At 34.3% G+C, this 144,179-nt stretch overlaps 1 pseudogene; it reads right to left on the bottom strand.

Moving 5' to 3' along the window:
- Positions 1-86,417: 86,417 nt before the first annotated feature.
- On the bottom strand, positions 86,418-86,532 carry LOC111729014 (annotated as a pseudogene).
- Between the last annotated feature and the right edge of the window lie 57,647 nt (positions 86,533-144,179).

Raw genomic sequence — 144,179 nt, 5'->3', positions numbered from 1 at the left:
CTGTTATAATGATATTAATGAACTTTTGGGCATATGCATCATATTATAATGATGGTATAATGAGGCTCAGGTGAGTTGAAGGTTGCTGGGGTCTTCATTGCACAGGTACGAGTGACTGGGAAGCTAGTACCCATTTCTCTGCTCACTTCTTCCCTTGCATGAGTTACTTTTAGCCCCCAAATGCCTTCTGGCTTGCTTAATTGTAGGCAGACTAGGATGGACCCTTTCTAGTACAAGATGACTTCAATGTCTTTGCAGATGGACCTGAAATCTAACTTTCCTGCCTATCGCTTTTTCTGAGAGCCCTTATTATTAGTATGGATGTTGATGAACAGGAGGTCTCCTGTATCTGCTTCCTGCTGAGGAGGGTCGTAGTCTCTGCCTATTGGGATTTCATGGAGCTCTTTCCCTTTCTGCCTTAGTCAGGACCGGGTCTTGGTTTTCCTGCCGAAGTGCCATCTCTGTCCCTAGATGAGGGAAAGGTACAAACTTGTTACTTGAATCATATATCTAGTTACATTTCTGTTATTGATTTCCCTATCAAGCGGGTAAAAGAAAATAGGCTTGACTAATATATTTCATAAAAGAAAGAAAAAAACTTGGCTTAAAGATGCCCTTCCTTTTTGGACTCTAAGGGCCCTATTTTGGCCTAAAGCCATTCCTGCCTTATAATAGGCCAAGGAGAATGCTAAGTTTCAGTGATCCTGAGGAACTTAGTTACCAGTTTCAAGGCAATTTTCTTAGTTTGAGGGAGAGGGTCTTTCTCCAAAGAAAGGAGGAAAGAAAAGACTTAATTGGGTTTATTAAAAAAATTAAGAATTTTGCAAGTGATAGCCCATATTAGTAACACTTGAATCCTTGAGAAGGGAGTGAGAAAGATGAAGTGAGGATAAGGATGGAGGTGGTGCAGAGAGAAAATTTCAGACAAGAAAGGAAAGAATTTCATGTAATGAATTGGTACCCAAGAGTCACTAATATTTGTATAAACAAAGGGTCTCTTTTGGAGCAATATGCTTGAACTTCATGACTATCTTTTCTTTCATTCTTAGAGATCCTTATGTCTAATTTCTTATTTTGTATTTGTGTTCTGTTTAAATGAGGTTGTCAGAAATATGACCCTGAGATGGACAAGAGGCATTATGGGTTAGAGGTGATCAAACAAAGAGTAGTTAATGTCAGTTCTTCAACTAGGAAGACATTGGAAGATTGGAAAATCACAAAAATAATCCAGAGAAAAAAGACTTTCACTATGACCTCAGATTAAAATTAAACAAAGAAACAAAGCATTCACAAAAAGTAAAATAGGAAGAATGAAAGCACAGACTTTCAAAGTTCAAGTTTTTAAAATTCAAAGAAGCCCAAGTTAAGACAATATCATTGTTTACCTACAAATCGAGCTTTAAAAAACAAGAGAGTTAAGTAAAACTGGTACCTTCATTTATTGCTGATGGGAGTAAAAATTGGTAAAACTTATATGAATATCTTGGAAGATAATTTCTCTTTCTCTCAGTCTCTATATACACACACATACCTCATGCACAAAATACAAGTATATATATATGTACATACAATATTATATGTACATGCATTTTAAAATAAAATACGTTTTATATAAATATATGTATCTTGCCAAATTTCCTTTAAGTTTTATAAGCCCACCAACCCTCACCTCAAGAAAGTAATCTGTATGCACCTAGACTATTATATAAAGATGTGCATGGCAGAGATCTTTATTTAAACCAAAAAAAGGAACAAATATGAATATTCAATAATAGAATATACCTAAAATGTCTTAAGATGTGTCCATATAATAGAATACTAGAAAGCCATTAAAAATGTTGTTCTTCTAGAAATCATAAGGATTAGAATTGTAGACAAAGTATTGAGAACAGTGCCTGGTATCTAAATAAATACTCTTTTGAAATTAACTCTATTATTATTATTAGCATATCTTAAGATTAGAGAGAGATTCTTACATATAAAATGAAAAAAAGCTATAAAACAGTATGTAAATTATGATACAAATTAAAAATATGGATGTGTTATAAAAATATACATATGTGTATATACATATATATTTATTTACATGTATTTATTTATTTACATATGTACCTAGCAAAAAGATGGAGAATATGTTAGTTTTCTAGGGCTGCTATAGCAAAGTACTACAGACTGAGTGGTTTAAACAACAGAAGTGTATTGTCTCACAGTTCTGGAGGTTAGAGATCCAAAATCAAGGTGTCGGTAAGATTGGTTCTTTCTGAGGGTTGTGAGAGAAGCATCTGTTCTAGGCCTATCTCCTTGGCTTGCAGATGGTTGTCTGACTTAGGGTAAAATAAAATCATTATATAGCTTTCGATACTTTCATTTTGGAGGAATGTTTACTCCTTTGCCAGTTTCAGAGCTTGTCAAATCTAAAGCCAGTATTGCACATTTTTTCCTGAATCACTATTAAGTAGGGATCCTGAGTGTTGAAAGTTATACTAGAGGTAAAACATGTTTTATACAATAGTAATCTATCATTGTGATAGAAATGAGATTATACTTATATGCAGTAGAGTAACTCGTACTTTTGTAAAATGAAGAATTAATTTGTAAAGCAGCAAAGTGATAATTCATATATCTCTCTAAACTTTAGTGCTGAATTCAACTCTTTTGAAGTCACGGATGTGTCCTGCTTGCAATGATAAGGTTGCTGGAATTAGGATGTACTACATACACAAGGATGGAAAGTTTATAAGTTTATGTAGAAGAAAAGCTTAAACTCAAAAATTGTTTTGAAATCTATTGTTTGAAGGTGCTAGTCATTTAACTTTAAGCTTCATAGTTAATTTATGAATGGAGTGTTCCATAAAATTAATTCATTTTTCATAGTTAATATATATTATCCACATATTTTGTTAAGTGACTTGTATAGCTACTGCTTTATCAGCCTTAATTATTGATCCAGTTTTACGAACTAAATCAAATACAAAAAAATCGGGTTATTTACTAATATTCCTGGTGATGTACAGAACTGCAAAAATATATCACTGAAGAAGGGTTGATGGTTAATACCTTGAAGGATAAAATTGTTACTTAATATGTTAAATCATGCCTTATATCATCATGTAAATAACTTTATTGATTGTTTGGAAACAAAACTAATCTAAAAAAAATTGATGTTTCTGATTTATTTATTCACCTAATTTAGGGCAGAAAGATTTTTAAGCTGATATTAAATATGAAAATGTGTCACTAAAATTTATTAGTGCTCAGAGCTAGAGAACTTACCTATAATTATAGATTTAAATAAGTGCATGCTTGGTTATCTCTGATAAGTTAAATCGGATAAGATATTTAATATATAATTTCCATCATACATTAGAAGAGATTCTACCCACCTCTCTGTTTCTGTCAGTTGTAGCTGGGATAGGAAATTAAAAGTTAATTTTGTCTTTGTCCTTTTGTCTTTTTCTTATCAGCAATGCCTGGGAGGTAAAGTAAAGTATGCTGAAAGTGACCTTCAGTTTACTCATATCATCTTGACACAAGTGAGCCAGGCTCTACACTTTTATTTTTCATTATAAGCCACTAAAGAGGAGCTTCTCTTAGTAAGGAATATGCAGTACTCCAAAATACATAGGTATTTTATATATTTCATGTGTTATTGCTTAAAGAAGGCTTCAGGGGTAGAGAAGGTGATGAGAGAAAATTATAGCCTACACCGATCCCAAGCAGTGAGTCAAGTGATTTTCCCAAAGTTAGTAGCAGAGCTTCTCTTTAGAGGTACAATCAAAACCTGAGCCCAGAAGTCCTGGCTTCTGGTGCAGAATGCCTTCCCTGATTCCAGCCTGCCTGAGTCTATGGAAAAGCAAATGAGCTTGCTTTCTCAAATGGTGCAAAATAACTGGTTTAGACAGTGCATATCGACACGTCATGTTGTTTCTTTACCTCTGCCCTATTCATATTTTTGCCTCTCTCAACTTAAGTCAGGAGGCTCCGCTTATAAGGACACAAAGTGGCTCCATGTCAACTTTCCCCCTGTAAATTATTTTTATGAGCATACCAACCAAGGGCATATTTAAAACTCATGATTGCTTTTGGCATCTAACTCACCCTTCTCCCCTGCCACCTCCATTTTGTGGGTTAAAAAATTCTTCTTCTGGTCATTCTTCCTAGACAGGGTCCTTGAAACTTCTGTAATGTATAATGTTAATACATCAACTAGCAAAGACAAACAATAAGTAGCCTGATGAAAGTAGGTATCTGGGAGTTCAGGCTCCTGAAGTCTACTCCTATTTCTTAGATCCACGGAACATGTGACTGCAGGCTATTACTGCATCACTTTTCACTCCTCGGTAAAAACCTGGTGTTAGAAGAATGTCCTATTTAAAAGTCACTACGTTAAAAATGTTAGAACTACACATTTCTCTCATCTATGACTGAATAGACAGATAGGGCTGCTAATGACTTTGTTGAGTAACCAATGAAGGGTGCTATGTAAAGATCTTTATTGGGTAACCGGTATGTGTTCAGTAAACACAGTGCAGTGCATCTGAATTTCAGCAAAGGACACACAGCTGCAGTTTGTGCCCTTGGGAACCTTCTTTATGCCAGAGCAGAGATAGTGACCTCATGCTTCCTGAGGAACATCCTCACTGGGTTGTCCTGAAGCCACCTCAAACTCAACACATCAAAAATAGAATAAAATCTTTCTCACACATGTGTAGGGTCACATCATTCCTCCATTTGCTAGGACAAGAAATCTCATATTCATGCCAATGATCGATGGGTTCTGGGTCTGCACTGTCTCTTATATCTGTACCTTTCATTTCTCTCCCAACATCACTACCTTGGTGTAGGTTATTATTACCCTTTGCTCTGACATTTGTGATGGCTTCATGCTTGGTCTCTGTAAATGCAGATTCTCCCTCACCAGCCTGCCTTCAGTGTTGTTAAAGGGACAGCTTCCTAAAACATATGCATATGTTTACCAACTTCCCCAAGACCTTCAATGGCTTTTTGCTGCTTACAGAATTCTATAAATTCCAAAATTCTCAGCCTTTTAGGCCAAGCCGTTCCATCATTTGGGCCCAAGCATGCCTTTTTCAGGCTCATCTGGGACTAGATCATTAATGAAATAAATCATTTTCCTCCAAATATGCTTTGTTTTTAGCCTCCAAGTATATCCCCCTAAGAGAATCATCTTCCCATTTTAACTCCTTTAAAGATCCTATCAAAATGTTGTATCTTACCAGGGATACAGAGTAAGTGTCAACTGGGTTGCCTTGGGCCAATCCTAAAGGGAATCCTAGCAGGTACCCCTCATTCACATAGAAAATCAAATTATAAAAGATGTAAAGATGAGAGAATATGACATTGGAATGGTTGACTGAATATCAACTGGCAAGATTACCAAAACGTGACATATTCTGAAGGCAAAATCAAACTATAAGCATGACCTTTGCATCAGTTATATTACAGGAAAAAAACACAGAAATATATATTACTGCAACCAGGAATGAGAGATATGGGGGGTGGGAAGGCAGGTGTAGATGGTAAATTGAAGGTCTTCAGAGGTAATTTTTCCTTTACAATTAACCTAAGGGGAAATTGTTAATAATAGTTTTGTTTTAGTACCCAAACTCTAACCATTGTATAAGAAGATTCGATTTAGAATGTAAACTAAACTTTCAATTTTTTTCTACTTCATGTTGTTTCTTTTAAATATATTTATCAAAGCACATTTTAAGGGAGGGATGGGAAATGCCAGTTACACAAGAAAATCTATCCTCTGCCCGACTGAAGAAATTGTTCAAACAAAGTGCATTCTTTCATAAGCACTGCTTCCTAATGAAGCCAGGGTTAGTGAGGGCTTAGGTTATTAGTTATGCAATCTCTAGTTCTTCAAACTGCAGTTTTGATTTGAACACACAGTTTCAATTAGTTACTTCAGTTTTTTGCCTCTCGATGTGTTTCATTTTTAGAATCGAGAGAGGCTCAAACAGAACATTTAAAACCACTCTTGATTTTGCAAATAATATATCTGATCCTCTAGAGGTAACTTTACCACAACCACAGCTCCAAGCCCAGTATTCTTTCCACAAAACCACCTGTAGGTTAAATTGTGTTCCCCCAAAAGATATGTTAAAGTCCTAACCCCGGGTAGCTGTGAACGTGAACATATTTGGAAATCGCATCTTTGCAGACATAATTGAGATGTACGTTAAGGTGAGGTCATACCAAAGTGGGTGACTCCTTAATCCAATATGACTGGGGTCCTTATAAGAAGAGAAGAGACACTGAGACAGACACACGGGGGAAATACCATGTGACCACAGAGGCAATCCCAGAAACCCCAAAGATTGAAGGCTCATCAGAAGCTAGGAAGAGGTGAGGAAGTATTCTACTCAGAGTTTCAGGGAAGCATAGCTCTCTTGACGCCTTGATTTTGGTCTTCTAGCCTCCAGAACTGTGAGAGAATACATTTTTTTTTAAACCACCTGGTTTGTGCTGCTTCGTTACAGCAGACCTTGGAAACCTCATCGCTTTCTCTCTCTTGCTTGCTCATTTTCATTGTTATTATGTTCTCTCGAGGACTCTCAAAACAAAGTGACTTGGGTAGGTCTGGATGCTTACATGGGTCGAAATTATCAAAGCCCTGCCCCAAAGGCTAGTCCTGTTCATCTTTTTTGACCTTTGGGGCCATTGTCATCCACAATGTCACATCAAATATTATGCCTGCCAGTACATTTAGTCAAATGAGCATTTTAAATTTGATCCCTGGATGCTTCTACAAGCTGCTGAATGGTAAGACAGTATGTGCTGGGCCTACTCTGCAGGTTGCTATGAGTATAATGACATGAAAATAATTTTAAAAGTATAATATTACTGGCTAACACTTAAGGCTCACTGTGTGCCCAAGATAGTACAGATATTTTACATATATTGTCTTATTCAATTCAGTAGCACCTCTGAAGTAGGTGCTACTATTATCTATGCCCATTTTATAGATAATAGAAACTGAGAGACAAAGAGGTTAAATAACGAGCCTGGAATCCTATGGCAAGAAAATGATGGAGCTGGGATTTTAAGCAACACCCAACAGACTCCAAGTCCACGTATTCCACTTAACACTGTAATGTAGGCAACAGCTTTTACCTGTTTAACTTAGGAACTCACCTTGGAAACCCCTCAAATTCATTATGAATCCCTTCAGAATTTAGTTTCAACCTCTTTTCTTGCCTCATCTCTTGTCATTGCACACACACATACACACACATTAACCACAGAATTTTCACATTCCTTGGAAGACACAGCCTTTTTCATCCCTGTCTGTTTCCCATATTCTGCTCTTTTAAGCCCAGGTGCCCATCCTCCATGCCCTAATCACCTTACAAACATCTCCCCACCCGTCATGATGCAGAGGAAATATCAACTTCTTTGAGTCTCAAATTTCCCATAGGTGGTGTCTTTCTTCTCTCAGCACTTACTCAAGCCTACATTCTGACACTGGGCCAGGACTAAGGTGAGGCCTGTGAGTCACCTGGGCATGACAGTTGATGAGACACTCGTTCTTGGGTTGAGGGACAGACTAACCACTGAGATATCAATTTATATTTGTTTCCTAAATATGTTATCTCCTAGAGCAGGTCTGCTGGGTTAGGGATGAAGGAAATATAGATGAAGAGAGAGAGGTTATCTTCCTAGGTGAGGATGAAAGTGCAGTTGGGTGGGTCCTATGGGCAGCTGGACCTAGGCAGGCCCTACTCCTTGGTGGAACCCTGCAAGGTAGCAGGACCACAGTGGCCTACCTATGTGTCTAGGAAGCTGGTTTTAGGCAACAGGCTCCCAGGTCATCAAAGATCCAGTGGCCCGTGTGTGTCATGGAGGTAATAGGGCTTATAGACTTCAAGTAACTAGCCAGGTGTGGAACACAGCCATCCAGTAATAGCCTATGTGGACCCAAGATTGCAGGGGGTCTCCTCATATGTTCTGGATATTTTCATGACACAAGGACAAAGCAGGAAGATATCCTCAATAATGATTGAGGTTGAACTTCCCAGATGTTTTTCAGGATGAGTGTTTAGAGTAACATTTAATCTCATTTAAAGAAAATAAAGACAAAATACATTTATTGCACACCTCAGTTTGTGAGTCATGATTCATACCCAAAACATTTGTTTCCGTGTTTTTCTCTGTCACTGGATGATGAGCTTCTCCAGGGCAAAAAATCATATCCTTTTGTCCTTGCCTTCTTTGCCTTTGCATGGTACCCATTGCAAAGCAGGTCCTAAACTAATGCCTGCTAAATGGATGAATGAATAAGTGAATCAGCCAAGCAATTAATCAGTCTCTAAGGGCTCTTTGTGCCCTTGGAGTTTATGAAGGAAATGAAAAAAGTACTAGATCCTCCAATTTAATCTTTGTGGGAATGGAGCTGAGATTTAGGCCTCCCTACCCTTCCTCTCTTCCTGTCTCCAAACTAATAGAAGATCAGGGGAGAATAAAAGGAAAGTTGCTAACTTGTAAGGGCTGCCTCTTTTTATAGCCTTTTGATGATTCAAGAGGATGAATAAGTGAATTTTCTTCTGCTTTTATTTTGTGTAGCACTAGCTTTCTCTAGGCAATTTGAGAAATCAAAGAATTGGGCTGGCTATCTACATCAGAGAAATTAATCAAGGACTATTGGAAGCCGCCAGGAAGAGACCCTCAGGAGAGTGCTGCCGCTCTATTTTTCTTCATGCCTACTGAAAATTCAGAGCTTTACTAACCAGTTCTTATAGGTATATCCATTCTCGAAGGCCATGACCAGAATGATTTGTTGAAGAAACTTCCTCTCAGGATTGTGTAGCTACCTATTATGTTAGTTGCTTGGCTTCCAAGCACTGCAAATACAAAATAATATTCTATGATAGTCCATATTCACAAGGTTTCATGTGATTTCTTTTATGTGCAATTGCTGGATCTCTCTCTAAGAGAAGATATAATGATCCAAAAGCCATATCTAGAAAATATTCTAGGAGACAATCAGGCGGGGGAAAACCCTCATGTGAATTAGTAAGCCAGCAGAGTGCTTTCCTCTCTCTTCCAAACCCCTGGAGAGAGTGACCCACTACAGTGAGGTATAGGTTGGCAATTTGATAAAAGCCAGGTTGTATCACAGGAAGCCCTGGCTTCTCAAAATCCCTTACAGACAAACAGTGGGATTTCATTTTTTCTATTTCTAGAGCTCCTCAGAGCCCCTTTCTTCTAGTTGGGCTGATTTAGCTCCTAATTAAATTCTTTTTTTCTTAGACAAAGCAAAAGTCTGATTATTAGTTCCAAGATCCAAAGATCCTATAATCTAATTAGCTATCTCTAAGAGCTGAAGTATCTTAACTCTCCCAGGAAGACGTGGAGGCCAGGAACCTTCATCACCCTAGGGCTATTTGGCCATCTTCCCTCTCCTTCCTTCCACACCCGTTTTTGCAGTAAGAGTCATCCCATTCCAGCTCTTTTTAGGTTCCACTGGAGTCAGAGGAATTAGGCAATGGGCATAACTGCAATGCTCCAGCCCCACCCATGAGTCAGAGCTTATGGCCAGATTACTCACAAGAGGTCACTGTAGCTGTCTGAGGCAACTCAGCTCAGGCTGAAGCTGCTAGCCACAAATCTCAGACACACAGGGCAAGGACCTAGGGGGCTAGATGTTTTGGATGCAGGGCCAGTTTGGCATGGTAACCAGGTGGATGTTCAGATGACTTAACAGCCCTTCTCACTCACTCCTGAGTTCAAGTTTAGAGGCACAGAATTTGAAACCAAGAGAAACAGACCATAGAAACCAAGAGGCAATTAGAGAGAAAAGTGCTATAAAATTTATAGGCTCGAATAAAACAATCTTTCCTTTATAAGAATATGTTTTTGATTTTTGATAGAAATATTATATATTCATTACATTTGTGAACAAAATATTGACCTGACCCTGGCTTTTAATTATGGTGTTAGGATAAACCTGTAATTCCTTTACCAAGGAATAAAGTTAAATGAAATTAGATATAAATAAAATCAGTGTCTCTAACCTTAAAATCTTCGTTGATGCTTAGGGTTCACTTTTGAAGTTCAATAGCTGACTCTCTTGTGTACCTTCTTGACCTCTTCTACAATAAGTCTGCTTCCCTTCAAGTGCTAGCAATCATGATGTATAAAAAAAATTTCCTACTTGATTTCTAGACTTTTCAGTTTTTTCTAATTAACTATGCTTTTTAAAGCTACAAATTGACTGTGGACATATTTTACATGATTCTTGACATGCCCTGTGTATTTAAACAAACACTTTGAAAATATAAGGTTTCATTTACAGCATTATAAGTTTGGGCAAATTCACCATTGCATTCATGTTGAAAGGAGTATAATCAATTACTGATCTTAATTTCCATCACTTCTGCACTGCCTTTAGATTCTTTGACTCAAAATGTGTGGGGAGAGTCAGGAGACATTTTGTACTCAAAGCACCCTTTATTCTTTTGTAAAATATTCTTTGGTGCTGATGCACTTCCTTACCAAGCTATGCATGCACTTGCTTCCAGTCAACGTAGAACCTGTCATTTTATTCTATTTTATTCTTCAGTTGCTCCTAGAATCCATGTCAAACAAAAGAATGAATGTGATCATAGATATAGGTTAGGTAAGGGGAAAGGAACAGAGAAATGCTTACAAGTTGCAAACAGGAAAAAGAAATTAGGACAACAGGGCTTTCGAAAAAGCTGCAAACACATTTGTAAACAAACAGAGGCTACCCTGGAACAACCATCATGTTTGTTTTTGTTTGGATGGTGCAGTGTGGTCTAGTGGTCTGACCAACTGAGGCTGGGTTCTCAGTTTTCTCTCAGACTCAGTGTTCTGTACTGGATGGCCTTGGACTGGATGGCATTGGACAGGGTTTCTTGATCTGAGAGACAGGCCAGTTTCCCAACTGAGAGGCTCAATGTTTATAAGTGGAAAGGTTGCAAAGGGGTAAAGGGTATTACTATGACTAAAACAAGACTGTCATATATGAACTATCAATGCAAGTGTTATTTTTATTTGCACATTTAGAGCAATTGAACATCAATCCTCTTGCCCTGTACATTGTTTGTCTGTTAATTTAGTTGAAGTCCCTGATAATATAAGCAGTTTGAAAAGAGGTGGGAGTGTGTGTAAAGAGCAAAGAGAATCATCTATTGAAAGTCTTTGGTTTCCTGTGTTTTGCATGTCTTCTTTCCTATCCCAGAAATGATCTTTTTTCTCTCCTTAAAAATTTATATTGCAATGTTAGATTTTATAATTAGCATGATTAGTTATTTGCATTTTTCTCAAAATGATATCATATTTATATATTACAAAAAAAGATATTCGAACATATCTTAAGTTCTCTTAAATGCAACCATGTTTAAAGAAAGCCCCATTTCTATTAAAATCTTATGCTACTTGAAGCAGTTTGGTTTAGCTGAGTTTGCTGATCAGTGAAATCCATAAATAGTTAAGAACCTCCAGCCTGTGGTAAAGAGGAAGTTAAATAGACTTATCTCATGACCCCAAAACACATAAGAAATTGCAAAATAATTAACTTTTTACTTGGTATTTAAACAATGTTATAGAGTGAGAACTTTGTTATTTCTGAATTGGGTTTTCATCTCAATGTTGTACTCAAATAAACTTGGAAATAATTCTGCTTTCTTTGATTTCAAAGTGCAGCCTTTAATAAGAAAATTATTGCTTTTGTTTTTTGAATCATGTAATCGCTCAGGACGAATTGTATCAAAATTATTGCTATTAAGCCTTATGAACAAGTTACAAAATATAAATTCTAATTCTTTAAAAGATATATTCTATGTTTAGTAGATTTACTTATTTATTTTTTAATGTTGAGCATTGTTTTATCTTAGAGCTTATTGCTGGCTTACAGAGCCTAGAAAAATGGCCTGAACCAATAATAACATTTTTTCTCTTCCTTCTCCCTTCTCACTATTCTTTTTTTTTTCCCCTCTTCCCCCACTTTTTCTCCTCTAACATATTTGAGTAACTTCTGTGTACCTGGCACAGTGATGCTGAGTGCCTTGGATTTAAAGGTGAAAAAGCCCCATGGTCTGCAGAGAGAAGTGTCGGGAGACAGAGAACAGGAAATCCCACTTACCAGAAGGCACTGAGAGTTCTAACAAGGTTCAGAGACAACCAGGCCACAGGAAACAGGGTTTCAGGGAGAGCTTCTCAGAGGAGGTGAGCTTTGAACTGACACAAAGACAGGTAGTAATTATACAGGTATTGGAAGCGTGTGAAAGCTGGGAACAGCATATAGAAAAGCATAGATAAAGAACATGTCTAATTTATTTGGAGTGGAAGGGAGTAGAGGAGAGGGAGTGAGAGATAAATCTGGAGTCAGAAGCAGGGGCAAAAGCTTTCCATGTCATGCATTTGGGTTGATTACTGGGGGCAAATGGAAACCAATGAAGGTAAGCAGCTAGAAGAATGACAGGATCAGATGTCCAGTTTAGAAAAATCACTCTGGCTTCTTCTAGAGGTCTAGAGGGACAGGGTTTGAAATTAAAAGCTTCCGGGAGTACCGTGTCAAATGAATGTGCATTTTTTTTCAGAACAAATCTGGGCCTATGTATTCATTCATGCAGTGACTTTTATTGAACACCTATTTTATGCAAGGCCACCAGCTTAGTGCTGTGGTAAAGACAAAAAGAGATAAGACACAGTCACTGCAAGGTTCTTGGCATCCCTCCCAAATACCATCTTTTGTAAGGCATTCTTGCTACTGCCTGAACCTCACTGGTGATCCCTGTGCATTGTCTATAATATCTATTTTATGTACAGCATAATTCCACTATTCTAAAAATCCCTTTCCTTTGTTTTGAAATGCAACAACTCCAGTAAGTGTAATGGTATCTATTCTTCCTCTTCCCTAGAGAATATTTTCAGTATCGAAAACATTTCCCCATTAACAGAAACTGTAACAAAACGGAGAGCAACACTTCAGCCTTGTAAATCTGCACAATCTTGATCTAGGTGTCTGAATTTTTCTCATTTTCAAGAACATTCAAAGTGCTGAAAGTTAATTGAAAGGAAAATAAAGCTGATTGAACATTGTCACTCTAATTCTACTTGTGGGAAATAAAGAAAGCTAGAAATTAGCACAGTGGAGTAGCCTGATAAATCACTGTGTGAAAAGACAGCATGATTTCAACCAAAAGCTTCTTCAGTTGAGATTTTGGAACCAAATATAGCCCCCATAGGCAGACTTGGCTATTAAGTGGGAACAATCGATTCCACAATTTAATTTCTGGGGCCTTTAGGTAAAAGAAAACCTGAAATAATTTTTATTCATATTTCGCTTCAATTTCTTTAAGGTTTTAGAAATTATAGCACTTGACTATTATACAGTCTTTTATAAGCACACTTGTACAAAACAATTCCATTTTCAAAAATTTGAAAAACTTTTTATAATAAAATAGTTTAAGGGGAAAAAAATTAGAAACTTAGGCAGCACTGGAAATAAGACCACAAGCTGAACAGAATGGATGTCATACAAGGAACAATAATGGAAAGCTAAATGCAGAACTCATAGCTGGCATATTAATAATGCAAAGACTATATACATTTATTCATAATAATTGACTGATGATAATAGCCATAAAATAATTGAACCAGAACTAATCGTTGCTCAACGAATTTTATTTTAATACTATAACTTGATATTATAAAGATTTTCATACTACAATTTAATATTGTCAAAACTTAATGCAGTATTAACATCTGATTATCTAGTCATACGAGACACGTAGATACTATGAACAAATTGAACAAAAATCCTTAAAAATGGATAGCTATATATCTATATCTATCTATCTATCTATCTATATACATATAGCAATTGCATTCAAAATAGTTCAAATATTTTTGGATCACTGATTACTAGTAGAGGTTTATTCTGTGAGGAAAGTATGATTCTACTTAAAAACTTCAAAAATAATAATAAAGCCTGAAGATTCTATAAAATAATATGAAGAGGAGGTTGTCAGCTCTTGAGGATGCTTCAAATTGCTTGAAGTTTATATACTTGACTCACCCACAAAGACAGGAAGCCTTCAGTGGCTTCCATCTTCTTCTACATAGGAGACACAGGGCAAATGGAGCCAAAATAATACTAAGAATAGAAAATAAAAATCAAGGAAATTGTAGAAACATAAAACCACTTGTGCTATATTTGATATCCAGAGTCTTGACCTCAAATCTTGCCTCCACTAACAACCAGCTTTGAGACTTTGACTATGGCAGTCATTTCCCCTGGACTTCAGTTTACTCACCTGTTAAATATAGATAATAATATTTGCCCTTTACATTTCATCAATCATGAATAACCAAAAGAAACAATAAAGTAAGAAATGTATAAATATGTCTCAAAATGTAAGGCACAGAAACTCTGCAAGGGTGATGAGTTCTCTCTCTTCTAGTGATTTCTTTCCTTAGGTACTGAGAATAAACGGGCTTGTCCAAGAATAACTCACCCAGAGCATTGTTGAAATAAATATTTTAAAAGCAATTTTCTAGTCATCAGAAGAAGTATTTTAACCTGGTTGAGAAAAATTTGTCTTTGATATTAATCTACTCAGGAATTAGTCTATTTGGATATATAAGTGTAAGTATGGCCCCTTTCCACATTCCAGAAATCTCAAAGGCTTGTCATTTTAGTAAATCTATAAACTGAGGATTGCAGTTCTATAAAGTTCTAGTTTATGGTTTGTGGTCTTTTTGACACCTGCAATGTTGATCTCATATATTACAAGCTTTTTGAGAGTACTGACTTTTTGTTAGGACAAGCTTACTGATGTCTATCCTAGAGCCACTGGGGTTTTGTGAAAACTGAGTACTGATGTCACAAGAGGCGAACTGATACATGTCTAGGATATACTTTTTGGAAAATTCTGTAAGATTATTTACTTTAGTAATCAAACAAAAATAAGTGTATAGAAAATCCTACTGCTCATTCCTAGCCCAAATGCAGGGAGTGGTTGGTGGTTCTTTCTTCCCACTGACCTCCCTGCTGGTTAAAGCAGTAAAGTGGCTTGGAAGAGGAACAGAAACCAAAGGACATGTTGTTTGGAGTTTGGGATTGACTCCAGCACCCACTTTTCCTGCTTCCCCAGCCAGTGCACTATTCCTTCATACTGTAGCCTCTCAATAGAACTAGTTTTCACCTATATGGGCTAATCATTACAACCAATGCCATGTTAAATGCTCATTATTTACATAACCAGAACTCCCAGCTATCTAAGCTTAGAGGCCATGGAATCCAATGGGCAGGGGTATGCGTGAAAAGCATGGGTAGAAAACTTGCCTCCAGCACATATTATCTGGGGTCTTCACGAAGATTACGATTCTTGAGAGAGGATCATCCTGGATTACAGTAGAGGGCACTAAACCAAATGGCAAGTGTCCTTATACAAGAAGAAGACACAAACAGAGCAGAAGGCCACGTGAAGACGGAAGCAGAGATTGGGGTTATGTAACCACAAAACAAGAAATGTTTGAAGCCATCAGAAGCTAGAAGAGGCAAGGAACAGATTCTCCCATAGAGCCCCAGAGGAAGTAAAGCCCTGTGGACATCTTGATTTCAGACTTCTATCCCTCAGAACTGTGAGAGAATACACTTCTGTTATTTTAAGCCACCAGGTTTCTAGTAATTTCTTATGGCAGCCCTAGGAAACTAATGCAATGAATGAATCTCACAATCATAACCCTGAATAAAAAAAAATCCAATTAACAGGAAAAAAATATACCATTTAAATAAAGTTTAAAAACATAAAAACTGAAAGAAAAAAACAATTAGGAAGAAAGGAAAAAAGAAGGTAGATAGATGAAACAAATATGCCAAAATTTTGATAATCTTTAAATGTAGATGATGGGCATTTGAGAGATCATTTTATTATTCTCTCTCCTTTTGTGACTGTTTAAAATCTTTCATAATAAACATATTTTAAAAATTGGTTGCCCAAACTTCTAGTCTTTTTTGTTTTCCCCCTATACTTATGCTAAGCTGAGCACCTCCAGGATATGCTATGCACTGGTGTGTGAGTCCTCAAGTGGTATGCAGTTTCTCCGGTATCTCATTTAACACCAAGGCTGAAGACCTTAAGTCACCTCTGCTGGGAAGACTTTGCATAGTGATTCAAATAGAACTGATGATTTCTTTCACCTTGAGATACTCATAGCACTTGGGTCATAGTTCTATTATGGTATTTATACAATTTTATCACATATAATTTTTACTTGTCTTTTTGTCCTGCTGGAGTGAAAACACTTTTAGATTGGGTACCCTATCTTTTTTTGTTATTTTTTAAAATTTTTTCAATTATAGTTGACTGGGCACCATATCTTAATTGCCTTCCTTCCCCCTTACATATCACAGAGCCTGCTCTCCAACAAATAAAGCCCTTAAAAATGTCTGTGGGATGATAGAGTTATTAGTCTTCATAGTACTTAGGGGATAGCAGCACAACAGTCATTGCGTAACCTCAATAAGTATAGCCCAAAAGTATATTTCATCAGCCAATCTGGGCATATTCTATTTTGACTGTAGAAATATGGAGCTATGCAAAAGTTAAGAATATTTATATATTTAACCTAGTTACTAGAGCAATCCCTGAAGCCTCCTCATTTATTTTAGGGATTAGGTATTTGATTGACTGGAGTCAGCAGGAACTCATTTTGGAGGACGCTGCATATCTAGATCTCATTCTGGTGCAGTGCACACTATTACTATCCACAAAGTACTTTTGATTTACCAGGAAAGCTTTTGACAGAGCTCTTCTCTTTTCAGAGAGGTGTGGGTGGTGCGGGACAGAGAAGCAAAAAAAGAGACACTCCAAATAAAGCAGTGAAGTTCTGTGCTGTTAATGTGATCTGATTAGATAAAGAGGATTTGCTCTTTATATTTACTTTCACAGAAATTAATTCTACAAATCTTTGTAAAAAGGAGTGTTCTAGGGGCAAAAGAAACATATGACATTTTTCTAGAGGCAAACTCTATGTACAAATTTAGACTTTGCTAAAATAACTAGTGTGATCCAATCTTATCAGGCTTTTAAAAATCAGTGAGGAAAATATATTTTGTTAGTTTAACATGGTTGTCAGAGCCCAATCTCGATACATGATTTACTTGGACACGTGGCATGTGTTTTGAAAAACCAGCCTCCTTTGGGACTCGTACTCTTAAGATATTTGTTCAGAGATGTTCAAGCTGTCAGTTACAAGATGCTTGAGCTAGAAACAGGCAAGTCTGGGTAAAATGCAGTTGTTATGTAGTCTTTCTCTGTGTTTTTGATAGTTGTGGTCAAATAAATAGGTGTGATCTCTTTCAGGTCATCTTTACCATCTGTTGCTTCGGTTCATTTTAGGGTTCATAGTTGTGTTGTTTCTCTTAGGACTAATTTGAGAATATCATGTCAAGCTTAATATAGATTTGTAAGCAGACTTTTTTTCCCCATACCTGCCTGCCATAACCTAACCATATGTGTTTGTCCAAAGAAGGCTACACAATATTTTATACATTTGACCACAGGTTGTGATTTCCAACTTTGGTTGTTTCCATTGTCCGCCCTAAAGCTATGTCCTCTTTGTCCCTTTAACCTGCTATGTAATGAGCATTTAGTAAAGAATTCACCTATTCTAGAGCAATTATTTAATAAAGATTTTAAAATTATTATAAAAACTAAGAATAATTACAGTACATAATTATTTTTTCCAGGCAAAATCCATTAGTTGTGATCAAGAATTCTTTAGTACTAAAGGCTGAGCATTCATAATAAATACATTTGGTGGTAAGTTTGCTCTAGGGCAGTAATGAAGCCTCTAGTTCCTCAACAGAATAATTTACCTTCGAGTTAGAGTATTTGAACACCACTATAGGTATAAGTCAATTGAATCTTTTTGTTAAATTTAAGACTCATTATCTCGGGACTATAAAGTCTTATTTGTTATGGCACTTATTTATGGATTTGCACAGTCTATGATAGGTTAATCTTTATTATTCAAATCACTCTCTTTATAAGAAGTACTGTTGTGCTGTAGTCTACATGGTTATGTAAGTTATGCAGTTTAACAGAATTAGCATTAACTCTCTCAGCTTATGAATAACGTTCTTTTAATAACAGTATATTTAGACACAGATAGACAGGAAGGAGTTTAAGTTATTGTTCAAGTTTCTTTTATTGAACAGAATAAGAATAAAATGCTATTTAAAAATTCAATAAAAATCTTATGAAATATACTCAATCTATAACGTAAATTTTATGTGTATGGCATCTTTGGGACTATACAATAAAGATAGTGATGGGTAAACAATAAAACAAAAGTAAATCAATTTACCAAACCCAGAAAGGTGAAAGCATTTGATGAAACATAACTCCACAAAGACATGTGAAGTGCTGACAGAACTGTTATATAACCTTCAATTTATTTTAATAACATTGGAAGGGCAGATGTCATAGCTGTTCCTGGAAATCTTTTTGAGGTTTCCAGGATGTGTTCCCATTAATTTTCTTTTTTAAAGCACCTACTATATTGTGCAACCTGTAACCAGCATTGACTAATTTATATTGTTTCCTCTTCAGGCTGACTCAGGTTTAGTTCTCCTAAAAGAGGTTCAACTGAGTAGCATGTAGGAGTCATATGCAAAGAAGCTTCTTGATGCAGGACAGAGCACAGCCTCAGAAAGGTCACATGGGTCAAGCTGATTACCTCCTCCAGCTCTGGCAAGCAGAGGGCTCAGCTGGGTTACCCAAGTTCACAAGGAGCTATTGACATTCAGCTGCAGCTCTCACTCATTACTGATCAGCAGGGGACTGTCTGGGCCTCAGGTTAACTCTTTCGTGCCCTGTTTTAAGACTGCAGTGAGGCCAAAAAAGAAGCTATAAGTTAACAGCCTCAGCTTATTCCTGGTTCTTATTCAAGAAATGAACCTTTTACACCAATATCTAATAAACCGCTTACAAGGGGAAGCAACAATCCACTTAATCAGTTTAAAGGTGCTAGATAAAACACAAGCAAATACTTTTGTCCCATATTCATTGATTATATAGTAAATATTTACTTCTAGGTAGGGTGAGAGTGGGATATGTTTTATCTTTCCATCAAGAATTCTCACTTTGTTGTAAATAAAAAAGGCCCCATATGGTTTTCAAAAAGACAATAGCAGCATTTCTAGTTCTTCACTTAAAAGTGTATGTCCCCTGAGTTGCTCCTGTAATAGTAAGCTCAGGGAAAACTGTAACTCATCCTCTGAGCAGCATAGTTTTAGGGAAGTTTGGAAACTCCATTAGGTTACAGACACAGCTCTTAAAGGTAAGCTAGTTCCTTCAGGCTTTGATCTGCTGACACATTATGATCTTCTAGCAGTGACGTAACCTGTCTACTTCCATAAACTTATCTGTAAATCAAGAATAATAGTTAATAAATGAAACATGGCTTTCTGGTAGAAAAGGGAAGACTGACTCACTGCTAAATCCAAGGGCATCTAAATCATCTTTATTATCACCAGCTCTTCATTCTCCAGCATTCTACAGGTCCTGGAACACACATTATGTTGAATCTTTGGTTCTCTCTCTCTCTCTCTCTTTTTTTTTTTTATTAGTAATTAGTCTTGGTTGAGGATCTATACACAATTTTCATTCAACTACTATATTTAACAAACAAGGATTAAGCTTTCTTTAAAGGCCAAGCACTTGTAAGACCAAAGCCTTACCCTTAAGGAGCTTAGAGTTTAGCCATCAAGCTACAAAACAATATGGTACATTCTAGAAAATTCAAATGAATGATTCAGTCTCCAGGTGGATTTGGTGAGCTAGGAGCTACCTAATTTGATTTCTGACTCTGTCAGATGACCTAGATAATTGCCAAATCTACACTTAACCTGAGAAAACAAAAAGACTACTTAGGTAGATTCTTTCAACCATGACTTTAATCACAAATTCAAATAGAAATCCCCAGATCTACTTCTTTCTGTAACATTTGACATTGTTGACTTTTCTATTGGGAGGTTCTGAGAGCTGTGTCAGGGCGTTAATTTAATGTGAATGAAATAAATTGGATAATGCTAGTCCCAAATAATTATTAACTCTTTACCTTTCTATCATCGTACTCGTTCACTTGATGACTTCAATCACCCTGTGGCTTTAAACATTTTCCAGATCTTTAACACTAACACTCAGCACTTCCTCAAACTCCAGCTCCATTTTCCCACTTGTCTGCTCTGCATTTTCCCTAGTATATTCCACCTGCATTTTTAACTGAAGTATAGTAACATCTTTCTCCAAACAAGCTGCTTCTTCTGACTTCCTTTTCATTATATATGCATGTATATATATATATATACACATATATATATACATATGTATGTATATCCATCATCCACCTAGTTAACGAAGCTCTTAACTTCAGAATCATCTTTGATTTCTTCCTCTGCTTGACCCACACAATTTCTCTCCCATCAATATCTTAGCAGTCCTAGTTTCAGACTTTCCTTAATTTATTTTATATACAGCTTTTATCAGATCAACCTAAAACAAAACTGTAATTCTCTCACTCTTCTGTTGCACCCTCAGGGACCACAGGGTAAGTTCCAAGCTCCTAAAAGTTGCATTTAAACTTTTACCATCTGGCACCAATTTGCCTTTTATCGGCCTTATCACTAATGATACCCTAGATTGTCTTTATAACAATCCCTCAAAGTTATTCCATTCCTGAATATGCTCCATGTAGTACTGCCTCCTCCCATCTACATTTGACTTCTCTGTCATTAATATTTGACAATTCTTCAAGATCTAGTTCAGATGTCCATGAAGGTGTCACTGATTCGTCTTACAAGTAAACTTTCTTCTGACATGGCTTTTAAGTTCTACTTTTCTTAAGACACTTAACGATTACTATCAGGACTATAACTATTTATGAATTTATCTTATTTCTCAGTTCTATGAAGATAGAGGAGATTGTGTCTTGAATCATCCTTAGCCCTTAGCACAATGTTTTGTAGATAGTAGGTGGTTAATGATATATTTTTGTGTGTGTGAAAACAACATAAATAAAATAGAATAAAGCCTATCTTTTCTGAATAGTTTGAAATATTTAACATTTTAGTTAATATCAAAACTGAAATGAAATCCATTTTAGTTCATCATTTTCTGTATTCGAATTTCCTCAAAAGGGCAGAGAAAATCCAATATTTTTTTTGACCTGTAGAGTTAAGGACAGCAGATGGCTTCTAAATGAGAATTAAAATTTAAATGTGAAGAGTTAATAACATCAAGAGTGAATATCCCATTGTGTTACAAATAGAATGGGAAAAATCAGATAGTATAATCAAATCATTCTCATTTGACTCTCAATTAATAACTTGTAATAATAAAGTTCTCAGGAATAGTAACAGTAATATCCAAGCAGGACTTTCCATGATCAAATCTAAGCAAGAAATTAAGAGAAAAATAAAATGCAAAAAGTAGGTTTTGGAAAATATAGACAATGTATTATCACAATATGGTGGGATAATTAATAAATTAAATATTACTATGTAAAACACTAAAAGAAAAATGGGTTTTATATATTTATATATGAAAAAGAAAGACTAATTTGTTGTGGCTTATGGTAGAGGGTATGAGAAGGCATAGAGTTATTGAAGAGGATGCAAAACTACCTTTTTGAAAACAGACAGTGACAAATTGGGCAATATGGTAAAATTACCATTGTGAAAAGTACTGTAGAAATACCTATCACATAGATGTGCATTTTTCATATCTGAAAAAAAAATTGTATTTTGTCTAATATCTGCTTTTAATCTTTAGGGTTCAGTCTTAGGTCATTAGAAATGGAATCATTTTCTGTCAATGTTCGTGACATAAAATTGTGGTATTTTTAGTGGGTGTTTAGTGGGTGTTTAGTGGCAGTTAACTTTTTATTATTGCTCCTATTCAGAAATGAAGAATTCCTATTCAGAATTATTACAGCATATAGGTATGAGATTGTGGCACTTATCATGATTCCAACATACGACTTCCCCATGATATCACCGAATCATTGTTTACAGTGTCTGGTTATGTTATCTCTCCTATTTTTTTTTTTTTTAACCTGCAAACTGGCCCATGCTTTTACTCAACAGGGGTGACCTCAGAAAGCTGATCTGTCTGCCCTCTGGTTTCCCAGAAGATCATAATTATGCTACAATCAAAATTGTGCTTCAAGGTAACTTGAAGTCATCACTTTCCAGACTGCTTTAGTCATCTCAGTGTAGATAAATGCACCATTATGTTGTTACATCTTGGAAATTTGGCATCACCCATTCTTCCTACATCTCCATTTCAGTTCAGTGGAGTTACAGTAAGCATTGTTTCAATGATGGTATGTAGGAGATTTAATATTAAATCATCTATGAGCAATCTGTTTTAACAAGCCCTCCTGGTGATTTTGAAACATGCTAAATTCGAGAGCAACTGGTTTAGGTAATAATAACTGCTGGAACAGACAATCTCCAAATCTCGATTCCTTAACACAATAAAGATTTATTTCTTGCTCACATTATTTCCAATGTGGAGCAGATACGCTCCCTCTATCTTCTAGCTAAGACAACTTGAACACCTGGCTTCCAAGTAGCTGAGAAAGGAAGAGAGCTCTAAAGGATTACTTGTAAGACTTTATGGACCAGGCTTGAGAATGGCTTACATCACATCTGCCCACATCCCATCTGTTAGAATCTAGTCACATAATTGTAACATCTTTCAAGGAAAGCTGGGAAATGTAGAGAGTACTTGATTATTTGGGAGAGCTAACTGTGGACTACAGAGAGGATCAGAAACACATTATATTACTTCTGCCACACAGAGAGGTTGTTCGTTCTGATTTTTTGTGTTATTAATTTTTACAGAATCCATGGACCCTAGTACTGAACTATTCATTGTCTTGAAAGTCATCTTCCTGCTTGCTTTGACCCTTCCATTAGCATAGAGTCTCTTCATTCTGAAGCTTTACCTCTGAATCAGTCTGTGGCCAGGTTATAACCAGATAAGACATAGACAGGGACAGAGACACATATACACAAAGAGACAGGAAAAAAAAAAAAAAAAACAACCAGGGCTGGTTCAAACTCTACTGAAGGGTAGAAATGAAAGATTACTATCTTCCAAACTATGCTTTTTCTACCCTTGATCTTATTTCCCCAGAGGCACCCACCTTGAACCACATGTAGCTCTTCTGGTTTTTAACTCCATAACTCTCAGTGAGGAGTCATAAACTCCAACCTCATAGAGCCAGGCAGGTAAACAGAGCAGGGCATAAGTAACATAGCTGGGGGACTGGAGCATGTGGCCAATAGACTAGAGCCTGTGCTAGTCTCTAAGGTAAGGTTGTTTGCCAGCTCTGGCCAATTGCTTTCATGTAGGAATGCAACCCCAGTATTGCTAGATCGTTCTTCCCCTCCTTTTTCCAACAAAATCATATATCTGAATTTTTGGTTAAGTTTATTTATTTTCACAAACATTGTACAGGATATATATATACATACATACATATATATGACTTAGCAGAATTGGTTTATGGGCCACAAACTTGCAATCCCTGTACTAAACTGTACATTCATACTTCTATTTTGCATTAATATCTTATAATTATTTAACAATTATAAACCCCAAAATTTACAACTTAAAATATTTATTTTTCATGTGGCAGCTGATGAATTTGCTAACTTATGGTCCCTCTTTACTTCCAGTTGATTTCTACCCCCCTTAAATTTTTATTAATCATGTTATTAGTAAACTGTCTTTTCTATTCATCAGGGTTGACATTCATTAACTCCTTATGTCCCATTTTTAAGACAAGAAAATTAATGCTTCTTTACCTCTTTTCTCCTTTCTCCCCTATACTTCCTTAGCTCCGTTAGCTGTGCCATTATTTTTACATTGACCAAATTCATACTATTTGAATTCTGTACTACTTTTATAATTAATTAAATATTTAATGCTTTATCTATAATTTATATTCTAAAATTTAGAAACAGTAAATGTTTATAATATTACAATTATAATAATTATTAATCACCATATGACTAAGAAGAATGATGTGATCTTATATTACTAAACCTGGGCTTCTTGACAAATGATGCTCCAAGAGTGAAGGCCAAATGGATCTCTTTCCTTACACTCCAGAAGCAATTCAAAATCATCCCACATTGCACTTTTCTTCATATTTGGGTCAATTCCTTACACAGGTCTTTGGTCTTTCATGAGTGTCCAATTTTCTTTTTTCTTATTGAAAGAAGGAGCTTAAGCCTTTATTTCAGCACCATGATAACCCTGCCTTTTAACTACACTATATGCCACAGCTAATCCATTTGTTTTTGAAAACATTGTGGTTCGAACCCTCTATATGCATGTTCCAATTTTGACCAGTTTTCATCATACATTTTTCTTCACATAGATCCTACTCTGAAGAAATTTTTTTTCACACTATGTTTGCATTGGGTACCCTATTTCTTGGATCCTGTGACTTTTCTTTCTTCAATTCTTTTGTTGTTGTTGTTGCTTTGAAAAGAAATCACAATTACTTTTTTTTTTTTAGATAAAATGAAGGTAACTCATCACATATTTTAAAATGTCTTTATTTTATACCTGCACATTTTTATTTGTCCTCAGACTGATAGCTCTAAAGGATATATATAGTTCTTTCATCTTGTACCCAGTTAACACTTGGGTATTTCTTTGCTTCTCATCCATCTCCTCTGCATTCTCCCTGTTTTTTTTTTTCTACTTTATTTCTCTCCCTTTATTTTCTCTGTTCTCTTTTTCTTTCTTTCTTTTTTTTTTTTTTTGAGAGTTTCTCTTGGTTAGGGTTATTGGACTTCTTGATTAAGTCTCCATTTCTCTTAATTTTTCTTTTACATATATGTAATTAAGCAAGAAGGCCATTAGACTGAGGTGGTTTTAATATTTTGGGAGCCTACATAAACAAACCATAACCTGAGCCAGTGTCAATGTACTTGAATTCAAGATGATAAAACTTAAGAGCAACTCATCACAAATAGTCAATTAGGCTTTCCAAATAAGGCAACCACTTAAATTATAGCCAACCAAATAATTTTTCTGCTTTGCTTCTGTATCTTTTTTATAAAAGCCATTTCCCTAGCTTCTTTCAGAAGAGAGCTCTTAACCACTTTCAGTCTGGTGCTGCCAGATTTGAATCTATGTATGGTCAAATAAACTCTTATAAATTTTAATGTGCCTCAGTTTACCTTTTAATGTAGATATCCAATCTCTGGGGGCTTTGGCGCTATGTTCTAGATTAAGATTATTTTGACTCATATTCTAGCACCTTAATGAATTTTTAAATATTTGACAATAGTGTATCTAATTTCCAAAAACTCTAATTTTCTAACTGCTCCTTTTCCATAGTAATCTCTTCTAGAGTATGTCAGTTTTCATGTGGACAACATATTTTTTAATGTCTCTGAAGAGACTAATTACAATTCTGTTCATTGAGTTATTTGTTTTCTCTTGGGATCACTTGTTCTGTTTGTTGATCTTGGTCCTTTTTTTTTTTCTGTTTTTCTTCAAATGAATGGTGTTCTTTGGTTGTTCACTTGATATTGTGAGTAAAAGATTCAATTAATAAATAAAAATAATAAGGGTGTTTTGTTTTCTTTTGTTTTTTCCTGCCAGGAACTATATGGATAAAAAGCAAATGCACTTTACTTTGTAGAGGAGAAGGATAGGCAGGCAGACCTCTCCTTTCCACTCCTGGAAAAAAGTAATGATCTTGAGGCTTTGCTCTAGGGTATTAACTCCCACTATATCCCTTAGTTCTCTCTTGTCAGAGAGTTAGTTTCTTTAGAAAGCATTGCCCTGATAACTGTCTTTTGATTGTCATATGGCTCTATGATCTCAGATTTATTTCCCAACCTCCTTGTGCTCTATTCCACATATTAGAAATTTTATTTCTTAGGTTCCCTTGGCAATTTGCTAGGTTCAGTCAATGGGAAGAACAGGTAAAAGGCTGGAGAGTGGAAAGAAAAAAGAAGCCAGGGTATTTCTCCCTGTCTATGTGTCCAAGCAGCAGCAGCATCTAAGGCAGCATTTCAGGAATTGGCAGTGTCTTCTCCGTCCAATCCATCCTTTCTTATGTGGTTTCAGCTTCTGCTGGGCAGAATTGCCACTGTTTTAAATTCTACTAGACAACTATAACTTTGGGCTCTGATGACACTACCTCGTTTTTAGGTATCTCTAGACCTAAAATACAAGCTTACTGCTACTGGTAATCTTTAAGTTGCATCACTGTCTCAAGCTCTTGGACATTCACAATTCTTCCCATCATCAGGATAACTCATTCCTTGTAGTGATTGATTTCTATTGGTTTGAAATACCTATAAAGTTTTCGTTTTTCTTTTTTTTTCTTTTTCTTTCTCTCTTTTTTTTTTTTTTCTGGTTAGACCTTGACACAGTTCCACAGCTCATTCTTTCTTTTTAATCTGCTGATTCTAAGCTTAGAGTTTCTCTGTATCTTCACCTAGAGGAAGGTTCTCCCTGAATTACAGCATTCTTCAGTAAGTATCCATTCTGTTGAGTGTGTGGCCTCCTCCATTCTAAGGCTGTACATTTATGTAGCCCCAGTCTACTTTCATTGTCTTCTTAGCCTACCCCTCTTATCTTCCATCATTTCCTTTACACTGTCGTTACAAATTTATTCTCTTTTGGACACCCTTACTGTCATTTTCATAGCATTTTTGAAGAAAAAAAAAAGATGAATGTGTATACAGAGTTTATTACCTAGTTACAGAAAATTTTGGTCAGCTAATTTTGAAGGCTTGTTTGTCTTAAGAAAACTAGAAACTTTACAATTTTTTGAGACTGATTTTATTTTACAATTATTTATATAAAAACAGTATTTAATATAATGGTTATTTCTGTCTTTAAAGGCTAGAGGCTAATTATTTTGAAATAGGCAACATTAGAGAAGAATTTGGATGAGCATTTTCTGCACTACCCTTTCATCCATATCCAGTTACATCCTTAGATCACAGGCTCCTCCTATTTGATGTTTCTGTGTGTTGGAGTATGCCTCCGTAGAGGTTACATGGCTTAATCGGTTATTCTGCAAGCACACCAAAACTATTCGATTTGCTAATTTGGTCCTGTAGTGATTTGAGTATGTCCCTTTCATTTAGCCATTCTGCTATGACACAAACATAATTATAATGTAATAAGAAAAGACATTTCCACTGCAGATTTTCTTTAGTTCTGGTTATATTGAATAGAAAATGTCAATCCATTTGGGAAAGTGGAGAAAATTATATAACATCTGGATAAGGTGTGGATTCAATCATTCCTAATAATTTTATAGTAACTGGAAAATAGTGGTCTAAATTTTTAGGATTAAATCTACTATAAACACATTGAGAAACTGACTTTTCTCATTACAGTGTATTTTGAATATCTGTTAAAATCATAACATAAAGACATTTTAACTAGTTTCCATTTAAGAAAATATTTGGATAAAAACCTATGTAGAATGGACAATTATTAGGGTATATGCTCAATTGACACTGATCCTCTTTCTCTGAGAAATGTACTCCTAGATGTCTCTAGCTACCTTTTGAAAAAAAATATATTTTGAAAGATCTTTGCCATTTTGATTGCTATTGATCAGTCCAAAGTGGATAGCTGACCACTCTGAGCCAATGTGATTTTTTCTACAAGAAACTGAGAGTCACCTAGTCTCTAAACATGGCTAGAGAGGTGCAACACATAATCAATCCCTGAATGAATTACCCATTTCCCACCATGTGGAAAGAAAAACAGAGGAATGACAAAGAGGAATGATGAAAATCAGCACAGAGAACCAGAGATAAGATACACATGTACAGAGACAGACAGACAGACAGACTATCTGGTTTATTATTGATTCCAATTTCTTTAGAAGGGTGGTGTTTGTGAGACTCACTTGACATCTTATAATAAGTTTTTTTGTTTTTTTTTTTTTTACTTAAGCTGGATTGAGCTGGTCTGCTACTTGCAACCAAAATAGACTAAAATAAAACAGCATACAACAGAACAGGGAGATTCTCACTGCCAACTACATGAATAAAAGAAATGTAGAGACTGCTGGGTTTACATCTATGTAAAGAGAACAAATTGGCTGTGCTTATTAACTCCTTTGCTCTGATTCTAAGTTGGCTTCCAGTAATTTTTTTTCTTTATTAATACATAAGAACGGCATTTTCAACAATATACATAATAAGTCTTCTGTAAGCATCTAATTCCTGAGAGTTTAGAAGATTTACTGTATTGGTTAAAGCGTTATAAGTTTATGTTATATTTTATGTAACATAAATAAATTTGATAAAAACAGGGAGTTTTGGTAAATAATTCTGAATAAGCTTTGTAGAATCTAGCACAATGTCTGTTAAATAATAAAGATGTGAATTAAATGTTAGCTCATGCTCCCTTTCCTTTTTAAATTAGAATGTTTTTCATTGATTGATTACTTCATTTACTCAGGAAACAATTGAATATCAAGAACCATACCAAGTCCTGGGACTATAGAAGCCTCCAATAACCTCAGAGAGGAATCCAGTTAGAGGAGACACATTGAGACAAATATTTTCAATACAACCCACTAAGGACTGTAATGGATGGATAAATAGAAATTTAAATTTACAGGAACACAGTGGAGGAGCAACTGCTTGACTGTGAGGGCAATGGTGGCAAATTTGTCAGTTCTGTCTTAGAGAAGTCCTTTATATTCTATATCTCCCAATTTATTATTTGTAAAATGAGGCTAACAAAAATTTTTTCTTTGTTTTTTTTCTATGATTAAAAAAGGCAATAAAAAATTATTACTCCAGGAGTACTAATACTACCTGGAGAAGTTGAGGAAAAGTCACAACTGAAAGGTAATACTTAAACTGCGTAAAAAGAAAATGTTTAGTTAGTGGTTTAAGTTTTCCCAGGGAAGAATACATACATACATACATACATACTTACATACATACATACATACATACATATACGTACATCTCCTCCCCCAGTTCCTGGGTAAAGTGTCTTCAGACAGTGGAGAAGAGTTTTGTGTAGTCCAGTACAGAAAGTATTGGAAAGAAGTGGTTGAAGAAACAAGTTGGGGCTCAGTTAGAAAGGGCCATCTGTGTAGATGAGCTTTTATTTTATAAGTATTAAGAAGCCAACAAAGGTTTTAAAGCATAAACATGACCATGTGGGGGAAGAAAAGTGTTTTTTCTCTACTTATCTTAGGTTCATTGGCTGAGGCCTTGAAAATTAGACTAATAAAAGACAGATTAACAAGGTAGAAACAAACAAGTTTATTAACATGTGTATTATGCATACTCCTGGGAGCACCCAGTGATGAGAAACTCAAAAGGATGGTTAGAACTTGGGTTTATATGGCATCTTAGCAAAAGAACAATAAATTTTTAGAGGAATAATAAGACAAAGCAAAGGACTTTGTGTGTTTAGGAGCACAAATTGTGAGAAGGTAAATATATGAGGGCATTAATGGAAGATAAGTTCTAGTTAGTGAAATTTGTCACATTGTTTCCTCTAGTGCCATCTCTGGACTAATGATAAGGGTCTAGAGTTGTCTCTTGCGGTTAACTTTTGTCCTTCCTGGTAGAGAGAAAAGGGGAAACACCTTTACAAATTTGTGTTTTGTTTTTAAACAAATAGAGGAAGACAGAGAGCTTTTCTTGTATCCTTTTTTTGTTTTTTTTCTTCATTTGTCTTCAGTTCAAAATAATCTTTATGCCAAAGTGGCATATTTTGCAGTGGCATATTCTACTTCCCTTCAACAATCAGATTTGTTTTGAGAAAGATAAACTGCAGGATTTGTGGGGAAAACACCAGAAAGGAAAAGGGGAAAAGTTCAAACTAGAATTCTCTTAAGATAATAAGGCATTTATACTCTGTTTGTTTCTTAGGGACCATTCATTCTTAAGACTCAAAATAATGATTGCTATAGAAAAATACTACCTTACCAAAAGTGCTTATGGATTTAAAGATTATCCTGAAGACAAAGAAGCAGAAACTCGTGGGCTAAAATGTAAAGTAAGGAAGACAAATATCAAGTATTTTTATATTTGTAGAAAAAATTAAAAATGCAAATGGATAAAACAACTCAGTAAATGAAGTTGTTTAAGGCTGGTTGAATGGATTCATTGATGGTTGCTTGGTGGAGCTCAGGGCTGAATGCTATTTAACCAACTTGAGCAACATGAATTGTCCTATTACACTACCACAACTTTTTATATCCCCAAATTTTATTCTTACTTGTTATAATAAATTTTATTCATATGCTTAACTTGGGTAATAGTTATAAAGCCATGAACCATGTAATCCAGTCTCAGAATGTATCATAGTTAAAGAAAAACTCAGAAATCAGAAAGTTATTTCAAAGTAATTAAACTTTTTTACTTCTATTTCTAGAATGCCACAAGAGAATACAGGTCCACAGCATTACCTCTTAAACCCTTATCTGTTCTAGTTTCACACACTGCAGTTGCTCCCATGCTTCTCACTTCTAAAATCCCCAGAGAGTTCCTTTCCCTGACCCAGACTGAGCACTGTTTTGTTTGTTTTTTTATTCCCATTACTTTCTTTCTGAATTGACATCACAGCGGTTCAGAAAAAACAATGTGGTAAAAGAGGATTCTCATCAGATGGCAGAAGATGGGAATAAACTAAGAACAAATGGCAAATTCTCTTTAGCAAGCAGGCGGGGAATATCTGAGACCATTCATATATGAGTGATTTATCTCTATTAGCAATGGAGTGAGAAAAGGGTTTACTAGAGAAGAGGGACAGGGTGAGATACAAGATAAATTAGTATATATATATATATATATGTCTGATCTTTGGTCTGATAAACTATGCCATAATCTAGTTTTCACACTGGCTTAAGGAGAGTGAAGAATGAGGTATTTATTACATTTTCTCCTAGTTATTTGAATAGGCTGTAATTTTACTTTTCTTAAATCTTTTGATGGAGCAATGGGGAAGGAGAAGTTATAAGTAATAATAAAATAATAGTTTATATTTATTGAGTGCTTATTAAAGGCCAGGATCTTTAAAAGTATTCTTATTTAATTCTCATAGATATCTCTAAGATATATACTGCGTTCTCCACCTTATAAGTAAAGGAAATGAGCTTTAGAAAGTTTAAATAACTTGCTTAAGTTGGTGGAGTCAGAATTTAAACCCAGTTATTTTTAGTGTAGAGTATGTAATTTAACAATTGGATTGAGAATGTGCTATAACTTTTTCTTCCAATTCAGTCCCTAGAAAAGATGGAAGAGAGAGTAAAAGACTTTATAAAACACATTAAATTCAAATTATTGATTTACCTCATAATACTTTCTCTGAATTGTTAGCTTTTATAAAAATAAGACCAAAATTCTTATGAATGTGAAAATTGACCAATCTTAGAGAGAAAGACCTTTATTAATAGCTAATAGAATAGCAATAATAATATCTATGGGAGAAAATGACATTAAACACTATTTTTCAAATAAACAAACATTTTTTGAACACCAATTGTGCCCTGCAATTTGGAAGTTTCTCTTCCTCGTTCTTGAATTTAAGATCTAGTTGCAGACTCATGACTAACACCTGTGAAACATATATAAGCTAATGAAATACAATTAGTATAGGTGATATGTGCCATATTTTAAATAAAAGTGAGTAGTTAGAAGACTTCCCAAAGGAAATGGGCTCTGCATTGGTATTTTATAGGTTGATAAGATTTACTTAGTAGGAGAGTTGGGATTTGAATTTAGAAAGATGAAATAATTCAAATTATACAATATTAAGTTTAGGGGAACATCGAATGTTTTCGTAGGCTGGATTAGACTCCTTTCTTTAAAACTGAAAAAACATTTTATAAAGTTTTAGCAAATGATAAGATTTTAAATCTTTTCACCAATTTAGGCTAAACATCATAATCATGCATGATGAATGGTTTGGTGGCACATTATCCCAAGTGAATTAAGCATTATAAGTGGAGACAACTGATCCCCAAAAAAGCTTTTGAAACAAAACAAAAGTCCATGTCAAATGTTTGGTTTTACTCCAAAAAACCCTCAGAGTCTGGTTAAAGGAAAGTATTTTAAACATGTTTCTTAGGATAATATCCAAGGTTTTAGGATTCTTCCAAGTCACTTGGAGAAGAGGTTGTCACAATAAAAACATCATTTTACGACTTTTTGATCAAGTATTATTTTGCTCTTTCAAATATAAACTTTTCCCTTGGTGGTAGAATATTAATTTGGTCATCACGTGTAGCTTTCACTAGTCAATATATTACACTGGAAGTCATATGCAATTCACAATGTACGGTTTGAAATAGTGTTTAATGAAACCGGTTCATTATTAGGCAACGACTGTGTGTATAGACACATATTTTTGTTATTTTATAAAATGAAAGTCTAAATCTTGGGAAATATGTTTTCATTTAGAGGAGAAAATTAGATCTTACTAAAGCTGAGATATATACCCATTAGTTCTACTGTGGTATATTTTGAGAAGACAGAATACATTCTCAGTATTTATTCTACCATTCTGTATTATGCATACTTGCAATATTTTGCATGGTGCCTGTTACTTTGCAGAGAGAAGTGCCAAAGGTGATAACACTTTAATGATATTAGGTTACATTATTTTTGATACAGTACATATGGGATGAAATACGTAATCTTATTAGAGCTAATTGAAATCACATGCCAAAAATGAAACTATAGTTTGTCTTTCATTTATCCAAGTGCCATTTAATATAAAAAAAAATTTCACAATTAACTTGATTAGTTATATATTGTGTCTAGTGGACATCGAATGGAGTAGTATATATTAAAATGTTCTGTGAATTAAAAAGCATTCTAAAATTTAAGTTTATTTTCAAAGAAAAAAAGTGGTATATATCTAATAATTTTTATTGCAAACCTCCATTTGTCTGTTTTGTTAATGAGTGATTTCAAATTATTGTCTTTGTCAAATGTATTGGTACTGTAACTTTCAGAATAAAAATATGAAATAAAGTAAAATAGACCTAACATTAAAATACTTTATTTTTTTCCTTCAAATAATTATAAAAGAAAGGTAGAGGTAGTTAAAACTTCAGCCAAAAATTGTTTAAAATGCATTTTATACTTTTTAAAAGATAAAACCTTAAGGTAATTAATGCTTTATTTGGTCTCTGCAAATACATGGAACACAATGCTAGGAAACTGTTGGCTCTTGATTCTTAATGTCATCACTTTTCACATCCAACCTCTAAAGAATATAATCACTTCTAAGCACAACAGAGAAAATTACTCTAAGGGGCTAAGTTACGACTATACCATACAAACAATAAAATTGACACGTTGGGCCTCAGATGGAGACAAACACACTTTTATTGCTCTGAGATATGTCAAGTCCTTATTAACCCAGCTTAGATTTAAAAGCGTTTTTTCTAAACACACAGGTTTTCCAGATTCCATGGCCCATATTTCTTTAACTTGGCAGAGAAGCCTATTGATCTTTCTCTTGCTCCACCTTCACCCATAGGTTTCTCCCAGTTCTACACTCTGAAGTCTTGCTGGCAGGGCATCCTGACCTTGGTGACCTAGCCTCTTGGTTCAGGAACTTTTGACCTTTGGATCCTAATCTTTCAGCATAGCTATAAGGCACTTCACATTTGAATTCTGATACCTGCCAATTTTACAACCACCAGGTGAAGGTCACAGTGCTCCAGGTGAGCAGTATTTTTGCTTGACTAATAACATTCCAGCAGCATCATCTTCTAAAAGGAAGAACAGCTTTACTAGTCTGAATGCAACTTCTGACTATTCGAAATTCAATTACAGAAACTTCTCCTGTCCTTAAATTCAAGGACTTAGTTAAAGCGGTAAGCAAACCCAGCAGGAAGTCTTCTTTGATGTGCAGGAACTCACATATGCAAAAGTCTTGATCAGCGAATGCTTGAAAAGTGCTTACTCTTTTCTCTGTTGGGATTGGCCATTAACTCACTTCTAGGCATTCTCAAGTAAAGCTGTTTTTCTGGTTGCTTCAACTTCAGTCAATAAGTGGCTTTTCTTCAGCAAGTGTTAATAACACTCCACAAAAAAATTGCCCAAGTGAACTTTTTTAACATTAGCTCATCAGCATCTATAAGAGACAGCCCTCTGATATCCACTTGGGGTTCCTGAATTGCTCCAGTCTTTCCTGTTCTCTCTGCCTTCAAATCTCTTCCTGCTTCATAAGATTCTATATACAACTGTGTAAAAAATCTTCAATACTCACTTTATTTTGTGACTCAAGCGCTTTCACTGGGGTCCATGTCCTATCTTTGTGCTCAACATCTCTCACCATTATTTCTCAGCACATTATTTTGTCACCTTCTTCAATATACTGCGGTGTTATTTGTTTGCTTCTGGTATCACTATTTCTGCCTCCAGTATTTTTTTCTCCCTTCTATGACTTTCATTTGCATTACACCTTTAAATTTTAAAATCTTCTTCCTCTAGAAACATTTGCCGTGGTTTACTTCTATCTGACCCATCCTTTTCCTATTCGTTACATTCTCCACATAGATATTTAAAATTTTACTCTATGATATTTAAGCTATTTTTAATAATAATGACAATATCAGTTATTACCATTTTCCAAGTCTTATTGCATTCCTTTACATATTACTTTTTAATCATAGCAACAAACCTTTATTAGAAATTATATTTATTTACTTTATAGAGAACAAAAATGAATCTTACAGAAATTCCTACTAATTACTAATAAGGTCAGCTGAGTAGTAAATACCGGGGCTGGATATGAACTTAGATTTGTCTAAGAGCAGAACATAGGACTTAATTACTCTGTTGTGCGCTTGGCTACTCAAGCACCTAACTCTTATTAAACAGTAGAGATCAGACTCCACAGCTGAGGGCTGGAGACTTTAAAGTCCCTGCCTCCCCCCTAAGGTTATAATTGGAACAAAAAGATCAATGGTAAAATACGTGGAACTACTAGGTAAATAAGGAAAACTCATGAAGGTGACAGAGCTGAAGCTAAAGTGGGAAGAAGGAGCTTGCTCAGACTACTAGGGATGGGCTAGCTCTCCAAGTGGAAGCAGGTAGGATATACAGTGTAGAAACAAGAGTCTTGATGCCAGGAACTCAGACAGAATTAGTTGGAGATGAGGCTTCAGAAGTAGGAGGCTCATATCCCAAAAGACTGGTGTATAAGGTGTAGGGGGTTGGACTTCATTTTGTGACGTTTGTTTGGCTTTGAAACATGTTCTCTTTTCATGGTTTTCCCTCTTGATTAAATCATGAAGGCTTTTAGGGCAGGCCAGTATCATTTCAATTATTTGGGTTCTCACCTGGATGCTCCTCCAGGCAGAAATGGATCCATCCATCCACTGAAAGCCTTGGATTCTTTGCTGTTTTTTCTTAGTGTAAACCTGGTACCATCGAGATGCAGTGAGTACCTTTATTCTGGGAAGTGTTAGATGGCTCCTAAACATGTGGAGTCCTATTCCAAAAGAAGTTAAGTGGCTGTCATTTAAGGGTGCAGTGCTAATGGAACCTGAATTAAATCTGTGATAAGGAGCAAAAAGAGAGGCACAATGGCTTTAAGATAGAGAATAAACCTGGAGGAGACAAACAGAAACACACAGTAAAAAGTAGAGCTAGGAGTAGAGGGACTGGAGGGCATCATAGCCAATACTTATCAGCTTGGCTTTGGTGAGGGGCGATGTTTTATTACCATTACAATAAGATCATTTCTCTGTGCTAGGTCAGTGTGGAAAATAAAGAACTTCAGGAAGGAGATGACCTAAATTGAAAAGTAAATGGAAAATTAGCAAAAAATCTAGGAGTTAGATCAGTAATTCTGTGAAGGGGAGGTTAACATGGGTGTGTTTCTACCTCTGTAATAGAGATATTATCCCTTCTTTGTAATGAAAAGGATGTGTGCTCTTAAAGGTATTTGGGGCCCATGCTATTTTAATTGTGATAAGAGATTTCTTAGTGCTCTGTGTTAAAAGAATCTGGAAAAGATGAAATTGTAGCATTCCAGAAAGCAGCCTGACTATCTACCTTACATGAGATGAAGGCATCTTAGGTATTCAAGTTTCTGGAAGGCTTGATGTAGAGAATGTTATAATTGTCCTCTTTTACTCTAGGGCTTCAAAAGGGTTTTATTTAGTGATCTAAACTTTGTAGGTAAAAAAAGTGGAAATCACTGTCCTAAATCCAAATTCATCCATTTAATATATGGCTTAAAATAATATAGCAAAATAAAATACTATGTAGAATTTCTTTAATGACAAAATCACATACAAAGGCTTAAAATCAGTAAATGAAAACATGGAAAGCAAGTGTTTAAAAGATGCTGTAGAGTCTGCTTGAATTCAGATACTCATTCTACTGCTCAATAGTAATGAGGCCTTGGGAACCTGATTAATCTCTGGCTTCTGTTTCTTCATCTATAAAAGAGGGTAAACATGGCATCTACCTCATGAAGTTCTTGTGATAATTAAATATATTACATGCATAAAACATTTGGCACAAGGAAGTTTTTACTAAATGTTAACAATTATTTTATTTTTTTGAGTTTATAATTTTTTCAAGAGTTTACATATTTACAAAAGAGATGCCATTTGAGTGTATAACACAATTGTTTTCAAGATGATTAAGATGATACTTTGATTTTCTTCTCCTTCTTGTCTTACCCTCAATGCAAATCATATATATATAGGAGGATAGGAGGGGGCCAACCACTACATTATGAGAATTTAATACACACATGCACACACACACACACATACATTCTAAAACATTTCTCAATACATGGTACTTTCCTCATCACCCACACTTCTCCTTCACTTACTGAGTTAGGAAAATCTGGAGATGCCCAGGAACCTTTACTTTTAACTTATTACCTGGATAATTCTCATGCACATTAAGTTTGAGAATAAATGTACTAGAATCTTAAGTAAGATTTAAGTAATGCTGAGTAACCAAAGTTTTATATGCTCTGCTTTATAACATCTACTTGGAACTTAAACGTGTAGTCTCCAAATTCCAATTCTATATAGTAAATTAACTTTTTTTCTTTTATAAATTGAGTTCTATTGGTGGCAAGTAGAATGCAGGTGTCGAAACAAGCAATAAGAAGTGCTTATGGGCTTAATCCTTGAGACCATTCTACCAGTTTGGTTAGTATTTATGTGATTACAATCCAGTGATATGGCCATTTTTCTATTCAAGGCCCAAAAGAAAAGATTCTTCTTATCCAGCAGAGTTGAATCCCTGTGCTGAGCTTAATTTCTGTGTCTCCGTATGATTTTGTCTCTGGGTCATCTCTTGAAATGCTTCTAAGATAAAATTTGCCTCACGGTGCTCTGGTAGGACCTCCAGCATGAACCTTAGTGCCTCTATAATAGAGCACTCTCTACAGAAGACTTCAGCTTCAGAAGGGCTGCCTTTTATGTGTCTCATAAATATGGTCAACTGCTTCAAGCTCTCCTCTCTGACCTTTGTCTTATTGAGTGGATTTCAATGGTCTCTCACATTTATTTAAGCTAATGATAGGAGCATTAAGCAAAAGTGGAAAAAAGGGACAAATGGATTCATCATGTACATTCACTGTGCCATGAAAAAAGTCCATACACCAAGATACTATTCACAGTGGGTAATAAATTTCTGAAACTCATTGCCTCAAGATATTATGTAGGCTATTATATATAAATAGGTTCAAGAAGGACTATAGCAGGTTATTAAACAAAATTCGGATGCCAGAGTGGAAGTGGCAGGCTCATCTCTTACTTTCTCGGGGACATTGCTTAGTGCCTCAGAGAGGTACTCTGTTGGGGTGTATTAGTTTCCTGTGGCTGCTATAACAAATTACTATAAACTCAGTAGCTTAAAACAATAGAAATTTATTCTCTCACAGTACTGGAGGACAGAAGTCTGAAATCAAAGTGTTGGCAATGTGTACATCTTCCAGGGGCTCTAGGAAAGAATCTATTTCTCTCTCTGCTTCCAGTGCCTGCTCTGGGATTTTCTCTGCTTCCATTCTCACATGCCTTCTCTGTCTGTTTGTCTGGTAAAGGTATATATGACTATATTTGTAATCAGGATAAACTGATATCAGGATATTCTTTCTGATAATCCTTAATTTAATCAGCTTTTGCTTTATAAGCTAATAGTCACTCTTTTGCCATATAAAGTAATATTCACAGGTCCTGGGGATTCAGACATGGACATATCTTCTTGGGAACCCTTACAGGGAGGGCTCATCATTCTAAGCACTCTAGGGTTTGTTTTGTTCTACCTTTCTCTTCAGAGTCAAAGGACTACTCCAGCCTAATCATTTAATTTCTATCACAGACTACCTACTTTAGCTTTCTGTTCTCATCCTTTCTGTTGTCTCCATCACTATTGAGCACTGGTTCTGATGGATGTTAATAGTTGTTAAATGACAGTAAGAGTAGCCAAACATGATTGCAAAATACTGCATTTAAAACACTGTTTAATGAGACATCCCAAAGGCTTATTATGCCAATCCTCTTTGAGAAGTTATGAGAAGATAATCTAGTATACTCATTCCCTAGACTCTTTAACCAGAAACTCCCTAGCTGGTGTTCCCTAGCGTATACTTTGGGAAACCATGCTCTAAAACTAATGCCTATATGAATAACTTTCAAATTTGATTTTTTTTTTTTTTCGGGGGGAGGAGGTGAGTGGGTGGCAAAAATAGGTCTATGGCTGTTCTTGTCACTTCTATAGGTTATAATTTCCTCATAATTATGTTTTTTGACTTAATAAATTCTCTCTGGATTTGAGCAGATTTTCTTTCTTTGGGATTTTACATGCAAGTCAATAACTTTTTGTACAGCCATCAGCTACTGTAATCTAAACATGTACATAGTCCAAGAAAAACTGTATATAAACTTCTGTGATTTTGCTGGCTCACTTTGAGTAGAGAGCCAGTGCTGCCTGATAGAAACCCTTGTGTGCTCACCTTGACTTGTTCAGGTCAAATTGCCAAGTTTACATCATTTAGAGACTGAGCAGATCATAAAAAGAACACTACTTCTATTCCTCTAACGCCTTTTAATTTTTTTCTTGGAGTCAGATAGGAAAAGAGGAATATTATTTTATGGCAATAGGCTAATATGCTTCTAAATCTTTAAATTCTCTATTGTTTTCAAAAGTTTTTTTTATAAATGTTCTTAAATTTTCTTTTTCTGGTCATTTTATAACTATTTATTGAATCCTCTGATGTGCCAAGTACTGTGGTAGGTTTGAGTTGGGAGAAATATATGATATCTGGATAAGACTCTACCTGCCTTAAAGACATTCTCAGTTTAGTAGAAGACATGCAGCATGAAAAAAAAATGTATATTATGAAACAAATTTAAATTACAGTTTGAGAAATATATGTGATCACAGAGAAGAGGAGAGGAAGATAAACTGCTTGAGAAAGTTTTGCAAAAGTCACATTTACCTTGGGTTTGAAGAATGAATAGAAGTTCATTAACTGTGGAAAAATAGAACCTGGGATGGAAAAAATAATCTGTGTTGAGGAATAGAGTTATAGATGGGCCTAGGGTGCTTAAGGAATGGTGAGAAGCACAGAGTTACCAGATTAGAGTGACTGGAGGTAAAATGCTTATGGGACTAGAAAGTGGGGAGGATGAAGAGGCAAACTAGTGTCTTCTTGGGGAGGATTCTGATCACTCTGCCAAGAAGCTTAGACATTATTGTCCAGGAAATTGGGAGCCTTCAGGTTGTTTTACTTAAAGAAGTGGCATGATGAGCTTTTCATTTTAGAAAGACAATTCTGAAAGTCAGGACACATGGAAGATTTTCTTTAAAGGAGAGAACCTGCTAGATTGCTAATAAAGAAACTTAATGTCTTTCAAAGGTGAAGAAGATCTGAACTTAGGCCTTATCTGGGATAAAATTAACAGGATTTATTGACCATTTGATTGATAGTCCAGTGAATGAAGGAATGGTCGATACTGATTCGAAGGCTTCTATCTTGGCCGTTTGAGTAGATGGTAAAAATAATAAACAGAACAAGTAAGAAGAGTTGCTGCTTTGATGTGGATTTGTGGGTGGGAGCGGGCAGAGAAGTACCAGGTTGTAAATAGGGAGGGAGACAATCTAGTCTTCTGTGGCAGAGACTAAGTGTTGGCTCACTAAGCCTCTATTCCACCCTTTTCAGTGTGACTTGCTGTCCTATATCCTATACTATAATGAAGAACTGCTAAAAAATTCATTTCCCAGACTCCCTTGCAGCTTCCCATTATATGTAAATCCATGAGGTTTGGAAGGTGTAAAAGGACATCCTGAAGTGGATACTATGTTCCTGTTACTTCAGCTGTTTCCACTGGCAAGCATGGCCTTGGGTGTTTATCTCTTCAGTGGCAGCTGTAGTAGAGTTTATAATGCCCAGTCATTAGCTTTATAGTGTTGAAAGGCAGTGTCGGAGGCGTTGATTTTGCCTGCAGAGGTTGTGGAAGCGGTGGCAGAGTGGCTCTGAAGTTAGCATCTTCTTGCTTCGTTAATCCTCTAATCATGACACAGGCAGTGTCTCTTGAGGTAATTCTGAAGTGTTCTGGAAGTCATTCCTGGAAGCTCAGTTTAGGGCCCTTTCCTCCAGTCTTTCCACAAACCTTAAAGCACTCAAATTTTCTCTTCTTAATCTAGCTAGTATGGTTTCAGTTATCTACATCTGATCCCTGATAAATTCACTTTCAAATGGAAAAGCATTTTATTAGAGAATTCTTTAAATATGTTCTCTTTATAAAATAATTAAGTACGTTCGACATGCAATTTGACTGCTACTGACAGTGTGGCAATCATCTTAATTATGAGATTATGAAGGACACTACCTTGTCTTAAATATCTTTGACTGCCGAGTGTCTAGAACAGAGCTTTGCATTTGGTGGTATCTGACAAATTTGTTAGGTTTCATTGCATTTAATTGAATTGACAGAACAATCTGTGCTTCTCTTAATAATATAATATAATACAACTGGCATCTCCCTAACTCTGATAGTTGTTTTATATGATAAATTGCCCATATTGTTAGTATCTAAAAATACTTTGATCTTAAATTTGTTCAGAATTCTCAAATGCATGCCATCTGGCTTCAGTGACTCATGGAAATTTAATGTCTTGAGTTGTATTTACCACCTGTTGTTTCTATATATACATACATACATATATATATATATGTATATGTATATTCTAGTGAATCATATTTGCTTTCAATGAAAAGTAATTCCTTAGTAAAAATTCTACATTTATCCTGTCAGTGATGATGACTGAGGATCGAGTGATACAGAGAAACAATTCAATCTTCCCTGATTCTTAAATGCTGCTATCCCCTCCAGGGAGTATGCAATTGCATTTTGAGTTCTTCAGCAACAATCAACCAGGAATCATTTTCAACCCTGAGACTATTCTTGTGGAAGAGTGGTTTTTCTCCTATAGATTTTATCTGAATTTAGTTGTTATAATCCCTCTTGCATTGCAGCAGTGTTCGTATCTGGTGTTTTATGCCAATATTAATATCTCTTCCATATGTTGTATTTCTCTTTTTGAATACTTATGATTTTAATACTTTCCATGGTATGGTGCCTTCAGAAAAGTTTCCCACACCACCTTCCTTTTCCCCTCTATAAAAGAGTTCTCTCTCCTTTGTTTTATCAGACTTGCATGTGGCCCATCATGGTTGCATGTTCCAGATTGCAATTCTTTGTTCCTAAATAAACCCATTTTTTTTCTGGAGAAATATCTGGCTGACTTTTTGTTTAAGGTCAACATTCTTTATTTTTATTTATCATAGTTTTTGAAAGTTTCCCACACATTTCTGTATAGTAGGCCAACTGGAAGATATATGATGATAGGACATAGCTACTCTTTCCTGTACCTATCAGGATGCTTTTTGTACTAAGCAACAGAAACCCATCTCAAAGTGGATAAAGTGTAAGTTGAGTATATTAAGAAGTACTGAGATACGAAGATTTCAGGTGTCGTCAAATAGAGTTCTCGTTCCATTCTTTATGATTTTCTTGGTTCTGCCTTTTCTGTGTTAGCTTCATTTTTAGGCTATCTTCTTCATAGTTGCAAGACACCTATCAACAATAAAGAAAATGTGTGCTGCCATGTCACATCTATTGAAAAAAATTCCTGAGTTTTGCTCTCACTGAACCATCCTGTAAGCGGAATGAGTCCATCCCTGGGACAACTGCATGAGCTTTATTTTATGAATATTACTCAGTGAAAGAAATTTGAATGGATTTGGGAAAGCAACTATGATATCTCTTCTTCCTATGACCCAGTTTTCCTATGGTCTGAACTAGACTTCAGGAGGCCAAGTAGACATATTTCCCAGTATTCTCCAGGTCAGAATAACTTCTAATATATATTGTTGCATCATTTTTACTGTATATATTTTCTCTGTTTTCTCTGTTAATAATGCAAAGCTTGAGGGCAAATTTTATCTCTTTTATACCTTTATTATAGATGCTCACCAACTACTATAAGAGTCTCCTCACTGTAGGTAGCCGATAAATGTTAACTATGTATATGTCATAGTTATGTGATTGGCCTTGGAATGATACAATTTTTAGATTTATTTTATATCACTTTTCACTTAGGCGTTGCCTCTTGTGTCATATTGACCCAGAACTAGGCAATCAGTCAATAATTAAACACATATTAAATCCTACTCTATGCCAGGCATTTGGTGGGAATTTGCATGGAGGAGATAGGAAGTATAATGCATGTAGCAGCTCATTGAAATATTTCAAGGCAAAAGTAAATGGGTGATGCCTATCTCCCAGGTCAGTGCCTCTTCTCCTATCACTTTGGGAGTTCTCCTTACTCTCTTTGGTGCTCTTCCCAGGTTCCCAGTTCTATTGTGTGTGTGGCCTCATATTTTTGCCTTCTGCTGCTACATCTCACCAGCTTTAGGAGGGCTTCTTCATCTAACCATTATGGAACATCTATGAAAATCCCAAGATAACTGAAGAATATAACTTACCTCTGAGATTTCACAGTCTAGCAAAAGGCTTTCATGCAAATAGTAATGTGATATGTATCAAGATACAAATAAGCATCAACCTAATCCAAGCTTTCAGAACAGCGAAGTCAAGAAAGTTTTCCCAGAAACAATGATGCTATGAACCTAAATAAATAAATAAATAAATAAATAAATAAATAAACAAAATAAAAGTCAGCCAGGTGAAAATGTTGCCGGAGGCCATGTGAAAAAAAAAGCTAGGGTTTAGGGTAGTATAAATATATATATTTTCTTTTTTCAAAAAAAAAATTTTCGTAATGAGAACTTTTAAGATTTACTTTGTTAGCAACTTTCAAATATGCATTATTATTAACTGTAGTCACAATGATATAAATTACATCTTCATGACTTATTTATTTTATAACTCAAAGTTTGTACCTTTGAACCCTTTCACCTATTTGCCGACCCCCCATCTCCCACCTCTGGCAACTACTAATCTGTTCTCTGTTTCTATAGTTCATTGTTTTTTGTTGTTGTTGTTATTTACTTATTTTAATTCCACATATAAGTGAGATGATGCAGTATTTGCCATACATTTCTGTATCTAGATTGTTTCTTATATATGAGAAATTGTGGGGAACAGCTTCCTTTTCCATGTTCTCATTCAAGTGGCATGGCTAAAGGTTTTTGGCGATCCTTAAATCACTAGTTCACATCAAAGGGAAAGATTTTTTTTCTCATAAATATGAGGAGACCGTCATCAGAAAAAGCGTAGGAGTATCTTTCTGTTCAGTAAGAAGAACAATTTTGGCTCTAGAGTCAAGACTATATAAGCAGAAGCCGATTAAAGCAATCCCCTTGCCTGGAGTGACCTGAGAAGATCTCTCAGCAAAATGTTTTCTCACAGGGGTCTCCATTCCCTCTCTATCTGGCCACAAATTCTCAACAGTTTACTAAGTGATGAGGTCAATAAAAGTGGAGCATCCTTTTCTATAGAATGTCTTGGTGATAATGCAGCCCTGCCCGAAGAGTACATTAGCCTAGATTAGCTCATTATCTTTGAGATGAACTTTAGAACAATTTCTGTTAAGTGAAGACAAGAGAATGAGATCACAGGTACTAGGCTAAGCAGGGCTGGGAGAAAACTAGCTAGGTCTCTAGGAGGAAAAATTCATTCAGATGGTGTCAGTTTTGCTATCTTTTCTGTGATTGGTTGGGTCTTGAGGTCTTAACTTCTCTTTCTTCACTTTTAATTCATTTTCTTTCATGGTAGGCATGAATCCACATCTGAATCCCTACAACCTGTGAATATGTTACCTTGTATGACAAAAGAGACAGTGCTGATGTGATTTAAGCTAAAGAACCTGGATCACAAGTGTCCTTATAAATCAAAAGGGAGATCGGAGAATCAGAGGAGATCTGTTGACAGAAGCAGACAAATAGCACAGCCAGGATCCAAGGAATGTGGGCAGCATTTAGAAACTGAAAAAAGTTCCCCTAGAACCTCCAGATGGAGAGCAGTTCTGCCAATATCTTATTCCCATAAGCCCCATTATGGACTTTTTACCTCCAGAACTATAAGATAATAAACATATGTTGCTATAAGCCACTAAGGTGGTGGTAATTTGTTACAGCAGCAGTAAGAAATTAATAGACCTCTCTTCACTTAATGCCCATGACCCATGGGGTCACCCCTCCCCTATCCCCAACCATTAAGTCTGTTTGGGGGTTTTGATTCAGTGAGCTAATACTGGGATGTTATCTCAGGGTTAAACATTTGCCAGAGACAGAAGTGGGATGCAGCCACATTTCAGGCAAAAGTGAAGGAATGGAGAGACTGTGCTGATTATGTCTGAGACATACCACCTGCAAAGTGTCAGAAGGAGGAGTGATACCAGGAAAACAAACAAACAAACAAATATGAACCAGCTATATATAGGAATGGAGATCCCAGGATGGAGTGTGAAGCAGAAATAGAACATTTCGGCCTGATTGAGAGATGTGTATTTTTGTTGGTTTCACAACCTGTGGAACACAGTGACCCAGGTATGAAGGTATAGCGATCTGATCCCTCAGTATCAAAGCATCTTAAATGAATATTTTCAATAAACAGAAAATGAAAAGAATCAAGAAATGAGAGCTTAAAGAAACAATTATGTTTTAATACATACAATAGATAATATGTTTTATTTGAATAGTTGATGGAGCTCAAATTATACCTAAATCATACCTAAAAATGCTTACTACAATTTATCTTAAAAACTTTAATTTTCATTTGAAAGTGACACAGCCAAACTCTACAAGAAGTCATCTAAAATGCCTTCAATTATTTCCACGAATACAATAAAGGAGAATTTCTTTTGCTTTTTTAAAAGAATGTGTTTTGATTTTTAAAAAGTCCTCAAAGATGTACAACAATATACCGTTTTTAAAGGACATTTATCTTCATTAGCTCCTGACTACCACCTTAAAAAGTAGCTTGGAAAAGCATTATTTTTACCCCTTTGCAGGAAACTGAGATCCAGTGACTACCCTGAAGAGATAAATTTGTAGAAAGTAGATTAAATTATAACAGATATTACCTCATTAAATCCTCATAGCATGAGATGAAGCAAGTAAATGATATTTTTTTTTCTTTTTAATATTTGGGAAATTATGCCAAATTGGTAGAACAAACGAATTAGCAAAATACACCCACATGGAAGAGTTTATGACTTATTGCCTTTCTCATTCCTAAGTACCTGAGATGTCAAAGTTTTTCTTCCCTTTTAAGACACAGTTTGTAAGTTGTCTCAGTTCCTCTTCTTCTGGAACTAAATCCTAGGTAGCAGGTTGACAGAGGATCCAGCTGGGAACTTCAGCTGAGAGGCCCACAGAATCACCCAGGAGACAGGTTTTGGTTCAGTGCCTGGAAGAACCTTCCCCTAAATTCCTGGATTAACTGCCCTGTCTCTTCAAGCATTGACTTGAGTCTCTGCAGATGGCAGGAGCTCTGTTTCTAAAGCAGTTCAAAGCACAGTCAAGTGAGAGGCGGGTTGCAGCAAGGCCTGGAGTAGACAGAGAGCATGGCACTTTGTGTCAAAAACCCAAAGAGGAAGATTCCATTCGTTGCTAAGAATTCGTTCCTTGGGTTACCACAGGTCATATGAAGAAAGAACATCAATTCAGGAAACCAGTTCTTCCTCAAATCAGTCTCTTCTATAGCCTTGAGAGAAAATGGAAGTGCCCTCTATGACACCACTGTTGGCACTTTCCAAAGTGCAGTACTTTGCATACTAGTCCCACCAGGCAGTCTGTGAAAGAGGATCCTGTTGGTAAAATAAGTTAAAAAAAAAAATGCGACTACTATCATCTCATTTTTTTTTTTAATTCCCAAATGTAAATGATCATTTTAAAAGCTTTGTTTTGCTTAGAAGAAAATTTTCCCAAACTTATTTGATCATGGATCACCTACCTCTTCCCCATATAAAACCAAATGTAAACATAATGTGGGAAACATTCTCTTAGTTAATCATTAGGGTTTTTTATTCTAAAAGAAAAGGTTAATAGGATTTCAGAAGAAAGGTGATAGAGCAAAAAAAAAAGAAGAGGTGAGATTCTTGCCATTCTATTGCTGCCTAGGAGTGAAAATCATTAAACATCTTCAGGTCTTACATTGTCAATCTGTAAGATAGGTAGTTTCTTCAACTCACTGTTTTGAGGCTATTGCAGTTTAAATTAAACTTTACAATAATGATATAAAATAAAATAAAAACAATCAAAATACCTAACATCATTTAGAAGGAAAGTAAGACAAGATTATTTTTCAGAAATGACTTTAGCAAATAGTATCTAATACTTTGCATATTTAAAAGACCAGATCCTACTAGTATTCATGTCTTTTTTTTTTTTTCAAATCTTAGGTGGAGCTTAGAGTTTTAATTCTATATATTAATTCATGTATAGACTTTAAGGAGACAATCAACATTTTGTAATAGCTAAAGAAAAAAAAAAGACCTCTAAAAGATGAACAATGTGAAAACCATGAGAATATAGACAGTTTATTTTCTCACAACCTAAATCTCTTGAGTTACTTTTGAGAAGCTGGTCTCATGAGAGAGGTAAAAAATGTATTTACTTAAATGCTATATATAGGATAACAGGGAAAATATATTTCTTGAGATACTTTGCTGCCTGCCAAAGATTTTCTTCATATGTCTACTGACTATTAATCAAATTAGCGAAATTAAACAATAAAAAAGTAATTCAGAATAATAATTAATTTGGTAAGATTATGCTGTCAACTTATATCTTTTGATATTTTCCTCCCATCTCATTTGCTGGAAGTTAAGGGAGGCACAGTGTGTAAGAAAGCTTGAGTATACTTTCTTATTTTTGAAATATTAACTAGTTTATTTAATAGATACTTTAACATTCATTCTGAATTAATACTCTGTAGAAATATACAATAAGTACGTCAATACTTACCTTATATTGTGCTGAAATACTTAAAATAAATCCCTTAAGACACATATCCAGAAAGTTTGGGGGTAGTATTTTTATTCAGCCTTATCAAGCTGTTATTTTCAACTTCTAATGCTATCCAATTGCTAACAGGATAAAGTAAGAATCTCATGCCTTTCCATTTAAGACCTACCACAATCTGCTTTCTTCCTGATTCTCGGCTTAGTTCCTGTGGCTCTGAAGCTTCTAGCCTTTACTCCAGCCAGCATCCCTGGGACATATAGTCCTCTTGTCTCCACTTCTGTGCCCAGGCCTCTCTTCTCCAAATTTACTTCTAACCATCTGAAGCCTATTGCTATTATTAGAGGTTAAAACATTTGTTCCAGGTCACCAAGCAAGACATGGGAAAAGCTACAATTCAAAACCAGGCACTTGCTGATAAAGCCTACAGTCTTAATCACTACAGTGGATTTATAAAATACTGAAATGATGGTACTGACAGAGGTAGACTTAAATCCGGACTCTCTATTTCCTGGCTAGGTGACTGGACTAGACATTTGATCTCTCTAATCATCAGTTTCCTAATATGTAGAATGAGAATAATAATAGAACTCTCATAGATTCCTATACAAGTTAAATAAGATGATCCCTGTAAAGTACTTGGTTCAGTGCCTGGTCTATAGTGAGAATTCAGTAAATGTCAGTTATTTTTATATCCTATACTGTAAGATTTCTTTATATATATATGAATATATAGATGATTTTTTATATATATATACATATGATAATATATGTGTATATATATATAATATATATTACACTTCCCCAACTGGATTTTATAAATCCTCAGGGGTAGATAAAGTCTATTCATTTTGTTGAATCTGTCTAGAGCATCAAGAATAATAGTTCTGGAACTTAATAGGTACTAAATATATATTTTTGTTTGATTTGTTGGTATTGAATTGTCTTTTATTATTTGTGTTAAAAGTTTCCAGTTGCTTATTAAGAACACTACTATTAAAAACATGTAATATAATAGCTACCATCCAGTTATAGAATGGACACTTTTCAAAAATGTAACAGTTTTATGTAATCCTTTGATATTTAGTTAACATTCAGTAAATATTTTTAAATGTATCTTTCCTTGACAAATGTATAGCCTAATAGCTTTTATGTTTTCAAAGTGCAATAGTTTTTTCATGCCATAGAATGTTTCATTAATATTTTATCATAGCCAGGCTAGTATGGTGAATTAATTTAGTATTCACAAGGATAGATACCACATGCACTTTTCCAGGTGTTTCACTATCATTTAGCTTTAATGAGCACTTAAAGTCTCACTGATTTTCCCCCAAAGACCCGTCATCTATAACATTCTTAAATAATTGGGCTTTAAATGGAAGTTAACAGGGATGACTACTTCTAGAAATACGCAGAAATATTTTTACTAGTTTAAATTTAAAACTTGTTAACCTTTAAGGTATCGAATTTTCAAATTTCCCTCTGAAAACTGAAAGTTAATACGTGAAATGGAATAACTTGGCTTTTTGTTATCAGAAGTTATTTATACAAGTTGTATTTTATAAAAGTGCTATCTACTATCATTATACATGCTACATTAATTAAAACAACAACGACAATACCTGGAACCTGAAAATTGTTGCCAGAATAAATAAAATGTATCACCAAAACTTCAAGAAGCCTTACTTTTAGGATATTCTCATTTCAAAGTCAACTGTTCATCTACCTTCTAAAACGGTTTCCTTTTTTTTTAGATCAGAGTATACATTTTGACATTGATTAATTGTCTAAGAGTTTGCCAACAATCACTTGTGAAATACTGTCTTTCACATATTCAACTGTTTTTAAACCTAAGTCAGTGTTTCCTGCAGTGGTGACTGGCTGTGGGTAGAGAGTAATTCAAGTGTTTTTCTACTGTGTAGCCCTAACTCACTTTGGGAGTGATTTCAACAGAAGGTGAATAAATGGTGGTAGGCAGGAGGGAGAAGGAGGCAGAATATTTCTAAGCAGTATTTACCAATTTGTAAGAAATTTCTTTTTCCTTTGTTTTAGAAGGAATGGTGCACCAGATTCCAAGAGCAAAATATCAGTAACTTCATATTTGCCATTTTTATATCATGTTTCTAATACCCACAGCAACTCTGTGAATTTGATAAGTTATTATCCGCATATTATTTATTGATTTTTTCTTATTTACTATTATTATTTATGCCTACAGCACCTAGTCTTCCTAGGTGGTCTCCTATCCAAGTACTAACCAGGGCTAACCCTCTTTAGCTTCTGAGATCAGACATCGGGCTTGTTCAGGGTGGCATGGCCATAGACCATAACCGTGGTTCCTCTGGGGTGTGAACCCGGGACCTTCTGTGTGTAAAGCAGATGTGCTAACCACTACACTATGGAACTACATCCTATCCTCATTTTAAAGATAAGGAAACTAGAACTGAAAGAAGTTCATTTATAAAGATCACACATTGTTAAATTAAAAAAAAATCAGAACTTTAATAGAGGTCTTTGACTTAAGAGTGATACACACATTACTGTGCATATTGCCTGAGCTTTTCCATAGAAGTGGAAAATAAAATAATTGGCAAGTTAATGGATACATACTTAATGATGTTAATGTAATTGTACTACATGATAATGATGGCATAACAGACAAGCAGTGCACAAAATGGCTGAAATTAGCATGACTTTTAAACATAGCCATACTTAGTTTTTTTGGCATCTAGGAGAAAGGGTGGAGTTGGAGAAATGGGCAGAATAAGAAGCTGCAAAAGTTTCTTTCCAGATCTGTCACTGATAATCTGGATCTGGAAAACTGAAGCCTACAAAATTTCATTTTTCTACCCTTCTATCAGAGCCTATTGATAATAAAGTCTCTGCATTGCAATATGTCAACAAAAGGTCACTGCCACCAATCTAATACCAACAGGAATACTCAATCTGAGGTTCCATAAAAGGAGAAATCTTATTCAGGTTAAAAGTTTGTAAACTGGGGAGGAAACTGAAAGTACGTTCTGCTGAGACAAGGGAGAGACTCCTTTTTATAGAGAAAGTACCTGCTGTGGTCCCTGATTGGTCCATTTTTATGTAAATGAGTAATCTAAATTCATACAGGCTGATTGGTCCAAATAATACTCTTCGGATTGGTCAGAATTGAACATTCTAATTGGTCCTTATAAAACTGTTCTGATTGATCAATAGACATGCAAACGAGGATATAACTATGCAGTACTGATTGGATGGGCAGGTATCAGTCCTATTGGTGGAAAGACGAGGAGCTTTCTTAAAAGGATTGACTCAGACAACAGGAACACGTGTAGGAGGCTGGCAGCTTAGTCTGGGCTTTTTCCTGAAATGTAGAGTGCCTGAGACTCCTGTGTCAGCAATGGCTGCTAGATTCTGGTTATGAATTTGGACCTAGTTAACCACGAGCAGTCATTCTTGGCAGATATATTTCTTCTCAAGGTCAACAAATATAAAATGGAGCATGGGCTCAAATCAAATCCACTGGGTAAGTTAATTTAATCAGAGAGCGGTTACCTGCACCTATCACTCAGATATTAGGAATCTTTTTTTTTTTTTTTTACTATTTCGGTAATGTTTTTCTCTTAATCTTTAAAGACAGCAAGGATCCCTAGAGTCTGGAAAACAGCTCAACTAGAGTTGTTACTAAGTGAGATCAGAAAGAAGCTTTCTTTGACAACCTTTTACCTATTTCAGTGCCTTTGCCACCCCTTGTCCCCACACTTAAATTCTCCCTGGTCTCCCTTTTCTAGACTTCTTACTGAGAACTAAAGCCCCTTTCCTGTTCTAAGCACTGTTCTGAAGCATCCCTAAGTTTTTCTTAAAATTCCCAAATTATTTTAACCTCAAAGAATACTCTCAATCTCTTAATATAGACTAAGATTCAGCAAATATTTTCACTAAAAAGATCAGATTGTAAATATTTTCACCTCTGCAGGCCAGTGGTCTCTGCTGCAACTGCTCCATATGAAACAAATGAGTATGGCTGTGTTTCAATAAAACTTTATAAAAACAGCTGGCAGGCTGAATTTGGCTGAAACACTGTAGTTTGATGACTCCGATATAGACCATCTCCCACATTATACTGTGCTTTAGTGTCAAAATAATAAAGAAGTGAAAGATAACTGACTTCTGGTCCTTATTTAGTCAGCATCAGAGCACTCACACTACACCAAGACCTATGCCCTGTGTGCATATTTAATGGTGATTCTGGACCTGGATTCTGGACTTGGATTCCGGACTCAGAGGATTCTGGTGTTCAGAATCATGCTGCTTTCCCTCCTCCTTTCAGCAGAAGAAGGTGCACAGGATGGCAATATTCCAAATCAGTAAGTCACTTCTTTTGCTCTGCCAACAAGGCCTTGGTAAACTTGCAAACTAAACAAAGTTGCCTATCCACATTCCCTTCTCAAACTTTTCTTGCTCCTTATCTTTTATCCCCCAGACAGTCAGTGCCCTTGCTCTATTTCTGAAAGTCTTCCCTTCCTCCCTTCTCTATATTCCACACTCTTTCTCCTCTATCTTTGTCGCTCCCACAAAATTTTCATAATCTATTAACACTACCACAATGTCCTTAGAGTCTTGAACTTTACAAATTAAACTTGTTAACACTATGGTATGAATAATGCAGATTTTCTTGTGTAAAAGGCAAACTATGAACCCAAATTATGCTGCAACTGGTGATAAAGTAAATATGATCAGGTGTGCATCTCTACACTGTGCCTATGTTGTCAGGGATTAAGCCCTTGCTTTCCAAACTCAACAGAAATTAAGCTAAATTCTGACTAAGGAGAAATGCTAGGAGTGTTTTCAGTTTTCTGGAAGAAGAAAGAAGAGAGCTGAGGTGCTTATTATGAAAGGCATAGGGAGTTCAAGGCCTACTTTGCTGTGCCAACCTAAACAGAAGGTATGTGGCAGAATAATTTGGGCCAGTGTACACCTTACTGAGAAGTATGCTCTAATACAGGAAAGTAAAATTAAATATTTAAATATGTCAAAATAAAAAATTGAATTGTCTCTACTCCCTCCTCATTTTCTCTCTGAATTTTCAAGAATGACTTTCGTTTAGAGATCTAAGTAATCAACTCTGACTCATATGCTTTTTGGACTACAATTTAGGTATTGGACAATTGATGACTAGGCTATTTTAAACAAGAAACAAAACTAAGTGAATATTTATGAGTGAATAGGAAAATATCACAAGCAACTTTTGTTCATAGTTGAGGCAGGTGAGATTCTATACTTGTCTGAAAAGAAAAGTCAGTGATTATAGTGTGAGATGACAGAGGATAATGATGTATATAAAACAAGGAAGGGAGTCTATAAAATTCCACTTCTATAGGCTCGTCTGGTACAAAAAAATCAGGGAAACTTGGAGTAGTTCTACATTTCAGCAAACATAATGGATCTTAGCCTTCAGCCTACTTCAGTGCATTTATTTTCTCTAGGGAGTTGTTTTTTATAATTCCAAGAAACTGGTCTAAAAAGAGTTGGGGTTACTTAAGAAGTAATAATTTACTATTTAGCCCTGGAAGGGCTATAATGGCTTGGAAGTCTAATCTGTATGTGGCTTTATCTGAATGGATTCATTCATTCAGATAACCAAGTTCTCTTGATTGATAACCATGTTCATTGGACAACAATGAAATCACTGGGATAACAACAGCTGACACTATTATTATAAACGTGTCATAAAGTTGAATTAGGTCCTGCTAAAGCAAAATAGAGACCATATTAAAAACGGAAAGTAGAAATTCATCAGGATAGTCTCTCCAGAGGAGCAGGGGCTCTCATCTTTGCTTCTTCCTAATATCTATCTCATCATTCTTCTCCATATGAACTAAGGGTTACTAGCATTTTTGTACTATGAATGCCCTTGGCCCTTTTAAGAAACCGATGGAACCTTTCTTAGACAATGCTTTCAACGTATAAAACACATTGTACAGAAGTAAAAAGGAAATATTTTAAAACACAATTATAAAATATTTATTTTAAATTTGATGTTTTAAATTAATTTTTTACAACATATGTGCTTTACTATATAATCTATATAATCGATATGATCTGGCAGTGTGTCAATAACTACCAAATTCCAAAATATGTATAAATTTTTTAAGGATGCTGATATGAAAATGTATGTAATTTCTACTCGAAATAAATCACAGGCATTACTAGTACTATTGTATTTTTGCCAAAATTCATAATATTGTTAGAGGCTGGTGAAAATCCATGTAATTTTTTTCCTTTTCCAGTTCATGAGCTCCCCGAATTCTAGCTCTAGATCAGTGATACCGGGGCTCAAGTTAAGAAGTGCTACTATTTACTGTCTTTCCTTTTATCTCTGTACAAACTGGGAATGGGTGAACTAGCGTAAATGCTGCACAGTCCCAGACCCAGAGCCCCCAACAACTATCCCATGTCTAGTTGTCCCAATGCCAAATCCTTAGGAGAGTTCGTCAGATTAGCCAGGGCCACGGTATCCATTTCTGTTCTCCCAAACAACAGAAGAGTGAATGCAAAAATATCCTGTAAAGCAAGCATTCCTTTACCCACTCTTTTGGAAAATAAGAAAAAAGAAAATTTTCAAAGAAAAGATATATGAAAGTCAGACACCTACCAAAAAGCCTTTACAAATACAAGTTTGGGACTTTTAAAATAATTTGAAAATCCCTTAACATTGGCCTTACAGACATAATGAGAGAGTTCTTCTTAGGGTGAAGAGTGATCATTTTTCATTGGAAAGAAAAGTTGTCTGTATACAAATAAAAGTCTAAATGTTTTAAAAGTTTGATATGGCACTGTCCAATAGAACATTCTGTGGTGGTGGAATGTTCTCCATCTGCACTAGTCACATGTGGTTATTGAGCAATTGAAATGTGGATAATGTGACTGAGGGTGTAAAGTTAAAAATGTTTTTAATTTTAATTAGTTAAAATTTAAATGTACATAGCCTTAGTACTTCTCCGTGATTTTCCTATAACCATGACACTCCAGCCAAACCAGCAAAGAACTCCTACCTTTCTGTTTCCGATCTTTGTTGTGACTGCTTCCCAGCCAGGCATGAACTCATAGTTTCTGTCCATTTTTCTAGGTCATTCCATTCTTCATATGTCTAACTTATATCTCACCTCCTCTGGAAGCCTTCTATTATCAGCCTAGCCCTCTGAAGTCTTAAGGCATCTATTGTATATCATTATTTGGGATAAATCACATGCCACTTTGTACTGATATTTATCATTTTAAAAATGTTTACCATTTACCTTCAAGTAGAGAGAAAGCTCCTCTGGGGGAAGAAATACTTTCTCACATCTCTTTAAATACCTGCATATAGGTGCTCAATACAATTTTGTTGAAGATGAGGTCACTAGATATTTTGGAAAAGCAAATAATGCGAATAAAGACATAAATCCGCTAGAGCAAAGTTGCCTCTTCAGGAACCTCTCCATAGTAAAAAATCATTATACAGAAACAGAGCACTGAAATATTTTAGAACAGAAAGAGACCAAGAATTTATTTGGTGCTATCTTTAGGAAAATAAAGAATTCTCTTTTACATGAGACAACAAAAGTCAAATAATATTGAATAATTTACCCAAGATCATATGTCAATAAAGGATGGAAGGGGAAACTGGAACCCAGGTCTTTCTCATATAGCAATGTTTAAAGAGCAGGATGTTAGTAAGACTGGGGAAGCAAGAGAGAGAGGCCATTAGAAAGAAGATTGCAGAAGGGAGGTTCTCTCTCTCTCTCTCTGTCATACACATACAACGACAATAACAACAACAACAACAATAGGAAAACAAAGAAAGAAACAAACAAAAAGAGAAGATTATGACTATTCAGGATGCAGAAAACATAATAGGTAATTTCCATAAAATTAAAGGAAATTCAAATATTAGTTGGTTGAGGAAGTCCTTCTAATTTTACATACTAGTAAATCCTGAGTTACCTGACTAGGTTAAACACAGAAATCCAGACATAATAACTAGATATGCTTACGATATCCCTCCATGCTTGATAGTCTCCAGTTTACATTTTTTCACCTGATAAAGACTTGGAGTGCATCCTTCACTGCACATTTACATGCTAGACTTCAGTGAACCAAGTGTGGATGTGAAGCCTTGCCACAGGACAAATTATTGACAGAATGTCCTATAGGATTTTGACATAAAAATTGGAGAAAATGTTAGGAAAAAAAAAAAAAAGAAAGATGATCTTGAACATTAGGTATGTAGTGCATAAAGGAGAAACCACCCATACTTCTATCTCCTAGGCAATAGCATCAAAGAGAGCAGATAAAATTCAACATTCCATTAGCATTAGTATAATAGACCCCTATACCCACTGGACTCTTATACACTTACTCCAAAGCTATCCTATTAAATCTGAACCTCTTCTCTTCAAAGGATAGAGAGAGCTAAGAGACAGAAGAAAAAAAAAATTTTTGAAGTAGATAAATAGATAGGTAGATACATGTTTAGGGAAAGGACACTCAAAAGTCAAAGGATTGTGCTGTGGATGCCCTTGATTTACTGAGAATGTGATTTGCTAAGAATATTCACAGGCTAAACAGAGCACTGATTAAAACATTTAGACTAAGGTATGGTTACTACATAAAATCATTCTCAACCTTTAAACTGGGAGAATCATGCTCAGTAATCTTTTAAAGTAGTTAGTGTCTGAATGTTCTTACTGAATGTCTACAGCATTTCATTAAGACCCCAAAATAGGAAGGCTACTTCATGTAATGCCAAAGTCAGTAGGGTTTTCATGTATTCAGCCTACTTTTGCTCCTTAGTCGTAGACTGGGACATCTCTAAGTCATTCCATAAGCTCTCGGGAAAATGTCCAATCATCCGTAATGAAGGTATATTTGAAAAGCCAGATATCAAAACCAAATAAATATCAAGAGCAGAATCCATTTTTTTTAAAGCTAAGGAACCTTTTATTTACCAAGAGGAGTCATTATTTAAGAGAATCAGCCCATGAATGGAATCAATGGAAAATAATTCTGAGTACAGAATCAATAGAGAGTCAACATGTTAATTACAGAAAGAGTAAAAATGAAAATTTGACCAATTGAGGGACCACGCCTGTGTACTACAAACAGTGCTGCAATTTTAGGACAAGTGTAGCACTATTTTGATAATAATATTATTAATCATGTATTTATGTGTTTATGTTATGCCAAGGCACTTTGTAAGGATTATTTCACTTAATCCTTACAATGACTTTACTATGGATTATTTCTATTATTCTTGCTTTTATAGGTGAGGAGACTGAAGCAATATAATTAGGTAAATTGCCCACAACACATAGGGAGGGAGAGGTAGGATTCAAAACCAGGGCAGACTCTAAGAGACTATACTTTTAACCACTATACTGCAATTCATACCTTGAATGAATCAATATAATAATTCAATTTTTATCAAACTTAAATAATATATAAAACTCTCATTAGAGGAAAAAAAGTGTGCTAGAATCTCCATTTTGAGAAACGATGACACAGTCTATGAAATAAGCAGTTATGGACTGATGTTTGTGTTTCCCCCACCTCCTCCTAGTGTGGCCCTATTTGGAGGTGGGGCCTCCAAGGAAGTAACTAAATGCAGAGAGATAAGGCCTGTGAGAAGCAAGCAATAGGCAGAAAGGCCATCTGCAAGTAAAGGGAAAAGCTCTCACCAGAAACCAAGTCAGCTTACACCTTGCTCTTGGAGTTCTAGCCTCAGAATCATGAGAAATAAATTTCTGTTGTTTAAGGCATCCAGTCTATGATGTTTTGTTATGGCAACTCAAGGTGACTGAGACAGAAACTTTATATTGTACTTTTTTCTTTCAAACAAGGAGTTGTGTGTTTATAAGCTACAAAATGATCTTTAAAGATAGCCATTGAAATGAAAATCTGAAATTAAAAACTTCACAGAAATTGTATCCTGCTGCTTCCTCTTTAAAAATATGTCCTTGATTCCCAGTGTTAGTGAATCTTCTATAGGAGAAACCCTGGGCTAATCATTACTAAAAATCTTGTCAATAAGAGTTTTACATTATTTTGCCTACATTAAAAAATTAATTAGCTCAATTATCTGTAAGTAATGAAGTAAAGAAGAGCAATGTTTGAATGTTTGAGGTGGGGACCCTCTCCCTTAAAGAAAAAAAAGTAAAGGTTTTATAAAGAATAGAGTACCACATTTATTTAAAATAAAGATAAATTCAGAAAAAAAATTCTTAGAATAATTTTTGAAGTGTAAAGTTTTCTTTCAATTTGTACAGATAGATTAATATACAATTACCATATAGTCCTATAGAGAATATTTGATTTTCTCTTTAAACAGAGATGTTTGTGTTGCATATAAATGGACATTATGGTCATCAAAGGAGATAATCACTGTGAAGCCTAGAAAACTGCCAGGTTCTATCAAAATATCAAGTTTAACATTATTATTGAGTTGTTTAAGCACCCAATACCACATTTGGAATTTAAATCATGAGGTACTTTATTGAAAGTAAATAATACTTGTGTAGGAGTAGAAAACAAATGCAGCACTTTCTGAATGACCATTGTCTAGTATTTTTAAAAACAATGAGTATGGTTTAAGTATGGGTTAGCGACAAAAACATTCATAATAAATGAGTTTTGTTAAGGGTCTAATAGAATATTACAAACCAGGACGACAAAAGATCTGTTCTATGGGTAAAGTGGATTTTAGAAATTACAATCATTTAATGTGGCAGATATCTGCAGAAAGGAGATATTTAATTTCAATTCAACCTGCATATGAAAAGCACCGAAAATAGGTAAGGCATTGAGATGGCTTCTGAGCCATTTGAAGAAAATGGTTGCATATTTCCCGTTAGGTTGTTTTATATGATGAGATTTGGTGGTGTCAGGGAAGGGATTATTTGTAGAGGCACTTAGATAAAAGGTCCCAGATAATTGACCTGAGAATGGAATGAAGGAATAAATTCAGAGAATAAGATAGAGAACTTTATAAAAAAAAAGGGGGGGGTAATATTATCTTTATATACCTACTCCAGGGACAGTATTGGATTGTCCGTCACAGGACCGCTCTTAAAATATATAGTTCATGCAGCAAACAGTGATTTTTGTTTTCTCTCTCTCTTCCACCCCCATCCTCTTTCTCTATCTCTATCTCTTTCTTTTGATCTTTGCTTTTTGATTCTTAATACACAAAGCACCGGTATCAATAATAGTGCACTAGTAACCTAACAGAAAGGCCATTACATAACCTGTTTCTTCCTTAATGCTGAGTCTTAGGGGTACATTAAATCTGGCTCTTGAGCAACTATTCTAGTTTTTATGCAAAAGAGGAAGGAAATTTCTTTCAATAGGGAGAGAAATGAAAGAAGAACAAATTCAAAAATGATTCTTGCTTAAGTGTGTATAACTTCTATATTGTCATCTTTATTTTACATTCAGAACACATTCTTTGCTTTTAGGGTTTAATCATCAGCAGGCTGTTTTTAAAATGTCTAAAGTCTTCAACGTCTGACCACTGTTTTTTGTGCATTTTTGGCTTCCAGTTTACGAGGGAGGGTGCCTGGATGGGCTGTTTCATCTACTATGGCCACAGTCTTAAACCTTGTGTTTGGTTTTCAATCAAAATGCATTAATTTGCATCAATCGGATCTATGTGGGTAAATACAGTCTCCAAATCAGGGTACTACTTAAAAAAAAAAATAAGTTAATGTGATAGGTCAATTTCAAAATAGTGAGTGCCCTAAATCCATAGTTGTAATGAAAATTATCAGTTTTGTTAAATGAAAGAGTTAATTATGTAGGGTTCTCATGCCAGGAAAGGAAAAAAATCATTTATTTATTTTTTTCCATATCTGTCAATTGAAAATATGTGGTGTTGTAGCTGAAACATGAATATTTTAAAGTAACAGCAAATGCCTGTAATTCTTGGCCAGCGGTTCCAGGCATGTCCTTTACTGGCAAAGAACCACATGCAGCGAAAGTCTATCTCACGGTGCCAAGGAGTTAATTATACTCTTAGACTCAGGACTTGAGTGCCTTTATTAGATGTTCCCTTCCCCCCTTTTTGCATAAGTGGAACAAGTCTCTTCTTATTGCTCATCAAATTATTTCATTTTAACTAGGTGCAATTTTAATTTTTCTCTTTTATGACTAATGTTTGCAAAGTCAGATAAAAAAATGATGACACTGTAATTTAGGCTTTCCTGTACTTTCACATTTTTTTCTAGGGTTCACAGTGTGAACACAACCCCGAACCCATGGGTTCTTCCTAGCAGTGTGATAGAGTTGAGCATTGGGCTCTTTCAAACTATCTTTAGTTTATGCAGTTTATACATTAAAGAAAATAAATGCAATTGAGAATGCCTAATGGAACTGTCTGGCACATGCTACAGGAGGATACTTAAATATAGTCTGATAAAAAATTAAAACCAATTTATCAAAATGGCAAAACATTTGGTAATTTGGAACACTCTTAATGTCCATTTAAAGAGCAATAGTCAGTAATTTATTCCATTTTGGAGATTTCAAGTTATCAGCATTTAGTACAATTTATAGCTCTTTCTTAATTTTTCTGTTATTTTCTTTAGCAAATAGAAGAAGTCTTATTCTGCAAAAAAAAAACAAAACAAAACAAAACAAAACCAAAACAAAACAAAAACTGCTGATTCTAATCTTGTGGAGTACCTTAGTGTAACAGATTTAGTGTGGAAAACAAACTGACAGCTTCCTATTACCAAAGTAGTTTTAAACTTATGTAAGCTTTTGGATGAGTGGCTCTCATACTTTAGTATCTTGAAGAACCAACCAGGAAGCTTATTAAAAATGCAAATTCCTGGCTTCTAGCCCCAGGAATTCTGATCAGAAGGTTTGGAATGGAGCCAAGTAATCTGCAGTGATTTTTAACAATCATTCCTAAATGATTTTGTTCCTAGGATACATTTGGAGAAATACTCATTGAGATAGAGGAATCTGTGCTTTTTGTACACAACGTCATAATTCACTTTACATATAAACTACTGATTAATAGGTACAGTAATCCTAAAATTAATCAAGTTGTTGATTATATTCAACTTTGAAGATATGCATGCTCTTTGGAAAATTCACTTTGGGAAATCGTAGTGTTTTGTGTTAACATTATAAGTTGTGTCACTAAGACCAAACCAAATTCATCGAATCAATAATTCATTTAAAAGGCTGTGGTATACACTTAAAGCTATAAATGTTTAAATGTGTAAAGTGTATTTTCTTCTCTTAAATAATATAATTCATGGGAAATACAGATAGTAAAACATTATTAGAAAAATAAATATAACAAACAGCTAATATTCATATATTGGAAAGAATAGGCTGATTTATTGAAAGTAATATTCTTTTGTGTTCCAAAGACTTCCTAAAAACAATGGCTTTAGGGAGGGCTCACCATGCTGAGTTATTCTAGCCATGGACTGCAATGATGTTCATTATTATGGAATAGAAACATACCTCGCTGTGAATATTTTAGCTTCAGAACTGAACTTATTCTAAATAACACCATTTTAAATGATAATCCCATAGTTTTAATCGAGGAGCTAGAGAGATGTCATTATAAAAGAATGGTTTGCACAGTGAGAGAGATAACCCATGCTCTTTTCATGCATAAGAGTAGAGGATCAGTGAGCCTCCTGAAGACATGCATTCAATCTTAAAATATTTCCCCAAACATAAAAGTTAATTATAAAGGAATGCTGCTTGTCAACCAGTAGATATCATCTTAGATTTGAAATGATGGTCTGAGAAAAAAATTACAAAAAAAAAGTTATTTTCCATTATTTCTCCATGGTCCTGTATATTAAAGAAAGCACAGGGCAGAATCAACCTCATTACAAGCAAAAATGAAATATCCACATGTCCTCATGAACATGGCAAAGTAAATAGGCCATTTAGAGGTGTGCAAACAAATTCTAGGTTCTAGGAAGGGAGAGACAGAGAGGACATAAATCCATGCATCATCAAGGTTTGAAGCCTCAGAGCAAAGCTTCATCTCCAGCTCTTGACAGATTTTAGCAAAGGAAGATAGTTCCTGGCTGATGAGGAGGGACAAGTTGGAGGAAAGGAGAAAGCGACAGGCAGTTTCTAAGGAATTCGCAACTCAAGGCATTCCTGATCCTGAAGATAATACTGACTATGACAGGGACCTTAGCAGTTTCATTTTTTCTGATGTACTATCTGAATTTTAAGAACCTAGATAGAACAGAAGAACAAGAAAATTTGGTTAGGACCTAGTTCTACATCTATTATCCAGGCAAAAGGCCACAGAATCAGACCTATTGCTACAGTTTACATCTGCCAAATGAACCATTTCAAATATTAAAATGGCATCAATACAAGCTTCTGGAGAAGTTCACTGACATTAATAGTGTTGTCAAAAATGTAACGTAAACTTTTGAACATTTGTCATATTTAGGAAGTTGTATTTTTCAGTTCATTTCCACAGAGCTAGAGAAGGGGAACATAAATTCCTGTGGTAATAGGGGAAGGAAATCAAAATTTAATGAATGCTTATCATGGGCTTCACATTATGCTATGTATTTTATATATTATCTCATTTGATAACTTTATGATAAATGTGAAATGTGCTAAAGATTCAAGAGATAGCATCGTGTGGTTTACAGACACATTAGGGTTTAATAATGAACATGCCATCTCAAGTTACTTCAGTAGTTCAGCTTCACTAATTGTTCAAAATAAAAGTCATTTTTAAAACAACCAACTCCGAGAGGAGTCTGCAAATACATTTACATAAACACATTGTACATTGCATGTGTACTCTTTTCTGGGGACTTATGCAACTTTAGTTATAAGCCTTGAAAAACAAAACAAAAAAGAGTTGATTGGAATTTTTCTGTAACTATCAATGTGGCAAGGATGTGGGGAGGTTGAGGGCAAATTATACAGCCACAGACAGTGTGGGTTTTTATTCGGGAAACTCACAAGCCAAAGGTTGGCAAAAGGCGATGTATATCTCCATTCTTTCTCATCCCACAGAGAAGCATGCCAGTGCCTGCAGTGCAGCTGGACCCACAGTAGCTTGTATCGTGCTACTCTACTTTTCATAGTGTAAGAGGAGAATGGCCCATTATCGGCTATCGTACACTGGGTTTCCCTAAAAGAGCTTCAGTCAGAGTTATGTAGCATATTTGGGAGTGTAATTCCATGGGCTGCAAGAACAAGGGACAGGCACGGAGATACATGGAAGGAAGAAATGTGACCTAGGATGACTTATCCACTTTGTCCCTGCTATGGCTGATAAGTTGTTCAATACTACGGGATAGCCTGAGAATTCATAGGACCTACATCTCAGAATTGTCCATTCAAAGAAAAAAAGGGGAAAATATTTACTCTTTGGCTTCCTTCTCCCAGTGGCCAAGAACTGTCCCAGTTTACTTTACAGTTCCTTTCACTCTGCTTCTCTTTGTGTCAGAGAGGCTCTAGAATAGGATTGAGGGACTTATATTCCAGGCCTGAGGCAAGGCCTTGTCAGTTTGCCTCTGTAGGAAACTGATCAAAGCCCTTGGCTGGAATAACTAGTGACGTTTTTGTAAGTTTATGGTGTATGTAAAATTCTCTCCAGGTGGAAGACTCGGAAGGCTAAACAGTTTAGACTCAGCCATTAGCAGGTTAGGTGCCAACTGGAACAGCTCAGCTCCTGGAGACCTAGGGAATTCATGACAAGTTGTAACATCTACTGGGTGAAAAGAGCCACCCATGACATGGAAATTTGGATTTGAAGTACAACCTTTTTTGCTAGGGTGAATGTGGGACTTCAATACAGCTTGTCTACTGTTAGGTAATGAAGAAATGGTACCCAGGATGCTTTTGGAATTCCTGGTTGACACTATATGGTCAGGTCTGTAATTTATTCTAACAATATATATATTTTTAGACATAGATTAGGAAAAAAATTAATCTAGTTTACCTGATAATAGTTACATTGGACCTAATTCTTACATTTTATGTTCATGAATGTAAGGAAAGCTTGAATAAAAAGAAAATTCTACACGTTTTGCTTTGCAGATGGAGATACAGGTATGGACTAAAGGCTGTTAGAATCTCCCCATCCTTTTATATATTATGAGAAGATTGTGTTGATTGTATTTCCTATTTAAAGTTTTTTGTTTTTTTTTTTTTCTGATTAATAATTCTTTCAATGATTTCTAGATTCTCTGTGGACTACAACGATGTAATTGATTCACCATGGTACGTTTTGATGGCTTTGGTTTAGTTTAGTTTTTTTTTTTGTTAAAGAACCGTAACTTCCTTTTCCATTTTTGTACTTTCTATTACTCAGCTTATTAGCACCACTTTTTGGTATTTCCTTGTGCTGTAAAGTCAGTCTATCTTTGTTCAGTCAATATCTTTGTTTCCCCCACTTCTATGGATAAGCAAACTTAATTAATTTAGTGATTTCCAAACCCCATTTCTGTTAATCAACATATATATAAGGTGATGGAGCTCAAACATTTTATTTAATAAAGAGAGGGTCACATCTGTCAAATGTCACTAATCAGATTTAAAATTCTTTCAGTAGATAATTGCTGAATCAGAATATACATAAAATGCTATTTTTTTGTTCTATGGAATACTGAAAAATGTAAAAGACCTCGGACTCCCAAAGTATGCAACTAATATTGCTAATCCATTTTGTCAAGTAAGTTTGATATGGGAAATAACCAGTGGGAAAGGAAGTCACAGGGAGGGAAATAAGTAGTAACACTCTGAACAGATGTTCAAACAGCAAGAAAATGCTTTTCAGACCTGGGATCCAAATTGTAAAAAGAAAGTGTACAGTGGCTTACATTTTGAAAAGAACCCCAGATGGGAGAAGATTATGCTTTGTGGCAAAGACACTACAGGGAGACCTAAATGAAATCATGACTACTTTTCTTGTGGAACTGCAGAGAAGAATTTGGGGTTAGGAAGCCCATTAGCGGATGACATGCCCAGGGGCAGTACTTAGCCATGCTCAAGCACTTGCGGTGGGCTGTGTGTGTGTGGCTAGCTTATAAAGCTCTGCATGTTTAACTTGTTGCCTTTTTCTTTAGCATTTTTTGTGTAGAAAATTATTTATGCTGCAGTCTTGTTGTTTTCTGCTATTTATTAGGCGATAGGAATTGTATAAAACATAAAATTAACAACCAGCAAGCATTGTTTTTAGTATTTCTTCACTTTTAATTAAATCTAGTATCAATGTTACAAAACTCACAAGAATTAATAAAATTAATTTTGCTAGTAAAATGTATTTTCAAATGCTTTCGATTTCCTTGGGGATTAAAATCCAATATGACTTTAAGTCATATCATCTCGAATGCTGGAAAGGACCAAATATGTGGAAAGTTTGAGAGTGCTCTGAACCAGCAAAGAAAAGGAGCAGAAAAAAACATTCATCCACTCTATAAGAAGAGAACTATTAGAGTGCCTTTCAGATAACAGTCCTTTGCAGTTATATAGAAATACAATTCCAGGTCACTAGACAAGTTGTGTTCCAAAAGGCATTTTGCAAGAATCAAATCACATGTGAGCTGGGTCAAAAATCAGGAGGTTGCTGTCTATGTAAAGAATGTGGCAAAAATAAAGTCTAGATGAAAGGAAATTGAGAGTAAGCAGTTCAAACTCTCAGAGGAAAAAGTCCAGAGAACAAGCCAAGAAATGCTTTCTATGTTGAACCATGGGGATAAAATGATAATTTGTCCAACTGCTTACTAGGTGGGGGTGGGAGGAGGAAGAAATTCTCTGGCCAAGGTCATGAAAACTATGAGGAATATTACCAAGCATAGTGACATTAAGGGGTGATCCATTCATTTCTCTGCATTTTTCTTGACTCACTCCGTTTAAATCAAGACCATTCTTTGTTTTATTTTATTTATAGTGGCTAACTCTGTGCAGATTTGGGGAGAATTTACTTCTTGACTTGTTGAACATTTGTTTCCTCTTCTTTGAATATAAGTTTTGTGCTGGTCATCACTTGTCTCCAGCCTATGAACATTGCCTGATACATTGTAGTACTCCACAACTGTTAAATAGATGAACAAAAAGTCAAATAGAAATTTTTCAGTAATAATCTTGCCATACCATAACTGTTGCATAGTGTACACAAATGAATGGTAATATGAGATGCTGATGTTAATTAAAGCTCTGATGTTTTCAGCAGATCTAGAGTTTGGAACAGAAGTACTCTGAAGAAGCTCCCGTTTGTGGCTGCGCAGCGTGTTTACATAAGAAGGGTGCATGTCTTGTTTACATAAGAAGGGTGCAGTATTAAATATAATTTTGTTACTTTGAAAAAAAATAGCCTTGATATATTGACATATTAGGACTTTGGGTTTTTATCTCTTTCCTCCCAAAAGAGAATTCAGTTAGGGTTAAGTTTAAGGTTAGAGAAAGGTTGTCCCACAGTGTTCGACAGACAAGTGTTTGTACTCCATGTCCGATTTTTCAGAAACAATAGTTTAAATTCTCCATTTCTTCCCCAGTGCAGTTACTGTGGAATTGATATGATATATTCACAAATATACAACTTTTATGTAAAAGCTTGGATATTTCTCTATTACTCATTTTAAAAATGTGTTCAACTTTAAGGGATTATTTAGATCTTAAAAGTATGTTTGCACTCAAGCTCATTTGCATCATCAATCCATTGATCTCCTTCAAATAACTTACTTTCTCTCCCTCTCATCTTTTATCTCCTTGAATTAGAACTGATGCTTTATATCTAATCTGTTATAGACAAGATATAAATTGCATGAGGGCAAGGACATTTTCTGTTTCATTCCCTGTCTAGCTTTCAATGACATGGTGAATGCACAACAACAAAATTCAGATAAATGAAGGAGAAGCTAGTGGGTTGTTTCAAGCGGTACTTCCCCCGGTATCTGTATTTTGGTGGGTTTCAGAGTCTGGTTCTTGACTGCGTGTTTGGAAATCAGTTTTTATTAGGTTTTTTGGGAGGTTGGGATCATAAGATTTTTAAAAATTTAATTTTAATTATGATTATATATTTCCAAAAGTAAACTATTGCTAAAAGGCTTATAGTAGTGTCTCTTTCCTCCCTCTACCCCATCACTAGCCACTTCACCACAGCGATCTGCCTTTGGGAGGGTCTCATCTCTCTTAGCCCTTCTGTTATTTAATTCTTTTATTTCTAACACTATATAATATTTCTTTATTTAGATTATTAACTTTAAACATTATCCAACTTTATCACAGTTTGATGATAAATCCATAGTCACTGTTATCATTTTCATGACTAATGTAAATATTATTCATTGCTGAGCCAAGTAGCATGCTGTATTTTTATTGCATTCTTATAGAATTTTTTTCCTGGAATTAATAATCGCAACTTTTTTTTTCTAATCCTTTAGTTTGCCTTGAAATTATGGCCACGTCATCATACACCTTCCAGTAGCTATGTAAAATATCGCCTCATTCCAATTCTCAAACAGTCAAGTCTCTCTGTTAATGTATCGGTTTCTCTTAATCTTTATTTCCTTTGGAACATACCTCCTGTGGTCTTCTGTCCAATCTGGAATGACTTTTCTCTGTGTAAAGGCTTCCGCTCAGATGCTATTTGGACACTGCAATCTTTTGGGAATTCCTTTTGCCTTTCTCCATTTTGGATCTCTCCATTTTGAACTTGTTTCCTAATATGAAGTCTTTTTATCTTCTTGGTTTATCCCCTGTTATGAATGATTAGGTTCCAGAGAAACAGAGTACAAAAGGTAATTTTTTTTGAGACATAACATTTTAAAAAATATCTTTATTTTATTTTTATATATAGTTGATTATATTTTATATAGACTACTAGAATGGATATTATACACAAAGAATTTGAAACGCTACTCTCCCCTAGCTTTCTATGTTGCTTTTAGAAAGCGAAAGCAATTTTTATTTCTAATCTTTTGTGTGTACATCCTTTTTTACTCTGGAGAGTCTCCTTTTTATTCTTTGTTGTTGTTTAGTTTTGTTTTTTTTTCATTTGTAGCTTTAGGTACATGGTGGTAGGTCTTTTCAATCTGAAGATTAACATCCTTCAGAGGTGATAAATTTTTTTTGGTTTTCTTCATGGAACTCCTGTTAAATATTGGGCCTCTTTATTTAAATTCTTTTTCTTTTATCTTTTTTATCTTATTGGTTATCTCTTTGTATTTTTGATCTTCCACCTCTTCTGGTGAATTTTTATTAAGTTGATTAGTTTTTTATGCTCTAATAGCTATTTCTTATTCCATGAAGTTCTTTTTTATTCATTTTGTTTTGTCTAATGGGTTCAATACTTCTCTTATCTCTCTAAGGATATTAATTAAACTATTTTTTTTGTGTGCTCACTGAATTTGCTTTGATTCTTTCTTCATTTTAATTTTAGAAACTTTTGGTTATTTGGTTTTGTTTCTAATTAAGATGAAAGCCCTAAAAAATAAATAGGAAGTTCTGTGGATGTGGGCTTCATTTCTGTACTGCTGAACCTCCTGTGTTTATCAAGACTGCCCACCCAGCTTCTGTACTGTGAAACCTCCAAAAGTCTATTCCTGCTGAGGTTTTCTGTAGGCAGTGCATTCTCAATTATACCTACCCACCTACCCACCTAACACGACTAACAGCTCTCTGGAATTTGGTGGAGAAATAAGGCTCTGGGTCCACAATTCAGTAAGAGAACTTCAGCTTAATTCCATTTTCTCCCCAATATGGTACCTTACTGTCTTATGTGCTTTGTAGCTGCAGGTGTGTAGATGTGGGTTAGTCATCTGAAGGCACTCTGAGTGAGCGGGGACCAGGATGTAGGGCTAATTGCTCCCTATATGGTTTTCCAAATACTCTTCCTGAAATTTTCAAATTGATTCTTTAAATTCCAATTTTTGAGCCTTTCCAGGGTTGTTAGGTGCCAAATGTCTTAGTAAATTCATCTGCAAGACTTTATTCCCTCCACTCTTCTAAGTTATTCCTTTATTTACTTCAATTTTCAAACACTGTGGATTGGGGTTACAGATGTCTACTAATTTTTTTTTTAAAAGGTATTCTATTTGTTTTTATTTGTTTTTGTTTTGTTTTGTGTTGTTTTGTTTTCCTAGACTTTAAAGGATTAGATTTTGAAAGGAGAAAAGACAGACATATCTTGATTTTACTGACTTTAAATCATAAATCTGGTGATCAGATTTTGATAGATAGATTCTCATTATTATAAAACTTGTCAAAATTTATTTTTAAACAAAATAACAATTTATTAATTAATACTTGACAAAATTATCATGAAGTAAATTAAAATATTTCTAGTAGTTGCTGAAAGCAATCTTGTCCTACTAAGCAAGTTAATTTAAGAAACCAAATGAAAATCTAAACATTTTTGGTGAGTACTGAGTCATAGTAAAGAAAGTTAAGTTATCTTTTTGATTAATGTTATCACATTATCTTATATTAATGCCACATTCCCCACATAAGTAGGTGACTGCCAAAATGAATAGGAAGCTTATATGAGGCAGCTAGAAAATTCTCACCACTAGGTAGTTCTCGTGATACGCAGAGATTTCTATTCTTTTTCTTCCTGCAGACTACTTATATCTATCATTACAACAATATATTTTACAATTATTTAATAGAGAAAGAAACAAACATTTGAGTGCCACATTACCATGGCTCATGCATTTTATTATTATTATTGTTGTATTATTTTGTGAAATATTTGTTACATTTTCAATTTATGTACTTTTAGTGAGATATCAAGGAGGTACCTGGCTTTTGGATGAAATTTAAGAAATATTCATCCTTTACATGAATCATTTCCTACGAAGAGTTTTATATATGACTAGTGACATTCATTTTACAATGATTTCTATAGTATGTATGTATGTATGTATGTATGTATGTATGTATGTATGTATGTATGTATTTTAAGCCTACAGTACCTGGTCTTACTAGGTGGTCTCCCATCCAAGTACTGACCCTGCTTAGCTTCCAAGATCAGATGAGATCAAGCATGTTCAGTGTTATAGTTTTTATTTTTATTGTTAATTTCTTTAATGACTTTGTTTATAATTCTATGCATAAATCTTTTGTTTACTCATATCAAACATTATGTACTCAACATTGCGCAAAATCCCCATTGCTTATTTTCCCGTCAGAAACAAGGAACACGAAATCTTTTTATCCAAAGGGGGTCTTTTAAAAGCAGGTCGAAGTCCAAAATTTAACATAAGCCCTTACTCAAGTTTGATGAAAAGCCAAAAAAAAGAAGAAAAATTTTAAACTGTAATGTGAAAACACATACATACACACATATAACAACAAAAATATGCATTTCTAATCATGCACATTCTTATGCTTCCTAAACAGAACTGCAGCAACAGTGGAGTTTTTCTGAGGCTGGATGCTGCTTTAAATTTTGCACCTGCTCCTAAGGTGAGCCAGACTGGCAGGAAGAGAAGGTAGGACTGATTCCAAAGTGTTAGTCCTTAGCCAGTCACTAGAGTCACAAACCCTCAGGGTGAGCTTGAACCACAGAAGCATGCTAGATGTTCATCCTTGCGTTAAAAAAAGATTTTATGAAAATAGCAGCTGGTCCTGAGCCCAGCAAGCATGACGAGGAAGAATGATACGTTATCCATTTCTAGAAACTTTATAAATACAGGACTTGCTTAATACAGACTGCTGGTCTTGAATTCCCTTCTTATGAGTATGTTTGTAATTCTGAAAGCAGCCCCCAAAGGCTGGAGAACAACTCACAGAGTCGCTATAATAAACTGGTCTAAAAGTTACCGGATTTCAAAGTGTGTAGTCAGGTGTTTCACTCCAATATTGTAATGAAGTGCTAAAGAGCTCAAGTTCACAGCTTTGTCTGAACAGTATGGGGTGTGTGTCTATGTGTCCATGTGAGTGCACACACTCATGAGTGCACGTGCATAACCCATGCACAAGTACTTTAAAAATACTCACTTGTGTGTGCATTCCATAGACGGTAATGCTTATTTAAAAGCATGGTACAACTTAAATCAATATATAAATGAATTTGTTTTTAAAATCATCCAATGTTTCTACATTTCCAGAAATGTCAATGACTATATTTAATAAAGTAATGTCGGACTGATATATTTTAGTTTTGTGTTTTTTTAAGTATGATGTTAATTACATTAAGACTGGTTAGCCTCATGAGAAAAAAAATATTCAGCTTCCCTAAGTCCATCTCAAAATATAGGAAAAACAATATAAACGCAACCTACTTAATAAAGAGAGTTGGCCAATAACATCTTCATACACAGAGAGTGATTTTTCAACATTTATAAAGAAGTTACTTGTATCAAATATGTCCCATAATCACATAGAAGTAGAAGAACAAGTACTTTGGCACAATGCAATCATGAGTAATAAGAATAAATCAATGAGTTTTCTTTTGTATCTCAATTTTATATCTGGATTTATAACATTGTCTTCCTTCCATTTTATTTTTTATTTCTTTTATCTCCATGTTTTTCTTTCTTTCTCTCAGTTATTTTATAGAATAAAATGTAATGTGAAGGACATCTTCAAGAAATTATATCCTATGGTTTTTATTAAGGTAATTCAAACTTAGCCAAAAAAGAACTGTATGCTAAATTTATGTATGCTCCTGGAGACAGAAAGAAACTATTTTTTTCTCTGTCTCCTTTATGAGACATTTAAGCGAGTGGGTAACAGGTGTTGCATGCTTGGAACACACTGTACTCTGAATATTCTCGTAAGAAGCTGTTCACTCCAGGGAAAGCATTTCATTTCTAAGTCGTAGTGAACACCACCTGTGCTTCGTCAGTCACTGGCAGCATACAACCTTGGTGACGAAAAGGGATTTTATTGGGCTATGGATGGGATCGTTTCTTTAAATATCTGGGGAGCTGAATAATTGCTTTACACCTACTAACTTAGATAATAACTGTATGCCTTTTGGGACCAGATATTTCACCCTTGCTCTGAATGGAAGGAATAATGCAAGACTAAGCAATGTGCTGAACCAACATATTGTTCTCATTTGGTAAACAATGTTTTTACTAATATTAAATATAAAGTGTGTTTGTGACAAGATGGTGACAGTCAGGTAGGAAAATAAAATAAAATTTGAGATGGAAGGAAGTATCGGTTGGTAGGATCGAGAGGCAAATCTCCATGTTTTTTTGCATTAACTTCAGAATTAGGAACATATCATGGACTTGGTCTAATAAAGACAATTCATACAGCATTATGATAACAAAAGAGCCCTAGAGACAATATTTGTAAGCCATAAATTGCTAATACATATGTATTTATGATGAATAAATTATTTTACAATATGGTAAGCATAACATTGCTTTGAAGAGAAGAATAAAATCTAGGTTCTGAAGGAAGGTTAACTCTCCATATATCTTAAGATACGTATTTTTTTCTTAGGTCATTTTCATAGAGTTTTAAGCATCCTAATGGTTAGAAACAACGTGCTTGTCTGTAGAGAATGTCCTCCTAACTCCCCAGGCAGAACTGGACCATGATTCGAACTAGAGCTTGATGAATGTCATAAACATGTCCAGGGGCTCTTCTCCAGCTCCATCCTGGCCCCATACCACGTCAACCCCAATGTATATGAATTGCCATCCAGTTTCGAAAACATAATGCTGCTGTATATTTAGAGGTCAAATTATTTTGTAAGAATGATAACTATACTGAATTCCATCTGTAATTTAGTGCCCTAGGTTAAGGTCTTCATGTCTTTATAATAGCTTTTAATCATTCTGGATGACCACAGAATAGATTGTGAGTTGGAAATTATTGAGGAAAGCTGGATGGTATGCGAGAGTTTGTTCTAAGGACAAAAGGTCAATATATAATATCAGAGGTTGTTCAGATCTGAATATAGAACACTCTAAGCTTGACCCCAATATCTTCCAGTTTACATTTTAAAATGCATACTTCCAGTAGTCTAGAGGAAATTTCCACTTGAATGTTTTATTATATCTAACACTAAGTTCATTTCTCTTTTAACTTACACCTTTTTCCTTGCTCATCTATTTAATTTCATCAGGGATATCATTAGTTTTCTAGTTTTAAGGACAAGAATTAGGAATATAGGTATCATCTTTGCTGTTTCTCACCATCATTCTCTGTATCTCACCTTTTATTAAGTCTTGCATTTTTGTCTTTTCAAAGATTATCTTGCTTTACCCTTCTTTATTGTATGGTTAGCTTATTAACACCCCTGAGTTTTCAAAGTCCACCAGCTGTCCACCTCCGATCCCCAGCAAACATTTTCTGTCTTCCTTGGGCCTCTCTTCACTGTCATAACACTGTATAAAGGCTTATTCTATCTCTGGAGCTTTCTTTTTAATTTCTTCTTGCCAGAAATGTCCTCTGGTTCCCCAGTCTGACAATTTTCTTTTGATATCAGTTTCAAATATCATGGTTTAATCACTAAAATGCATTTACACCAGCACCTTCAATTTCTTTCTTATTTTTTCTTTCTTTAGGCATTACCCACCCCTAGCCGCCACCATGGTAATATACAACCAAAGATGAATCTACCCATTTTTTTTTTAATTTTTTTACTATTTGTCCTTGGTGATGAACATTAAAATTCTGCAATGGGGCTGAACAGTACCATCATGACTTTATTCTCAACTAAGTGCCCCCTCAGTACCACCGGGAACTTATTTCTATTGTGTCTGTCTGATTATAGCTCTTTTATATTTCCTATTGTTGCTGTTCAAATGTTTTATCTCTCTCTTCACAGTCTCTGTTTCACTTCCTTCCATCTCGGTGAACCCTAGCGGTTGACTCTGCCTGATTCTTTCAACAAAAGGGATACTGATGGGAACAGTTCACCTTTCTCCTTGGCACCCTGGCCTCTATCTATAGAATTTATCCTTATTTTTGTTCCTGTCTCAGAGCAAGAAAGCCTTTGGTCTTTTCTCTAAGACAGTCTTCCCTATATTCTAGGATCTTAATCATTATTTAACCCTTCTTTAAAAAAAAAAAAAAAATTCTGCATTTTTGCCCTGACTCTCTCTTCCAGAGTGTATTAAATATGTCCAAGTCTCCCTCACCCTCAAAAATATTGTATCTTATTCCTACATCCCTTTCAAACTACTCTGAATTCCTTTTTCCAATTCGCGGCTAATCTTCATGGAATGGGAGAGAGAGGGAGAAGACACTTACTGGCTCTCATTTTTAAAATTTTACTTAATCCTTAAGTTATTACGATCTGTCTTTCTTTCTAATTATCCTACTAAGATTGTTCTTCCTTTAAACATGAATGACATTCCATTCTCATTGCTAAATCCTAATTTGTTCTCATGTTACTTAATTTTCCCATAAAATTTGATGTTCAGTGTTATTTCTCCCATGGATTCTCTCTCTCTCTCTCTCTTTATCTATGTATTGTCTTTCCTCTCTCTCTCTCTATCTCTCTTTATCTATGTATTGTCTTTCCTCCTTCTATTCAGCCCACCCATTGTATTTTGGAGTTTGTTTTCTCAGTATGTAAGGAGTACTCTTCTTGATATTCATTTGTTTTCTTTCCAGAGTCCTTAAATGATCCCATCTTTATCAAGAGTTTTATCTTGTATTCTAAACTGTATTTCCATATACAGCTAACTTCCTAGTCTGTATATCCAGGCCATTCTTCATTTCATTTCCTTCAGTCAATTATGACCTCTCTCTCTCTCTCTCTCTCTCTCTCTCTTTCTCTCTCTCTCTTGAAAATATATATATATATATATATATATATATATAATGTTTTTTTTTTTCTTATATGGTTATCTCATTTAAATATCTCTGGAGTCTATAGGATAAACGTCCAGCTCTGAAGTGAGGCGTAAAGCCCATCAGCATCTGAACTTTCACCTTCTGCTATTCATAGCTGCATGTACTGTTCTCCAGCCACACTGGAATTCTTACTATAATCTTAGTTTCTGGTATATTTATATACTATTGACATCTCCCCTGCACCCTAGCACAAACTCTAAAAAATGAGTTTCATGGCCATGGATAAGATTATATAATCCAGATCTTGAAAAGTAATAATTTTAAGATTATCCAGTCTATTTTCAGATTATCTTGGTGCCCTGGGGTAAGGCTACACCCAGAGAGAATCAGCTTTTTTTTTTCCCTAGGGGGTGGGGAAGTAATCATTATCAAATATCCTGGAAACGTCTTCAATGTGAAGTAAACAATAAGATGTGTCTTTGAACCAAAGTTTGGAGAACAGTCTTACTTTCTCAAGCCCAGAGACTTCCAGGAATGGGATTGACCTGGAGTCCGAGGCTGGATCTCCACAGTACAAATTCTGATGTGAGAGGAATGATGTGCTAACGGTTTATTGAGAGGAAATTGAAAAGGGCACAGGAAAAGCACGATATGTGACAGGGGAAAAGACAACCAAGGGCATGATTTCAGATGAAGTCTCAGCCTTGATTTGATCCTGTGGGGCTCTCTGGAGTGTCACCTGCACCTCAGACATTGCCCTGCATTCAGGGAAGGGGCCTAGAATTTTCTCTACTTGCAGCATCAGTTACATGTTGGCTGCCTTCTGGGTGAAGTGAGCAGAAACAAGGATTTGTAAACCCCAAATACTTCCAGTGCCATTTCAGTAGCAAAGAACAAACAATCCTCTGAGAAAGCTCCAGGAGTGAGTGGTTAGAGAGAACTGGGAATGCGCAAACAGAACTGGCAACAAAGACACAAAGGAACATCAATAATCTCCAATATACTTGGTTGTGGAGCAGCAGTTTAGGAGCTAACAATCACAGAGCTTGCCCTTTCCACTGCCAGCAACGGTAGTAGCAAGAACGTAAGCAGAACAGAGAAGTGACAGCTTTTGGAACAATCCTCTTCCGGGCAATGGTGGAGACCTCTGGCCACATGCAGCCAAGCCTAGTCCTACTAGCAAGTGGGGAGATAGAGGTACCAGGATCTGGACTCCTAGGCTCCAGATAGAGGAAGCTCCAGAAGTCAGTGAAAGCCCAGTGTGCCCAACAGAACAGAGACTTTCTGAAGATTGTTAGTTAGCAGCAGAGGGACCAAATGATCAGGCCCAAGCAGAGTAGTTTCAAATGCTTGGAGAACAATATATGGGAAATTCAGATAACAGTGGTGGGAGAGATTTTGAAAGAGACAAGTCAGTAAAATCTCTGAAGCCAGTTAAAGTTTGGGCTACGTTTCTTTAAAGCAGGGGTCCCCAACCCCTGGAATGTGAACCAATACTGGTCTGTAGCCTATTAGGACTGGGCCACACAGCAGGAGGTGAGCAGCGGGAAAGCGAGCAAAGCTTCATCTGTATCTGCAGCCGCTCCCAGCACTAGCATCACCTCCTCAGCTCCACCTCAGAACATCAGGCATTAGATTCTTATAGAAGCACTGGTTCCTGGTGCCAAACTGGTTAGAGACCGCTGCTTTAAAGTACTGCAGAGAAACTATAATCATTGCACTCTAAACCCCTAACAGCAGCATGTAGTTAATTCACCAATGAGCCAGAAGATGAAGGAACAATAGCTCATCTTCTCAGGTTTCAAGACCCAAAAACAATGTCCCACTTTGGATGAAGTCTTTCTTAGCCTTCCCAAGATGCAGTTTCTCCCGCCTCTGTGCTTTAAGAACACTCAGCTACTTTTATTACAGAAATTGTTGCTTTGTACTGTGGTGATCTGATTCAGTATCTGACCCAATAAACTCCTATCACAAAGGAGCTCATCTCTGCTCCTCAGTATTTAGCATAATATGTGGCAAATATTACAGTCTTAACAAATGTTAGTTAAGTAAATGAAGTACCTAAAACCATGGTTTTCATTCTTTTGGGGGGCAAAACATCTTTAAGAGCCTGATGTAAGATATGAAACTTCTTTCCAGAAAAATTCACAAACAGAATTTTGTATCTACTAACGTAGAAGAAGTACTCAAAGCAGCCAAAAAAATAAATTAACACTGTTTCTAGGATAAAGCATGTCCTTCAAACTCAAGACTAATAGTAGAGATTCTCAAAAACTTTTGAAACCCTAATATGTTCTAACTCTTACAGTAAACTAATGAGAAACTTAAAATCAACCCAACCATTAAGAATTTAGCTCTCTCCCAAATTACATGCACCAGCTACTTTGGAGGAAGTTCATAGGAATTGCAATTAGTGTGAAGCAAAGCACTGATGGGAACCAAGCAAGAAAACAGAAGAGAAGGAAATGAAGAGACCTTTTAATGAAAAAAGAAAACAGGCAGAGTAGGCAGGTCTGGCCCTAAAAATGAATGGCAGGGAGAGGCACTATTTTCCCTCAAATCCTTGTCGCACTCTAGACCACCTCATTTGACTACTGAATGAATCAGTCAAGTCTAAGGTATGTTAACCAGATGTAGGCAAAACCTTTCCTTTTTTAGATACTATCTTTCCCGAGACCCCCTGAGAGACTAACATTCCCTTTTTATTCTTCTAGGCTTAAAATGTTTTTACTTTCCAGATGTTGTATACATAGCCAATGACATTAACATCATTTATGTACGTAAAGGAAACAACTTCTAATGTTCATGTTCAATGTGTTAATATTGCCAATTTAGAGATTTTTGAGTCATTTAGTTCTCTGTTGTGTTTCCATTTTTGAAGAAACTATAATGAAATATTTTCCATATATTGAGTCCCAGTGAGTAATTTTTAACTAGTTGATCGAGAACAGATTTAATGAAAGCAGTATTAATTTATATATTTTATTTCTCATTTGGGGATATTTTAAATCTTATTCTCTTTTACTTTCTGAACAAATCGCCCTGCAATTTAAGATGGACCCTCAGCTGAATACATGAAAGAGATTAGGCAGCATTCAGATAGAATCAAATTTCAGTAAACAATTATTTAAAGATAAGTTGAAAATATAATCTTCTAAATAACTACACTTCTCCTGGGTACAACAACTTATTCCTTCTGTTTGCCATGTCCATAAAATTTCTAAATGTCTGGAAAGAACTGGAAACAAAAAATTTAGATTTAAAATAATATATGTTTGAAAGTTTCTTTAAACTTATCCACAGATGAATTGTTTTTTACTATCATTGTTGCTCAGTTGTTGTTAATGTATGTGCTCTTTTTCATATATAATTGAGGTATATAAAAATTTTAAGTTTCTGATTATATATGGTAAAGTAACATATTTTCTTGATTCAAAGACTCAAATGTTTTTTATATTTGGATGTATCTTACAATCTATATGAACATATAATGTAAAATTGTCTTTAAATTGATAGTATGTTGTTCAAATCATGGACTATTAGAATGAGGAGATGTAAAATGAGATTTGGTTTAGTCTTCTAAAAACATTTCTCAGAGATGGGTACTTCTAATTAATATTCTACAGCTCCTAAGTGCTCTATTCATTTTTCTTTTTTAATTCTTCCATCTGAACTATTTGTTCAGGGAACAAGTAGGGAAGACATTTTGAGGTATAAATGAGACATATTTCTTTTTAATCCTGTAATAGATATCCATGTATTATTAGTGAATCAGTGACAGGAGATGTCTATCTGCCACTGATTTACAAATCAGCTTTAGGAAACCACCTTCCAGCCTGGCAATATTTCCACATGGAGTCAGACCGAAGCATTCAAATAAAACTTTTGAACAATATCAAGACCAGAGAGCTTCCTTTTAGCACCTAGCTGTACTTTTTCACCAAATATAAATCTATTTGTGTTAGAATTGACCAAAGGATTTGTCTCATTAAACTGTATTCAATTGAAAGTATTTTTATCAGTGATGAAAAATAAAATGTTATGTCAAAGTTACTTAAAAGGTGATGGGAGGAATGAAAGTCATTTCATGAAACAATGTGAAAAATGAAAAAGCTCTCTTTGATCATAGTTCATAATTGAAGGTTATTTCCATTTCCTAGGTAGTTATTTTGGCAATTAAATCTACTCAAAAGTTTCATCTCTAAAAAAATTAATTGTATGTTGAAAAAGTGAATTGGGATAATGTACTCTATGAAGGTTAAAAGAGGTTATTCCAAATGTTATTTCAGTAACAGTAGATTTATTATCATATGCAGAAAACTTTAAGATATTAGAAAAGTATAAGATGCTAAAATTGTTCTCTGTATAAAAAAATATTTAGTTTTATTAGTAAGAATTGTTATGAGTACATATATTCATTATCCTAAACTACTAATTTAAATTGATTTTTGTAAGGGCGATATCTATGCTGCTATGTACTCATGTTGCTTATAAATCTCCCTTAATTTAATGACTAGATTATAAATTCCTGATGGTACTGATCATATTTCATATTTTTAAACAGATTTATTGAAGTATAACTGACATACAATAAACTCATTGATGCTCTGTTCATTTTTTCCAGTTTTTTTCTCTCTGTTTTTTTTTTGAATAGTTTCTATTGCTATGTCTTTCTTCTGTAGCATCTAATCTGTAGTAAATCCCATCCATTGTAGTTTTCATTTCATACACTGTTTTCTAGAGAACATTCCTAGACATTTAATATATCTTTTATGCTTCTATTTAACATTTTAAAGAGATAGAATACACAGTAGTCCTCTCTTATCTGTGGGGTGCTTTCCAAGACCCCCAATGGGTGCCTGAAAACTTAGATAGTACCAAACTTTATATATACTATGAATTTTCCAACACATACATGCCTATGATAAAGTTTATAAGTTAGGCATAGTAAGAGATTAACAACAATAATTAATAATAAAATAAAACAATTATAACAATATACTATAATAAAAGTTTTGTGAATGTTGTCTTTCTCTCTCTGATATCTGATAACCGAGATGGCTACTAAGTGACTAACGGGCAGGTAGCATATACAACATGAATATTCTGGACAAAAGGATGATTTGCATCCCAGGTGGGACAGGGCAGGACAGAGTGGGATGGCACAAGATTTCATTATGCTATTCAGAACAGTGAGCAATTTAAAACTTGTAAATTGTTTATTTCTGAAATTTTCCTTTTGATATTTTGGACCACAGTTGACCATGGGTAACTGAAACCAAGAAATGTAAAAACACAGATAATAAGTGTATTTTCCTGCTTCTTTATATGCTGGTCATCTTTGATTGGCTGCCAGACATTGTAGATTTTACCTTATGTAATGCTGACTGTATTTGTATTCCTATAATTCTTCTTGAGAAAAGTTTGACTTTTTCGGGTCTTGCTTTTAAGAATTATTAGGTGGGACCAGAATAATGTTTAGTAGGACTACTGCTACTGTGGAAAGATCCTTCTGAGTTTTATACCCAATGTCCACAAATTATGAGATTTTCCAGTATGGTTGATGGAAACACATGTCATCCCAGGTTCTGTGTGAGCACTAGGCAGCATTCTAATTTTTTCACATGATTCTCTCCCTAGCCTCAGGTGGCTTCCTTACATTCCTGTGATGAATGCTACTTTAGAAGAAGCCTCTGCAGATTTCTGGATTTTTTTACCTTGTGCATCTCTCTCTCCTTTCCTGAATTCTACCTCAGTATCTCTGGCTGTCTCAGTCTTCCCAGATTCTCAGTTGTAATCAATTCATCTCAGGGAATCTTCCAGTCTCCTCCTGGACTCCTGTTTCTTTACTGCAGTCTAGAAACTGTCAAGGGCAATCATGGGGCACGCTTCTCTAGAATCACTTCCTTTGTTGCTGGTCTTCAGGGCCTTGAAAGCCATTGTTTTCAATATTTTGTCTGGAGGGTGAATTCAGTCTTTATTACTCCATCATAGCCAGAGATGGAAATCTACACATCCATATAATATATAACGTATATATATCTATATATGAGTAATGTTATATTTTAATCTAGATAAATCTCAACTATCTGAAACTTTTGGGAAGAGTATTATTACAGGCTTTCCAATACTATAAGAAATATTCATGCATCATCTGGTCTTGCTATTGTTCAAAAGTTTTGTTTTAATGTTTCGATATGACTCCATATGGCAACATTGCAAAGTATGAAGATATTTTACTATATTTTACATATGTGTATATACATATGTATATAATCACCACTCCCTTTCTGTGCCAAGCCCCTATTTCACCGTGGTCTGTGAGTAGATAGAAATTGATGTATTATTTTGATCAGAAGAATTTTAGTAATTTTGAATTTTTTCAGTTTCTTTCCTACCCTCCCAATCATCTTTTTGCTCAATTCTCTACTCAAAGATACTGAATCCCTTTTATAATAACAACAGAATAATTTGTTAAATCTTGGCCATTTTAGGACATGGTTTCATGGGTCATCAATAGACTTTTTCTAAGAATGTGAGGACTACTAGAAGGAAAAAATAACATTATTGAAAATAAATTGGAAAACACTTCAGTCATTTGAAAAATGGGCTCTTTATGCAAATAATTTTCCTATGCCACATACAAAAGATATCTTTAATAAGGTCCATGTTCTTGAGAATCACTGTTAAAGGATAAAAAAATTATTCTTTCTCAAGAGTGGTTAAGTGTGGCTTCTAGGATTTTACAATAAAAGCAGGACTGTTCATGCATAATAGAATCAGACTTTTTTATTTTTTTAAGCATGCTTTCCTTTGTTATTCTGGACAGGTGTTTCCATAGTGCAATTTAAACTACAAAAATGGCTCATAATCGCCAACACCTAATTTAACATTCTGAAGCTAATCATAAAACAACCTCCTCTTTCACAGGAGAGATAAAATCTCAGCTGGGCTTTAAATTCTGATTATATGACAAGGTTTCAATTGAAATTTTAGCTATTGACCAAGTGACCTTCGGTGACTACAAGCTGGGAGCTTGGTAACTAATCTAAACAGATCTCTAGGTAAAACCCCCACTCCAGTTTTGCTTGCCAGACTCTTGCATTATTCACCTCATGAAAAAGACCAGCAGAATATGAAAAGTAAATGATTGTAGCAACCTTCAACCCTCAATTCTTGAAAGGCTAATGGCAAGCTGTGAAAATATTCCCATAACCCTACTTCCTGTGTAGGAGCTTAGGACACTGATAAAATGTTTATACTGTCAGACCACAGATAGCAGTAAGTAATTCCTTCTTCCTTTAAGAAAGTATTATTTCAAAGAAATATCGCGAACATGAAAATAAAAGAAATCCTACATTGGTAGCTTCTTACAGATCATAATAAAGTCATGCTTAAGGTTCCTTTTACTTCCCACAATCCTTTTAATCACATTTCAGTTTGAATGAAGCTTAACTATTAATCACTTTGTGTAAACTTTTCTTTTTCTTCATAACAAAATTCTTCCATGACACAATTTTAGTTTTATAAGACTTATTTTCCAATTTCATTTAAAAAAATTCTGACATATTAGTATATGATGCGGCTGAACAAGAAATATCTCATTCTTATTTTTAAGTAAAATTGGTAAACACATTGGCTCTTAATTGCTAAACTATAAATTTCTCAAAGGTGATTATTTTTTAAACCCAGTTTGTATTCTTTGTAGTGACCAGTGTGCTGCCTTGTATAAAGCTAGCACTATTAAATGTTTATTAAATGAATGATGTACTTTACTAATGTAATGATGAATGAATTGATTTTCTCTATGGCTTTGGTGGTTATGCTCTTGAGTTTTTTTTACCCCTGATTTACAACTTTATGTCCATAAAATTTTGCCAAAGGCATATGATTAAATTACACTTAATTATACATTTAACAAGATATCTGTCCTATATCGAAATCAATAGCATTTTATAAAACAGAACAGAAAATACCTCAAAAAAAATCTATATCAAGTAAAGAGAGATACTTGCAAGTTTTATCTGGGTATATGCAAACTTTTCTAATACAAATTTTAGCTGGCTTACATAAAAAGAACTGTACAGTAATAGTTTTAGAATAAATTAGAAGAAAAAGATTAAGAAAAAAGGAAGAAGTGAACATGCCAACATCAAGGCCAATCCAATGGGTATGACTGTACCTAAAAACTGACTGTATAATTTTGGCAGCCAAGACAAAAAAAAGAGGAGCGGGGAACACAATGAGTTACATAACTCATTAAGAGAAAAGAATAAAATTTACGACTTTCTCAAGGAGGGCACAATTTTTTTTTCCCCTGGTACTAAACTCAGAGCAAGTTCTCAGGTGGGTCTTAGGTAGGGAACATTGAGTTATTTAATGGGCAATGTCCTTATGCCAGTTTCATGGTAAATGCAGAAATGGGCTTCATGCAGCTCTTTCTTACAAAGACCTTCAATAAAAGTTGAAGGCATAATATTAAAACACCAGGGAGGAAGACAGTTCTGGGAGGGACCCAGAAAATGAAATGTCAGTGTGTGTTCAGTCCTGATCCAAAGGTAGAACTTAGAATGTGGGGAGGAGTGAATTTCTGAAACCAGTTCTTGGTGATATTTCTTATTTGTTAATAGCTGGATAGCAGTGAATCCTTCAAGGTAACCCTTATGTGAGAGCTTTGGTTGAGGTTTTTATATTTGTAGTTAAGAATAAACTCATAAGATTTAGAATCACAAGAGCAGGTGAATGGCCAATCTATAATTAAAAATTTCAAAACCTTAACGAGTGTTGTAGCCTGAATCCTCATTCCACAAGATAATGGAATGCAAAGGTGCTGTCTAATATGGCTGATCTTCTCAATCTTTCCCATCAAGTTACTTCTAATGGCAGGATGAAGTTAAACTATTTCCATTGGGATTTGGTATACATTTCCAAAGATTTGTGTTGTAAGTCAACAATCTCTTTAAAAATCTCAACTGGAGATTTCAATATACATATACATTATTATTCCATAAAATACTCATACTTGTTTTAACATGAAAATAATGACAACATCAAATGCTGACAAGGATATGGATCAACAGGACTCTCATTCATTGCTAGTGGGAATTCAGAATGATACGGCCATTTTGGAATGTAGTTTGGAATTTACTTATAAAACTAAACATACTCTTACTATAAGATCCAGCAGTCATACTTCTTGATATTTACCCAAAAGGAGCTGAAAACTTACTCCACATGAAAACTTGCACATAGATGTTTACAGGAGCTTTATTCATAATTGCCAAAACTTGGAAGCAACCAAGATGTTCTTCAGTAGGCGAATGGATAAATGAACTGTGGTACATCCAGACAATGGAATATTATTCAGTACAAAATAGAAATGAGCTATTGAATAATGAAAAGACATAGAGGAACCTGAAATGCATATTACTAAGTGAAAAGAGCTAATATGAAAAGGCTAAATACCATATGATTCCAACTATATGATATTCTGGAAAAGATAAAATTATGGAGACAATAAGATAAGCAGTCACCAAGGGTTAGGGGAAACAAAGAACGAACAGGCAGAGTACAGAGGATTTTTAAGGCAGTAAAACTACTTCTTATAATACTATATAATGGTGGTTACATGTCATTTTACATATGTCCAAACTCAGAAGGTACAAGGCTGAGAGTGAACCCTAATACAAACTGGACTTTGAGTGACAATGTGTTTCAGTTTAGATTCATCATTTGTAACAAATGTACCACTCTGGTGGCGGATGTTGAGAATGGAGAAGGCTGTGTATGTCTGGGGGAAGGGGATATATGGCAAATCTCTCTACCATCTGCTGAAATTTGCTGTGAACCTAAAACTGCTCTAAATAGTAAAGTCTATTAAAAATGTTTTAAGTAAAATCTAAGAATGAGCCTTGTTTATAGACAAGCTTCCAGTGCTGCCTGGACCCCCTCCATCAAAGGTAAGTCTGATCCATTTGACTGGCACAGCCAGAGACAGACAGAGTGGTTGTAACCTTCTATCCACTACAGCCCTAAGTGAACCCAACTAACACTGTTGTGGAAACCTGAATTCTGAGTAACATTCTCCTAGAGCATTTGCTGGAAACATCAGTAAAGAATAACTTAAACAGTTGACTTGCTGTGGGAACTTATATGATTCCCATGGCTTGAATGTTCATTCAGGAAAATAGCTTTATTTTTTTTTCAGACAAAATACAGAGTGCTTCTTCCTAATAATAGGCAAATTACTCAGACCTTGGTCTTTTGGGATCAAAATAATATAAAACTTGTGCTGCAAATTTTGTCATTGAAAACTAATAAAACAGCAACTAACACATATATAGCTCCTGGTATGTGTAAGTTTTGTACATATTTACTCATTTAATCCCGAAGATCAGCTGGATAGGAGGTAAATACTATCATATCCATTCTACAAAGGCAGAATGTGAAGCTGAGAGAGCTAAATAATCTGCCAGTGTTCGCATAGCTACTAAGTGGATGAGCAGGGATGTGAACCAGTCAGCTTGACTTCAGTGTCTTTTAATGACTATGTTAAGGTGACTTGAGATTATGCTTTTAAAATCTTTTAGTTCTATAAGCTTAAGTTACTTCAAGCCTACTTATGGCCTAGAACTATCAATGGAAGTGTATCTGGGCCAAAGCACTCCCAGGTATAGACTATAGAGGAGCAACTCCTCTCACTCTCTCTCAGCATTTGCTTTGCTCTCTCCATTTCAATGGCTTTCGCTGGAGTAGAGTCCATGGATTTCCTCTCTACAACTTTGCCTCAGGCATATTCCCTCATGCCCTCTGAAACATGTCTCATGTCTCCATTAGACCTTTTCCACTTTAACTCCTACTTTTAACTGGCTCAGTCATTTAGTGTTTCAGTGCACATTCTAAGAGGAAATCTTAGATTTGCTCTCTTTTCACCTCAGCTCACACCGTAATTTCTAGCCAACCTTGTATTTGATGCCCTGCTGTGGTCTGGTTGGCAGTGGCTGGGAGAACTAGTGTATGGGGGACAGAATTATTCAAGAGGCAGTGATGCAGGTGAGCTGTTTCCTTTATAGAAGGTATATGCGCATGACAGACTTTCTTGGACTTGGCCTATACATGACAAAGTTGGAGTAGGTATTATATTGTTCCTTTGCACTTCCTAGAAGAATTTAGCTCATGCAATAATCATTTATCCTCTCTTTATCAAATATATCTTAGCAACTCTATTAATTTTTTGTGTTATGAAGAGAGGTGACACGGTTTTAATGGGTACCTGTGGCTTGCTCAGGCCCCCAACATTCTTAATCGGTATAAAAATGACCTCTTCCTTGCAGTGAATGAACCCTTGAAAACATTTTTAAATATCTGAATGTCGATATGAGTTTGCATGCTGGCTTATTCCTTGTATACTCAATTTCTAGTTTCCAAACAAACAAGCAAGCAAACGAACAAACAAAATTACACTCTTTATTGTGTGAACTTTTCCCACTTTCCAGGCTACAGTTTTTCATTCCCCTCTCTGGTTATATTCTGAGTTCATGAGGACTATCCCCACATTATTATCTTAGAAGGTCTTTGTTTATGTTCTGTGTCACACCATCACCACTACCCAGTTCCCTTCCATGTCTGCTACTATCTATCACTACTAGTTTCAAATGCCCAGTGTCTTGCTGTGGTTTTGCTATTTATGAATTTTATATCTACTTAAGTATGTGCTAATTTTGTATAGATATAGGATTTTGTTTTTAGATAGGCAAATCAGTCACAAGAATGAGATGAATGGTTTTGTGTAATAGTTATTAGAAAACTCTTTTGTGCCTTGAAGCAATGGCTTCTTCGCAATCACGTTGCTCTTGTTTGTGCTGATAGAATTTTAGTTTCAAGCAATGAAAAAATTAGATTAAGCTGTACATCTGAAACTCTTTTCAGAAGATGATATATGCAATTATTCTTTAACAAAACCTCATATTAAGAGTATTATCTTTTATTAAAAAATCTTGTTTATTAAAGTCCTGGAAGCTATGAGCTTGAGAGGCAAATGCTGCATCTTTTTTTTTTTTTTTTTTTGGTGAGGCAACCCTTGGTTGACCTCACAGATTGCAAGGACCTTGTCAGTTTACAACTCTTCAATTTTTATTTAGCCTACAGCACCTGGTCTTCCTAGGTGGTCTCCCATCCAAGTACTAACCAGGCTCAACCCTAGCTTCTGAGATCAGATGGGATCAGGCTTGTTCAGGATAGCATGGCCGTGGACAAATGCTGCATCTTTAATGGAAAGAACAACATGCAAAATGCTGTCAGATTTCCAGCAAGAACAATGTTTACCTCACTAACATATTAGGTATAAAATACTGTATGGAAATATTATATTTCTTTAGAAAAAGTTACTTTCTTTGCAAAGCTTCTTTAAAGTGTTCTTTGTGTTGTCATTTGAGATAACTTTTTACTATATTAAACACTTTATGCAATTTTAATATATGAAACAAGTTATGCAATTTAGAAACAGCAAACTGTAAGAACAATAACTAGAGTGATGTCGTGTGATATTCACACGATTAGTTGATCACTTTGTACTGCTGCCTTTTTGGGACATTTATAAACTCAAGATTTCAACAGCCATAGTGTTTTATAATGAATCCTTGACATGCATTTACAAATATATATTACATATATATTTATAACTAATTACTTATATAACTACATATAATTATATATAACCTATTATATCATAACTAAAATGTACATATTCTCTCTTTTTTATGGTGCTAAACATTTTTTATTGTTTTATTTGCATGTTTTTATTTTAATACATACTAGCTTATATGGCCTAATCATTGTTTGCCAAAACATTATAACTTCAAGGGTATTATTGGTATTTCATGCAATCAAGGAAATATTGTATTTAAAATTAAAAGCATTTTGGAAATTCTGACATGCATAATACATTTTAACAGTGAATCAAAACTTAAGACTTTAAAAAATACATTACTTTTGAAATGGGGTGCTATAAGTGAAATCACACACATCACAGCACTAGTTCATAATAGAGTGACCTCATTTTAATTATTTTCAGAATATGAATTAAGCCATTATAGGTGATCTTTTAAAGAGAAGGGCTAGGAAAGATGGAAACATTTTTATAGTCTTGGAGTAAAGGGATATGGTCATTTGAAAATGTATCATTAAAGACTTAATCCCAGTCACAATATGGGAAAGGTGATTCCACAGACCTTTTCCAGAAAAAAATACAGAAGATGTGAGGTCATAAAGAAGAGAAAGAGGTTTAAAGCAAAGCACATCTGGGATTGTTAAGAACAATCAGCCGCCATAACATAAAGAAGACAAAAGGTGAATGTGCCGCAGTCTGCTCCACAGCCATCTGTCTCAACCGACTTTAAGTATTGAGCCAGCATTGTTTCAAAAACTTCTTTTCTCTCCCTCTGACCTCAGCTACTAGAAAACTATAGTTTACAAAGTCAACATTTTTGTGAAATCTTCATTCTTTCAGGAGTGGTATATATTTGAAAAATTTCCAGTTGATGATAGTCTTAACCTCCTACTTACTGAATTCTCGATGTCAAAAACAACATGTGGTTCACTAATATTACACATAGATTTTCATTTATTGTTCATTTATCTAAGAATCTTTAGTAATTTTTTTTTCCATAAACAAGCCATAGTCATTTGAACTCCTGAATGAATGGTTTAAAAAATATACACCTGATATATATATATATATATTTTAATATTCAAGATTAAAAATGAAAAAGATTTTTTTTTAATTTCTGAAGAAAAGAAGTTATTTTTTTCTTGGGAGAAAAACTCATATTCTCGCTTTAGTAAAAATAGAATGAATGAAACATATGAGAATATCTTTTTAAAATAATTAGTAGACTTAATTTTTAGTATAGTTTTAGATTTACAGAATAATCGAGGAGATAATACAAAGAATTTCATATATATCTCTTATCCCTCATAGTTTTCCCTATTATTAATATTTTGCATTAGTGTAGTATATTTGTTATAGTTAATGAATGAATAATGATACATTTGAATATCAATACATTATTATTTAATACAGTTCTTTGTTCTTGACAAATGTATAATGACATGTATCCATCCTTATAGTTTCATTCATAATAATTTCACCACCCTAAAAATTCACTGTGCTCCAACACTTGATCCCTTTCCTCCCGCCCCTCAAACCTCTGGCAACCACTGACCTTTTTATTATCTCTATAATTTTATCATGTCCAGAATGTCATACAGTTGGCATCACACAGTATGTAGGTAGTCTTTTCAGACTGGCTTCTTTCTTCTAGTAATATGCTTTTAAGCCTTCTCCATGTCTTTTCATGGCTTAATAGCTCATTCGTTTTTAATCCGTAAATAATTTTTTTTAATATGCAAAATTTTCATGACCAAATATAGCACTGAAAAGTAAGGATAAGTGATTAGATATCAAAATATTCAATTAAGTAACACTGAATATCAAAAAGTTGCTTATTTCAAATGCACAAATAGTTTTCAAAAATGACTAGGCTCAACAAAATTCTTTTTACTCAGCAAAATGTATTAGCTTTGTTTATATTTCCCAATACCACTAACATGCCTATAAATCATATGCAGTTCCTTTCTTACCCATCTGTTATACTTAGATCATCAGCTAGTGTTCAATAGGTCAGCATACCCTATTAACCAGAAGAGTTGTCTGATGATCAATATTCCATGTTCCCCCAAAGCCATAAGACTCATTACTCCTCTTCCCTCTCCTTCCAATTTGCTTCCTCCACTTCCCTACATACCCCTGACTTAGATATTAATAATTTAATTCATCAGAAATTTTTTTGGCTGGGGTCTAAATAGCCAAACAATGCTGTTTCTCTGCATCTCATTTTATCTTTGGTTGATGATTTGTTGTCCTAGAGTCTTCCACAAACATAAATTTCCATTGAAATGAAAAAATTTCAATAATATTCAACAAACAAAAGGAATTAGGAAAATTGTTTGCATTTTTCATAGGATCCGATGTCGCCTATTTATATCCCTTTTAATATGTACTCAAGCATGATTACTTAAATGAGCATTTTCTAAGGCAACTGTACTTATTATAAAAAGTTATTTTGACCTGGTATAAAAACAAGTTTTAAAAATAATCTTTTTTTCCTGTGCTTGTGCTCTAAACCACATATGATGGTTTTTGTTTTCATGAATAGGAACCAGGTCATTATGCAAGTATTTCTTGAACATATGTTTGAGGAAACCATTGAAATGGTCTAGGCATGCGTGCTTTATAATCACAAGTGACCAGAATAAATGCAGTATACTAGAAAATATAATTGTATAGTGTAATAAAAGTTTATCTTTCTTCTAAATAATTTGCTTAAACAGAAAGACATCTTGTAAAATGGCTCAGATCTAGTATTTTTGGTCTGCTTTCTTTTTCTAGGAACCATATTGATTGCAGTTTTAGAAATAAAGCTATTTAAACAAAGTCAATTAAAATGATATTAAGAAGGTCATGTGCATATTTATAAAAATCAAATGATCTGTTAGTTAAAAAGTACAACCTATTAGTAACATTGAAGCTTGACATTTCCATGACAACAGTTAAAAAAAATTAACAGCACATACTTTATTTACTTTGCAAAAGAGATAGATCTAGTAAAACAGTCTGATGACCTAATACAGGGTGAATTTATAGTCATATGTTTGAGCCAGTAAATTGAGAAGTGTCAGCAGTATTGGCAGGGAAAATAGAGACATGAAGTCACAGCATATTCATGTAATAGGCATGGCTATTACATTGAAAAAATACATATAATACAAAATAATCTACTTACATGAGTTTTTACAAATTTGTAAAATTCTGCACACTGCTGCATGTGCAAATATCTGTTATTTGTACAAACATGGAATAGCCTCCACAATTTTTCATGCTTTTTTCATTTCTTTGGGTTGATTGTTGAAATGCTGCATTCTCCTTCTCATCTTCGGCGTTATTTTTAACAATATAATCCCTCTGGCCACCACCAAGGCACTTTCCAGGCTTCCTCATCTCTCTCTTTTTAATTCCTTTGTATGCATTGTAAGTAGTGAAATAATAGTTTAATTAATTTATTTATCTTTTTTTTCTTATTTTCAATTACACTGGACATAAAATTATTGTCCTCCTACCCCAGACAAATTCAAACTCTGCTTGTATTCAGACTTCATCTGACTGTAATTCATGACAGAGAAGTGTACAAACAACTCAATGCATGTATGTCTATAACATATTTTCTAAATAGTGTTCATTTAATGGTAATAAGAATGAACATCAACAAATCAATAATGTTTTTATTGTGGAAAATAATAATTGTAAAGATATTTAAGTTGCTTGATAGTCTGGGGTCTCAAGGAACATATGAGTTATTGGGGAAGATGTTATGAATTTAAATAAAGTCATAGAAAATAACAGGAGGCTATGAATAATCAGTGCGTGGAAAGTGCTGCAGACTAAAGAAGCATAGGTGGGCAGACAAGGGAGAGGCCATTCAGCACTGGGTGATCAGGTAAGTCCTGACAAAGGAAGTGAGGTTTAGTCTGGGTTCTGAAGGATGGATGAGATTTAAATAGCTGGAAAGAAGGAGGAAAAGAAGTTTCCAGCCATGAGAATTTGGTGAACTAAGGCAGAGAGAGGGTGTGAAAATTCAAAGTGTATCAGGGACATTAAAGAGACAGGAGCAGAAAGTTCATGTAAGGCCATAGTCAGAGATAAGGTTGTAAAAACAGACTAAGATCAGATTTTGGTGGCTTGTATATTTCAGGCTAAATAGTCCTAGTTACAGGCCCAGGTGATTAGTTTGTGGGTTCTCAAGAGAAATCGGTGTTTTAGGGGCAAATTAGTCTGACAGCAGTAGGCAGGCTGCTTTGCCAGAAGAAGGCTGGAGGCAGGGAGACCAGTTAGTGGAACTAAGAAGTCAAGAAGAGGAAATTGTTGGATAGAAGGTAGGGGATGGGACAGGGGAGTGGGTAGTCTAGTGATGATTAGTTTTCATAACGAATATCATTGACATTCATTTGACATTGTGATGAATGTCAAAGCATTCAGTTGAAGTGGAAATAGTCATTTGAAAATAATTTTAGGAGAGAGAATTTAAGTTTAGGAGTGATTCCAATTAGAAAAATTTGAGTGAATTCCTCTATTTCCTCAGGTGTCTAAAATTCAGCCATCAAAGGTAATGACCAATTAAATAGATGACAGCTTCGAGGGAGAAAAAATATAAAAAACAAAAATTGAAGAGAAAGCTGAGGGTTGAATTTTAGGAACTCTTATGTTCTCTTGAGAAAAGGAATCATAAAAAGAAAATAGAAGTCGTTAGATAAGTAGATGGAACCCCAAGAACATGGCCTTGAGAAGTCAAGGAGAAGAGGGATCGATCAAGCCAGTTAATACCAATGCCCACCTCTCAGGGACTAAGGTAGAACATTTGTTTAGTCATTATTTTTCACTACATAGTTCACACATTGCTGGGAAATGCTTCGTGTAACTGAATATACTCCTCCTCTGCCAACAAGTATCAACATACCTGTGAACTGCTGCAGAGTGATTTATAACGTGAATAACGCCTAGAAAACTTGTTTTCCTTATGTTTGTGGATACGCGTCAGTCAAGACATTCAAAAGCATAACCATGATGGCATGAAAAAAGTCTAGTAAATTTTCTTCTTGTCAATTTTTGCTAACTCCAGAAATTAGCTATTAACCACCAAAGAATACAATAAGACATGATCAGATTTTTTAAATCCCTAAATCCAAAATGACTAGAAATTTGCCGAGGCAACTTTCTATCAGTGTATGCCCAGAAGTAGATGTTGCTCATGATAAGAGGATAAGGAATCCATTGAGCTCTGCATAGAGATTACTCTTGGCACACTAGATTCATGCACATGTCCATACTAGCACAGAGGGATGTTAGGAAAGAAAGTAGATTTGGATTCTACTGCACTGGAGATTGTGCAATGTAATTATTGGGGTTGGCCCCATTTGTTGGGCCCAAAATAGTAACCACTGCTATAAACCATCAACTTTTAGAGTATAATGTACAATTTCAGCTAAGGGGCAGTTGCTTTGGAATAACGTATTCATCCTTTGGGTTAAAGGTAAGAGGAAAAAAAATTGCTGAGGTTAAATTACCATCACCTTGCCCTGATGACTTAGAATACTATATAAGGATTGTTACTGGGCACTTCTCCTGCTAATGTTGCTGAATCCAGATAAGAACGTGGGAGAGTTATTATATAACTGAGGTTGGCAGTGCTGCCCAGCTGGGAGAATCCTGTGCTGGTTCCAGTCCTCCTTCTGCCTCTGGCTTAGCTGTGCGATCCTGAGCAAGTCACTGAACCTATTTTGTTTTTGACTTCCTCAGAAAAGAAAAAAGATGTGGTTAATCCACAATAAAATACAGGAATATCCTTTTAAAAAGTAAAGTGCACTGTGCATTCACCATGACCTAGCAATTTCACTGTGGAAATGGGCAAGATTTTTCTCGGACTGATAATTAATAATATTTTTTAAAAATTTAAAAGACTTCTTCAAGTATAAATTTGCCATTTCTGAAAAATGAAAGTGTTTCAAACTTGGAATCACATTTTTAGATACCGCTACCTGGGTTTCTCACCAAATTTCATAGCTTCCTACTTGGCCTTTTCATGCTCTTCACTTTTTTTTCTTGTCCTTTCTTTTATATTCTTATCTCTCTGTCTGTCTCTCTGTCTGTCTTATCTGTCTGTCTCTCTCTCTCTGCCTTCTCTCTCCCTTTGTCCCTCCCAACCTCCCACTTTCGTTTCAAGCCAAAGATGTTTTTTGGTTTATCTGAATGACATTTTGAAAAATATTCTTTTAAATAAATTCTAATGAGCAGAAATCACCGTGTAATTTTATGAATGACAGGTCCAGGAAAGATTGGTTAGGGTCAAATGAATATCATACTGCAATTGCCTGAGATATAGTTTTGGGGCTGAAAACTGGTAGAAGAGGAATAGAAATGTCTTGTAGCATATCTAGACTTGAAAATCACTTTTCTTTTATTAGCTGGCAGTTTCTAATAATGCTGCTAATACAAAATGGACATATAATTTGGAATACAATAAATACTAGAATATATCAAACTTCAAAAATATCTGTATAAACCTGCTAACTACAGGCATTACTACTTTACTTTTTAAAGTAATGTATAAAAGCTGTGTGTATATCTAAAACTTGTGATTATAAGACCATACTCTAGTAATAATGATTAAGTATGCATAAATTTATTTGCCACCTTTAAAACATTTAATTTCATCATTGAATTATTTTGGATTAGTGGATCTTTCCCAAATAGATGTTTGTTGTTAAAATAAGAGGACATGATTTAATATGAGAGATTCTATAAGATGATTTTCTTGTGACTGAGAGATAATTTTGAAAAACATATCACCTTATATCAAACATATATGGCTTTTTAATGATTGGGTATATTGAGAGTAATGTAGTAACGACAATAATTTTTAAATACTTTCTGAAGTATATATTATCTTCCTGGTAGCTACTTTCATTCTTCATGGCCCTTTAGCTAACATTATCATAAAGAAGTGGAGGGAGAATAGACAGGACTGAAGAAGAAGCAGAATAAAGAAGCATCTACCAGCTGGAAGAGGAAGTAGAAAGACCTTCTAATTCTAGAAGAAAGTAAAAAAGATGAGAGCAAGAGGAAAATAAGGGCAAGAGTAAGTCCCGAGGGCTCTCTTACCCCCACCATTTAGTAAAAACCCAAGGACGAAAAGGCATAGAATATTCATGTAGATTTTGAGGAGTCTTAGACATTTCCCTGGGGAGATAGCAAGTCTCCCAGAGAAGCTGTCTCTTTGAAGCCACATTCAATATGGCACCAGGCAATAGAATAGAAAATGCCAAGGAAGGCAATATAAAAAGAAAGCTTTACAGAACTCTGTGCACTTCAGGTGAGAGTGAGAGAAAGCAACTAAGAGTTCTGCATGACAATGAAGAAGAGCTGAAAGAATATGAGAACCTGGGGTCAGGATGAGGAGACTGTAGCACACAGGGACTTTATGACTAGAAGCTCTTGCTACACAGACTTCAGCGGCAGATACCAACATCATATTCAAACATCTAATCAGCACCAGCCATAACCTAGTCTCACCATTGCCAGATGCCCAGGAGAAAGACAAGATAGCACATTGCAATAGCATGAAGCAAGAATACTTGGGAAGGAGCACGTGTACCTACAGCCCCATGCCTTTCTTGTAAATCTTAGGAATCATCCTTCACTTAGATGCCAAGAAAAGTAGGTACAGATCTTGAGAAAAAAGAAATACCCTTGATAGCATTCAAATTTTGGATGGGCTCAATATTTATTTACCTAACAGAAACTCGGTTCACCTAAAGAGCTTTTTAAATAGAAAAAAAAAAAAAACAAAGTTACTTGTCATTGACAAGTTTCAATATTTTCCCCCACTATCTGTGGGATTGAGATCTTCTCATCAAAATGTCATCTATTTTAAAAATAGAGAAAGCATATTTTGCATGTCTGAATTATAGAGTTAAATACTTCAATCTAATTTATATATTGAGGCATCAGTCAGGATAGTTTAGGGTATATTGCAAGAACGAGCAACCCACAAATAGCAGTACCTTAAAAAACAAAGGTTAATTTCTCACTCATGCTACATGCATGAGAGTTGGTAACAACTGCTACTCAATACAACAGAGAAATCCATCTCAACTAACTTTGACAGGGAAAGAAAGAGAACACGGTAGGTTGTGCGCTGGCTCTTAAATTTATGCTTTGAGTGATATGTATTCCCTCTGCTCAAATTTTATTGGCCAGAACCAGTCACAGGGTCATATCTGACATTAAGGGTGCATAGAAGTACAATTTTACCACATGCCTTTAAGGAGAAACAAAAAGAACTGGTGAAGAGTGCCAATGGACACTGAAAATTTTAAGCCCTTTGTAGCTCTCTGGGTCATGGTTTCAACATGTAAAATCATTTGACCAGAACCAGATGAGAGAAAAGATACCAGTGACTAACATTTCAACATAATCAATGTGTTGTTTACAATTTGTGCCATCATTTTCTTAAATCTCTTAATAGAGTAGTGTCTATACTGCTCAGAGTTTACTCAAAGAAAGTTCACTCTAGACCAAGGGTTGGCAAACTTTTTGTGTAAAGGGCCAGTAAATATTTTAAACTGTGTGGGCCACATAGTCTCTGTGCAACTACTTGATTCTGCTGTTATAATGCAAAAGCAGCCATAGCTAATATGCAAATGTATGGAGTGGTATTTTCCATGATTGCTTTATTTAAGCACACTAAAATTTGAATCTCGTAATTTTCACATGTCACAGAATATTATTTTTCTTTTGATTTTTTCCCAACCAGTTTAAAATGTAAAAACCATTTTTAGCTTACAGGCTGTACAAAAACAGATAGTGTGCTGGACTTGGTGTAATAAGGAGTCTTATAGAGCGAATTGAGAATGTACAAAATTATTGGAAGGAATGGAGGAACAGTTCTAGCCTTAACTACCTGGAACAAGTAGCTCCAGAAATGACTCTGCCTTTGTCTTGAGTAGGTAAACTGCTATCATGGGTACAGGAGGCTGAGAAACTATGAACCTGCTGCTAATAGTGCTAACTTCCCAGGCTGCCGTCCCAGGGTACTCTGCCTGATTCAGAAATATGCCACTGCTACATCAGGAAGCTGCTGAATCAGGAATCCACCCACCACATTTGAAGTCTCTGCCACCTTGGCCTTGATTCTTGCCAGCAAAATGCCTCAGACTTGGTTTTCCCTGCATTTTGTTTAGTTTCTAAACATTCCCACAAGCGTACAATAGAAACTAAATCATGTCCTATCCCCCAAACAGTCTGAGAAATGGTTTTTAATTTTCCAGCTGCTGCATGTTAGCAGTGGGTTAGAATGGATGTTGGATAAAGCAATTAAAGGCATTGGACACTGATCAATATAAGGGACACAGACTCGATTCAGACGATTTCTTTGGCATTTCCAAAACCTCTGTGAGCTCTTAAGGAGATAAAGTCCTTCGTATAACTCTGACAAAATGGTATAAAAGTAAAAATAGTTGTATACATGCTTCCTTCCCACCAGTGCTACCACATCAAAACGATTGTTTATTCCATTCCACTGACCTGTGAACTTTCCGCAGTTGCACTGAGATTTGTATAATCATGTTCATGGCAGCACTGTTTGAATAGCAACAGAAAGAGTTTGTCAGGAGAGAAAAAATGGGTGAGAAGTTTGGTATAGACATGCTGTAAAGCAATTAAAATAAAAGATACCATCATGGAAAGAGTTCTGAGACATGTAAACAAAACGTGTTAAAGAATAGTTTGCAATACTACTTTTCAAAAGGTAAATTAATTTTTTAAATGCATATTATCTTCAGTGCTTTGTTTTGGTTTTACATATAATCCAAATATGTAAATATAATTCATTGACGTACATAATATAGAAAGCAAAAGTTCTCTGTAATCTTAATTCCTGAGATAACCACAGTCAATATTTTATATATATATATATTGCTTTTTTCTGTATACTTACAAAGTTTAGATTACATTTTTAAATGAATTTAATTTTGTTTAAGATGCAAACTTTTAATTTTAGGAATAAGGTATGTGTGTCAGTGCTGCAGTACATCAGGACCTACAGGGTTCTCTGAATTTATTTTTCTACCCCCCTCAAAAAAAAAAAAAAAGCCACAGGAGGACACTGATTCCTCTGCAGATATAATTTCTATATACTAACATAGAAGACTAATTTATTTCATAATTTCAGGTTCAATTTTACATAATTTTAATTTATAATCCATTTCAGAGATTATTGTTTTCCACAAGTACTATACTGTGCTATTATTTTAGTGCAAAGATGCCATTTAATTAATCTAACACAGGCAAATTACTTGCAAACATTAAACAAAATAATTATTTACTTAATGGAATGGAAGAACTATATTCTATTATACCTTCTTGAACACACATGTAAGTCTCAAATTCTCAGGCTTTTAGACAAAATACTCCATTTTCCTATTGCTATACAAAAAGACAACTTACACAAAATAAGTATAAGAGCTATTTCAATTCTTACTTAATATTTTAATGAGAGCATCAGCATCATGGCCTCTCTTCAGGCACGGTAGTTCCATCACTGTTATCTATGACATAAGCTATAAACCTTATGACAAGTTTATCGAGTTTTACTACTACAACACATTTATTTTCTACTTGAGCAAAATATACATAGATTAATAAGCTATGTCTAGAACTGGCTGTAAAAACAAATCGTTCAATAGCAATTAAGTTTAGAGCTAATAAGGCACTTAAAGTACTTAGTTATAGTTAAACCTCACTAAATCTGAGTAATTAAAAGAAAAAGGAAATAAAATGGAAAAAGACTGAACCCCAGAATGCATTTAAGCAGTGGTTTTCAAAACTATTGGTCTTAGGACTTCTTTATACTCAAAAAATATTGAAAATGTCAAAATAAGCTTGCCAGATAAAATATAGGATGTCTAGTTAAATTCAAATTTCAGATAAACAATGAATAAGTTATTAGTGTAAGTATGCCCGAAATATTACATTGAGCATATGTATCGTAACAATTATTCAGTGTATCCGAAATTCAAATTTACTGTGTGTCCTGTAGTTTTATTTGCTAAATCTGGCAACCCTACCTCATTTTGTCTATATTGGTTATATCTGTCAGTATTTTCCATATTATAAGTTAAAAATAAGAAATTAAAATACATATATTTATTAATTCATTTAAAGGTAACAATAGATCTATTACATAAATAACTATAGCTACGTTTTTCTTAAAAAACAAAGGTAAGTTTGGAATCGCTTTACATTTTTGTCAATCACTTTAATATCTAGTTTAATAGAAGACAGCTAGATTCTCATACATGCTACTGCATAGAATCTGTTGCAGTATGTTGTTCTGGTTAAAGTATATGAAGAAAATATGGCCTCACACAGGTAGTTTAGAAAAGGGAAGAATATTTTGATGCCTTTTTAGATAAATGTGGATATTCTCCTTTGATTATACCCCAAATCCACAAGTGATAGTTCCTCAAAGGTCAGCTGCAATGAAGAATCTGAAACTATAGCAGTGAATTCTGTATACTGTCACTTTAAAATCCACTTGTCTGTCTAGCTCTTTGACTGGATCTTCTGTCCCTGCCTGATTTTATAACATCATGGGCATTAGCTATTTGAGAAATAGTTTACTGATTTTTGTAGTTCTTTCAAATGATCTTTATACATTATAAAAAATCACATTTTTTAATATTACCAACATTCTCATCGGAAGAGTCTTAAGTATTGAAAAAGTGTCAAGCTCAAAGTGTTGCATCTACACTTTCCAAAATACTAATTTTTGCTTGAAAGTTTACACTTTATCATTGGCAACAGATTCTAACAGTTGCTTTCCTTGATGTAAAAGACTCGTTTTTATTTTTTATTTTCAAAAAAATATATGCCAAATACCCAAGTCTGGATAATCAGAGTCAATCATTTCTCAATAGTGTTCTATTTAAAAAGCAGCTAGTTCAATTAGCAACATGAACAACATTTTCCTTAAGACCACTATCATACTTTGGCAGATGTGCTTTTATGTGTACTTGTAATTTTCATCACACACAATATTTTTAAAATGTGTATTCAAGAGGAGAGAGGTAATTAAATTAATGCTTAATCAAAGGGATTCTTAAGTAAAACTGGCTTTTTTTTCTTTTCCCTGTGAGTGTGTGCAGTGAAGGCTATCCCGATTACTAATACAATTTGGTGTCGTTGACTTCATTCATGCTAAGGTTCCAGAACCATTGCTTTCTCACCATCAGTTAAATGTCAGCACAGTGAAAAGGCAAATGGCTTTGTAGTATTATTATAAAAATAATTCTGACTTTGTGGACCCCCTGAATAGAACTCCCCCAAAGATTTATGCTTTGAGAACTGCTGTTTTAAAAAGAAATGATTCAGTTGTTTTCAAAAGTAATGAAAAGAGCAGATAGTTACAAATGAAAATGCCAACATTTACATATAATTAATGGACAAAACGAACATATTTTCTTAAACATTTACCACCCAGCTATTTTTTTCTTTCCATAAAAAGATGCTCTTATTTTCTGTAGTTGCAATTTACCATCTCTTTTGATTGTAGTACCAACCTTTCATTTGTTCCTGTACTTTTATACATCGATAATTCTGTCCACCAGTAACCTTAGTGCAAAATGAAAGAATATACAAATGTGAGGAAAACTCACGACAAGTACATTGGGAGATCTTGGTTCATTTAGGGTTCTACACAATTTAATGTGATTCATTCTCCAAGGCCACAGTGATACAGCTTCAGTTAACCTAGCATCATAAGTCTTATTCCCTTGGTTAAAAGCTTGTGATGCAGCCTCATTGTCTTGATGAAGCTGCAATTCCTTAGCCAGGTGAATAGGTTCCTCAAACTTTGGTCTCAATAGAGCCTCTTCTTTATCGTTTTTCTGTCAACTCTCCACAAACACACACACAGGCGTGCGCGTGCGCGCGCGCGCACACACTTCTGCTTCACAGCTTTCTATTTCCTAAACATATATTATGCTTGCAGGCTTCCATGTCTTTGTACATGCTGTTTTCTCTGTCTCATATGTTTCTTTCAAACCATCATTTACCTGGCAGATTTCTCCCCAAACAAGTCTTTACTCATAACTTATCTTCCGAATACCTTATTTCTCTGCTTTGTCATTAATTCTCTGTTCTTCCATAGTATATATACTTATTTTGATTAATTTCTGTCTTATCCACTAGAATGTATGTACCATGAGGACAGAGATTTTGCCTGCATTGCTTGCAATTATACCTTCTCCACATACCGGTACTTTCCAAGTATTTGTAAGTGCTCAATAAATATTTGTTAAATGAATGAATGATTTCACATAGCACCTCCTCTGTTAGCTTCTTTTGTTTTAGTAAGGTGAATTTAATCACATTTTTTTCTCACTATTTTCATACTACGTGTAGCACTATACTATTTATCACTTTGTTTGGCCTTTTTTCCCCTTAATGTAGCATTTCTACCAAACATTGAACCCCCTAACATATATAACTTATTTAATTTGTTCTCAACTGTTGACAAAGGCTGACACATAGTAAGTGTTTGGGAAACATTCGGTGAATTGAAAATTAAGCGGTGTTACATGAGGCAGTTAAAATAAAAAATGTAGAATAATTTGGAGTTTGTGTAAAATGGGATACCTGATACAAACAGCTATTTTAAATAAAATAATATCAATAGCTTTTTAAATATGGTTCAGAACTACGATTTTCACTGAAACTAATGGGATATGTAAATATCCTTTTCTATGTTAAACATAGTTAATATTAAAAACATGAACCAAGAGTTTTCCAGAGATGCTGTCTTCAATGGCACCTCTGGTTTAGTCAATTCCCTTCTGGTATTTTTCTTGCTCTCTTACTCCCTCCATAAAAGAGATTCCAATCTCAATCAGTTGTCTTATTGTAGTGCTATTTTTAGTCTTTAATCTCTAATTTGTTCAAGGGATAAGTTTTTCTACTTTAAAGAATTCAGACACCAGCTACCTTGTGAAGGAGATATTTATCAGAATCTTCCCTTAATCAATGAAATAATAACCATACAAAAGTTTTCCCTAAGGATGCATCTGCTTTATTCAAGTTATTAGTCATGACAAAATGCCTGTCTTCTAATGTCATTATCCACACTATAGTTAAAAAACAGAATTGAGAATTCTACTCAAAGGAACAAAAAGCAGCCTCATGGTTTGTATATTTGGGTAATACAAGCTCTCCTGATTGTAGGGATTGCATTGCAAGGGTGAGAGTAGGAGTGGGAAGAGGTTGAGTCATGGAAAGAGCAGTTGGTTGAAGTGTTTGAGGACCCAGTAGGTTCCTGGGGACTGCAAGGGGACTAGGGAGGTGAAAGAGTAGTGGGAAGAGTTCAGAGACCAGCAGCCTGAGGCCAAGGGTCAAACCCCTGACCTTTTATTTTAACATATGTCTGTGAGAAAAGGTCTGCAATGAAGATTGAACTAAATAGTTTGCTCCCTAACTTGATCCTAATTATAGAATTGGGAGAGATAGTAGTGAAAAAGAGAGTAGTAAAAAAATTTAAGGCTTGGCTATATAAAATTAATAATCATCTATGTAAACTGTGTAGTTTGTTGGCTTTTTATATGACAATAATAATGTGCCTATTATTAACCATTTGTAAACTTTGATTTGATTAGAATTGTGCATACCTTCAGAATCCACTGTCAATAAACAGTATCATAATCCATCTACAAGTTTATTTTTTAAGGTATTTTATTATTTATTTATTCGTTTGTTTGTTTGTTTGTTTGTTTATATTATGGTGACATTGGTTAACGAAATCCAGTAAGTTTCAGGTATATAATTTATCAGTAACTGCGTGTTCACCACCTATATGTCTACAACTTTAAAGAATGTCCACAAAAGGATTCAGACCTAATCACCTAAACTAGATTAAATTTTGATATTTTATGAAATAACAGATTAAATTTTGATATTTTATGAAATCACAAAAGGATTCAGACCTAATCACCTAAACTAGATTAAATTTTGATATTTTATGAAATAACAGTGAAAGAGGGCATGTATGTTTCCAAAGGAACTTTTGCGTGTTGTTTTATTTTATGATGTCTGCTAAAGTATTCCTGGCTGATCTTTCTGATATTGCTGATCACAGCTCTAGGTTTCTGTGATTCAAGTCCTTAAAAACACACACCTATTTCTAAAGCAATTTCTAGGACATCTCTAGAGAGACAGAATATGGACTGTAGTATGACATTTATTATCCACTGCATAGATCTGAAATTGAAAATGTGAGGCTTCAACTTTCAAATATTTCTTATGCATCGTGGCTGCTGTAATTTTTGCCATCAGAAATGTGTGGCATAAAATGTAAATTCTGCAGTCACTGCTAATCCTGGCATGGTGTGTGACAACACAGTTTAAAATCCTTATCAACAGAGTAAATGTAGCCTCTTCAAAACACCAGAGGATTTTTCAAAGGAAAGTGTTCACATTTTCAGAGACCACTTTTCAACTTCGAATATGTCTGGTGACATAATAATTGAGTTCATTGGTCCATCAAGCTGTATCCTTCTGTCTAGAGCAGCTTTTCATTTGCATATTGACAAAATAGATGACCTTCTCTTCTGAACTTTTAACCTCAACCAAGCTAATCCTGCCTTTATTCCAAAAAGCGGTTGGGGTGGCCCTACTGCTTCAACAGTTTTCCAAATCTAAAACAGAGCTCTTGCTGTTTTAACAAAAAAATATGATTATTAAGACAGTTAATAATTAACAATTTAGGATTCCACAAAATATTTAACTTGATATGTTGTGCTGTATAAATGCTATTCAAATCAATTGTCATAAAAGTAATAAAAGAAGCATATGGACGTCATTGTCCACAAAACCAATAAACAGTAAAATGAAATGGTTATATATAGAGTATTGCTGTTTACTGAATTGAACAAGCTTGATTTCCCCCCAACAGCCTTTTAAGATTATTGAACCCAGACATAAATGGGCCAGACAGCTTACTTGTAGTTTCAGAATAAAAGGTAAAAATCCATCCCATCTATCCCTGACAATCTAACCTTTGGAGCTGATAATCTGAAATAGGACAAAATGCCCTAGAAGAAATATATCTGGGGGTCATTTCACTTGGAGACTGTAGGTCACTTCCAACAAAGCAATCAAATATCTAATAAAACCTTAAGATCACATCTTTGGAGTATAGGCAAGCAGACTAAATTAGATAAGATGAAAAAGTTTGAATCCTTTTATCTGCAGTAAGGAAAACATAGCCACTGAATATTATTTCTTCTCTATAATCAATGTGGAGTTTGGCAAATGCTCATTAAGGCTAAGTTTGCTTAATATGATAAGTAGTAACAATTTCATGCCTTGATATTGTATCAATTTATAAAGTGGGGAAAAAAATTATTTTACTGTCTGTCATTGAAAAAGTAATTTTTACAAAAATGATATAAACTTCTCTCATTATTTTGATGAATTTGACTTTCTAATAGGCTCTACAAAGATCATTTCTTCTATAATTATAGACAAAACTAGAGTCTTATTATTGAATACATCAATCAGTATTTATCAGAAAACATTGGAAATAGGTAAAATAAATTTTGATTTATTCAATTCATATCTTCACATTGTTTTTACATTTGGATATTCAATAAATGTAAATATGTTATTTACATGTGTCAACAATTTAGAAACGATTTGAAATACTCTGTATAGAAAATAGTAAAGAAAAATTCTGAATAAAATTGGTTTAAAATATTTGTTACATATATTACTCATATAAATGAACTTAATATGTAACCCATATTTTTTTTCTTCACCAGTTACTAAATTTTTAAATCAAAGTCTTTTAAATAAAAGACCACCTTTATTTATTTAATTTTATTTTATTAGTTTCAAGTACATTGAAAGTACATTGTATAGTACATTGTTTAGACATTTATATGGTTTATAAAATGATCCCCCTAATTGCTCCTTCTCTCCTCTGGCTTTCCACCTAACCGATACATTAATGCTAACTGCATTACCTATGCTGTGCTCCTCATCCCCATGAACATCTACCAACTACTAATTTGTACTTCTTTAACCTTTTGCCCCATTCTCCCATCCCCCCAACCCCCATCCCCTCTGTCTGTCACCTAATTGTCCTCTATATTTGTGAGTCTGTTTTTGATTAGTTTGTTCTTTTTGTTTCTTAGATTCCAAATATGAGTGAAATCATATGGTATTTATCTTTCTCTATCTGACTTATTTTACGCAGTATAATAACCTCTAGGTCCATCTATGTTGTTGCAAATGATAGGATTTCAGTTTTTTTAATGGCTGAGTAATCCATTGTATATGTAAACCATAACTTCTTTATCTACTCGTCTATTGATAGGCATTTAGATTGCTTCCATATTTTGGCTATTGTAAATTGTGCCATGAATATTGGGGTGCATAGATCTTTACAAATTATTGTTTTGGTTTTCTTTGGATAAATTAAATTGGTACTCTCACATATCATTATAAAACAAATGAAACATAAACTTTAAGTTAAATTCTACCTAACTTTTCTCTCCTCCTTTCCTCCATCATTAACTTACTCAAGATTAAATTTTTGGAAACCTGTTATAGCAAATATTGATAAGGCATGCCCCTCCACCCCGAATTTTCACTGTGCTAATTTACATTTATTTATAATCTCTTCTTGCCTTCCCTTTATCTTGGATTTTATTGAGATACCTACTTGAATAAGTCTTCTGGAACACTTTGGTTCTTACTAGATATTTTTAGAGACCACATTAAGAAATAAAGACTACTAAAATAACATTTACTAAATTTCTGCTCAGAGCCCTGAACCAGACAATTTTATCTGAAAGAACAAAATCACTTTTGCATTATAATATTTACAGGTTATTTGATTGCTTAGTGCCATTTTAAAATTGATGATTAACTAGTTCATCTTTATTCTGGAACTTTCTGGAAGATAGATGAATGGTGTGGACTTGTAAGGTTTTTTGGGAGTTATATTTAGTACAATCATAGAAAGCGAATATATTTATGATATTAATTATTATAACTGAACCTAATTTCTGAGAATTGAAACTCAGTCATTTTTCATGTGAATATTATATTTGTTCAAAATACTGAAATTTGAGAAGAGCAAAATTCTGTGAAATATTATAATTTACACTTAAATATATTCATTATCCTGCTGATAATAGGAGTGTCTGCTCTTTCTGCTAAAATTTTAACTCTAATATACCCTGCTTATGTACTTTTATTATTGAACTGATTACTGAAGAATTTAACCTTAAAGCAGGGCCCTTATAAAGTGAATAGCAATTGGTATTACATGTGTTCTGTCTTTGATTTTAATCTTAATCACTCTGAGCATGGGGTTGCATTATGAACAAGTAGATTCAGAATTCAACATCCTAATGTAGTAAAAACTGAATTACATTCATGTAAAGCAGAGATGCTCCAAGAACTTTATGACCAGATATGTGGAAGTTTGAGTTCCTGACCCTAATATCCAGGAGTCTTTGCAGAAAGAGCAGCAAACACATCGTCTTTGTAGAATTCATTGTCAGGAGCTGGAACATTGTTAGTTGAATAGTGACATCAAGTCCCATTCTTGAACAAAACTAAAGCAATATTCTTAGCATGATGTGGCATTTCCATGAGTCTGTTTTTAAGATTCATTTGTGGCATTAAGGTGAGGCTGTATGAGGTACTTTATAAAAAGCAAGAAAAATTTGTATTTTACTATATTTCAATGAATATCAATATTAGGATTAGGAATATAGCCAGTGGAATAATAGTTCTTGTTATTTAATATAAAGTTTAAAAATCAATAGAAAGTAAATCTCTTTAGTCTTGCAACATGCATTAAAATTTATTGTTTGATACCAAAACCTGGTAAAGATAACACAAAAAAAGAAAACTACAGACCGATATCTCTCAGGAACACAGATTCAAAAATCCTGAATAAGATACTAGTGAACTGAATACAGCAACATAATAAAAAGATTATATATCACAATTGAGTGGGCTTCATCCCACGGGCACAGGGATGGTTCAACATACGCAAATCGATTAATGTGATACAACATATATGCAAATTAAAAAATAAGAATTATATGATCATATCAATAGATGCAGAAAAAGCCTTTGACAAGATACAGCAACCATTTATGATTAAAACACTTAACAAAATCAGTATAGAAGGAAAGTACCTTAACATAATAAAGGCCATATATGACAAACCCTCAGCCAACATCATACTTAATGGTGAAAAACTAAAAACCTTCCCTCTAAGATCAGGAACAAGGCAAAGCTGTCCACTATCGAAGTTGTTATTCAGTATAACATTGGAGGTCATAGCGAGTGCAATCGGGCAAGAGAAAGATATAAAAGGCATCTAAATAGGAAACGAAGAAGTCAAACTGTCACTATCTGCGAATGACATGATTCTCTATATAGAAAACCCTAAAGACTCCACAAGAACACTACTAGAAACAATAAGCAAATACAGTAAAGTTTCTAGATACAAAATCAACGTTCAAAAATCCATAGCGTTCCTATACTCTAATAATGAAGTGTCAGAGAAAGAAGTGGAAAAAATAATTCCTTTTACAATTGCAAGAAAAAGAATAAAATACTTAGGAATAAATTTAAAGAAACATGTGAAGGACCTATAGAATGAAAACTACAAGACCCTATTAAAAGAAATCGAAGAAGATACTTCGATTTGGAAATGGAAACAATTTGGAAATGGAAAGATATTCCGTGTTCTTGGATTGGAAGAATCAACATAGTTAAAATGATCTTAGTACTTAAAGCATTATACAGATTTAATGCAAACCCCATCAAAATCCCATCGGCATTTGTTAAAGAAATAGAACAAAAAATCATCAGATTTGTATGGAAGCACAAAAGACCTCAAATTGCCAAAGCTATCCTGAGAAAAAAGAATTAAGCTGGAGGCATCACTCTGTTCGACTTCAAATTATAGTACAAAACCAACAGTAATCAAAATGTCATGGTATTGGCAGCAAAACAGACACATGGACCCATGGAACAGAATCGAGAGTCTAGAGTAAATCCATATTTATAAGGGCAAATAATTTTCAACAAAAACACCAGAAACATACAGTGGAGAAAGGAAAGCCTCTTCAATAAATGGTGCCGGGAAAACTGGAAAGTCACCTGCAAAAGGAAACTAGACTGTTGTCTATCACCACACACCAAAATTAACTCAAAGTGGATTAAGGACCTGAATAAAATACCTGAAACCATAACAACAAAAAAACAAACGGTCCAATCAAAAAATAGGCAGAGGACCTGAACAGACACTTCTCCCTAGAGGACTTACAAATAGCCAACAAATATATGAAAAGATGCTTGACAACGCTAGCTATTAGGGAAATGCAAATCAAAACCACAATGAGATGCCATCTCACCTGTTAGAATGGCTATAATCAACAGGATAAGTAATAACAAATTTTGGAGAGGATGTAGAAAAATAGGAACATTGCTGGTGGGACTGCAATTTGGTACAGCCACTAAGGAAAACAGTATGGAGTTTCCTCAAAAAACTAAGAATTGATCTACCATATGATCCAGCAATCCATCTACTGGGTATTTACTCCCAAAACTCGAAAACTCATATCTGAAAAGATATTTGCAGACCGACATTCGTAGCAGCATTATTCACAGTGGCCAGGACATGGAAGCAACCAAAGTGTCCTACGATAGATGATTGGCTAAAGAAGCTGTCATGCATATATACAATGGAATATTACTCAGCCATAAGAAGAGATGAAATACTGCCATTTGCGACAACCTAGATGGATCTTGAGATAATCTTGCTAAGTGAAATAAGCCAGACAGAAAAAGTTGAAAATCACATGATATCACTTATAGAATATAAAACTAAAAGCAGCAAACGAACAGAAAAAACAAACAGAGAGTCATGGACGTGGACAATGGACTAGTGGTTAGCAGAGGAGGTGGAGAGGGAGGGGGAAAATAAATAAAATGTTTAAAAAAAATCCTAAAAAAAAAAGTTGAAGCATATTCTATCACATTCCAATGCAAAAAAATTATTCTTAATAATAATATAGTGAGTTCTTGAATATAGATTTTTGTGTTATTAATAAATATAGTTTAAAAATTTTTTAAAATTTGTTTTTATTTCTTAATTCAAAAGAAATAGCTTCTCATTGTTAAAAGTGTAGAAAACACAGAAAAGAATCAAGAAAATAAAATTTAATCATAATCTGACACTTAAAGAGCACCATTATTAATATTGTTATTATTTTCTATCACTTTTCCCTCTATATGTACAGTACACATATATTAATGATTTACATATTTGGGGTGAAATTATACATAATGGATATTTAAGATTATTTGGATTCACCTAGCATTTATTCCCCTTCCTAACAACTCCTAACTTTCTATTTCAACATCACCTCACCATGTGTGGAGTATTGGTGGGACTGGAAATCAAGAAGCCTTTTTCTTCTCCAATCATGGCACCAGCAGTTGACTCTAGATAGAACAATTAGACTCTTTCTCTCAAGACTTTAGATCTTGAGTGAAGTAACAGAAACATGGGTGGGATGAGTGTAGGGAATATAAACATTTGGAGCTCAGTTATCTTGATAGACAAGATGAGAAAGATGGTTGGGTAGTTCTCTTCCCTGTTTCTAGTCTTATGTCTTATCCTGTTTCCTGGACTCTTGTCTAGATTCTCTTACCTGCTAAACCTATAAATGCTTGAAGGATTTTAACTAATACACTGAGCATTCAATTTTATAATCTGTTTATTTCACATCTCTATATTATGACAAGAGCAGGTACATACAAATTTGCCATGGCCCTTAGGTTCAATTTCTAGAAGAGGAACTAATGATTACTTTTAAGTCTTTTTTTTAAGTTTTTTTGTTTTATTTTTGTTTTTGTTTTTGAGAATAATTGGGGAGCCTGTGGCATGGATTGTAAACTTTATTGAAATAAAAAAAATTTCTATGTTTTAAAAAATTTATTTGAATATTAATATTAACATTATAATGTTAATCCATTTCCTTTTTATTTACCTAATATTACTTTGTACATTTTTCTTTCAACTTTTTTACTATTTTCTTGTAGGTATACTCTTAAAAATATCTTATATTTGGATGCTTTTTATCCCTTTTTAAAAAAACTTCAAAACCAGTGTTCATCTTTTAATGAGTGAGTTTAATTCATTTATAATTTTGCTAATACTATATCTATTCTGTTATTCATGCTTCCTAGTGATTACCTTACTTTTCGTTTTTTTAAAATCTTTTGCTAAAGATCTTTTGTTAAGATTATCACATAGTTCAACTAATGGCATACTCTGCTTATTGCTCCTTGAAATGTCCTTTTTGTTTTATTCTCCCTTCACAGAAAAGGATCAAAAAATAAAATTTAACCATAATCTGATACTTAAAGAGCACCACTATTAATATTGTTATTATTTTCTAGAACTTTTCCCTTTATATGTACAGCACACATATATTAAAGATCTACGTATTTGGGGTGAAACTATACATAATGAATATTTAGGATTATTTGGATTCATCACTGATTTCCTTTCTCTTTACAACCCTGTACTGACTTTAATGTCCATGGTATATGTTTTTGCATAAGCACGTATTTGTAATTTAGAAAGTGATGTTTTATGTGTAGTTAAGTTTTATATAGTGTGTTGTATTATTTATGTGTATGTATATGCTTTAATTTACACAAATGGTAGATCTTATTCTCTTTCTTACCTTTTTTAAAACACATTTTTAAAACATGTATTCATCTTGCTTTATATACATTTAGTTTATTGCTTTTGAAATCTGCATTTTATTTCATGATAGTCACCAAAATTAAAATATCTTTTACCTAGTGATGGATGCAAACAAATTCACAGACAATTCTTGTTCTTCTCTCATATACTTGTAGAATAACTTTTAGAGTGTACTTCCAGGAGTGAAATTGTAGGTCATACTGAATGCATATATTTAATTTTAATGACTACTGTCATATTGTTCTCCAGGATGTCCATGCTTATTTACATTTCAAGCAGCAGTGCAGAAACGTTCCAATATCTCCACATGCTGACCAACATTTGGTATTATCTATGTTCTATTGCCAATCTGATAATCATTGAATGCTCTTTCCTTTTTTATTTAGTTTACATTTTTGTGAATACTAAAAGTTTGAGAATTTCTTTAAATACTTGTTAGCTATTTAAGTTTATTCTTTTCTGTATATTCTATATACTTTGACCATTTTTTTCTAACATGTTTCTGTCTTTTTCTTGTTACTTCGTAGGAGTTATTTCTACATTTTAGATTAGATAATCCCTTAATGTTTAGAATTTTAAACATTTTCTACCAGTCTATCACCAGTATGTTAACTTCCTTTTTCATCTATTTTATTGCACAGCTATTCATCAGTTTGGGGTGCCATGGTTTTAGTGATTTGTATTTTTTGGATCTAGTTTAAGAAATTTTCCTCCACCCAAAGGTCACAATCAATATTTCTTAATAATCTATTATTCCCATTCTGGCTGATCTAGCACATATAAATATTAATCTCTATGAAGTTTGTTTTTCTCTTAAAGTGAGCCAGTTTTCCCAGAGCAACCACTCTAAGCAATCTTTTCTCCACAGACTGACAATGTCACCTTTACTGAGCCCGTGTCTGTTATCTTTTTTGTTCCATTTGTTGTCTGTTCTGGGCCAGTACTTCTGTAGTTTTATTCCTATGTCTTTAAAGTATGCCTTACTCTCCAGTGGAGCAATAAATCCTGGTTTGCTGCCTCCTCCCCCCACCCCGCCCCCCACAACATTGCATTAAGTCATAGTTCATTTAAAATTACCTATGAATGTAAAATAAGTTTGTTGAATTGCTCAAAATTTTTGGTAATGTTTTGATGAGAATTGTATGGAAGTTATAGATTAATTTAGGGAGAACTCAAACCTTTAAAATATTGTCATTCTATCCATATCCATAGTCATACTCTCAATTTATTCATCTTTATGCCCTTTTATATTTTAATTCATTTCTTCTTTAAAGGTGTGTGGATTCTTTTAATTTAATTTCTACATAGAACTTGTTAATATGTAAATTGTATTTTCTTTATCTTTTTTATTTTTCCAACTTGTTATTTCTAGTTTAGAAAAAATGTTACTGAATTTTGAAAGATGTTCATTCATCTGTCCCCTTACTGAGTTTGTCACTAGGTTTTATAGTTTAACTATTCTTTTGGGTTTTCCATATAGTTTTCCATATAGTTGATCATATATCATCTGTAAGTAACAATATATTTGTCTCTTTCCTACCAATACTTGTATCTATTTTGTGTGTGCGTGACAGTGCAATGGTGAAAATATGTATTGCTCTGTGAAACAGTAGAGATGGGAAACATCTTCCTTCTTTTATTTTGGTCTTCCAAAGATTTCATCTAAAGTTTCTGCCTTAATGTGATGGGTTTTTTTTGATTCAGTGTATTGTCTTTATTAAGTTAAGGGTGTTTCATTCTCTACCTGATTTTCTGAGACCCTGTATCAGACATAAAGAGTGAAATTTATCAAATAATCTTCATCTATTAAGATAACCATGTGAATATTTCTCCTTTACTATACTGATGTGTCGAATTACACTGATAGATTGTTCTGGTGTTAAAAAAAAAATTCTGCCTTCCTGGAGTAAGCTTTATTTACCATGATTGTTAATATTATTATTATTATTTAAGTGTAGATATTTACTATTACTTCAATTAGGACTTTGTATTTTTGTTTATAGGAGTTATGTTCTCATGTCTTCCTTTTTAATGTACTATCATTATATCCTTTTGAAATCAAGGTTACACTAGTCTTTTACAATGACTTGGTCAATGTTTCCCTCTTCTCTATCTTCTGAAAGAATTTGTAATAAAAAAATGAATTATATGTGCCTTGAAAACTTGATCAAAATAGTCTGGAGCTGAGTTGGCCAGAGGCTCTTTATTTTAGTGAGGGAAAAGGGGAATTGATTGATTACTCTTTAAATTTAATTGTTATTAATAATTTCAAGATCATATTACTTTTCTGCCAGTTTATACATATTACAATATGCAAAACGTTATCCACCATGTAATTTTCAAATGTATTGCTTTATAGTTCTTTATAGCATTTTATTCTATTTTAAATTTCTATTTTATCTGTAGTTATTTCTCTTTCAGCATTCTTATTTTGAGCTGTGTACTCTCCATCTCTTCTCCATCTTGCCATTGTCTATAGTGTAAATTCATATAAAGAAACCAACTTCTGATTTTATTTTCCTCTTTCTCTGTTTTGGTTTATTTCAATTTCACAGTTTTCTGTCTCTTTCTTCCTGTTTTATTGGTATAGTGCGTGGCTCTTTTTCCAAATTGTTCAGCTAAGCATTTCCCTAATCTGTTTTTAGTCATTATTGGTTTATGATAATTTACTTAGTATTAAAGGTCCCTTTAATTATCGCTTTGCCTTTATATTTCTATTGACATTTTTCTTCTATATATTTTTAAAAAATATTTGATTCCCAGCTTGGAGAACCAGAATTTCAGTGTTCAGATAAGATGAAAAATATGCTCAAGCAAGCTGGCCTTGTCACTATATAGCTCCTCCTAGAAAGCCCTGTAGCCTGGGAATAGAAATCCAGGAAGTCTGCAAATGAACAGGTGTGGGTCCTGGCTTGTATGAACCTTTGTAGTCAACATGCCTGGCCAAGCCCTTTGGAATTTGTTTTTGCTTTGGGAATTTTTAATAATATAGTAACTAGCTGTTCATTAAAAAAGCCTGGAAAACACTTATAAAATAATAAAACATAGGAGTGTGGGTGTATCTTACCCAGAAATCATTCACCCATAGTTAACTATGAACAAATGGTATATATCCTTTCAAGTTTTTGAGGGTTTATGTAAATATTTGTTCTTTTGTTCATTTTACATGCAATAATAAAATAAACTCTCATGTATACCTACCACTTAAATATCTTTGAAGCTTTCCGAATGCATCTTTCTTCCTTTCCCATCCAGAAGTAACAATCTTAAATTTTATATTAGTCGATTAATTGCTTTTCTTCATAATTTTGCCTTATACATTTAAATTTTTAATCTTAATATAAATAAATACCATTTTATTCTTCTGTGGCTTTCTTTTTTTTTTTCCTGATATTAAACTTTTGCTATTTAATCTTATTTAAATGTATAGCTCTAAGTAATTACTTTTTGTTCTTGTGTGGCATTCCATTTTACAGATACTACAGTTCATTTTTTCATTTCATTATGGATATTTGGGTTATTATTTTTTAACCTATGGATTATTTATTGGTGGAATTTTAAAAGATATTTTTCTATTGTATATGTTTTAACTTATTACATTATGATCCAAGAATATAATCTCCAAATATTGGTTAGTTGAAAATAAATGTTTCCTATTACATGGAAAATAGTAAATGGGCTTTTTTTTTCTGTTTGGAAAAAAATGTATATCTTCTCTTTGGTTAACTTTTAATATATTTAAACATTGCATATACTAGTTAAAGCTGATAGATAATTTAATTTAAATCTTTATAACTTGTTTAATTTTATTTATAGATCTATCAGTTTCTGAGTAAGATATTTCAACTATAACTGCTGACTTATCTACTATTCATACTTCTCTCTTTCTATATATACACATACACATATATACATATATACACATATACACATATACACATATATATCGGAAAGTGTTTATGTTGTTAGGTACATATATTTTGTTGCTCGTTATATCTTCTTAATCTACTGTTACTTTTGCCAGCATCTTACTTTGTGACTTAGTTTTAATTTTCGATTGAATTATATACTTTTTTCTAATTAAAATTTGTTATCCTCATTTTTTGTTGTTCACATCTGTTGCTTTTATTTTTAGCCTTTTTACATCTTTTCTTTTTTAAAGTATGTCTCTTATTGATAGCATATGACTGAATATATTTTTTGAAAGTCTAATCAAAGAATCTACCTTTTGATTTGAACATTTAATCTATTTACTTTTTTGACTTTGATAATTAATAAATTTATTCTTTCTATACGTGTATCTATCTATCTATCCATCTATCTATCATCTATCCACCCATGCATCCATGCATCCATCCACCTGTCCATCTATCTATCATCTACTATCACTACTTACCATCTGATCATGCCTTTCCATCTTCACCACTATCAGCCCAGGTCAAGCCACCATCATCTCTCACCAGTTTTTGGCAATAACCTCTTTACCGCCCTTGTTGCTTCCACAGTTTCTCCACCACAATGTAACTCAACTCAGAAGCCAGCATAATTCTGTTTAAATGTAAGTCAGATAACATTCATTTTTTACTCAAAACCATTCTATGGCTTCTCATCTCATTCAGACTAAAACACAAAAATTCTTACAATAATTTCTGACACCAACTTAATCTCCAATCCTCACAGTTTCTCTGACTGCATTGCATTATACTTTTCCCTTTCTCACCAGCCATGGAGACCTCCTTTTTTTTTTTTTTCTGAACTGGCCATGTTTGTTCCCCTCAACAGCTTTGCACTTCCATTCTCTCTTCCTGGATTGCTCTTCCCATTTTGTCTTAAGGGTTTACTTCCTTATTTCCTGAAGTCTTGGCTTAAATTTCAACTACTCTTTACAGATCAAACTCCACCCTCACTCTTTAACCCCTTCCCTATTTTGTTATTTTTCATAGCACTTATCATTCTTAACATATCATACTTTTTTCTTATTTTATTTATTGTGTGTTTCTCCCAATTGGCAGTTAGTAGAAACACAATAAGTGTTTGCTTAAGTAATAAGCAAATTACAATTACTGACTTATTAAGACTATTTCTGCCATTTTATTTCATATTTTCTCATTACTATGCTTTTTTTTATCTTCATACTTTTAATGAATAGATTTTTTTATTGGATTGAAAGTTTTATATCTTATTTTTATTCTTGATTTTTCTCTAACATTTTTGTCTGTGGATTTTTTAGGCTTATCAATCTCTGTCATTTCTCCAATATAAGAGAAAAACATAAACATGATCTTATACCTCTCTGATCTTTCCTTCCTCACTGGTCTTACTTGTACCATTCGAGAATTTAGAATATTAACTATGAATATATTACATTGATAAGTAAACATTTTTAGCTTTTTACTCATTTAACTTTGTGTATAGTTTTCAGTGTCTTTTTGGTTTTATTTCCCTTCTTATTAAAATACTTCCTCCAAAACTTATTTCATGGATGGTTTTTTGTGGGCCTGACAATACTTTTTTACATGTTTACATTTCAATAATAATTTATCTGGGTAAAACATTTTAGGCTCAGAGTTCTTTTCATTCAACACATTGCAATAATATTCCAATATTTTTTCTGGAGTAGTGTTATTATTGAACAATCTGATGGTGTTGAACAATCTGATTGTAGGTGGATTGTTCTTTTTGTATCTGAAAGTTTTCTTAGAATTTTCTCTTGGTCTTTAGTGTGCATTCCACTATGTCTAATTGTGGAGGTTTTTAAATTTAATTCGCCTTTTTATTACTCTATAAGCTTTTCAATTTGATGTACTTCCTCATCTTTAATTCTTACTGTTAATGGTATCACTCATTAATTTTTTATTTGCATTTTTACCTTTGAAATATAGACATTTCTTCTTTTCTCATTCATTTTGCCTAACATCTTTTTTTTCCCTATGCCCCTTCCTAATTCTTTCTGAGGCAGATTTTTGGCCTAATCTTGCACTTCTCTAATTTGTTCTTCTCTGAATCTTCTCTGCTCTTTATGACATTTATCGAATTTTTATTCCCACTATTTCACACACCTATTATTTCCATTTTGTTTTTGTTTATAACTTTTAAATGTTATTAATATCTTCTCTCTCTAAATCTCTTTTGAATATGTTTATTTTTAAGTTTCTGTTCTATTTAGTTCATTAAGTCCTTCTCTGTATTATTCAATTTTCATTTTATTTATTTATTTATTTATTTATTTAGCTTTAATAACAATTATGCTCCTCAAATGGCTGTTAGGACTTTTTCACCTAGGGTTATCTGTGGTGAGACTGACAATGTGCTCGTAAGTAGGGACTGAGAAGTTAAAATCCAAGTGGGAGCTTTTATCCTATTTTGGTGATTTTAGATATCAATGGGCAGAGAGCCATTGGATTTACAATCTGGGTTTGACTGTTTCCATTTCTTATTCTAATCAGACGACTTTGTTGTCAAAAAATTTTGTGTTCTTTTTACTTAGACCCCACCAAGAAAAAGCTCAGAGGCCAGTATATCTGCTATGATTATTATCCAACTATCTCTGGGTTCCAGAGCAACTATGTCATCCAATTTCCAAGCTAGAGCTGAGCTAGTACTGCTGGGTGGGTAATATTCTGCCATGAAAAATTTGTGAAAATAAAAAGAACAGAACTAAAATGATCTTCCTTATCTTTTGTCTGTCCTGGTAGTTGGCCCTTTTACATTCTAGTTCAGACTTTGCCTCAGGACCACACACCTCCCATTCTATGGGTTTCTTTCAGTTTGTATATTAATTTCTCTGATCCTTCAACTTCTTTTCATCTTTGTGGCATTTCCACTATTGGGCTTGGTTAAAGAGCCAAAAGCCTCTTTTGTCTTGTGAAGATATGAAAGCTTTCTAAGTTTTAATAGATTATCTAACAAATATGAAGGTATATTAGAAGGTATAAATATGATGCTAGTTTCCTGCCATCATAACCAGAAAACCAGAAGATTATATTAATCTCTATCACATCAAACTACAATGAGCAGTGCTTCCATTAATCTTGTCTTCCAAAGGAAACCTTTCAATTCAGTAAATGCCTCCTTTCAATCCTAAGTCTTCCTTGGACATTTTGATATCAGAGTTATTAGGTATGTAATAAGAGGTATACTTTCTCAGGTATTACAGCCAGTGGCCCTCTTACAGGCCTTAGTCTCTTTGCTTTGAAAATAGTATGCTCCAAAGAGATCAAATAATGTTAACATAAATTCTTATTAACCGTACAGTTATTTCTTAATTTTGGATTGTACAAATTCAGTATAATTGAGTATAATGATTGATAAGTCTTTTATTCTTATAACTTATTATCTTCTATTTTCTTTTAAATACCTCTAGTTGAGTCAACCTAGAAAGAATTTTTAAAATAATTTTTTGTGGTTTTCAATTAAAAGAAAAATGTTGAAAACTTAAGTTTCTTAATGAAATGACAACTGACTCTAGGCTCATGTAATAAAACAATTTGAATGGTGAAAATTAATAGACCAAAAAAAATAGGAACAAGAGGCAGAAAATAAACATTTTTACTGCTTCCTCTAATTAAGTGCTTCACTATGTAGTTTCTAAATATTTTACTCAAGTATTGCAAATTCCCAAAAATGTAGCCAGCACTCAAAGGAAATACACAAATAAAATAATTTAAAATATTCTTTATTAAGACTGAAAGCTTAAGATCAGGAACAAGATAAGAATGTCTATTCTTGCCACTTCTATTCAACATTATACTTCTACTCAACATTTAGGGCAATTAGACAAGACAAATAAATAAAAATTAAATTGGGCAGACTGAAAAAAATAATAAACTATATTTTCAGAAGAAATAAACTTATATGTAGAAAACTCTAAAAACTCCACGTACAAAATATTATAGCTAATAAATAAGCTTAGCAAAGTTACAGGATACAAGATCATTACACAAACATCAGTTATATTTTTATAGACTGGAAGTCAATAATCTGTAAGTGAAAGTAAGACAATAATTCTATTGATAATAGCATTAAAAACAATAAACTCATAAGAATAAATTTAGATGAAGAAGTGCAAAAGTTGTACTAAAAAGTACAAAACGTTATTGAAAGAAATGAATATTGTTATATACTACAACAATAAAAAACTTGAAAACATTTTGCTAAGTAAAAAAAAAAAAAAAAAAAAACAGACACAAAAGGCCACAAATTATATGAAATTATATGATGCCATTTATATGGATTGTCCAGGACGGACAAATCCACATAGACAGAAAATAGATTAGTGGTTGCCTTGGGATTGAGGGTCGAGGAGAGAAGGAGGGGTAATCGGGACCAATGACTAATAGGTACAGAGTTTGGTTTGGTGATGATAAAAATGTTCTGGAATTAGATAATGGTGATGGCCATACATCATAGTGACTACACTTAAAAAAATCTCTGAATTGTACAGTTTTAAATAGCGAATTTTATGTTATGGGAATTATATCAATAAAAAAACAAAAATATGATCAATTCTGAGGTGTATATTATTTCCCATAATCTTTTCCATCACTATGTCTACTAATATTTTACATTAATTAAGATATAGAGTATCTTTTTATTTTTAAGAATGGCCCTTCCTCAAAGCACACTGTTTAAAACTGACTCCCCACAGTCTCATTCTTTATTGGCAAAAAATAGGTTTTCTAACTCTGCTTAAAAAAATGCGCACCTAGATTCTAAGTGTTTTTAGCATGCCCAAAATATTTTTAGGCTACTTGTTAAAAATTCAATGAATTTTCTGAATGATTATTGGTAGGTAACTATAATTGCAATAAAATATTTCTTATTCATGTTACCAAAGGCACTGTTAAAATAAGAGTCATAGAGTGATTAAATGAGAGGAGCATTTTTATTTTCTCCCATTTGATTAAGAAACAGATTCATATGCAGAACTACTACAGATATTATAAAAAATATTTTCTCTAATAAAGAGTTTTAAATAATTAAGATAAAAGGGCTATATAATCTATTAGTAAGAGTGGATCAATTTTGCTCATTTTAACTAAGAGTGGAGTTTTCTACTTAGAGACACCAATAATTGAATGTGTTGGGACAAAGGGTATAAGATAATAAATCTAGATTAAAATCTGACCCAAAGGTACCTGTCTGACCAAGAACAAATTCAATTCTTCCCTTTCTTCAGCACAATTGCTAAATACTTTGTTTTACATCTTAATAGACTTTAAAATCATCCACTTGTTTCAGTCTCCATCACCAATACCATCTAAGTTTAAGCCACGACAATCTTTTTCTTATATCCTAAACTTTGTCTTACTATTCCTAAGCCTTCTACCTACACCCATGCTGAACATTATGGAATCCATCCTCCACACTGCAGCTGGAGGGAGCCCTTGAAAACATAAATTGATCATTTTACTATGCTTAAATCCTTCAATAGATTTTCTTCATTCTTGAGATAAAGATCAAATCTCTGCATGGTCTGTATTATTTACTTCTCCTGTACTAATTTAGTCCTTTGCTTTCTGTGCTCCAACCTCACTGACTTTGAAATTTTCAGGTGAATCGTGATGCCTTCAGCCACAGAACAACTACCTGAAATTTATTCCCGTTCCTTCAATAAATATTATTTGAGAATGCCCCTTTCACCTAGTTAATTTCTACTCAACCTTAAAACCAAAGTTCTAATGTCTTCTTACTCCTCAGTGCAAGCCATGTTTCTTTGTCATAAACCCTTGTTCTTTTTCTTGAGAGCCCATTGGCAACATTTGTAATTGTATACTCTCTGGTGTAACTTTATGATTGTCTGTCACCCTTACTGACTTGTAAAGCTTTGGATGATCAGAAATCATGTCTGTTTTTATTTCCTGTTGTGTGCCAAGTACCAGCACGGTGCTTGGAAACTAATAAATATTTTGTTACTATATCTTAAATAAAACATTCATCAAATAATTCATGGAATGACAGATTTAGAGAGCTATTATTACAACATCATTATAAAGTTAAATATATTAATTATATTAATTTTTTTCTGGTTCCATCTTGTTAAACTTTGTGGTTTATTGATAAATTTCTAGAGGTAAATGTTTCGTCATTTGTGTTTTCATTCATGCTTCCTTTGCTACATTATTTCTTGCACTGTATTTTTCAGAGAAAACAATGTTTGAGATCATGAATTTATTGAAGTTTCTCAATTTAAAGCAAATCATCTTAATTCTTTCTATAGATTTCTAAACTGACCACTAAGAAAAAGAAAGAAAGTGCAAAAAGCACATAAAACCATAGCTCTAATGTCTTCTTACTCCTCACTAAGGAAAGCAATGTCAGACTTCCTCTCGAAGATTCTTCTTCCAAGCTTGACAAATAGAAATATTCTCTCTCCTCCTTGATTTTACTTAGTCATAAGTTTTTAGCTCATGTTTCAATTATAAGAGCTGACAAACATTAATGCTGAAGAAAAAAATGAATGGCTGCTTCCAAATAACACACTGTTCTTTGAAAAAAATCATTTAAAATATCAAATTCATCTCAGTCCTTTTATCAGTTGTTCTGAAAGCCTTCTTTGGGTCATTTATCTTTATGATCATTATTTTCATCCATATATTGGCAATTAAACAGGAGGGACAGAAAAAAATATACACATGTATTAAAATATACCCTACTAAACATATAAAAAATACCCCTACTAAAATATTTATGATAAAGAAACTAAATTTAATGTGTTCATTTTTATAACAACTTAAAAGAATTCATGTTTAATTAAAAGAGATATATAAATCATATTGTTTGCTAGCTTTATTGACTATGCCATTCCCATTCTGCCAGATTTAATTTAAATTAATTGTTAATTTTCAGGCCAGTAGTCCTCTCTTCATCAAGACTTATGCTGATTATTTAGACATGAGTCAGTGAAATATTAAACTTCATAACTGAGGGTTCTCTTTGTGATGTCTTAAAGTAATTCTCAAGATTTGACACTACTCTAAGTATATAAGTTCACCTCTTTAGACTTTGAAAGGAATGTTTTGAAATATAACTTTCAAGTCATGCTATGCATCAAGTCTATTTCACATTTAGTTGAATAGTTACTATTTTAGTAAAGTGTACTTAGCATTAAGAGCAGTGTGACCTTTTAGCGTGCCAAAGAATGGCTTATCTTTTGCTCAATCACACACAAAACTGTGGACCAATCTAAACTTTTCTCACTTTGTAATACTTGAAGACCTCTGGGTTAGTCTGACCTTACATAAACAAATATAATATTTCAGCAGCCTTTCACATGCCTGTTCTGAACAAAACTTCAAGCTGAATTAGCCACCAACTCCAAAGTAAGTGATGATTAACTTAGGGGGTACTTGGCTGTATCTTCAAGGTTAACATGACCTCAAATGACAAAATTATATTACTTACTTATATTGTATGCATTTCATGCACTGTTAGGATAAATGCTATTTCATTTTCGGAAGATGCTGGACTGAAAAATTTGGCTGGTAAATGTTTCTGCAACATTGTCCTCTTTGAACCAGTCTCCAACTTTACTAAATGGCTTTTATTTATATTATTTTTTTGCCCGATAAGAAGGCACACTGACTCTTTCATTAAATAGAAATCCAATTCCCTTTCTCCAGATGAACAAAAAGCATATTTCTTAATATTTTTACCTAACAAATGACAGTACAGAGACCTTATCTTTTCGCATCTCTACTGCATCTCCACAGAGCATTCCATCCCATTTATCTAGGCTAGGGTAAGTCTTTCTCTTATGCCAAGCACATTTTAGCCTCTGGGCTCTTATCATTCTGATTACCTGAAATACTCTCTTTCCACTTGGAATTTTCCCCTCCCCAATCTCTAGACAGTCAACATTTTTTATGATTTTCTTTGTCCCTCATCATGGTAGATGAAGCTTATGTTTGGGAAACACAGTCATAGCTGCACGTAATCGAGTTTCTTATGTTTCTTAAAAATTCAGCTCTAAATCTCCTCTTGAATCTTTCATTCAAGAAATAAAGTTGGAATATGAGTGAGAATGTAGTTATTATACACCATAAATCCAACTTATTATTTTAAATGAAATAATTGGAAAGTTTTATAAATTATTTTTACAAGCAAATTGTTTGTGAGCCAAGTAATATGTCACAGCATTGGTTAAAAAGCACTGACACAGTCAAACTGAATCCTATTTATTTATCAAAGCCTAACTTAAATCCACTGCAATTCAGAGTATTAAATCCACTGTAATTCATTTGTTTATTCATCCACTCAACAGTTATTCATTGCCTGGGCCAGACACTGCTCAAGATTTTGGGGCTATAAAGACAGATAGAAAAAGTCCCTGTTCTCAAAATGAGCACGCTGTACTCCTCAGTTCTTTCTTTGTAACAGGTACTTTTGGCACTTTTGAGTTGAACTCATAGAAGACCTCAGAATCCTTCTGAACACAAATCTCTGAGAAACTACTACTAATCTATTAGAGATGGCATAGAGATAGATATTTCACTATAGTTAACCAGAAAGAAAAGTAAATAATTAGTAAAATATAAGTTGTAATGTCAAATAAATATTATAAGAGCAAAAATTTCATGCCTATTCATTAATTTAAAATGTATAATTTCTGTAGAGCACCATTGGATCCTATGAGTGTCAAAGAAATCATATCTGAGTAGAAAAAAGAATTTAGAGAGAAAATAAAATAGCCAATAATAAAAATACAAAACCAATGTCCCTACAGATACAGTTTTCATATATTACTTCAATTTTCTCTTTTCCAAGTCATTATATAACCTACTACACTCTGATTTCCAAACTACACCCCAATCTTAGTTTTACTGGCATCAGCAATCATCTCCTAGTTTCCAAGTACAAAAAACTCTTTAAGTTCTGCATTTTATTTGACCTTTTTATTAAATTTAATATTGTTGATTATGCCCCCTTTAGAAAATAAACTTTCTATTTTCAAACATTTCACTTCTACTTTTCCTTTTACTTCTCTGATAATTCATATTCAGATATGTTTTGATTCTTTTCCTTCTTCTACCTCTGATGTTCAGTGTTCCTTATATCCCTTCAGCCTCCTCTCTCTCCTAAAATATTCTATTTGGTTTATTTTCTCCAATTTCAGGGAAACTACATTGAATAATAGGTAACCATTTACATCATAGTCTAAATAAATTGTGCCCCTAGAATTGTACAGGGCACAATGTGTGTGGCCAAACACATACTCTCAAATCTATGTCTGCAGAGGAAAAAAAATGGCATAGATGATAGAGGCTTTGTTCATCCCTCTTGCGACCAAATCAAAGTTGTGACAGGAGCACAGAGCAAACAGCAAGGAAAGTCACCCGGTATCTGGATGAATAGAAACACTATAACTAGGGAGAGAAGTAATTAATCAACCTGCAACTGTAGAAGGTAGAAGGGGCTAAGACATGAGGCTGCCTGTTCCCTAGCGACTGAGTGGAACAGAGGCTGTGGAAGCAGCAGCCAACAGCTGCAGACTCCTCTTAAAGAGGTTGAGTCAGAGAGCAGACTTTCACCACAGTGGACCTGCTCGCTCTGAGCACTACTGCCTGCTTGGCTGCTCGGGGGCGGGGTGGGGGCGGGGGCGGACCAGGGACTTTCAGGGAGACACTGAGTTGTTGGAGTGAAGGCCAGAGGCGAGGATCTATCCTGGACAGAAGTGCTGGTGATATCTATTGTTCCTCTGTTGAGCCCTCCCCGACTCACAGTGTGTGGCTGCAGAGCCACTATAGCTGAGACGTCATCAAACTGAATAATGGAGGTCACTCTGACCAGAGGAGTCCCTAAAACTCAGCATCTCCCAACTCGCAGCCCTACCCAAGCCACATCAAGGTGTGTCCTTGGTAAGTCAGGTGCTCCTTGTTAAACAGCACCAAGACTCACACTGGTGGCAGCTGGCCTGTTTCTGGTGAGGCCTCTTGAGGCTATTATAAGTACAGCATCTGTGGATTGCTTGTTGAATCTTAACAGATGGTGCTAGAGGGACATAGGCTGGGGCTAAACTTGGCCTACAGTTGAACCTCTCTCAGGACTGTGCCACTTGGACACCTACTACACAAAGCTGCACTGATAAGACTAGGAGACGTAGGAGCTTTGCTTAGTACATAAAAACAAACACAGAAGAGCAGCCAAAATGGGAAGACGAGGAAGCAGAAACCATATGAGAGAACAGAACAGAGATCTAGAAATAATAGTCAAGCAATCTAATAGATGTAGAGTTTAAAACACTGGTTATAAACATGATCAATGAACTTAGGGGGAGTGTAGATAAATTCAGTGAGAACTTTAACAAAGATATAAAAAACATTAAAAAAGAAGTGGAAATTATAAAAGGGAATCAGTCAGAAATGAAGAACACATTATCTGTGATGAAGAGTATATTAGATGGAATCAACAGAATGGATAAAGAAGAGGATCGAACCACTGATATACAGAATGGGAAATCCAAGCACACTCAATTGGAATGGCAAGAAAAAAGAAGCCAAGACTATAATAATAATTTAAGAAGCCTATGGAACACTATTAAATGTAAAAATATCCATGTCATAGGGGTACCTGAAGGAAAACAAGACATCGAAGAGCTATTTGGAGAAATAATGTTGGAAAACTTCCCTCACCTGGTGAAGGAAATAGACATATAACCCCAGGAATCTCAGAGAGTCCCCAAAATGATGAACCCGAAGAGGCCCACATCAAGACACAATATAATTAAAATGCCAAAGGTTACATACAAAGTGAGAATCTTAAAAGCAGCAAGAGAAAAGCAGTTACCTACAGAGGGAGTACTCATAAGACTGGCAGCTGATTTCTCAAAAGAAACTATGTAAGACAGAAGGGCTTCACACAAAATATTCAATGTGATGAAAACCCGGGATCTACAACCAAGAATACTTTATCCAGCAAAGCTGTCATTTAGAGTCAAAGGACAAATAGCTTCTCAGACAAAAATTAGCTAAAGGAATCTATCAACACCAAACCAGTATTACAGAAAATGTTGGAGGGATGTCTTTAAAAAGAAAAAACATGTTTCAGAAACAGATATAAAGAATGATAATAACTACAATTCCTATCAACAAGTACCTCAAATAGAAAAGAATTAAGTGCCCCAACCAAAAGATAGAATGGCTGAATGGATAAGAAAACAAGACCTCTACATATGTTGCCTACAAGAGACTCATTTCAGATTAAAAGACACACAGATTAAAGGAAGGGGATGGAAAAAGATATTGCCTTGATGGACCTAGAGGATATTGCACTGAATAAAATGAGTCAGATAGAGCAAGACAAATATTGCATGATTTCATGTACATGTTTGATCTACAGAACAAAATAAGCAACAACAACAAAGTGGAAATAAACTCATAGATATAGAGAATATTTTGAGGGCTACTAGATGGGGGCGGTTGGGGGCATAGCAAAAAAAAGGCAAAAGATTTAAGAGGAACAAATGGCTAGTTGCAGAATAGACATGGAGATGAAGAGTGTAGCATGGAGAAGATAGTTAATAATGTAATAAATATGTAAGGGGAGAAGGGATATTAGATTTGGTGGGGTGATAGCTTTATGAGTTATGTGGATCTCTGATCACTATGCTGTACAACTGAAATGGTATATTATTGTATGCCAACTACAATTGAAAAAAGAACTCTTTGAATTGTACAATGTAAATACGAGGAACTAATTGTCTATTATGTGTCAATATAACAAAAAAAATTTTTTTAATTATATCTGGTCTAAGTACTCAGGTCTCCCTTCTCAATTCCTGGTTGATTTCATCAGTTGCATGAATTAACCTCATGTGTAATTCCACCTATATAATCACACTTAAATCTATATCTCCAGTCCTGAGAACTCTATAGTTGCAGATTTGTGTTTCTAACTTTTTATAGGACATCTCCACCAGGAAGTTGTAGAGGTTCCTTTCTATATCGTGTTCCAAGCTGCACCCACCATTCAGCTCTTCCAACCTAATGCCCCAGAGTAGTCAACATTATAGTTATGAATGCTATCATACATTAAGTTCCCCAAGCTAGAAATCTAGGAGTCAACTTTGACTTCTGCCAATCCCTCCATTCATATCCAATCAGTTATTGTGTCTTATCAAGTCTAGCTCTGAAATGTCTTTCAAATTTATTACTTTTTATCTATCCTTACATAATTTTCTTTATAGAATACATGTGGTTCTCTCCATTTTTCATGTGACTCAGCCTAGCCTTAATACGCCCGAATGTCACTAATTCTTTATTCACTTTATTGTCTATTCTCACTCCTTTCTGAGAACCTGTCCTTGCTCCTGTTGTTTTCTTTACCTAAGTAATGTTTCTTACCAAACTCGTATTACAAAAATAATTTCGAAAATTTGACTCAGATGTTACTCCCTTTAAAACGTTTACTGATTCTCTTCTAATCTGATTATCTTTCATGAAATATTATCCTTTCTCTTCAAGTTTCCATAGTGTTTTATTCATGTTACTAATAAAACACATTTGGTAATAATCGTTACTTGCAAAATACCGTTTTCCTTTAATAAACAGTAAATTCTTTCAGGACAAGAACTAGGAATCTTATTCATTTATGTATCTTTAGAATATAAATAACTGATTCACACATAGAAGATGCTCAATAGATTTTAGAGGATTAAATTGCACTCTTAACACTTATATTAAAGACATAAACAGATTTTTTTAATACAGTACTAGGTAATTCTCATTAAAAAAACTTACATATTTTAATGCAAAATGTTTAGTAATTCTACTTATGAAAGTAAGAGAAAATTGACAAAGAGATAAAATGTTTGTACCATTCCTGAAACTGAAATCTGCCATTAAGCTACATAGTGATTTAATGTGCTATTACTCATTTCGTCTGTTTGCAACTCATAATAATTATAAGGAAAGAAAGGTGGTTTTGATTCTCGCAACTTTACTTGTTTCCATTTTCTACTCCCTTCTGATATGGCTTGATAATCTTGAAAATAAATAATGCTGCTCAATAAACATCATTTATGCCTTAATTATACCTTATAATATATAAAAAAACATTTATGAACCTACGCTTAATTTATCAACCCAAATCCACCCTTCTATTTTGTTCTTGAGAATGGATCAGATGTCTCCAAAGCAAAATGCTTTTCTCTCTCTAGATCTAGACTCATTCTTATTCCCCTCACTCATATTCTCTTGCTTGACCTTTGCAGATTTCCTCAAGTCTACTTCTGTTTGTCCTGGTCTTCAATTTGGATCACTTCTCATTCTGTCTTCAAACTATATTTAAACCTTCCATGATTGTTTTTGTTGTTGTTGTTGTTGTTGTTTTCAATTTGGTTTATGCCAGCAGAGCTCAAAGAGCATTAAAAAATAGGTTGACGTGAGACTGCAAGATTAAAAAAGATCTAGAAGTCATTTGGGAGAAATATTGGGCCCTTGCCTTTCCTCAGATTTCAGAGTCAAGCTACCATATGGAGCCCTTCCAGCACTCTCATTGACTAAACATTGTTCATGTTACTCAAAATGTGATTCTACTCATTTATTTATTCAACATATAAGAGTGTGCTTACTATATATCTAACCTTATTCTAGGCTTGAGGAATGCTACAAAGTGAACATAATTCCTTTTCAAATAGAGCTTTCATTAAAGTCTAATGGGAAAAAATAGGTTATATGTGTTTGTGTGAGTGTGTGTGTGTGTGCGTGTGCATGTAACATGTAAGTGGATGAAACATGCTATAAAGGGAAAAAGCTATAAAGGGCAATGCGATAGAGAGAGATGAAGGAGATAGTGTTATTTTATGTAGAATAGTCAAGGAATGCCTCTCTACTGGAGGGAAGAAAATGAGCCATAGGACTATCAAGGATATGAATGTACCTGCATGAGAAGGAGTGAGTGTAAGATCTGAGGTACTGAAGGAGAAGTTGGCTTGGTGTTCATATCAGTCAGGGTTCCTGCAGAATAATTTGAATAAAGTCTAATCGTGAGTCTCCGTGTAAAGAGCAGAGACAGAGTGCAAGGAAATCATTGGAGAAAATATAGTACCCAAGACTAATAACAACGGATCTTCATTATTGATATTATACAAAAAAGGAATAAGGTGCTATATTTGTTGTAGGAACCCAAAGACAGAGAGAGAGTGTAGAGAGTACTGCTTGGAAGATTGGACTCTTTAAATGAGAGGTAAAGCTTGACAGTAGAGAACTTGTAGGGAGAGAACTAGCAGGTACGAACTCTGACCTTTCTTTCTTCCTCCTTCTAATTTCTCAGCAGTGACCCCTATTGCTCAAAGTAGAGGGCTAAGGCACCCATTGACCAAATTCATGTCTTTTCCTTTCTCAGGGCACAGAATAGAGGGGAGAAACATGAAGGGTGGATCTTGTGAAGCAAATGGAAAGTAGCCTGCATAGCAATTTTGAAGGACCCAGTAAAGCCAGAGTGTCTGAAATATATTGAGTAAATGGAAAAATGGCAGGAGATAAGAATGATGAGGTAGGGGCTAGATCATGTAGAGCCTTATATTCATAATGTGGGCTTTGTAGTTTATTCTGAGTGGTATGGGAAACCACAGGGTGTTTCTGAGTAGAGGAGAAGACAAGGATAGAAACAGGAAGACCATTTGGGAACTATCGCAATAATCCAGGTGAGAGATGAGGGTGGCAGGAACGAGGGAAACTGTAGTCATGGTGGTATGAGAGGAGGTCAGATTCTGGGGGTGTTTGTAGGGTAGAATTATCATCGTTTTGGCTGTGAGAAATAGAGAGGATCATCAAGGAAGACCTCAGAATTTGGGCAACAGAAAGAATATATTTGACATTTATTGATATGGGAAAGGCTTCAGAAGCAGTAAGTCATAAGCCTTTTGGCATCTAGATAGAGATGACATATGGGAACTTTTAAGTTGTTGGGCCTGGGGATATAACTTTGACATTTGTCAGAATATGGAAGTTACATAAAATATGGGACCAGATGTGATCAGCCAAGAATTAAGTGTAACTGAATAAATAGTACCCAAGCACTGACTCCTGGGGAATTCCAGCATTTACATTTTAATAATGTGAGGAGCATCCAGCAACGAAGACTGAGATGGACTAGAATATTCCATCATGCACTGAGTATAATTGAGTAGTATAATGTAAAAACAATTTGGGTTAAAAAAAAAAAGCCTATAGTTATTGTGATAAAATAAATCAGAATTCTCGAATTTCGATATATTTCATTATCTTAGGAAAATTTCTATTTATTTATTTATTTATTTACTCATTTCTTTATTTCTTAAATTTAAAAAAGTTAGACATTAATATAATCCATGAAGTGATCTCCTCCAATTACTCTAGCACCCATCTGGCACTACACACAACCATTACAATAATATGGACTATTTACCCATACTATACTCTAAATTTAAATTTAAAAGGGACAAAAATATAGTTGACTACATTTTGTTGGTGATTAAGACAATTTTGATCTTGCTATTTTTGAAATCAATAGTTTCGTCAAATTAGTTTTAGATTATTCAGAACCTTTAGCTTAATTTTTCCATGACAAATTGACATTTTAAAATAGTTCGGTCAACAAGCTATCTTGAACAGAGCCTGATCCAAAAACTAGATGCATTTACATTTATTTATTATTCAATTTACTTTCATATTACCACCTTTGACAATAGGAAACTATTTGGAGGACTATGGAAAGTTCTAAAATTGTTCATGTGTATCCGAAAAACAAGATCAAGTTTGCAAAGATGTTTTCTTGTAAGTATCAAAGAGCATTTATAACATTCTGCCACTTCCCAAAGGTGCCTAGGAACCTGTGAATATGTTACCTTACATGGCAAAAGGGACTTTTTAGATGTGATTAAGGACTTTGAAACAAAGGGGAATATCCTGAATTATCCTGGTGTGCTCAATGTTGTCATGCAAGTCCTGAAAAATCAGAGAAATTTCCTGGCTATGGTCAGAGAGATGTAACTTTGCTGACTTTGAATATGGAGGAAAGGAGTCATGAGTCAAGGAATGTAGGTAGTCTTTAGAAGGTGGGAAAAGGAAGGGTTTCTTCCCTGGAGTCTCTAGAGAGGAACAAAGCCTTTCCAACACTAATTTTAGCCTATTAAGACCTGTGTCAAACTTCTAATCTTGAAAAATTAAGATAACAAATGTGTGTTGTTTAAAACTACAAATTTTGTGGCAATTTGTTATAGAGCAATAGCAAACCAATACTCAATATCAAGATTTTCTGGAAAAAAACAAAAAAACAAAAAAACATGATCATCTCATTTAAATAAAGAAATAATCAAAATGGTGAACTTTAAGACTTTTTTAAAAATGAGAAGCAGTTTTCTTCCTCATATTCAAGTGCAGGTGTGTCTATAGAACCTTCAACTCTTATCCATACCCTACTGTTCTGAGAAGAAGGTATTTATTTTGTAGATGAAGGAACAGAAGCTAAAGAAATTAAATGCATTTATAAAATTACCCAAATTATCTGAATGTTCCCAGTTCCAAAATCCATTTTTCCCTCAGCACATTGCCTCGAAGGCTTTCCAACATTTCTTTATCCATATATGCTTATGAAATACAAATAAGATTGGAAGTGGAATGATTATGCAAAATTTCCTTTTGGCTGCTTGATTTCCTTTTGGCCTTCTGAAGTTGGAAAGTGGGTGGATTTGTATGGTCTCTTAACACAGAAAGGAACAAACCAATATAGTCTAACATAGTAGCCTGTAGAAGTCAAAACAAAATTGTTTGGCCTCTGAGAAGTTCTGCATTTCACTTAAGAAAAAAGCAAAATTTGTGATTTGCTTTTTTAGAAAATGCATATATCAGCTTTGTTGAAAGATGATAATCAGTGCCCTCTTCTGCATTTCCTGTCCCTTTAATTTTTTGCTGGTAGGGGAAAGGAAATAAGCAGGGCATCAGGTGTTAAGTTCCTCATTAAACTAATTAACAGTTCTTTGGGGAGTTTTACTAGCTTCCCTCTTTGGCCCAGTTACTGGCAGGAAATTGGGTGACCAGGTGGTTTTTTGGTGCTATAACTTTGCCAAGGGCTGCTGGAGGTTGGAATAATGAATGGCTTTAACTTCTCTCTTCTAGATCATCAATGTCTCAGCCCAGGTTTCTTTCATTCCCACTCCTTCCCCCACCCCCCCATCCCCGCCCTTTACATGCCTATGTTTGATCATAGAGAATCTGGTAAAAGGTAGCATAATAATACTACAACTTGAGTTCTTAGGTTCAAATTCAGTAAGTTGTAGTGCAATCTTGCTTTTGTAGTAGGAAGGCTAGTTCTTTTTTTTGTTAATATATATTTGCCTTACCTAAGAGATGTTTGAGGAATTGCAAGGACCAAACCACAGTACATCTTTCCTGGTTGTGTTTCTCACTGAGCATTATCCTTGGTGAAAGTGGCTTGTATTTCATTACAGGCAGAGCACTGAAGGACTGTTTATTTTCTGTATCTACAGAGCATAAAAACAGTTCAATGAAAGGAGTAGTTGGAAGTGAGACAGTGGATGATAAGGAAATGGGAATATTTGTTTGTTTGGGCTATAAGGCAAGTTCAAAGATGGAGACTTTTGTTTTCTGAAACCATGGTGAGCCGCTCCAGTTTCATGTTAAACATCAGGGTTTCATGCAGGATGTAAACATTTCCTGCTGGCCAAGTCTGTTTCTATAATGGTAACCCCATAGGTTCTGTGCTACTTGCACTGTAATTGTGCCAAGAGTTCCTGTATTCAACAGGGGAGGTTAAAAGTCGATCTGGTTTCGCAGCTGTTTTTTGTAAGAATTGGCTTTCCAGCAGCTCTAGAAATGTGCAGTTACATTCCTCAGACAAACAGTAATCAGTGGCCATCATCTCAAAGTGGAGTTGTCTGGAATAAAACTGGAAATATACCTCTCTGTGTATATATGTAATAGTGGTGAGTAGGGGTGATCATGGGTGTTAACTTTAATAGTGATTTTAATGAGTATAGGTCATTGCGGAGTCTCATTTCATATTTTGTTCAGGTACATGTTAAGGTGAAAATGAACAGAACTGAACACTTAGATGGTGAAACATTTTTTTCTTTAAATTACTGAGTAAGTTTAGAAATGCTTTATCTTCATTTTCATTAATCTCAATTTGGCACTGGTTCCCAACACCTTAGCTTTCATTTTCTCTTTCTCTCCAGTCTCTCTTTCAAGTAGTTTTTGAAATATAAACAAATACTTAAAGGCAAAGAAGATGAAGAGACTGATATAAAGTAACCTGTGGTGAAAAGAAGAATCATTTTGAGATGTAGAGAAACTCTCTGTACTGGATCTGTTTCATAAGTTTGGATTTTCGTACTTCAGGTCTTCTTTAAAGGGGGGCACCCTCTATTCCCTGACAGTTTTCCTAATTGTGCCCTAATAGTGTGATCTGTCTTTGATGAACTCATTTTAGAGCTTGTTCTCTGATCTAGATTACAAAGTTGACACTGAGAATTATGTTCTTTCCCTTGATAAAGGTACCCAGAAATGGCAGAACAAATATAAGAAATTTTACAAGTACTTGAAAGAGGAGATATCCCACAAGCTTTTCTAATTAATGAAGTGTGCTGTGCACATCTCTTCTCAGGAGGCAGAGGAAAGCTTTAAAAGAATAGGTACGGACATCAAAAATATTTTAGAAATATCATAACATTTTAAGGACAGACGAAGTTGTCACTTTTTTAAAAAACCAGAATGGAAAACACAACATAAATGGTGAACATTGCATTTTTCAGGATAAATTATCCAAGTCCCTTGATTTTTAGAGAAGTAACTCATATAAAGCAGCTTTATGTTCTCTCCCATACTACCCTCATCTAAAACTAAATGAAGAAAAAAAATTTTACTTGTGTTCACACAGATGAAGTTTATAAGTTTTTAACAAGTGATAAGTTTAAAAGCTTTCATCTGAGTGATATTTTTTAAATTGACAGTTGTTCAACACTCTAAAATTCTATATTTATAGTCACTGATGGACATTGATAAATATGTGTTACCTGAGTATAAATATAATTTTTTCTTGTTTGTAAATAGCATTTTGCATTCACAACAAAAAAATAAATTAAAAAGTTCTTTGTGTAGATATAAAGTTTATTATCTGATCATATGATAGCTCCTAGTCACATATGGCTATCAAATAGTCTGAATTGAGATATGCTGTACATGTAAAATATACATGGCATTTCAATTTTTAAAAAATGTAAAAGATCTCAAAAATATTTTATATTGATTACATGTTGAAATAATAATAATTTAGATATATTGGGATAAATACAAATATTATTAAAACTAATTTGTTTCACTTTTTACTATAGCTATTAGAAAATTTCAAATTACAATTTAACTTAAAATTACACAGGTAACTCACATTATCTTTCTATTGAATAGCGCTAATCTAGAAGGCAGCCTTGGATATTTATATTTCTACAGCTTTAAAAAATAGAGACACAAGAGACTTCAACCCTAAGGATGAAATAAAGATGAATAGACTTTAACTTAAACACATGGAGAAGAAAATCAAGAGAGGAGTGGGACAATAAAGTAAGGGAATTCAAAAGTTTAGAGAAGTCAGGGGAAAGGGTCAGATGACAAAACGTGAATGTAAAATAACAAGAACACCACAGTTCAAACACACAAGAACACTACAAACACAGAGCTGCCATCCCCAATCTTTTTTACTTCATTTCCAAGCAAATTGAGAAAAGTCAATGACTTTGCTGAAATTTCTTTCTGCAACTTTCGGCGAACTCACTTTAATGGTACAAGTTGTTATTATTAAGTATATCTCTAGCTTTTTATATCTACCCAAGTGGTCATTGCCTATATTTTCATTATTCTTCTCTGTTGGCTTCTTCCATATGCCGTGTCTTAGCCAAAAAATTTAAGTCTGAAACATCAAGCAATTTGACAAATCTATAGGCTCATGTATTATCCTGATCTGAACCTTCAAAGTTATATGGGAGAAATATAATAAAAATTGATTCTGCAAAAATACCTACACCCTCACCCTTCCTTGGATGGTCAGGATAATAAAAAGATATATACCACCCCAAAATAAATTTCCACAGCTTTAGTGGCCTTGGATGAATGAAAAAGTATAGTTTTTAGTTTTATGGATCTTCTAGCCTTCGCCAGCACCAATGTTGAGGAAATTAAACAATTAATCTTTCTTTTAATTGTACAGGAATGTCAGTCAGTGAAGTAAACACAACTCATTCCACTCATGCTCAGTGAAATTATCTTTCGTGAAGGATTAGCTGCCACGTTCAACAGTAACAAAGCTCTCGTTTTCCAATAAAGAGGTTAATTGGCTTCAGAGAAAATATATATACAGAGCACATAGGCCTAATATATGTTTTGCCAAGGCCCTGGGTGAAGGAGGGAAGTTAATGTTTCCTGTTTATTAGCTGTTTTACAACAATCTGCCCTTGACCAATAATTATGCTTACATAGCTAATGTTAATATGTGTCAGCACAATAGCCACTTAATGTACCCTCTACACCTGTGTGCAATTGAGTTTGTCATCATTCCACACAGTCCTCGTTGCTTGTTCTCTGGGCCTTATTTCTGGTCTACAAATGGACTAGAATGTCAAATGGTGGAAATTCTCATGTCAAAAATATGCTGCCTTTCCAAGACCTTTTTTTTTAAAAATTTTAAATATAACCATCTGTTCTGTTCCATAGGTTTAACTATGTGGCTGAAAATTAGAACAACGAAAGTAGAGAATACTTTCTAGACTCAAAGAATTTTCCAAGGAAATTCTCCAGGTGTCCCACACATATCCACTGGGGAGGTGCTTCTGAATTTTTAATAGCATAGATATAACTGGGGTGTGGTGGTGGGGGAGGCCCTTGTTAAATTGCAGATTCTGATTCAGGAAGTCTGGGAAGGAGTCTGATAATTTTCATTTTCAATAAGCTCCCAGGTGAGGCAGATAATGTTGGTTCATGGAGCAGAATTTAAGAAGCAAGTCATTGGGCTCCTTAGGACTTCAGCCATCATGATAATTACTCATCAGTATTTACTGAAATCTAGGCAAGTTATTACTTTCTGGATAGTGAATATGCTTTCTATTTCCCTTGAAAAGACTCATAAAGCTTGGGTGCAGTGTGGTTTTGAACATAGAGATCTAATCAATTTTGTGAAGGAGTTTTGACCATTAGATGACAATTTACTAGGACTATTTTGGCCATGAAGATATTCAAAATCACATATAGTAGTGTTAAAAACAAGGCAACAGAACCCAAATGAAGTCACTTATGCTAAGCCCCAGTTCTGCAAACTGAGACTTACAGTTTTAGCTCTCCCAGAAATTAAATCTAAACCAATAAGGAATTGCCTGATCAGCACTAGATAGATAATCTGCCTCATAGACCCCCACCATCCTCTAGAGGAAAGTAACCTTGCAATATCAACCTGCTTTTTTGCCTAGTATAACTTCCTGTTTCCCACTCCTTTCTGCATATAAAAGTCTTTCATTTTGTTGAGTTCCTTGGATTGCCTTACCATCAACTAGATTGGATGCTGCTCAATTCAAATTGATTTTTGCTTAAATAAATTCTTAAAAATTTTAATATGCCTTACTTTATTTTTTAATAGTTGTATGTATTATAATAGAAATCAAGGTAAAAATGACTTAAATAAATATAGCAATGAGAATTCCTAACTGAAAAAATTAAATTCATTAACTCCTTAATTTCTAACCTTTCACCTCTACCTTCGATTCTCTCATTCTCCCTTAAAATATTTATTCCAGTTTGCTCAGCTCACCATATTCTGAGAGCATGTTAATGAGGTTTCATATAGCTCTTTAAAAACCATCCTATGTCATAAGTAGGGTACATAAAGTTTATTGATGGCAAAAGCAAAGATCAGAAACAGTACCAATTGCTGAGACATTGAACTTCTTGTAGTAAAGAGAACACTCTCCCTTGTCAAATTTTTCTGACAGCTATGAAAAACATTTTAGTTCTTTTAAAAAAAATTAATACCAGGATTAAAGGGTTATGTAAAAGTAGACTGAAGAACAACCACCAGGACTATTTTATTTCACCAAAGATATTTTAAGTGATAGTTTTAAACTAGCAACTTTTCAATTAAATGCATTCTGTCACGGTGGGGAAAACAGTGTGGCTGACAGGCCCTGCAAAGAGATTTGGCTGTGAGTGGCCAAGATAGCACTTTTAACTGAAGATAAGCTATATTTATTTAAACCATTTCTTAAATAACACTGCATATTTTTATTCCTTAGTAGGCACTGACACCATTAATTTTTACAGTTCAGAGTTAGGCACTGCAAGCTCAGAACTGGAATCTCTATTTTTCAGTCTTTGTCCTGTCTCTAAGTTTGCCTTAGTGGCAGTAAAGCAGAATGATAAAATAATATTTTCTTCCTTCTTGCTCTCTCTACCACTTTGGAGAAATTTTTGTCCTCGAGAATGTTAAGTGTTCAAATCATCTCTGAGCCCAGTTCATGGTCAGCACTTGAAGGAACAGTTTGAGACAGCAGAAGCCTCTTAAACCATCCCACCACAAATCTATTATGATAGAAAAAGACAGGAAATAATGCATTCCTCCATACTTCAAACTCTAGTGACACAACACCATCACAGTAGCATAAAGTACCTTTTTTTCAAGGTTGTTCTTAAGAGCTGTGGAATTGTACATTTCAAGAGACCGCATTATTAACAAGGTTTGTATTATAAAAAAAGAGGTCATAAATTAATGGCATCAATATCCCATGGAACTAGACATTAGCTGCGTTTAGTTAGAGGCATTCCTATTTCTGTTGGTCTAATAACCAGGACCTTTCTCTGGCTCATTACACTTCAGTAATTTGGATTGCCTGTATCATTAGTTCAGTAGCACAAATACCAGAACCCAGCTCCAGAGTTATATCAGTCATCTCATGCTTTTCTTCACCTCTCTCTCTTCGCTGTCTCCTCTTCTCTCTCTCTTCCTCACTCCTTTTCTTTCTCTCATTGAGATTTAATTGGGAAGGCTTGATCTTTTCTGGTAAAGAAGGTTAGACACAAATTTAAGACTGCAGGTTGAGTCTCACTTCCTTTCATTCTCCTTCTTTACTCAATGTAATATGATCGGCCTTGGGAGGGGCAGTGATCTACATACCAATATTTTATTGAGGGCAGCTGCCCCTCAACTGTTGAATGTCCCTTGATTTAATTCAGAATTGAATCAGAGACTTGCTTTTCTTCCATTTCTAGATTTTCGGTTTCGAGAAAATTTATTCATGTGCTGATTATAGTGTATCTGTTGAAGGTTTAAATTTCCTTTATGAGGCTCTCGATGTGTGTCCTCAATTAGTTGCACTTGGACAATGATTGGAATTTTTATCAATAAAATAGTAACCGGATAGCCCACATAAATGAACACTATTTTTGAGACATGGTGTGGCTTGTAAGTTAAGCACTTAAGTAACACAGAGGGGAGAAAGAGAGATCTATGTTGGTGGAGCTGAATTTTAGAGAACAAATTAGTCACCTCACGAAGGCCAACTTGAGCTCTACTAGAAACATGCAAAACAAGAAAATTGCATACTTGAGGGGGGGCATACTTCCTAAGGCACCATAAGGTCTATCTCAAGAAACTAACATAACAGTGAGTGATGCTAAATGCTACTGAGGAACTTGAATTATTTTTCACATATGGACTGACTTTGTGGCAGCATATATAAATATTTCATTTGCTAATTGCAGTTAGTTATCAAATTGCACATGAACAGACAGAATGACATATGAGAAATTCCAAGAACACTGTGTGACAGGACATACAGCTGAGATATAGTTTTCTCATCTTTGGCGAACATTTGAGCTCAGCAAATGTAACTTTTTCTTTATTCTTTAATTAAGATTAAAATATTTTAAAATCACCAAATTGAGACCATCATTATATTGTCATTTTCAAGGACCAATGCCAAATGGAAAGTTAGAAACTAGAGCTGAAAAACTATCAGTCTCACAAGTCGCCTGATGTTATTTGGAATCAGTTGACAGTTCGACATCTGACTTCTCCCAGCCTGAGGTAGCCAATAGCTCACTTTTTCATCTTGTAGCTTAATTGATGAGCTAGTTAGAAAGGAGGGAAAACAGAAAGCAAAATAATAATTAAAAAATCACAAAGTCTCTGAAAATCAAACTAACTAGTCAACTGTTTATAATTTTAAAAGCAAAAATGAAAAGATGAGAAATATTTAGAAATGGAAGAGAAGGAACCACAAAAATAATTTAATACACCCCCTCTTTTATAGAGGATTTTCACATAAATCTACTATAGATAAAGTATCTCTTTAAATCATGAGTCTAGTTTGTCAGGGCCAGGACTAGAATTTCTACTTCCTAGCCCTCTAGTTTTTCCAACTTTTTATACTATCCTGATCATTAATAGACCTCTTTAGTTTGTCTCTAAAATATGACGTGGGAATCAGAGTGGTTTAGTGAAATGAAACTGGATTTTTGAATCAGTAATATGTAAGTTCAAATTCTGGCACAGTCTCATTTTCTTCATTTAGAAAATAAGTATAATTTCCAGTAGTGTTTTAAGGATTACCAATAAAGCGTGTGCAGTGCTACAAACCTAAGAAGTTCAGAAAATGATAGCTATTATTCCTTTCTTTTAGTCCTCAAGGCCTGGGCCACACAGCATATACTCAACAAACATTTGTGAAAAAGTGAAAAAAATGAAGAAATGAATGAATAAATAACACACAACAATGAATAAGTGAATAAATAAGTGAATAACAGTAAGAATTGCTACTGAAGGGTAAATGAAAGAAGGAACCTGTGAATATTTTCTTTGGGTTCTTTCAATCTATGAGGGATGCTTTGTTTCTTCTTCGATTTCACTCATTCACCAAATTGTTCAACTGGCCTCCATAAAATTGATAATCAAAATGCACTATATCGCTCAAAACTGTATATCACCTCAGTGCAGCCTAAATGGGAAAATCTAACTGAACACCTATCCAAACAAAGTTTTGTAAACCTTACTTCCACTAACTATCCAAACTCAAGCAGAAACCCTCTCCTAGGAATAGGCCAGTTTAATTAAATTTTCTAAGTAGTGGAGGGCAGCATGGTTTTCTTCCAGATATTCCTTTCTATTTTTTTTTAAATTAATGTACACGAAATTACCCTTATGCCATTTCAACATCCTGCTTAATCAGGCTGCCTGTAAAAGTTGGGAGTCTCCAATATTAACTTTGCTAGTCCTTAAGACCAGAGGAAGAAAGCGAACAAGGAGAGGTTGTCAGTTCTCTGGGGAAATGCTAAAAGAAACACTATCCCTTATGTTCCAAAGAAGCTGAACTTTTACTAGGGGTGAGGTCAGGATGAGGCAGCTGAGTGATCATAAACAATTGCTCTGCTGAGCTCTTTGGCCCATATAATCCTCTAACAAATAAAGCATGTGCAGGACCTTGTGTGTGAGGGACTTTTTGCTTTAAAATGGTCTGGTCTGACTATGGGAAATATGTTAGATATCTTCTTTAGTAGTCTGTTATCTTCCTAATTTTTTTTAAAAAAGCAAATAAATTATAGGCGGGATGACATACGATAAAGCAAACTTGTATGGAAATTTGTATAGAAGATTTTTTAAATATTTGATTCTTTGCCCTTAAAGGAGAAATACTTGCACATTTAAAAATTAAGAATGAGAGAAACAAATATAAAGCAGTGGAGTGGGAGTGATCTCACTCTAGTCTAATAACACAAAGCTAGTCTTGGTGGGTTTTTGTTCAGCTTTTTTTTAAAAAAAATCAACACTATTGAGACATAATTTGTATACAAAACATAAACACCAGAAGCAACCACCACCAAGACAAAAAGTTCCCTCCTGTTTCTTGGAACACAACTCCACACCCCCATCCTCGGCCTTAGGCAATCACCATTACTCTTTCTGCTACTATGAACTGTTTTCCCTTTTGTTGAATTTTATATAAATAGAATCATAAAGTACATATTCCTTTATGTATGCTTCTTTTATTCAGCATGTTTTTTGATATTCATTTACGTTGTGGCATATATCAGAGATTCATTCCTTTTTGTTTCTGGGAAGTGTTCCATTGTATGGATATATTACAATGTGTTTATCTAATCCCTTCTCAATAGACTTTTGGTTTTTAGTTTATTACAGTTCTGAATATAGTTGTTATAAACATTTGTCACAAGTCTTCATGTAGATATATGTTTTCTTTTCTCTCGATAAGCACCTAGGAGTGAAACTGCTGGGTTGTATAACAAAAGGATGTTTAACTTTAAAAAAATGCCAAATTGTTTTCCAAAGTGATAGCAAAATTTTACTTTTCTATAATAATGATAGTCGTTTCAGTTGCCCATATCCTTGGCAACATTTGGCATTGTCCATTATTTCAATTTTAGCTATTCTATTAGATGTGCAGTGGCATTTTATTGCTACTTCTTAATTTACATTTTCTGGTGACTAATCATGTTAAACAGCTTTTCATGTGCTTATTGGTTATTTAAAAATTTCCTTTGTGTGAGTTTTTAGTTTAAATCTTTTGCCCACTTTAAAAATTGCTGTTCTTATTTAGTTTTTAGAATTCTTAATATATTCTGTATATAAATTATTTGTCAGAAATATGTATTGTCAATGGTTTCTTGCAATCTGGCTCGCTTTTTAATTTCTAAATGGTGTCTTCCAAAAATCAAAAGTTTTAAATTTTGACAAAGTCTAATTTATCTTTTTTTTAAAGACTCATACTCTGTATGTCCTAAAAAGTTTTACTTACCCAATGATATAAAGATTTCACCTATATTTATTCTATAAGTTTGGCAAAAACTTTAGGCAGCACTTTAACTGTATCTCTTAAAATTTGACGTCTTCCTTTCATTTATATTCAATTTATTTTTTGTAGTTTACTCTTGATTGTTTTTATTCTTAACTTATATAATGATGGGTTTTAGGCCTCCAAATATTTGAAGATTATTCAGATATCTTTTTCATCTATATTTCTAATTTAATTCTGTTGTAATTGAAAAACACACTCCATATGATTCAACCATTTGAAATATTAAGAAATTTCATGGTCCTATATATGATCTATCTTGGTGAATGCTACCTTTGATGAAAGAGACTAAAAGAAACAGAGAAATTAATTTTTTTAACTTATTAGTGTGTATATTTGTTTCAATCTGAAATATTAATTGTCAAATAACAGCATGAAATTAAAATTTCACCAGGAACACACATAATAAACTTAGGAATAAAAAAGGTATCTATAAATAGCATAATAGATGTTAATATTTGGAGATTTATCTCATCATAATTCCAAGAAATCAGCAAAATTAACTTTGCCATATCTAATCTCATTCAAATTTGTTGACTATTCTTCTGTAGGATATATAATTCTATTCTCATACCTTTTAATAATAATATTACTTTACCAAGTAACCTATCTTCCACATAACTTCTTAAAAACATGTTCTGAACTTTTGGCAGAAAATTTAAACATATAAACCTAAAAGGAAGCTAATCTAACAAGAATAGTTGGGAGTTGGTCAAATACGTTTATTTCATATAATTTGTACTAAGATTCTTTCCATATTGAAAAAATTTTTGAGGAAAATCATCAATCATATAACTGAGAATTCCTACCTCACCAAAATGACCTAAAAGTAACAACAATTTGAGGTTGAGAGAGCACGCTAATAGATTCCCAAAAGTTTCAATGATAAAATGGGAAGACAATAGGATGAACAGTAAGCAGATTATAGTCCTCAGTGAACTCTAAAGGACTGACAAAACAGCAAAACTGTGCTAACCAAAAACCATAGGTGACCAACATGGGAGACTGGAAAAGGCAGTAGAGTAGAGAAAGGAGCTTGAGTGTCATATTGGGAGAGAACCAACTTTTGTCTGAGTCTGAGCAGCCACCATACATCATTTGGTCTTCCAATGAATCAATCAGTGATTCCTCTTCAAATCATTGGTAAATTTTTTTTTTCACCCTTTGACTATTCCTTTGGAGTGCTCTACTGATGCCATTCGATTATATCTGTTAGGAGTCAGCAAAATTAAAAGTCTTGTATGGCAAAAGGAAAATGAGAAAGGGCCTTGCTTTACTTTTAAATTCAAATTAGCTTTCTCAAACCACATCTGGAATTTTTGACCTTTCTTTAAATTATAATTTATATCTTTGCAAATTACCACCATCAAAGTTATCAGGGCAGCATGAAAAATGTTTCTGTTTCACATAGTGTAGAACATGATGCCATGACGATGGTTCTCAATGAATTTGGGTTTCTTTACTCAGTTTTTCAAAATCCTCAGACTGGTCATAATCATGTCCAGCTGGCATATTTGCCTTGGTTTTATCTTTTTGTATTCTTTTTTCTCCTGATTACCTATAAATTCAAACTTTCTTTCTGCGGTTAATAGATTATTACATAAAGTAATAGTCTGCATGGTTTTTAATGCTATCTCTTTTTCAGGTATCATGTTCTTTTAACCCTCACAACAACATCAGCAACCCCCATAACTGATGAGAAAACTGAGTCTTAGATATTACATTATGTGCACAGTCAAAGAAATTGTAAAGGAAAGAATCATGTCTTAGACCCATAGCTATTTGACTTGCCTATTAAAAATAAGATGTGACCAATTCAGTCTTTCATTCACTCATTTGTTTATTTGTTCATCACTTTGAGTACCTTTATATGTTAGGCATTATTCAACATCTTTAAGGTTTTCAAGGGAATGTAAAGATGAATTTAAAAAGCAGGCCTTTTCATCAAGGAGTTCACAATCTAATTAAATAAATAAAATAAGTTGGCCTTGTTCATGTGATGGAATCACATTCCCTTACTGTTTAATAAGCTTGATTAGATTTGTCTTAATATGTTTTTCTTTTTAATTGTGCTCTCTTTTAGCTTACATTTGCAACTGAAAAGAGAATAGGTAGTTTTAAAACTAGAGAACTGTTGTATTGAATTTTATTGATAGTTACTATAGGAATAATTTCATATGAAATTTATTTTATCATACCCAGTTAATAATTAGGTATATCGGAGAGATTCTATTCTTTAAAAAATAGAAAAAGGAAAGATGAGAAGTCAAATACATACTTGTTACAGTGGTTTTCAATTCACCAGTCAAATGGCCTGGAGTTGAAGTCATGAATTGTGTGGAAGTGTGGGAGGTAACAGCACAGGAATCAAGTGAGAGGACAAAGACAAACATGAACATAAGATTAAAGAACAGTCAATATTCTCTTTATAGAAGGACAGTGTCCAAAGTCTTTGTGTCAATAATAAGATATTGAAAACTCAGAATACCCTGACCTGACAAAGTATTACATCTGAATTTAGAGTCCCAGGCAAATCAAATCTGATTAAAATCTTTTTTATCTTCCAAATTACTTATCACAATAATGAATTCTATGTCCTCAAACTAGGAAAATTAATTGAGGAAAGTAAAGGAGGAGAACGAAAAGAGTTTCTTCTATCTCTTTCTGATTTAGAGCTGATCCTAAACACCATTTGAAACAAAGTATGCTTGTTTGTTTTTTAACAGCTTTATTGAGATATAATTTACCTATCTTGCAATTTACTCATTTAAAGTGTACAATTCATTGTCTTTTAGTATATCCAGAGTTGTGCAACCTTAACCACAATCAATTTGAGAACATTTTTTTATCACCACAAAAAGAAATTCTGTATCGCTTAGTTATCACTCCCCAATCCCTCCATACCTGCCAGCCAATCTTCTTTTTATCTCTAAAAATTTGCCTATTATGAACATTTCATATGAATGAAGTCATAAAATATGTGGTCCTTTATGACTGGCTTGTTTCACTTAGTATAATGTTTTCAATGTTCATCCATGTAGTAGCATGTATCAGTACTTCATTTCTTTTTATTGCCAAATAATATTCCATTGTATGGATATAACACATTTTATATATATATTCATCATTATTGGATATTGTGTTTTTTCCTCCTTTTTAGTTATTATGAATATCGCTGCTATAAACCTTCATCTGCAAGTTTTTAAGTGGTCACATATTTTCATTCCTCTTGGATCTATATCTAGTAGAAAATTGTTGGTTCATATGGTTATGCCAGGTTTAACCTTTTAAGGAACTGCCAGACTGTTTTTCAAAGTGGCTGCACCATTTTACATTCCCACAATCAATGAACGAGGGTTCAAATTTCTCTACATTCCCATCAATATTTGTTATTATCTGGTCCTTTTATTATAGTCATGTTAGTGAGTGTGAAGTGCTATCTCATTCTGCTTTTGATTTGCATTTCCATAATAGCTAATAATGTCAGTCATCTTTTCAGGTGCTTATTGGCTACGTATATCATCTTTAGAGAAATGTATATTCAGATATTTGCCCATTTTTTGGCTGGGTTACTTGAAAGCCCTTATG

The sequence above is a fragment of the Pteropus vampyrus genome, unplaced genomic scaffold (genome assembly GCF_000151845.1).
Source record: "Pteropus vampyrus isolate Shadow unplaced genomic scaffold, Pvam_2.0 Scaffold242, whole genome shotgun sequence".
In the NCBI taxonomy this organism is placed as follows: domain Eukaryota; kingdom Metazoa; phylum Chordata; class Mammalia; order Chiroptera; family Pteropodidae; genus Pteropus; species Pteropus vampyrus.
The sequence above is the reverse complement of the archived record's forward strand: the minus strand, read 5'-3'. Positions and strand labels throughout refer to the sequence as shown.